This window comes from Scomber scombrus, chromosome 22 (genome assembly GCF_963691925.1).
Source record: "Scomber scombrus chromosome 22, fScoSco1.1, whole genome shotgun sequence".
Taxonomy (NCBI): domain Eukaryota; kingdom Metazoa; phylum Chordata; class Actinopteri; order Scombriformes; family Scombridae; genus Scomber; species Scomber scombrus.
In genome coordinates, this window is record NC_084991.1 from 13,185,686 (window position 1) to 13,329,864 (window position 144,179).

Sequence of the window (144,179 nt, forward strand, 5' to 3'; positions counted from 1 at the left end):
TTGAAACCTTAGAGTTGAAAAATATTATTCTTAAATGACCAAAAGAATAGTATTAGTCCTACAAAAGCCTGCTGGGAAAACAAACACTGTTGAAAGAATGAAGAAAGAAGAGAAGAAGGAAATGAATTAATAAATACACCAACAAAGGTGAGTGAAAGTCATCTATGTAGTGGAAAAACATCAGTTATATTATACAGAATGAAAAACATCTGGGTGTTGAATCAAGAGCTGATTATGAACTGCAGGTTGAGGAGGGAAAAAAAATGTTTGTGAACTGCCAAGTGGGAACAAAAAGTAAAATGTGTCATGTTTCTTGACATGTTGGTATTCAAAAAATGGGAAATGTGTGTGAATGCAAGTGATGAACATGCAGGATAATAAAGTATACATTATAATAGATTGTTCATCGATCCTACACTGTATGTTAAACCTCAAATCATCATCTTGCTTCAAGTCATATCTACTTTTCTTCTTGATGCTTTGAACTGTTTTAGACCCACTTTTTGGGGGGATTTACTCATAACTTGAAAAATTCCTACGCGCTGTGAAGGCAACAACAGCATTGGTCCAAATTACCACCAACTCATCCTGAAGTGGGACTGACAACACTTCATCCCTCTTTCTCCAGTGGGTGGGTTTATTTTTCTTCTCTACTACACTGTGGATGACTCGGAGAAGCTGGAAATAATGTCCCACTTATCTTTTTGAGCTTTAAAGTGGAGGAAAAAAAGATTATCAAGATGCTGCTGCTGTTAACTCTGCTGATGATGTGCTTCAGCCCGAGCATACTGGGGCAACTGGAGGAATCCAAGCTTGGAAATGTTGGAGATATTGATTACGACTTGGCAGACTTTGAATTAGATATTGTAAGACATTTAAAAGATGGAGTTGCTGCACATTCTGGTGTTTGGATTCCCCCCCCCCCCCCCCCACCTGACTCTCTTATTGTGTCCACAGGCGCCGCGCAGGGTTCCTCGGCAGGTGAAAACTTTACTAACCAAGGTAATGTCAACTTTTCTGCAGGTTATGAAGCTATTTGAGCCTTGAGAGTGTTTGATATCAGGTCGATAACGTGTTGTAGCTTCTGGACAAACACTGAGGCCGCATTTTTTTTCTTAATTTAAGAGATTTTAAAGGGGATACATTGAAATTCAAGGTGAAAAAGCAATGCTTTTTACCTTGGTTTCTTAGATCTGATAAATATTGATATCTTATAATCAGTCAAAGCTCAGGGAGTTAATGAGTTAATGCTCTGAGCTGTCTAAGGTTAACGAAATGAAACGTCCCTTGCCAAAGCATTTGATTAGTGAACTGGAATGCATGACCCAGTTTAAGTTGTTTAGCACAGCGTATTTTGTCATTTTTAAACTTGTGCGCTTTGGGTGTGACGCACAGGAGGTCCGCCAAGCGCGCAGATGTGCCAGAGGAGCTGTAGTGCACTGGATCATGGTTCATGGGGGGAAACAAATTCCTCTGTCTCTGTTTTGGTTAATGTAACTATGGGGAAGCCCAGTTTTCTGGAGATGGATTGTCTAGAGTAATAGAAATTGCAATTTGAATTAATTTGGAGAAGTGTCAATATGTGCAAAAGAAATGCGTAAAATCATCAAACCAATTATTGATTTTCAGTGGAGGAAATAAAAACCTCATGCGTAAATGTTTCCTCTGAGCAGCAGACCAAACCTCACATCCAGGAACTCTCAATCAAGACCACCATCATCTCCCGCTACGCCTTCACCGCTGTGTACTGCGCCATGCTCAACCGGCACACCAACGCTGCTGAGGGCGTCTTCCACTTTCAGATCCCCGCTGGCGCTTACGTCTCCAACTTCACCATGTAAGAGCCGTGCAGGTCACTCCATAAGCAATAATAACTCACAGACAGTGGATCTAAAATTGAAATAGGTCAAATCAAAGCCGAATTAAGATACAATTTATGATTTTATTAACACTTTTATCACCTGGGAACCTTGTACTATAAGAAGACTATTGGTTTCAGAAAATATTCTGAAAGATATAATAATCTTCAACAGTGGATTGTGCAATAAAGCGTCTACTTGACCTTCCATCACACATTTTGTCCAAAGTGTAACCAGAGTTGAGAGCAAATAAACCCAAAGAGTGATTTTACTCTCTTGGATTGTTTCATTCTAAGTATTTTAAGAAGCCTGAAGATGTGAAAGCAACAAGTATTTCATAAAAAAAATGGGCAAGAATTACAGAAAAGTCCCAAAAATGAATGTTAAATGAAAGGAAATATTTCCATCTTGTGGCCAATCATATTTATCTTGAGTCCTGATTCACAGGTTGGAATATCATTAAAATGGAGAGCAGATATTGAGCCATAAACACTATAAATCTTTTTAGAAGGCTCAAACAAACAAAAGAAATGTCGTTGGGAGAGAGGAGTTCCCTCTAAAGAAGGACAAATCATCAAATAACTATCTCATTATGTCAGTCTTTGCTCTAATTTGTCCCCAGGAAGTCATTAAATTTTGCAGATTAGAAAGTTTTGGAAGATATTTTATGGAGGAAATTTAAAAGGGGATTTAATGAAATGACAGATGTTGTAAAAGCTGTAAAAGCTACAGGGATTTTAGCTCCAAAGTGTGTGTCATGTATCAGTATTACATTTCAGTCCCAGTGTAATCACAGTCTGTCCAATTTTTCAAAAGAGAAATACTCTGCATTATTTTAAAAACTCAGAAGTTGTTTCGCAACCTAACTGCTGTTATGAAGATATTTCCAGAGAACACTCTTCTAAACATCTGTTTGAAATAACGTTTGCTCAATTTGTCCCACATAAACCAAAAAAAATGTCTTTCCAATACTTTATGTTTTAATACAAATAAATAATTTAATATGGTGTGTGTCTTTCACAAAAACAGTAAGAATATATACCATTTCACTAGCTAGATAAAGAAATAAAGTCACAACATTGAAAACATGGGTTAAATTTACTTTTTATGGTGCAACAGATGCAATATTTTTTGAGTTTTTGAGGATTCTGGTAGCAAAATGTTAAAAGACCTCCAGAACATATAAAAGGGGCACAAACTGGAGCTGGAGGGATTTATGATGTCTCAGTTGCCATGGAGATGTGAGCAAAGTGCCTTCAAATAATAGACAACTTTTTTTTTTTTTTTTTACTGCTTAACACCAAGGTTCATTCATGTGCAGGACTGTTAGCTGTAAATAGGGAGCAATTGGATTTTGTCCACAAATTCACTCTTTTGTCCAAGAAGCCCCCATTTAAACTGTGACAATAGGTGGGCCTGAATATGAGGAACAGCTCTAATCCTCTGACCTTTGAACCCGTGCACCAGGATCATCGGAGGGCGTGTATACCAGAGTGAGGTCATGCCGAAGCAAAAGAGGGTCAAGCAGGAGAACGGCAAACCCAAGAACAAAGAGTCAGGTGACGCAAGGTAGGACAAACCTGACTGTGTGTGTGTGTGTGTGTGTGTTTGTGCACGTTTTAAGTATGTGTGTGGCCACTCCTGCCATCTGATCCCCCTCGGGCGTCTCCTCATAATTACACAGCAGACCTTGCTCCCTCTAATGTTCCTATTTTGCGAACAGAGATTAATAATATCCCGACTAAAACCTCTTCTACAGCAGCTAGGCAATCACAGAGAGCAAGTGAGTGTTTTACGTGCGCGTGTGTGTGTGTGTGTGTGTGTGTGTGTGTGTGTGTGTGTGTGTGTGTGTGTGTGTGTGTGTGTGTGTGTGTGTGTGTGTGTGTGCGTGTGTGTGTGAGCAGACAGAGGCAAGTCTGGAGTTACAGCGTTGCTCCAGAGTCAGGACTTGTCATATAAATCTGCGTGTGACCCTGCAGAGGCAAAGGGGTGACATATGGAAGAAGTGACCTCACGTTTCCAGCTGTTAAGGGCAAAAAGCGACATTTCATAAAATGAGATTTTGTGATTCACTGACTCCACTGTAAATGAGGAGCAGGAGGAGGAGGAAGGGGGAAGGAGGGGTTGACGTGTGGAAGATGTGAGATTAGACAGAAGCAGCAATGCCATATTCATAACATCACCACTTGGACTGTTAAGGTTGCCGCTCCCCCCTCATCTGTACTCCTCCCTTTCCTAATTGCTCCAATGTTTCTCTTTTGCTGTCATCTTTATTTAATGGTCTGTTTACAGCTTATGCTCTTTAAATTTCATATTTCACCCAATCTGTTAACACTGAAATGTGAAGAGGGCTTGGGTCATAAAAACAGCATAATGACACACGTTAAACTGGCTTAGTTTTTAACATATAATGTATATAAAGCCCAAACACAAAACATAGCAAATATAAATGCCCCAAAATACACTATGAAACCAGTAGTTTCAAAACAATTCAGTTTAAATCTATAATGTTAATAATAAGCTATTATGTGTAGAATTTGGAGGTTTCAAACTTTTGCACCCCCTAGTGGCAGTATCAGGTAATACACTGACAATGTACTGCAATCCAATCTATGGACTGACACTGAAGGGTCAAAAGCAGCATATAGAGGACACAGATTTTAATTGGGATTGTCTAATTTTTCTGCAAACAAAACTCATAAATAATCCTCCACTTATGAGCTTTTGACTAAACCAGAGGTTGCAACATTTCTTCAAATAATTTTCTATCTAGTGACGTGTTAATGAAGGAGTACACAAATCAATTTTTACTGACACCATAAACATTGCACTTATCTGCAAAAATAAATGCAGCAGATAATAACAGTAACAACAAGAAGAAACTATTATTTATTTTGTGTGGAATCTAATCAAAATTATTATGCATAAAACCTTTCTTTGAATTTATAGTATCGTTGCATTTCCATTACTACCATTATTTCCCGTAAAGCTTACTAGCAGTTTTTTAATATACATTTTGAATGCACTTTTTACTGTAATTAAAAATGTCAAAGTTTCACATTTGAATCATGATATTCTTTCACTACCACACTGAGATGAATGGCTACATAGAAGTTAGGAAATAGGCATTTAAAAGTGTACAGTTTGAAAAATACCATGCAATAACTTAAAGTCACTATTTATATATTTCAGCATTTGGAGGCATCCATTGATTGTATCCAAAAAGACACATAAAGTATGAAAATGCGATTTGTAGCAGACTGGATAACATGCAACACAGCAGCATAGTTGTTTAAAGGACCAGTGTGAAGAATGTAGTGGCATCTAGTGGTGAGGTCGCAGATTGCAGACAACGTACAGTAGCTTCAAAACTCACAAAAACTGAAAAAAGGATTACACACTAATAAAAACATATTTATGAATATTATATTTCTGCCAAGTCTGTTCCACTAGACGCCACTAAATTCTACACACAGCCCCTTTAAATATTTATGATGTCAATATTTTTAACAGAAATATATTTTATCTGTATAATCCTCCAGTGAAGTATTGCTGACATTAAAGTGATCAGATTCTCCCGCTGTTTCATCCCCCACCAGTTCCGAGCCGGAGGTGGAGGTTTTCAGGATGGCGGCCAGCATCCCGGGTAGAAACAGGGCCATCTTCCTGCTTTCCTATGAGGAGCTCCTGCAGCGCCGTCTGGGACGCTACGAACATGTGACCAGCCTACGGCCCTTGCAGTTGGTCAGCCGCCTCAGCCTAGAGGTCACCATCGTCGACCACTCGTTAATCACAGACTTGCAGGTGCTGCCGCTTCGCAGTGGCCGGACCAACAGTGGTTCTAGCACCTCATCTGGGTCTAACGCACCTAAGACACCAGGTTTACGAAAGTCTTACATTTTATATCTGTATCACCAATTTTTTATTTTTTTATTTCATGCTATATGTGCATGTAGGGTGAAATGTAGCAAACGCAGAAACACATTTCCTTTCTTTGTGCTCCAGCCAAGCTTGAGCCTCCCGTTACCACTGTGGTCAGAAACGAGAACAACGTCTGCAGGATCACCTTCAGTCCTACCATCATCCAGCAGGCCAAGATCACCACCAATGGCAACCTGGGAGACTATGTGATCCGCTACGATGTCCAGAGAGACATGGGGATCGGAGACATTCAGGTGAAAGCATGTGATGACATATAAAACAGAAACCAGACAGCGAAAATGCTTTTAAAAAATAGAATAGTTTACATATTTTGGATGCATGCACACACATTTCCCTTCCAACTACACACAGACACACACACACATTCATCCACCTGTTAGTCATTAATTTCTCTGGCTTCCTGCCACCGGTCGTACTCCACTGCCAAACTCTTCTGTCTGTCTTCAGAACAATCTTAAGTTTTGCCAATCATACATAACTACTGCACCTGGTCCCACTGCCACTCACTCCTGTATATCTGTCTCTCTTTCCCAGGTTTTAAATGGCCATTTTGTCCACTACTTTGCTCCCAAAGACCTCCCTGTTGTACCCAAGAACGTGGTGTTTGTGATCGACACCAGCGCCTCCATGGTGGGGACCAAGATCAGACAGGTAAAGCAGGGCGCTCAATAAAAAAAACAGAATAGAGGAAGACATTTACTGTGTGCTAAATTAAAGTAAAACATCATTAGGAAGTTGTACTATCATTGGAGAAGGAGAATGTTTTGAATTTTACTCTTAAAGTACCAGTGGTAATGGAAAATTAGGTCACCAAAATAGGTTTTCCTATAAAAAGGTTGGGAGCTATTGTTAACATAAATAGTAGTGAATGGGATAAACATGCCAAAACACCAGCATGGTCCTTTAAATTTTGATTTGTCACTCCCAGTTAATCTGTGAGCAGTTCTGCAAATGCCTGAATCTGATGGGCCTTAATTAGAGTAGATATATGTGCTGTAGCCCATCTTACCTAATGCAGCTATAGCTTCTACATTGGAGCAGGATACCAGATATGAAATCACTCTTACTTTCCCCGAGTGCGTCAGGGAAAATCTGATGATTTTTCAGACAGGCTTGCTCTCAAGCAAAGCAATTTACAATTCTTTCAAGCAGAAATTCAAATGGTTGTATTGCATCAGAAATCTGACACCCCACCACCTCCTCACGCCCACACTGGAATATCAATATCAGACCTTTTCCTCCATCTGCAATAGCACGATAATCCCCCCTTCCCGCCCCCCTGCTACCACCACCCCCATTCAGACTCAGAGCTGATCTCTGCAGCTGCCAAGAGCGAAGAGTGCAGAACCAGAGAAGAGAGCAGGGAAACTGAAAAACAGATTATCAGCGAGAGAGAAAAGTGGAAATATACTGTACAAGGCTGTGCTGCGAGGGAGGAAGGTCAGGGTCTATGGGGTAATGGAACTTTCTAGACAATAGCCCGCTCGACCCCTTGATCCATCCCCCCACCCATTGCCAGCCCCCAGTGGGTCGCAGGAACAGAACAAGTGCGTATTATTGTGTTGATATGGCGCCACAATAGAGGGTTTCAGTGTGGGTCAGGCTGTGGTTCTGACCCCTGCTGTATACAGCCCATATTGATGTCCTTAAATCCCCCCCCCCCCGGCACCAAATTACTGTATATGTAACACCCACTGTAAGGGCTGTAGATCTGGATATGCTGAGACTGTGAAGCTGCAGGATTTAAAAAGCAGGAAGAAGTTTTTAAGTTTATGTTTTTGTTGGTCTATGTACTTAAATGTGGACATGCAAGACAAGCCCATTCTAAGCTAAGAGAGGGACAGTCTAATGTAGACAAAAACATCATTCTTCTGCAGGAGTTGAATTAATGTTTCAGCTGAAACTGAAGGAATACACAATCTGTGCATTCTGAGAAAACTATACAACATCTGCATTTGGAGCTCATTCAAAAGTCATTGAATATATACTCAGTAGCACATCAAACTCAAAAACGGACATCTTTTAAAGTTCCCATAAAGCAAAGACTTGGGTATACATGCTTTTAACATGGCAGTGTAGTGTAACTATAAGTCAAAAACCTAACAAACTCTCTCTCTTTTTTTAAGATTTAAGTACTTAAAAGCTCAGATTAACTAGCTTTCTGTTATTTTACAAACATACTTGATGCTAATTTTCACCATTATTAACCCCACCCTTGAGTGCTTTATTCATGGGAGTAGTGTTTAGGGATTATTCCTAGGAAGTGAGGACATTTTGGCCGGTCCTCACTTTCTGACACACCTTCAAAGGGCTGTTTGAGGTTTCGGAGTTGGTTTCAGGGTGTGTTTGGGTTCAGTTTAGGCCTTTAGTTTTGATGGTTAGGGTTAGGGGCTAGGGAATGCATTATGTCAATGAATGTCCTCACTAAGATAGCTATACAAGCGCATGTGTGTGTATGTGTGTGTGCGTGTGTGTGTGTGTGTGTGTGTGTGTGTGTGTGTGTGTGTGTGTGTGTGTGTGTGTGTGTGTGTGTGTGTGTGTGTGTGGGGAGGGGTGTGTGTGTGTGTGTGTGAGTGTGAGTGTGAGTGTGAGTGAGATCAAAGCTGAGGAGCACCACAGGTGGTCAGAGGGCTGGGTGTTTAATTGATGGTATGTTTTGTTTTGTTTTTACCACTGTAATGCCTATAGCATTACAATATAATAAGCATGAGATCATAACCAGGTTGCGTATCCAGAGTAAATTCAATATATGTAGAATACAAGTAAAGTAAATATTGGCACAAGATGTGAAATAGATGTCCTGCCAGCGGCATAATTATCACAAACCCATATCAAGACCTATTTCAATTCCATTTTTAGCTCACATCATATTATAGATGAGGAAACATTGATGAATGATGCAGAAAACAGAAAAGACATTGTCACATTTTGTGTAAAAAAAAGAAGCTAATTATGGAGAATTTCGAGGGAAACAATTCTTAAAGATGGGGAGATATGAACTGTGTTTTTCAGACTTGATAATGATAATTTTTAAGGATTTATACATTAATGCACTTTTCAAAAGGAACATATACATATTTAACTTCTATTAAACAAACCCTGCTGTTTGTTGTCCTTAATTTACAAAATGAAGACAACAACATAACAAAACATGCTGCCCCTATGCTTTCAGTATGTTAACTGTCCAATGCTTTTAAAATGTATTTTCTTAGGAAGAACATTGAAGGGTTTTATTCAGCAATCTTAAACAGAAGAATGTGTTAATTGAATCTCAAACCGACTCATTTTCACATTTGGATGCACATCCACTGTGTATAATGTTTTTTGGCATTAATTATTTCTCTTTCTCTATGACTCTCTTTCTCAGACTAAAGATGCCTTGTTCACCATCCTGAAGGATCTGCGCCCTGGTGATAACTTTAACTTCATCAGCTTCTCCAATAAGATCAAAGTTTGGCAGCCGAATGGTCTCGTACCAGTCACACCCCTTAACATCAGAGATGCCAAGAAGTTCATTTACATGCTGGTGCCCAATGGAGGTGAGATGTTATTTCAGCGCCAATGGAAAAACTGATGCCCTACAGAGTTATACCATATTCCAGTAGTTCTCATAGTTTTTCTTCTTTACACGATTCCTATAATTTCAGTCAATGCTGTCTGCACATCTGATAGTTGTGTTAGTGTTTTTTTAATGGTTTGCTGAAGACTTTTCCTGGTGTAAAAATGGTTATAGTCAAAGATTTGGACTAGAAATGGTGTCCCCACTGAAAAACCCATAACTACTGGTAGTAGGCTGAAAGTGGAAAAACATCTTTTTTATGAGCGTTCATTTTCATTTTGCCAATAAAATGTATACAGTTTGACTTTCTAACTGTTTTTCCATTTCTTTGACATTTTCATGAGCAACAATCTCTGATGATATCCCTCCACTGTAGGCACAAACATCGATGGTGCCATTAATACTGGCTCCACTCTGCTTCGTGAGTACCTCTTGGGCCCTGACGTCAACCCGAATAGTGTCTCTCTTATTATTTTCCTGACTGATGGACGGCCCACAGTTGGTGAGATCCAGTCCACGACGATCCTGGGGAATACCCGCTCAGCTGTGCAGGAGAAGTTCTGCATTTTTAGCATTGGGATTGGAAATGATGTTGATTACCGGCTGCTGGAGCGCATGTCTCTGGAAAACTGTGGGATGATGAGACGTATCAATGAGGATGCTGACGCCAGTGCTATGCTCAAAGGGTGAGAATGTGTTTTCTGCTCTGTGTCTCCATGAAGCCAGTAGATATTATAAAGCATTTATAATCTTTACCCTCAATGCCAATCTTATTCTCCTCACTAACTGTTGGTTGATTTTCCATTATGTCTATATGGTGGCCATCTTAAATTTGTAAAAAATTTTACTCCTAGAAGAATAGGGATAAGAAATCCAATGGTGTTAATTATGACAAAACAATTGAGAAAACATCTTTTATATCTGAATTAAAAAGTATCTGAAATTGCACTTGAACCTGCTTTTGAAACTGTTCTAAGACCATGCTGACAACATGGTCTCAAAGTGGTCTAAAACTTGTATGAAACTGATCAAAGACTGGCTTGACAATAGTTGGTGCTAGATTGGATCAGCTGGAGGGACAATTTACAAAACTCTGGTAAGACATAAACTTAATCTTGATCTAACCCCGAGCGTACTTGCTAGTTTGTCTCTTTATCTGATCCAACAATGTGGTTTGGAAGTGGTCTAATACCGGCCTGCAACTGGTTTAAAAGTGGTTTGATGTAGTTTAAAACATATCTTAATCTGGGCCTGACACTGGAGAGACAATGCACTAAAATCTGTGTGAAACTAGTCTAAAACAGCCTGAAACTGATCTAACACTGTTCTACCCATGTGGTCTACAAGTGGTGTAATATTGGTATGAACCTGTCCTAAAATTGGTCTAAAACTAATCTGAATATGGCCTCATGCTGGACTGAAAGTGCTCAAAATCACCTGTTAAACATGCATTAAAATGGCACGACACTGGTCTGAAGACACAAGTCTCTTCTCAATGTTACACCTGCTGTCTGACAACATAAACAAAGACAAATACATTTTTTTCTTATTATTTCTTCTTAATTTCATATATTTGGATCTGTATATAAACTAAGTGTTTCCAAAAATCCATGATATGGTCACCATATTGTCATCTGTTAGATACATACATCTGTTTCTTGTTCCAACTTCACTGTGGTGTTTTTTGCAACGCACTTTCCAAAATCACTAATTAATCTAAATGGATTTTCCATTTGTTTCCACTAAACACACACTTGACATTGAGCATTTAGATCATGAAGCAAAACTAATTTGTATGAGGACATCATTGATTATTAAATAAGGGTATAATCCACCTCTTATTAAACAATTAGCTATCCTTAATCCCTCGCTTCTCCCCTCTCACACATCCCGCCATCTTTCATCGTGCTATGAGGGAACGAAGACCGCAAATGTGACGGTGCTGACAACAGACCTCTTTAATCAACTTCAACATGTGACAGCCACAGACTACAACAGCCACCCTCTTTCTCTCTCTTTTTTTCCTTATCCTTTACACACAACCCTCCTCTCTCTCTCTTTCTTCCGCACTCGGACACACAAGGTGTTTGTTCAGTTGAGCAGGAATGTGTGTGTGTTGTGAAACCTGCGTCTGAGTATGTACGTGAGGTTAACAGATAGACTCCACAGATAATAGCCTCGGTACTGCTTGAACAAACACGCTGGTTAAGAGGTGAGGAGGTTTACTGCGGTGTGACAACAAGGACAGGACAGAGGACTTATGCACACACACACACACACACACACACACACACACACACACACACACACACACACACACACACACACACAGTCTTAACTTTATACACACTCTTTTATGAATGTGTGCATAGACTCTGAAGAGGGGTTGCAGTAGCTTAGAGGGGTTTGGACAAGCAGATTTATGGGCGGAAGGTGACTAGTTTGAATCAACAAAACATTTGACGAAATCTTTTGCTCCTTTAAAAACTAATGCAGCCTTGAGCAAAGGCACTGAACCCAAAAACTGCTCTGCTTGAACAGTAGAAGAATAGGGTAACAATTGGCTACTGTTTGTGTAAAAATAAGCAATAAGAAATAAAGCCAGGAACATGTGATACTCTAGGGCTTCGTGACAAGCATCTAAGATATTGGTAAGCAGACAAAGAAAGATCCAGCAAGTCCATTAACTTGCTCCGACATCTTGCTTTGAACTTGATCTTGATCAATGTTGCAAGTGGAAACTATCCCCAGCAGAAAAAAAACAGTACTTTTCTAAGTGTTTGAACAATGATCCAAAGCACTGACACTTAAATTACTCATGTTTCCTAACAAATGATGTTCATGAAAAGAATAACTAGTCTTTCTTTCAGGAGCGAAAGCAGAAGTAGCATGAAGTGTTCATATCACTGCAAAACCTTTAAAGTGAGGGATTTATTTCGTAGGGTGTGTGTCACAATCTGTCTCCTACCTAAAGCAGAAGCTATTCTCAGAACGTAACTTAAATCAATTAGTTTTAGTTGCACAAACATAACCCAAACCTTAGTCATAGAGGTGGTAGACCATAAAACAGTCTTAGGTATCTTTTTTAATGCACATATGGGTATTATTGGGAGATACTCACCAATGGGGACTAAAGATCAGATAATGCTCATATAAGTTGTTTAGATATATGGTAGTCTATATTTTGCTGTTTAGATATAACATTGTGTTCAAGTGACATGCTACGACCATAATATTTGCACTTGTACATATCTGACTGGCAAAAGTTGATCGGACATCAAAGTTCTGGTCCAGTGACCCTTGGTTTATTCACCAATGAATAGTTGTCAATGAAATGAGGAAGCCAACATTGTGTCAACATGCTTTGAGAATAAATACCTTGATTTTTGATTTGCAGGGGTCATTTTACTGTCTGTGCATTAATCTACAATCCCAGGTGTCTTCTTGTCCCACTTTAGGTTCTACGATGAGATAGGAACTCCTCTGCTGTCTGACATAAGGATCAACTACACTGAGGACTCGGTCCAGTACGTTACTCAGCATCTCTTCACCAACTACTTCAATGGTTCGGAGATGGTCATTGCCGGCAAACTGACCAACCAAAGCATAGAATCACTTCACGTTCAGGTAACCGCTAGCAACAATGACAAGAGCATCATCCTGGAGACTGACGTGCCACTGAAGCAACGAGAGATAGAGACTGAGAAGCATGTGAAGGCTGCTACCGCAGCAATGGCAGCTGGATCTAAGGCTTTGGGTTCGATTGCGGAGGACTTTGTAGAACGTGTCTGGGGTTTCCTGAGCGTCAAGGAGGGACTTCGGTCACGGTTTCGCAGTCAAACCAGCAAGGACAGGGAATACCATATTCAACAGGCCACCAATTTGTCTATGACCTACCACTTCCTCACTCCTCTCACCAACCTGGTGGTGGAGAAACCTGAGGTCTTGGCTGATGGCACCATGGCCCCGGCGCCCACCATCACCCCAGCTGCTGATGAGGATAAGCCTTCCTCATCTCTCTCACCTGCCAATGAGCTGCCAGGTGACACAGAGGATGGAAAGCCACAGAAACCTGATGGGAAGAAGCCAGGACGCCCAAGCTCAGCTCTAAGCAACAAACCGGGTAAGGTTTTGTCTCCTAAATGTGGTTATTGTACAGAATGTGTGTAAAGTCTGCTGCCAGAGAGACCAATGAGTAGACAATTATAACAATAATAAATAGCTAAATATACAGCTGACATTTGTCATTGTGAGGGACAGCTGTTTATATTTGTGTATTTAGTCATATTTTGGCAAATTGTTGCAAAAATATTAGCAATAGAAAGTCCCTTAGTGTATAAATTGATGGCAGGGAAGTTGATTGTGCTGATCAAACTGACTACATCTAATGGCTAAAGAGGTTGATACTTAAACAATAGATTTTCGGTTGAATATTTACAAGCAAACATCAAGAAATCAATAAAAGTAACAGTATATATCACGTTTCTTTCCCTTTAGACACTGTTTTACACCAATACCTGTCCCACAAACAGTTAACATCACGCAAATGGAAGCTTTTAAGAGGAAGCATTAAACAATGGCAGCCCTTTGACTCATCACCGATGATAAACATTATTTTCCTTGTAGGTAAAGTTGAGAGGAGACCAGCCAAGAAATCTGTCACCATCTCCAAAACATCAGGTAACTTCATAACCTTCCCCTCATGTAAACAGTTGTACATTTTCCCCTGCTTGTTTCATCTGATGGCCTCTGAACCCTATATACTGTATACAAGTATGCAGTGGTTATGAGGATCTATAGGAAGGCCTGAAAGACAGGAGAGGGGGAATGTACAGTAAACTCTCTCTGTGTGGGGGGCGGCCTGTAATTTGGATGTTCGTCAGACAGTCGGCAATGATCATACGGCAAGGCGTTCAGGGATACCTCTGAACATGACCTGAAAAGAGGAAAGAACACACAAGGTCTAATTGAAATACCAACACAGGGTCTACGTGGCACTTTAAACATGCAAGTGCGTGTTTGTGAGCACACATGCACATACACTGCAGCTGAATGGGAAAGCATTCAGAGTTGGGAAGTGGATGTTTGTGTTACACTAAATAGAGGGACCCCATCAGAGGTGGTTAGTGAGGGTTAATGACCCTGTCATTACTGTTGCTCTATCATCTCATCTCTTCTCTATTCATCTTAGCTGGTTCTCACAAGTCAGAGGAGACTTCAGCTAAAGATGTAAACGATGTGACAGAACAGAAACTAAGCTTTACCTTTAAAAATCAGAAAATAACCCCTCACTACAGATCTGCCATTGCCTGTATTTTTTGTCATTTTATACTAGGCTTTCTCATATGTAGAGATATGTCCAACTTTGTAGTGTATTTTGTGACTTTATTTGATGGCCAACAATAGGCAGGACATGACTGGAAATGACAGGAAATGGAGACCTTCGTAACAAAAGGTCCCCGGCCAGATGCAAACCTGGATGTTTTGGTTCATGGTTGGCGCATTAACACCATGGTCACCAGGGTGCCCAAATTAGGGGGGGAAAAGTGTTTTTATTTTATTTAGTTATTTTTACTATTTCTATATTAGAACAAGGATGATTTGGTCATTTTGTAACTACCAGCCCAGTTCCTCTTCTTTCTCTGGCACTAGTGCTCTCTTATTTTTTTAATTAAACTGTTCCTCTCCTTTACTCATACCAACATGCAGGTCAAGTCTCTCAAAGGGTGACCAGATAATATGATGAATGAAAAAACAAAGATTTTTCTCAAATCTTTTTTTTTTCTTGTAAAATGTTGTTTGCCTCTCTTATTCTCTAAATGTGTTTCAAATTAAACAATCTGGGAAGTTTAGAGGTGAAAATCTCTCTTTGGTTTAACTGTCACTGACACCTGCAACCCGTTACAATGGGTCACAAGACTTTGTTTTAAGGGGTCACAAGCCAAATAGTTTGAGAACCATTGGTCTAATGAATCTATTGTTACTGTTGACACACAGTTTTTAATCAGACATACATTAAATGCATTCAGAATTGATCTACTTACAGGCTCACTTTTTATATTCCTGATGTTTTTTAATCTTCTGTTTGTGTCCCTGCCTTTGACTTTGACTACCTCAGCGGACGGTGACCCTCACTTTGTAGTTGAGTTCCCCCTCAGTAAACTGACAGTGTGCTTCAATATCAACGGCGAGCCTGGGCACGTCCTTCGCCTGGTCTCTGACCACAAGTACTCTGGTAAGACTTGTGACGCATCAATAAATAAAAATCTTATTTCACATCATGATTACATAATTTATTCCTTCTGTGGGTCATTTATGTCTTCAGGTGTGACCGTGAATGGTAAACTAATCGGGGCCCCAGCTCCACCAGGTAGCCACAAGACACAGCGTACCTACTTCAGCACCATCACCATCGTGGTGGATCATCCCAAACGCGCCTACATCGAGGTGACCCCTAAGAAAGTCATCCTGGACGGGCGGGACCGCATGGTCCTGCCCTGCCACTCCACAATTTCTGTGGACAGCGGCGTGCTGTCAGTGGCCATCGTGGGGAAGTCCAACGTGACTGTGACAGTCGGAGGAAACATCAGCTTTGTGATCCTGCTGCACCAGTACAAGAACCCAGCTCCCTACCAGAGAGACCATCTGGGGTTCTACATCGGTAACAGCAAGGGGCTGTCCAACAACTGCCATGGCCTGTTAGGTAAGTCTAGACAAGAGTTTGATCTTTTCACTTGTAATGAGTGATGACTGAGTAGATGGATACATTTAATCATTATTGGTCATTTAACATGACTAAAAGCCTGATATCAACCACTAAAAACTGCAATATTCATTAAATTCCACTGTATCAAAAAGTTGTGCAGTACTTTGATGAAAAGTGTCTTGAGGGAAAAAGGCCACAGCGTCATTACTACCTAAGTTTAATGAAATCTGCTTCAGTATTTCTTTGGTGGAAATTTCGGCCTGAAGGGGTCACTAAAAACATTACTGGCCATTAAAAACGTATTACCGGTCATGGGGAGGACTGCTCAGCCCATAAAAACACTTGTATAACGTGCTGCATGCCTCCGGAGTGACCTTTAGTCCAGCTCTTTTTTAATCCGTCTCTTGTGAGTCCCTCAACTTTATGCAAGGGCAACGCAGTATCCCTCAATATACCTCGTCATGGATGAAAGTGACAAGGGGAAATTTTAACGCTACATATATCAGATACCTTCCAGCGGAGCTATAGCACAGCATGATTGTTCTCTGAGTCCTGATCACAGATACTGAATTACTTTTATTAAATGTAGGTGTGTAAAAACAAAAACACGTTGCTGTGTCTCTCTTGTGCCACTCTGTTCTGAACCTGCAGTGAAACCTGTCTGACTCTGCATGAGTTTCAGTGTTAAATACTGTTTGAGAGTCTTTCTTTAGTTGTCATTGGAGAAAGGAAGGCTCTGCACACTTAGGTTCAATGTGTATTTATTGATAAAGCAACGGTTTTGGACACTAGACCTAAAATGGATAAAGATTTAGTCACCAAAAGTTTCAATTTGAAATCCTCAATACTGTATATTTCTGACACTGGCCTTCAAAGACTTTAAATTAATTTAAACCTCTGATTCGATGTACTTTTAGGTCAGTTCCTGTCTGAAGAAGTGGGACTGTCCAAGCTTCCAGCAGAAGGAGACGTGAAACCCTCGCAGGTCCTGAAGGTGAAAAACCGTTCAGTGCCGGTTGTTCAGAAGAGCAGACGGATCTACAGCGGGACACAGAGCGTGAACTGCTGGTTCGCCAAGAACAACGCGGCAAAGCTGATAGACGGACAATATGAGGACTATTTGATGTCACACATGTTCGACACAGGGGACTGGCCACACGGGACTAACAGAGTGTGAGACGACGACTACCACGAACTGTAGCTGTGGCATTTAATTATTTCATTTAAATCTTAACTCATTTTACCCAGTATCCATAAATATCATGAGCCAATAGACAAGGACAAAACTCCAAAAATCTTCACATTTCAGTGTCCTTTCTACAGTTTTCTCCCTTTTAATATATTTTTTTACTATTTCTAATAGAATTTTAATGTTGTTTGTTATATGATGTGTATTATTTTTTACAGTCATTTTGTAATTGTAAATAAAACATTTAAATCTACATTTTAAGGTTGCTTTTTGAGACAAACAAAGCAGCTCTACTTTTGTACCATTTTGGAGTGTTTTTCTCACACGCCTAATATTTGTACGTCAACATGCCTCGAACGTGTCAACTTCAAGCTCAAGATCACACCTGGTTACCGCGGAGACGAACCCAGTAACTAACTCCTTGTCTCATCGCCAATGACTAGATACACACCTAACATACATCACACACAAATACACACACACGCACACACACAGCTCTATAGTCCTCCCTGTCATCAGCTGGAGGTCACAGGGCTGCTCGCCCCGCCCACACAGGTGTGCTCCGGCCAGGTACTGCTCAGGTTTGTCTGTCATCGTGCTGCCTTGCCCCGGTCGCCGCAGGAATTCACCACCACACAACAGTTCATGTGTCAATCATCTTTATTCATAGTACAGATTAAAGAGATACATTCGGTAAGAAGCACCGTGGCAAATTACAGCCAGTTATTGACACTCGCGTTGTGTCTTTTGATCCACATGTTCATAATTTGGTTTATAAAAAAAACAAAAACACACAAGATACACTTTAATATAAAATAAAACATTATGGACATGTCAACCTGTATTGTTTGACATATGTAAACAGGTGAACAGAAGTGGCTTTTTATGATAAATTGCAGATACAAAAGAAATGATAATAAGAAACGTACATAAATCACCTACTTCACTTCATACTAACTCAAAGCTTATTTACCACCTGTAGTTTGGCAGCGATTGTCTGATTCCAATGTTCTTACCACAGATTTGACCACAATATATAAAGTCAAAATACATATAAAATATTTACAGAATAAATACAAGAAATGTGCCGTAACTTGAAAAAGTTGAATACTCAGCTATCATCCCATTGAGAGCAATACTACCACAGAGAACTGAGGTCACTCTTAGAGAAAAAAAATTAGGGTAAAGTTGGAATATTTTGAGAAAATGTTGGAATATTTTAAGAGAAAAAATTGTAATTAAGTTTAAAATACTTTTTTAAAGACATAAAAAAATGTTCAATCGAAACAGCATTTTGAGAAAAAAAATTGTAAGCAAAATGTGAGTTCTTATTCCAAAAAGTCGATTTAACTATTTATATTTACTATTTTGAGAAATATGCTTATTTGCTTTCTCGCTGATAGTTAGATGGAAAGATTGATACCTTTCTCACACAGGAGAGCAGGATCGAGCTTCTCTTAACGACAATGCAAATCAGTATTTCTCAAAACATCAAAATTATTTCTGAAGCAACACAGGACACCAACACTAGACTATTGTGTTATTTCAGAAAAATTTTGCCTTATTTTGGAGTAAAACATCATGAAATTTGTGTCGTAAAATTATGAGTTTATTTTTCAAAATCTTGTGCTTGAAATATTGTGACTTTTCTCATGATTTCATGGCTTTTTTCCTATAAAATTTGTTTTTAACCTGTAATACAACTTTTCACAAATTTAGGAGTTTTTAGTTTTTATTCTAACAATATATTATTTTCCTCTCCAACAGTGGACTCATTGACTGTATATAAATATGGAAGACACGTCTCCACTTCCTGAACTTCATGTTAAAGTGAAGTCAAAATATCTCCTTTCCGGGAGCTGCCATCTTGCTTGTGTGACGTCATTTGGAGCCAGAGTCTGTTAGGCGTTAGGCGGCAGTATGATGGCCCACAGAGGTTTGAATCATGACGTCACATCCACCTTTTATATTGCTAAATAACTAACTAAAAACAAACTTATCCAATAAAATTAACACTTGGACGAACATCAACGTGATAAGAACCTAAAACGACAGAAACCATGTTTGGGAAAAATGTTATTATAAGACTTATTACCTATACTGCAGCCAGCCACCAGGGGGCGATTGAAACGTTCTGGCTTCACTTTTGGAGTGGTGTCATGACGTTCCTCTTTATATACAGTCGATTAGTGTCACTTGATAGTCCATCATATACAACTAAAACTCAAAATCATTGCAGAAACATAGTGTAACCTGGTCCTTTCCAACCATGACATGAACCATGAAACAACAGACATATCATCTCGTTAAAAGCAGCCTGAAACTTTTCCATATAACCAATGACATTATCAACATTTTTGGTCCATTGTGACTGCTGGCCTTACAACATGCAGCAGCAGCCAAAAAAAACAACAACAAAAAACATACATGTGAATGTTTTTTTTTTTTTAAATCATAAGACCATTAACCATCCTGCAAACTTAAAAGCAAGCAGCCAGAGGGAGAGCGTGCAGGAATGACTGTAATTACACCTTAATTAAAAAGGTGGATTTCAAGTGATTATATTTGAGCAATTATATATATACTTTTACTCCTCTTTGGAATACGATACACCATAAATGACTCCGTTTATAGATGAAATCATCCCCAAAAATCCCCTAGTATGAAGGAGAGACAGATTTATTCCAGTATTTTGTCAGCACCACCTTTACACTTTGAAGTGCAAAAGCTGCGCTCCCTAATAATCTCTTTTCACACATGTTCAGTCTGGGCTGCCGTGATGTTACCTTGCAGCAAACAGAGGCAGCAAGGTGAGAGGATATAGAGCTTGAAGATGATTATGATTTACATGCATACGCTGTTGTCCTATCAAAAGATTAAAGCTCAGGTTGTAACTATTCACACCTTCAGTGCAGAGGAAGGCAGCTGCGGTTGTAGTGTGTTCACATTCACAGGTTGTATATTTATACCTTCACTTTGCAAGAGAGCTGATATTTAGACCTTTAAATCTGAGGAGATAAGGACGCAAGGTGTTTGTTGTGTGTTTGCTCATAGTGTATTTAGGCTCTTAAAGAGTGTTTTGAGTGTGTATGTGTTTGTGTATGTGTGTGTGTGATGGTAGTGGATGGACAAGTAGGAGGTCACATCACCTGGGTTTACACCACCACCCAGCTAGGTCTCACTGGTCCCCCTGAATACTGCACATAAGGGACTGGTCCAGCATCACCAGGCTCCTCTTCCCCTTCTGAAGCCTCCTCGGTGTCCGTCTCGACAGTCAGCAAGACCTGAGAGAAGATAGAAGATGACTTGGATGAATACATGACACAATGCACACACAACACGTAAGTTGTTGCATGTTTGAATGCTGCATCTATGATGTAAAGCTGGAAAACGTCCCAGTTCCCACATTTAATCACTGCTTTGAAGAGATTCTCCAGCAACAGCAGGAATTCAAATCCCAAAGGAGCAGAATTCCTCAAGTAAATTTACAACATTACAAACTTCCATATGCTGCTCGCTGTTAAGAGTAAAGCTGGGGAAGCTGATATAAAGACCAACACTGATCCACATGGTGACAGGAGTGGAAGATGTATGAATCAGATACTTGATAAAAACATGAACATTTGTTATAAATATCAGGGCCGATTTCAAAATTCTTCCCTGTATATGAAATATATTCAACATAAAACTCTGAGGTGACATCCAACTTTTAGTGCATTTCTAAAAACATCTGTGATGATGAAGCAATCTGGTTTTCCTATTTTGATATTGACATTAACATATTCTAAAAATCTAGCTATGATTTAAATCTGTCAATATTTAACCAATGAGTGAGCACACAAGACTAAGGATCTGAGCCACAATTCAATGCAAACTTTCAGGTTTTTACATTTAATGCTGCAGAATGGACACAGTTTGTTCTTCATGTGTACTGACAGTAAATGATCAGCTCCGGATATAAACCACATTATCTGGACTGGAGAGATTTCTTTTACATTTTCAGCCCTGTAGATATCGGATGATAGTCATGTCATACAAGAATCGGATCATTTCCACCACAACCTGCATGTCAGAGCCATCAGCACCAAACACAACAACATCATTGTGACTATCTTTTGACCACCGCCCCCACTGCGACCTCATCCAAGTCAATGCCCCTCTATCTGTTGCCCTCCTCCACTCCACTTTGCTTTGCTTTCCATAGCATCAGCTCGTGGAAATAACTCCTAAATGTCACTTTTATTCCCGGGAAGAAGGGTTGATTTATGACTGCCTGGCAGATGATCAGGGGAAAGAAAAGAGGAGGCGGGGGAGAGAGGAGGAGGGATAAACACTCTTATCCAACTGCACACGAGCGTCACGCACCCAAATAGTCACTCATTCTGAAGTCTGTGAGTTCAATCTTTCCTGAGAGGAGAAATGAAAAGAAACGACATGGGCTGCTGTGTTGTGTGGAGGAGGACGAGGCGGGTGTTGAAGTGATTCCCTCAACACAACAACGGTCCCCTTACAGTTTGATTTGTCGAGATAAACCAGCACTCAAACCAAAACCACACAGTAGCCGATTCATCCTATTGGTTGATTTCTCTATGAGACTCAAAACCTCATCAAAGGATAATAATAATAATAATAATAATAATAATAATAATAACTTCAATTTATATAGCGCCTTTCACGATACCCAAGGTCGCTTACCCAAGGATGCAACTAATGACTATTTTCATCATCAATCAGTCTTCAAATCTTTCCTTGATTGATCATTTAGTTCACAAAATAACAAAAAACATGCAAACAATTTGACGTCTAACTTTACAAATGAAGTGTTTAGAGCAGGTTGAAGCTCCAGTTTTTGTCTTTCAGGCAGCGTTTTCACACACGTTCACTTCAAATTTTGTAACTTTGACCATCTTTAACGTAGATATCCAACATTATAGGATAGAAAATCAAAAAATGCATGACTTTAAGTGGTGCTCATGAGCTCATTAATGACCCAATTCTTACTGCGTGACGACTTTTGACATGACACAGAAAGCAAATCATGCAAAATTGGCGGAGAAATAGAAAAGTTTGTCAATTCTTTAAAAGTGTTGACATTGTGATGTAATGCCCATTCAAACTTTATTAAAGATCCCCTTCAGACATGTATAAAGACATATAAATACTGTGCTTGGAATAATAATGTGTGTCTAATAGAGGTGATTTGCCGGTACTGACGATAACTGTGATACTTAAAAGATGAAAGATTGATATCATGTACATGTGGTTTATGTTATTGCGTAAATAATCCGACACCTTAAAATCATTTCTGTGTCTTTCCGTTCTCACTTAGTGTCTTAGTCACACACACCTTGTGGATCTTTTGTTTAAGAGGTCATCTGGTTGACTTTTCATTATCCATTAAGTGTAATTGTCCTTTTTGTACTCTTCTGTACAGTCATGGTTAAAGAGTGTGTTTTGAGCATAATTCACTTGCCAAAAAAAGAGACATAACACACAATAAAGAAAGTTAAAGATGATTTGACTGATAGCATTTTGGTTTTCAAATTTTCTAAACATATTGCGATGATATCGTTATCGTGAGTTTGTTTGGCTGTGATAATTATGTAGTGAAAATCAGCCCTTATGTCTAAAATGTCCTCGTTAAAATCCTGAAAATGGCACATCCATATTCAAAATTCAAAATCTGAGGTTATTATTGTTTTGGTTATTATTATTATTTATGGTTAAGGTTAGTATGCAATACATGCACTAAAAAGCAAGCATTTTGTAAACTGTATTTTTGCATTTGGATGTCAATTTTTTTTTTAAATTAATATATAAATTACAGGCAAAACCTCCAAGGAGAGTGTGTATTTTGAGAGCAGCGGGCCCTCGGAGGTGGGCTTTTGTTTTCGGGATAACAGGACATCGGACTAATGGGATTTCGGTCCAATGGGAAGTTTTTCAAACTATTGGGGTTTTGGAATAATGGGACGTTGAACCAATGGCATGGCACCATTTCACCAAGGGTCTGTTCTTGGTCTTTAATAACCTCTTGTGGTTTTGATTTTAATTGCTGAGCTTTTGGTATATACTTTAACTGTATAGAAATAAAACCAAAACTCTGTACATGAATATGTATTTAATCTTTTTTGTTTTGCTTGAACTAACCCTCGTTTGATAACATGAACTAACTTTTTCTGCAACGCCTAACATGTGTTAAAACAAGCAACTGAGCAAAGCTGATGTCCAAATAAAGGAGGAGGACAGTCTGACTCAGTGTTTCTTGGAGTGAACTCATCTGGGTTTGTTCCCCATTAGATGGAATGCAGACGGAGGAGATCTGCATGGTATGTTGGTGGTGTCTGTGTTCTCATCCCCCAAAACAACAGGTGCAGTTGACACACAGCGTGACGGCGTAGATACCATCAACCATCAGCCCCCAGTTTCACACACATTAAAGCAACAACATTAAACTGTCACATTCTTGTTTATATCAGTTTGGGTAACACTGCATGGATGTGTCATGGGAACTAGCCTTTTATTTTTTCCTTCTTTTTTAAAATAAAAATAGCAAAGTCTTTCATAATATCAAAAATAATCCTTTTACAGGCCGATGAATCACGTACAAAGCAGACGGGTCAATCTGAAGCGGTCTGACAAGTGAGGATTTGACTTGTTTTTTACAGTTTTGAGCATACAAATCATTCAATAATTATCTAAGCTGTTCTTTTAATGTCCTTTATATGTTCTTATATGACTGCCATAAGGCTCTGTTTATATAATACACAGCAGCTCAGGTTGTAACAGATGCTAAGAGACTTTATAAAGTTTAGAATTGAATTGAAGTGACATTTGTGAACATGTAAACACCTAATCTACATTTATTTATTCTAAAACTAAAGTTAATTGAAGGAAAACCTGTAAAATAGAACAGAAATGCTTCCTTTATTACTGTAGTTGATACATTTGAATCTTAAAAATCTTAAATTTAGTAATTTATTTGAAGTTTACTAGAGCTTGAAGTTCTTCTGTCAGTCTTTCACTGCATGTGTTGTTTTGGCCCAGAGTTATAACATGATGCTCTTTTTGTATCGTTTTATCCCAATTACAGATTTAATAAATTTAAACGGATATTATTTCCAGATTGAAGCAGCTGCTGATTTGATGGAACCAGTCAGTATAAACAATAACCAGCTGTTGTTAACCAGAGCTCAATTTTTGTCCGTTTTGTTGCTGAACTCATCTAGTATTAACGCCACTTATATTCTCACCCGTGACTCTTCATCGGTGGCCCAGGGCGGTGAGTCGGCCTTCTTCACAGAGCTGTCACAAGAATCATCCAGGCTCTTCATCGTCTTGTACTTCCTCATCATCAAGCTGTCGATCACCCAGAACATGATGGACTACAGGAGGCGCCAGAGAGAAAGACAGGGGTTACTTCTGCTGCTTTTACTACTTTTTTTTTTTTTTTTTTTAAATTAAGATTTAACAACTTCATTATAAAAGTGACACTTACGTTGACTATGAATGGGACAATGAGCATGACTATCACCAGCTCCAGCTGAGGGTTAGCGATGTAGCTCAGCAACACTTCCTGCAACTGGAGCAGAAGAGAGAAGTTTAACATGCTGACATCAGGCCCAAATATTAACTATACAAGCATGCATGGTACTGTTATCACAACTGCTTTTATTCTGCACTTTAAGCATGAGATTCTGAGTGTATGAGCATTGATAAAAATCCTGGGAAAGCAACGAATTTGTGGACTTTAGGGGAGAAAAATATAGTGAATATAAGTATATCAACAAGAGAATAGTTGTATTAAGGCTTTTAAACATTCAGGACATGACAAATAAACATGAAAATGCAAAATACTCGTCTGCATCTATTTCGTATCAAAACTATTCACACCAGCAGTGATGCAAACTTGCAACAGCTCATTTTGCTGTCAGTCAGTCTGGTGAAGATGAAGTTCGTCCTCTCAGCTCTGCAGCAGCTGAAGATGACAGACAGCTGCTCCTGTGGACGGACATGCTCAACATGGGGCGGCATGGATTGAATAAAAAACATAATGCTCTGCTCTTCTTTTGTTGAAGAGGAGGAGAAGGAGGACAAGATGATGATGATGATGATGAGCTCTGACCTGCGTTAAGCTGAGGGGAAGAGCGGCCGGATAAACTTCAACTTCACCAGCTTGACTGACAGCAGCAATTTACTGAACCAAAATAGTTCTTATGTCAGCTCCATGGGAAGAAAATGACAGTGGTTGTATTTATAAGTACATGATAATGATGCATATGGTGATCCATGAAAGCAAGAAGAAAGTCAGCACACTGCAGCTCCCAATGCAGATACATTTAATAGGACGTTTCAACCTTACTGCTCTTCTTCAGACTCAAGTACTGTCTGATATCATATTCATTTTGCAGTGTGCAGACTTTATTCTTGCGTTCACAAATGTTGTTATTTGGTCCAGCACCTGCTTTCCAACTCCAGATGTCTAGCACACAATTTTTTCATATGGTGATACATGACACATGAATCGATATATTGTAGATACTTTTAATAAGTTCAAAACACATGCAGGCTATTTGAGTCTCATCTCAACACCCAACATGGGTCTTTGAAATGAACAGCTGTCTGTGCAGATGAGGCTTTGTGATTGGTTGATGCTTTTATTCACAGCGCAAAACCTCAGAAAAATCAACCTCAGTCTGAAAAAAATTTAAATTTTTTGGTATCAGCTTCTCAAATGTCAGAATTTGAGGCTTTTCTTTGTCATAGATGACAGCAAACTGATTATCTTTGAGTTTTAGACATTTCTTTTTATAATTTACTGGCAATTAATGATTCAATAATGAAAATAATTATAAGATTGATGTCTTAAAAAAAAAATTAAATTTCAAATATTGAGCATCAAATAGTCGCTTTTTTTTTTTTACACATCTCTTAAATAATAGCATGACACCAACACCCTGAGTGTAATAGTATTAAATCCTTACAGAATGGGACGTGACTGAACAAAAATATGAATGAAAAAGTAAGCAGAGAGAAACAAACACAGGTGCTTATGTTTACTGAGCCTTTTCTTTTGTTATAGAGCACATAAATAAAGGAAGCAGAGTCTCTAAACAGCACAGAGAGCTTCACAAAAAAACAAACATAAAGCTCTAATGTATCCAGACATCAACAAATAAACCGCCTTTTTATTTCTTAGAGGGTCATTTGTCACTATGAGAAGGGCTAATTGATGAATGAATGAATGTCATGGAAACAAACTGGCCCTCAAATACATAAACATTGCCTCTATGTTTTCATTAGAGAACACAAAGATAGTCATTTTTCTTCTAATGCTTGTTGTCCAGTTGTTTATTCTCTCTCAGGACTCTTGATGTTGTCTGGGAAATTGAGTTGAAATCTGCTGTTATTTTCATATATTCTGGTTGACCTCGCCAAGATCACTTTTGGATTAAAAAAAATGTTGTTTTAAGAATAAAATGACTGAAAACTTTAAATTTAGATATGGTTACTTGCACAATATTGACAAACATTATTATAGTAAGTCAAGTCAAATGTACATTTTGTATTTCTGTTGGTTTTATCTCATTTGAAATGAGATTTGCATAATTTTTTAACCAAAAGTAAGACTGAATGCTCCTGAAAATATCAAATGGTGTAACCACAAAAAAATGATAAATATTAAATATTTTATCCACCTACAGTGTATTTAAGTGGACTTATACTAATAATTACTGTAAATGTTTCCTGATTGACATGATTCTCCAGATTAAATGTAATATTTAGAACAATTGTATTCCATTACCTTTATTTAATATAAAAAGTTATAATGTAAGATCATGCCAAACTAGTTGATATGGTGTTTAATTGAGAATTTAGTGTTTTTAAGCAAGTTGAATTATTAGGTACAAAGTTTTTATGGTTACACCACTTAGACATTTTTACCATAATCCTCTAATATATTCTCTCAAAATGGATTAAAAGCAGAAATTTGATGCCGAGTCCACCAAAAAAAAATGTGTGCAGGTTATTCATATGTTTACTTTCACTTTTTAACCCCTTTAATTTGACTAAACCACATGGACACAAAAAAACACCATTGAACCATTAACTATTTCCTCCAAAATGTTTGCCTCATCAAACTATGACAAATCTACAAGGAAGAACATGAATGCGCTACAATTTTGTGACTATTTTCTTACTTTGGACCATCCGGGGACGAGCAGCACCAGGCTGATCACACCTTTCTCCAGCACCATGATGAGCAGGTAAATGCCACACTGACCCAGCCACGCTGCCGCCTGAGGAGGGTCACCTGGAGGGGACGAGAAGAGGCCGAAAACATCAATGAAATGGTCATGTCATACAAATAGATGATGATAACAAATATTTAGAGCTTGGACATACTCTGTATTTAAGTGTTCGTTAAATATTAGATTCATTTTTTTTTTACTATTTTTAAACGTTTAATCTATTTATCTTTATATATGTACAACGCAGTGTTTCCATTTTTTGGTCATTGAGCAAAAAAGAAACCATAATTTCAGATTTTTAAGACTTTTCTTATATTATATACCTTCTATATGTAAAAAAAATAATAATAATAATAATTCAAATGTTGCATGAAACGATGATATAATTTGATTTTAACTCTGCAGGTTTTACCATTATTTTGAAATTAGCTCCTTTTTTACAGCAACTTTTGCAAAATGTCAGACACTGTTCCTCTGCTTGTGTCGGACACTCTGTATTTATAGTCTTTCCTCTGCTGGTCTGAGGCTTTCCAGAAGGTTTGTTGCAGGTGTCTGATCACAGCAGACACAAAGGAGGACAAGTCTGTCATTAGGACAGGAAGAGGAAGGAGATCGTCAACCAAACAGACAAACTATTAATACAATAAGTGTTTAGTATTTCTGTTACACTCTCCGCCGGCTTTATTTGTTTGTAGGCAAACAAACAAAGCCGGCAAATCAAATTATAAACCTGACGCTGACCCTCAGAGAGAAGTCATCTACAGCTCAGCCTTGTAATGTCGCTTCAGTGAAAATTTCCATTACAGACGAAGAACGCGAAAGGAGAGAAAAGAAAAAAAAAAGAAGTGCAGAGTGAGTTAGTGAGTGTAATAATTGGCGAGGAGTTAATCCCTCTGTAAAGCCACTGGGAAATGTTTTCCAGATTCAGCTGCAGCTGGAGATGCTGGCGCACCTCCCTGTCTGCCTCCAGCGAGCCTACAGCGCCCTCTTCTGGATGAAGCTGTAACTGCATCTTACAGTGATTTCAAAAAGGGAAAAGAGCTTTTTTTTCCTCCCCTTTTTTAACTCACCATATTCTCCAAATGTGAGCAGCGTCCATTCTTTGTACTCCACCAGCTTGGACACCAACTTGACAGCAAGCCAGATGACCAGCATCCCCAACATGGCGTCCAGCAGGAAGTTCATCAGATATCTTTTGGGCAAAACAGAAAAATTTTGTTATGAGTGACAGATCCTTGAATCTTGTTTTATTATAACTTAAATAACCTAAACACTGTAACTCACAGGGAGCATGGATCCTCTTCGGTGAGAGTGGACAGGAAGACATTGGCAAAGTGGATGAAAAGAGCACCGATGGCCTGTTTGGACGTGTCGAAAAACCTGGAAAAAAGAAACACACTTGACTTCTTTATTCTATTCTGCTGCATTATTTTGTCTGTATCAAGTAGAGACCAATATTTGAAACTAATTTGATAAATAATTATGCTTCTTTATGGAAATATGAAGACTTTGTAGATTTGATGAATATATTATCCATTAATTGTCTGATTATTCATTAAACGATAGGCCGTCTTCGTCTATAAAATATCAGAAAATGGCGAAAAATGTCAAAGATTGTTTCTATGAATCTTATCAAGTGGGTTTTGTTTTCCATATTATATTTTCATTTTATGACTATAAATGTTTGTATCTGTATCAAGAGAAGAGCTAAAAACTTGACAACAGACCAATAATTGAAACTAATTTACTAATTAATTATGTTTATGTATGGACATCTGAAGCTTTTTGTACATTTGATGAATAGATTGTGTTTTATTTTCCATCTTATATTAGATAGTCTTTTTCTTACATGTTTTTATGTTCTTTTTATGTCTTTATATCACTTGGTGCATATAATTCCTTTTGTTGTAAAGCACTTTGAGCTGCATTGCTTGTATGAAAGCTGCTTTACAAATACAGTTATTATTATTAACCAGTGGCTCCAAAAGCCTACTAATAATATACAATCTAAAATGTCTTGTTTTGTCCTCAAACAACAGTCCACAACCTAAAGATATTCACATTACTGTCACAGAACACTAAAGACACAAGAAAATATTCATATTTGAGAAGCTTGAACCAGACATTTTCATTTTTAATTAACTAATCAAAATAGTTGCCACTTAATTCGTCTAATTCTTGCAGCTGTAATATCATTTTTCTTTTCATGGACTTTATTCATCTGTGAAAGTGTGTAAAGTGTAGAAAGAGACAACAAGAAGAGAAGTAAAGTAGAAAACTTTCTGACCAGATCCTCCACGGTCGTCTGACCCCTACAGGCTCTCGAAACCTCTTCACTGCAAATAAATAAACAAAACAAAAAATCCACCAATTAATCAATAAGTAGACTTTTGTGTTTATCCTGCAAAATACCAAAACACGTAAACACAGTTTCTTTGCAGTTCGCATGACCTCCGCCGTGAGCCTTGTCTCTCCTCGCCTCTCCTCTCCTTGTCTCTCCTCTCCTCGTCTCTCCTCTCCTCGTCTCATCTCTCCTCGTCTCATCTCTCCTCTTCCTCACCTCTCCTCACCTCTCTTTCCTCTCTTCTCCCCTCCCTTCCTTCTCTCTCCTCTCACCTCTCCCCTCTTCTCCTCTCCTCTCCTCTCCTCTCCTCTCCTCTCCTCTCCTCTCCTCTCTGCAGGCCCTGCAGCTCAGATGGGCAGCGAGGAGAGATGAAACGCAGACGTGTCGTTCTTGTTTTTGCGCCGCCACAACACTTCATTCCTCCTCGCCGGGCTGCTCGGGGTGAAACAGACGCCCACTGTTCCTCTATCTCACCATCTCACAAGGTCAGGGAATGTGACTCTGCATGTAAAAACAGGATCGAGGCTTCCTGGCAGACATCAGTAAACTCTTTTCATTCTTTTTTTCCCCCCCACGAACTTCATTTATAAATACATTGAGTGTTGAAAATAAAGTTTTAATTAAAGCTGAGATACTTGAAATGATGCAATAGGTCAACAACTACATGAGGAGGCTTTTATCCTTCTTTTTTTTTAGTATTCATACATTCATTTTTTTCCCCTGCAAAACTTTTCAAGCTACTGGAAGTATCAGATTGCTTACATATGTAGATTTTACAAAACTTAACACATTGTGAGGGCTAATTATTATATCTGAAGCATGTTAAAATTCCCTGGAGGTAATCTGGAAAAACAAGTATTGCACAAATCGGACGTCAGAGATAGTTTCTCAACATTTGCTCTCAAAGTTCGTTCAGCCTTTTTCTGTTAAAAAAATACTCAAGTTGGACTGTTTTTAAATGTAAATCTTTGCATTTTCGATTTTTCCAGCCTCTATCTGGCTTACATGAGTGCAGACATGATGACGAGTCAATGGAGGAAACTCCCAAAAATAGCTTTGAGGAAGAGAAGTCTAAACACAGATCAGGCAGAAGGGGATGCATGGCGCAGGCTCGGATGTGACCTGGCAAACTGCCACTGTGATCGTAGCTGCTGGGCTCTAATGCAGTGTAAATATTAACAGACACATATGCTTTTTGACCAGGAATGACACTTGCAAGCACACTGAGAACAAGGATGGGGGGGGGGGGTAGAGGAGGACGGGTATTGATTTCTCTACTACTAAATAACAGAGTGGAGGTTACAGCTCATTGATCTCACTCACCCTGAAGGGCTGGCCTAATTCTGCAACGCTTCCCTGCTCTGAGGCTTCAGATGCACTGAACCCGGCGGCTTGATTAGCAGATGAAATCATTTTGACTGCAGTGACCTTTTAAAATTATTCACTGATTATTATATCATATGCCAACACACTCATGGATACAATGAAGTATGTACATGCATTTGTATTTATGTAATTTCCTCCCGAATTTACCTCGCATTAAAAAGGTAAATTGACAAAATAAGCACTTTTACAGGCTCTGAATCAGAGAAAAGGGCAGATGTAAGCTTCCACTTTGCATATATTTGCAGTAATAAGCATAATATTTAATCTACTGAGAGCCAAGACACCTGGCTTTTAGGTAAAGTCAATGTTAACATGGAATATTAAATTAGATTGAGTGGAAAATAACTATAACTATAGCTTCAATTTACTCCAGAAGTCATAAAGGAATTATTGGACATATGAGGTTGAATTTGTGTTGCTCAAGCTTTTAAAAAACAAACCATACAAAGTTTCTAAATGGCTTAAAGTTTCTAGGTTTAAAGTTTTCAGTGTTCCTGCTTGACCCACCTTTCAGCTGCAAGCACTGCAGAAAGTATTAAACTTTGCCTGCAGGGCCAAATCTGGTGAGATGCCCGACATTCTCCAAGTCAGCTGCCAGAATCACAAGTTATTTAGCAATCAATAGGCATTGTTCCAGTTATGAAAATCCTCACTGTGACTGCCAGGGAGCATCTTTTTTGCTGTCTTAAAAAACACTGGAAGTACATGAAGTCCTGAAATTATATTACAATTACAACTGTCTTGCTTTGAGAAATACTGGTTATAATTTAAATAAATCAGACAGGCAATCTGAGAAGTTCAAGTTTCTTTAAATAAAGTACGAGTTGTTATGTTTTGTGTTTTCTGCATTATAAGTTATCAAATTCACAGAGGATGTCACATGTTCAACATATATTTCATAAAATATTTGAACATTACCATAATAATAAAGTATTATATATTATACAGATTATATACTGTTGTAAATATACTGTTAGTAGGTTTTCTGGTTGTTATTGACAACAACAATGAAACCCTGAACTCAAAGCCCCAAATTACACTATATGGACATACTGTGGTGAAACTCTAACAATGTATGATGTTGATGTGCTCTCGGGCTCACATACTGGTGTGGTATCATATGTCCTGATTATTTATGGAGAAATTGGATGTTAATGGGAAATTTGGTGTATTAATATGCCACCAACAGCATTCATTCAAATCTGTGCTTAAAATTGGTTCATATTGATTGCAATTGCTTAAAGCAGTCTAGTCTAGTTTTGTGTATGTCTTGGGATCACAATCAAAGAAAAGGCTAATGTTTAGTTAAAATAAGTGATTTTTACTGCATTTAATATGCACTGAAGTTACTGAAGAGTCTTCAATGCTTGTTTAATGTTTTAAGTTGTGTTCTATTATGTATTTTCCCAACAAACAAGAATATATTAAACAATATTTTTGACCTGTTGGGTTGACTAATGATTCTTTCACAAAACATTTGCACAGCCAGATTTTTTTTAATACTCATCAGTAATGTGGATATAATGACTAAGTGGGTAAATATAAATAATAGAACAGATATCAGTCTGGGAAGATCAGGAAATTACGTCACTTTAATGTAATGCAGCCTTTAAAACCCTGAAAAAACAACACTTATGCCATATCATGATCTTGCTGTCAAAATAAGTGATTTTTATAGAACATAGTGTAATATGCACCCAAGTTAATGGAGAGTCCTACATACTCATGTAATGTTTAAATTGTGTTCAATATGTATTTTTTTCTGACAAGCAGGAATATAGGTAGGAAACTATGGCTGGGTAATATGGACAAAATCAAATATCACAACATTTTTGACTAAATACCTCAATATCAATATTGTAGGGATGACTAACGATGCTTTCACAAAATATTTACACACCCAGTAATGTGGATATAAAGACTAAGTGGATGAATGTAAATAATAGAACAGCACTTATGCAACATCCATAATCTATGACAATATTTAGTCTCATGTCACGATATCAATATAATATCGACATATCGCCCAGCCCTGTATGTATGGGGATCATAATCAAAGAAAAGGCTAAAATTGACCAAAATTAGGCTTTTTTATAGCACATAATATGCGCCGAAGTTTATGGAGAGTCCCAAATAGTCATTTAATGCTTTAAAAAGGGTTATAATCAGTATGCATTTTCTCCTACAAGCAATAATACATTCAATTAGCAGATATTTCAATGCACTTTGGTGTAAAACCAATGAGACACAAACATCAACAAAACGCCACGTGGACAAACCAAGCCCTTTAAAGCGGTTTCCTCCATTTAAGATCCCAGTTTCCTTTACCACATTAAACCCAATAAGGTGATTATATTAAAGATGGATGGATTTAGAGACGTGATGGATTCAGATACTCACACATGAGCGTGCTGAAGGCGATGATGGCCAGCAGACCTTGGATCAAGACGCCAAACCTGTCAGTCAAAGCTCCGTTATCACAGCCGTGAGGATTGGCTTTGTTAATGTCTGACATGTTGGTCACTTCAAAAACACCATTATCCAAAAACCTTTTCACCAAGATAACCCCGCTGTATCCGTACATGTCCATTTTGATAAGGCTTAAAAAAGACAAAAGGTTGCACTTTCTTCCACGTTGGGCGTTTTTTAAAGACCCCAAACAGCTGATTTTACTTTCCTAAAGTTTTTTTTCAGTGTTTAAAAAGCCTGGTATTACACCTCATGATGCAAAACCAAAACAAGGCGATCGAGTATCTGACTCACATCCATGTTTATCTCAAGAAAAACACTATTTTTTTTTATTTTCCTAGGATGGCAAAGTCACTACCCGCCTAACTCTGCCTCTGATTGGCTTATTGTCGCAGCCTGACCAATCCGATCCAAGAAGGCAACGAGTGTAACCAATCAGAGGCAGAGGAGGGCGAGTTATGACTTCGCCATCCTAGGAAAACAAATTTGTCAAGGAGAACAGTGCTGTCAAGTATCATTAACAGTTAGTCTAACTTCCGGGGGAAATATTTAGAAATAAAAAAGGAATAAATCGTTTTTTGGGGAAATTGTATTTGGTTTTTTTAAAGGTTTGATACAAAAGATGGCTCAATTGCATATCATATTATGGACTTCAGTACATATCAATACACCAAATTTGCCATTAAAATACAAAACATAGCCTAAATCCAGTAAAAATAAATTAAATAAAAAATTAATAAAAAAACTTCTGCATATGTCATACATATATTATCTTGAGTCACACTACAAGATCACATAGTGCCAGAGGAGACTGATATCTTTTTAGACATATCTTCCCTTTTTAGGGTCTTCACCAGGGAGACATCCTTTCCTCCTGATCGCCTCTTTTTCTACAAAGTATACATTTCCACTAGTACACTAACTCATCCTTTCAGTTCTGGAGCCTTTGTTTTCCTCTGGTGCCTTAAAATAACTTGACAGACTGTTATTATACTCACTATATTAACAGAAAATGCACACTTGGATATGTTTGGTATATGTAACTGGTCCCCCAGTCAAGTCGGTAAAGGCCAACTACTAATTATCTAATACTTGAATCCATAAAAGAGTAAATTGTTAATTTCGTGAAGAAAATACAGATCTAGACTTATCTCTTGTGTATATTTTATTTGTTTTTCACCACAGCAGGGAGGCAAATACCTTTTTATGTGCAAACCTACAAAAAAGAAAAAAGAAAAAGAAATACATAAACTCAAGATCAAACAGCCACTGAGGCACCTCAGGAATGAATCTTATGCGGGGGGGGGGGGGGGGGGTATTTTACCATTTTGCAAGCAAACAAAGAACAATGGCATCCTTCTTGCCCTGGTAAAAAAACTACAACATATGGTGCTGTACCTGTCTACCTATAGAAATATATTCACCTCTGTGCCCTCAAAACAAAAGCATTAACGAGTACTCAAATTAACTAAAATTATACTAATATTATAATCAAACTAATTAAGCGTTATTCTTCAAAACAAACAGAAACAAAAATTTAACTTTAATTCTTAAATCTAACAAGAATAACAAATAGCTCCAACATACGTGGCCTGATTCTGATGCTTTTAATTTGGAGTGTAATTCTTCTCACTTCCTATCACGGGTTGCTGCTGACTTCACGCAAACTCCCGCAGCTCAATTCCTTGAATGTGCGCGAGGCCGCTTATTGGAGCCTTTTGTTTGTGCCAATGGGGACTTTGGGTGCGCGCACATGCAGTCGCACGCACGAGCAGTCCACGAGACGAATCACTGCCTCACGTGAAGGTGTAATAAAGGAGATATTTGTGTTAAAAGTCTCTCAGGTATCCCTCATTCTGCTCAAGGCTCAGGCTGTATTTAAAGTGTTTCTAATCACTAATTGATCTAATGATGATCAGTTTAGAGACTTAATTGGTTTATGTTTACCTGGAAGTCTCAGGTAGCTACTACTAATACATGTTGGCTTACAGTAGGCTACCAAAGTCAGAGAGGATGTCTGGCTTTGTTCAGAGCACATACAGAAGCATATATGCCACTCAAAACCTTGTGTGGGTCACAATAAAATAAAATAGGCTAAGCTGTTTCTTTGGGGGAGGGGGGTGGGGAGGGGAGGGGAGAGGGGGGGGGGTTCAATGTAAGTGGTGGAGGACAAAATCCACAGTCCTCATTTTGAGCTGAAATGTATTTAAAAGTTTATTTGAAGCTAATATGAAGCTTCAGTTCTCCTAATGAAGTCCATATCTTTCAACATGACTGTATTTTTGGTGCCAAATTCCCTCCTTTTTTATTATTACTATCTTTCCACTGCAGCTGAACAGGAAAACACTGTCATCAAGACACAAAGAGGGGATATTTTTTAAATAACTACTCAGACTGTAAATGTGGATGATATCCACTTTATTTGACTTAGTCAAACAGCTAAAGCGTCATTTTATCTTCACATAAAACTTTTAAGTACATTTTTCAGTGGATTTTGTTCCCTGTCACTTAACTTCATTATAAGCACATTTAAATGAGATCCTCTAATGTCCAGTATGAACAGGAGGAATGATTACAGCAAGAAAAAACCTGTTTCAGTGTCCATTTGTGCAAAATTGTGAAAATTGTGAACCTATCCTTTAATTAAGGCCATTCCACACATTATAATGGGATCCACAGGCTATAAGATGAAACGTTTGCACAACACAGCTGTGACAACCTAAGAAGAGTAAATTAGGGAGGAAATTAATTAGATGCAAATGCAGTAAGTTAATGTAAATTGCTCTAAATAGTCATTCAAAATGCCTGTAGCCTAAAAATATTATTCTCAGCTTTTTGCTTTTGGCATATTACTGATAGACCTGCATCCCATTGATTGTAAGGAATAGAGCTGTCAAAGCATCTACATTCACAAGAGTTCATGTAACAAGTTTATATTCATTCAATCATTAAAGTGACAACGTTAAACTCAGCCTTCTCTCCTCCACCCACATATAGAAAATATTAAGTTTTGTATTAAATGTATTGATCTTTTTGCAGTACGACTACGTTTACATTACTGAAGGCACCTTTTTCCCCTCATTCTCTTGCCTTAGAGACTTTTAATTGTATTTCGGTTGCAGATATTTAATTGCCAATTAGTGTCCGTCCATGATTCCGCCAGACATAGTTGGTTGATATTGGATTCATGCATAGATAAACAGCTTAAATGCATAAATTACTTTCTTTATTTTAATACAAACGCCACATAAATGAATCTAGACGAGTTATAATGGGATTATTTTAACAATAAGAGACTATAATGATTTAGTCTGAAGTCGCTATAGGTGTTTTAAATACTCTATTTCAGATACCAGAATTGTTTATTAGTGTAGCCCCCAAAAAGGCCGCGGGCCCATGCTGCACAAGTTGCACGTGTCCTTGTGCGTGTGTGTGTGTGTGTGTGTGTGTGTGTGTGTGTGTGTGTGTGTGTGTAAAAGGGAGTCATAATCCTTTCTCCCGCGCGCTTGGAAAAGCCTCTTCTCTGGCAGATTAATAGGGCACCACGCGCGCTCCAACCATCTGTTCCACCAGCGGCATCACACCGGCACGAGTGCCTCTTCCTATGCTCTTTATGAGTCCCTTTGTGTGTTTTTTTGGATCAGACCCCCCCTCCACACCATGAACGTAACATTGAACTTCCCGTTACACGTTTCAAAATAAAACCCCTTATCGCTGTTAATCGTTCCATTATTTGTTATAACGCACTTTGCGGTTTCTGGCCGTTTTCAGGCGTTTTCAGGCTTAAACCAGCTTCTTTTTTTTTTTTTTTACCCTTTTTGGGACTTATGGTCACTTAAGATGGTTTGAAGATCTGAAGAGGTGACTATTGTACAACAAAAAGAGAAAAAGTAACAAAATACGACAAAAAATGACCAACAAATGTACTTTTTTCCCATATCTCTTTACTCGCCCCCAAAATCTGAAGGGTTTTGGGGGCGAGTAAAGAGGAACCACAGCTTTAACCCTAATCCTACCAACTGGGGTACCCACAGACCCCAGAGGTATATTTTTTGGTCATATCACACAGGTCCTTTATTCTATCATTGGAGTTTTTCATGACTTTGTTCCTATTAAGTTCATATTTCTGTTTCTGACCCCAATCAAAAGCTTCAATTCTGCCTGTATACTGAGATCATGTTTGTCATGGATCATAATTTAAAGTATCACACACTGTAACTTCTATTAAAAGAAAGTAGGCCTATATATTTTCGTTTTACTCAATGTGCAAAGTAACTGTAACTTGCCTAAAAATCATAATAATGTTGTCTTTTTTTCCAGATGATATTACTTAGCTATACACAACTAATAATGTTTTGAGAAAGAAAAAATATATTTTTTACTATGATGGTTGTTTCTCACAATAGTTTATTCTTGGGGGTCCACCGGGACTCCAGTTGGTATAGTCTTTGAATGTTAGATATGCTGATGAGGGTTAAACCACATAATGAGAAAATATGTTATAATAAATCTCGCAGCTGTACAGTTTCAGACTATTTAGTTGCTTTTACCATATTTCACGCACTTCTAAAGATGCACTTCAGGTTTTGAGTGTCTTTACTGACCCTTGTAGTCGTGATTTATACACTAAACAAGAGCTTTGATAAACTTTTATATCCATGTATTCTTTTTTTTCAAGGAGCGTTTCATCCCTATTGAAAGTTACTGTAGCCACAATATCAGCTCAAACGACGCTTAACAGACAAAAAAACGGCATAAACAATATTAATGCATTACTTTCTATTTGTTTTCTCAGAATGTGCATTAAAGATATAATATGTTCAAATAAAGTCCAATAAGTGCTTAACTTAACGTAGTTATAGCTTTTACAAACTTAACTGGGCAGTGGGTGAAAAGTCAGGTGTTCTCGGTGGGTGTTTCAGGGGATTTCCAGGCATAATGAGGAAAATGCTGTGTCACAAAATAATCTAGGATCCACTTACAATACCTATTTCAGCTTTTTAAACATACAGTACTCAAAGGTCAACTTCCACACTCAAAGAGGAACATGCAACTTTAATTTTCACTGCAGCCTCGGTTGTTTTTTTTGTGTGCCTCCAACTAACCTCATGTTATCGGCTATCAGCGGTAATAATAGAGACCTGCAGGTTTCACTTTCTGTAGGCAAAAAGACTTTAAAGTTCAGTTTCGTTCAGTGCCATAAAACTTTCGCCATGCTGCATCTCCCTGGCACCAACTCATGGAAATGTAAGAACCTTTGAACTGTGCAATGTGTGTGTATGTGCGTGTGTGTGTGTGTGTGTGTGTGTGTGTGTGTGTGTGTGTGTGTGTGTGTGTGTGTGTGTGTGTGTGTGTGTGTGTGATGCAATGCGCTCCTAACCACTAGAGGATACTGTTGACTTTGATAAGAGATGGCCCCGGATTATTAAAAAAAAGACAAAAAAATAACGCTATTTCTCAAGAACTGTTTTGGAGGAAAGTGATTAGCAGAACTAAAAAAAAAAAAGATAAGTAAAAATCCCCCAATGAACCAAAAGGAAGTGGACTAAAAGAGCGAACACTGAGGAGATAAGAGATCACAGCCTATATGCGCAATTAAATTAAGAGTTTTCAGACTTAATCGCGGCACTTGTTTACTCCTATGTTCATTTATAGCTCTGTATACTTCATTAAAAGCATTACCACTTTTATTATAATGAGCACAGAACTGTGTGTGTCTGTTAATACGACAACTCTATAGATAAAGACATGCGTCGTGGATATTGGATCAAATTATGGCTGTAAATTAGACAATAAAAGATGCAAACGATGGAGAGTTGATATATATCTAATGAATATACACTCAATGACTTCTTTATTAAGTACACCTGTACAATGTAACGCAATCCATACAACAGCTCTGCTTTAAATTGAAGCTTATACATTCTCAGTTTTTGTCAACATTGGGGGGGGGGGGGGGGGGGGGGGGGGGGGGGGAGGTGATACTTCTTCTTTATGTTCATTATTGAAGTGATAGTGGGTGATGGTGATGTATTATGAAGCCTTTTAGCCTTTTGAATGGTGTCCTTAATAGGTTGTCCCCCCCATTAACATACATGAATATTAGGAACACCAGTCAATATAATGTACCTCTTTACGCTACCACCACTTAGTACGACCTCAATAATAAACATAAAGCAGAATTATCACCTTTTTTTTGGACAGTGTTAACAAAAACTGAAAATGTAGCCTATAAACTTAATAAAGGTAGAATTTAAAGCAGAGTTGTCGTATTGGATTGAATTAGATTAGACAGGTGTACTTAATGAAGTGGTCGGTGACTGTATATATATATATATATATATATATATATATATATATATATATATATATATATATATATATATATATATATATATATATATATATATATATATATATATATATATGTGTGTGTAGGTTAATACTATTAGGCTACATCAGAATAAGCTTTCATTCGCATAAAATATTCATTGTGTAACTCGCTGTTTCTCGCTGTACAGTGTGTTGTTTTTTTGTAGTTCAGTTCCCTATTTATAAAACAGGCAGAAGAAATGTTTTCTCTCTCTCGCTCTCTTTTTTTGGGTTGCTATTGCACTAAAAGGTCAATGAAGGAGTTGGCTTGGAAATATCTGTAGATGTTTTTTGGACATGCGCAGATGGGAGATGCCATATTGGACTGGGGGCAGCAGCAGCAGCAGCAGCTGAAAGACGTCGCTCGCGCTGCTTTGCTCGGGCTCACGCGAACGAGGAGAGGAGAGGAAGAAAAAAAACAGAGGGGGTCTCGTGGAAGGAGAGGCTACCAAAAAAAAAAAAAAACTTGGACAGGTAAGACAGGTGACGGCACCAGCTGTGTTTGGACGGCTTATTTTTCTTATGTGGCTGCAGCGTTTTGTTATTTTCGTTATGTCGACGAAATAAAAAAACCCACCGGGAGTTATTTTTTCTTCCTCCTCCGCTTTAAAAACCCCATGAAGTGCTCCTGTATAGAAACGAGAAAAAATAGTCGCGAGCGTCCGTTCACGAGCCCAAGTTGCTCTCCCCACCAAAAAAAAGTGTCTCTCACGCGCTGTAATTAACAGCTTTCACAGGCGGAGAGGACGCTGTCTCGTGGCACTCTCGCTAATACCGTTTATTGCGTTGTTTCTCTCTGTCTGTCTCTCTCTGTTCACACGTCTCGTGAAGACTAATTAACAGTTTTGGAAATGACGTGAATTTTCTTTAATAATCTGCACCGCGTCACGTTATTTTAAAGCTGTTTTTTAAAATGCTGGCTTTTAAAGAGCACCACGCATTTTTTTTGTTTTGGTTTAATGTTAACACGAAGTTGTTGTTTTTTATAGAAATGAGTTATTGCCGTCATACGCATACAGATGAGTCATTTGGGATTTTTTTCGTCACCCTGAGGTGCGTAAAAGCCATCGGAAAATACCGGACACTGCCAAAATGTCAAACCACTTTCAACATGGCGGGTTATGGTGTTCAGGGGGGAAAACTGCGCCTTAAAATCTTTGAACGAGGAAAAAATAAAGTGATGGCAGATAACGTGCCCGGTTCTGTTTCTTTTGATGGACATGGACGAGATTTAATCAATTAAATTTAAAGTGTGCATTTGGCAACTCCGTGGGAGTTTTTTTCCGCTGCAGTTTTGAGTGTGCAAAGTACATGACCGGAGTGCCAAGCCAGCCTGCTGGTCGGCTACACCCCTCACACACTGCCTCATCTTCCTCATGTGCACTTAACGTTTCCTCTTTCACTTTTATCTAAAAAATGCTCCAGCAGCTCATGCGACAGCTCTGTTTCTAGATCGCATTATGTTAAATTAATACTGCAAATGAAATCGACATCGGGAGGATTTCATTTATTCCACCTTCTCTCTCTCTCCCTCCTCCTCCTCCTTCTCCTCCTCTTGGCACCTTATAGATTAATATGTTGATGATTGTACAGTCGGACGAGATGTTTCTCCTAGTGTATTGTTTCACTTGTATGGGTAAATGTGCAACGATTAAGCAGATAATTGGGTTAAACCGCGCGTATCTGTTTAATTATTTCTCTTTTAAGGGGCGATCTGTAAATCCGGTTTTTTTTTACAGTTTTGCATTATTCCCGAGGATTCCTCCTTCCAGATTAAATCCGTCACCGGAATGAACAGAAACAATAAAAAAAAGAAAAAAAAGACTGCACGTTAGAAGCCGGCGCTAGACGTTCATGTGCAATGAATAAATCATGCTATTAGACTTCTTGTTGCTCCAAAGACATTTTTTCTCTCTCATGGAGCTGCCAGTGGGGATGGGTGAGCTGTAGATAAAGGAAAGAAAGAGCACTTTTAAAGGGAAAATGAAAGCAATAGACGTTAAATATATATATGATCCCTTTTTTTGTCCACAGGGAGAAATCAATATGTCCTCCTGCGTGTTATTGATGGTTTTAGACCCAACAGCCTTTTTCTTTTTTTCTTTTTTAATCATTTAGCTGTTTTAGATAAGCCATTGTATGTTAATGTTCCTGTGAATATTTCCTCAGAAAGACAGTCACACAATCTGTGCTTGAGATAAACAGAAAGAGGTGGTCACTTACCAGGAAACGATGAGGATCTGTTTCTTTTTCTGTCTTTCCTTCTACTGACCGACTAACTCTTGGCTTGTATTTGATTAAGTAGAGGAATTAGGCAAATACCATTTTTGACCTCTTTTGTTTTCAGAAAAAGTCTTAAAGCTGCAGTTTGTTTAGGGCATTTGATGCACATGTCTGTGTTGTAGGAAGTTGTTTCCAGTCATTGATGTTGAAATAAGAAAGCCCTGGGCTGAGGGAGTTTCCCTCCCCCCCCACCCTCCCCTCAACCCCCCTCCTCTCTTTTTTTGGCTGCTGCACTGTTTTCCTCTGTCTCTTCTGTCTTCTGTTTTTTTTATTTTGGTACATCAGGAGCAGTTGTTTGCACTTTTATCATTTATTAGTTTGCCAGTGAGCACCAAAGGTTTGTCATAGTTTGTGTATGAGACACAGACTGCTTTGCATTGTGTACACACCCATGTTAAAAAAGCTGTAGAGGAAATTAGAGGACAATTTGTTATCAAGGCCTCCTGCTGCCAAGAGGAAACAACTCTTGGATGGGTCTAAAAGAGGAGAACCTAATAGGGAGTAATGCAATAAAACCCCAAGCCCATGCAGTGGTAGTTAATCTCCTAAATCCCCCATTAAATCTTTGGCATGGATGGGTTTAGGGAAAGGCAGGAGGACAACACGTGGATGCCCAGTGCCCCATCAGGGGCTAATCAATAATTAAAAAAAACCCTCCTCAGACCACGGGGGCACAAATGTCTTGCGTCTGAGATTAACTCTCCCAGACCAGTTTAATCCCCTGATGCCCAATCTGGGCTGTTTCCTCTGGGACACTATAGGCCAGTAAGCTTCATCAAGTAGAAATGCTGAACTCCAATAAACTCAAAATTAAATAAATAAATAAATAAATAAAGTCGGCTCGTTTAGGGGATAAAGACCGAGTCGAATAGTTGACACTGACGCCCAACAATCTGAACAAAAGCGTGTGGATGCTTTCCGCTCCCTGAGGGTTTGAAACTTGTTGAACCAGTGAGGGACCAAAACAAGTGGAGAAAAGAAAACACGCTCTCAGTGAGCTGACTGTAGAATAAATGAATGAAGTTGACCTTTTTCATGTGTTTTTTTCTAGCTGTGATTAACGTAATATGTCACTTTTAGTTTTCAGAGAGCCTTGACCTCGTATGAACCTTCAAATTACTCACAGCAACAGGAAAATTATTTTAAAGACCTCATATTGTGGAAAAACTTTAGTCTTTACACATAAATGTGGGTTGTTTTTGTTTCTTTCACACCTCAGGGAATTTATTAACTTAGATTTTTTTTTTTAAAGAGTCAAATATGTGATGTTTTAAATTCCAGAGGACATCCAAAGTTCGCAGAAAAAAATATGTCAGGGTGAATTTTGGGGAAATGAGCAACACAGTCCATAAGTATTTGGACAGTGACACATTTCCTGTTGTTTTGGCTCTGATCTCCAGCCAGCACCTTGGATTTAAAACCAAACAACTTCCAGCTGTAAAGGTTTGAGGTTATTCGTAGTGAATGATCTTTTTAGTTTTTTTAATACAAATCGGCTCCAATTTTTAGGTAGTGCAGTAGCGTAAGTTAAAGGGTTACCATTTCCACACTTTTCATCTGGATATGGATGTTAAAAGCCTCAAATTAAAGCTGAAAGTGGGTACTTTGCTCTCATAGTCTTGGCTTCATTTCAAATTCAGTGTGTCGTAGAGCAGAGCGAAAACATTAAAAATGTGTTGTTTTTAAGTTTGTAAGCGCTCGCTAATAAAAAACTCCATTAGGTCTTTAAGTGACAAATGTTGTTTTTGGAAAATCAGGTAAAAATAGTGGAAAAAATGTTGCCAAAGCTCAAGGTGATGTCTTCAGAAACACTCCAAAACTCAAAGATGTTAAATCCACAGTGACATTAAATAGAGAAAAGAAGCAAATCCTCACATGTTCAGTGTTGGAACAAGATAATATAAACATATATATAACATTTTTGCTTGATAAATGATTAATAGATGACCAAATGTATTCAACATATGTGGTCGATTACCAAAACTCCTATTAATATCTTCTTCAGATCTGATGATGAACATCTTTAATTTCAATATGACAGTCAAGTCTTTAAATAGTTTGTTTTTGAAGAAGCAGATGCAAAATATCTGCGTAACATTGTCATTCTGTGTCAAAGGGGGGGGGGGAAGTCCTGGATGAGTAGAAGGGGCAGCGGAGGGGGACTTTAAGGGGAAAAACCAGGATCTGTGAACTTCTGGGTACTATTTGATAGCAGGCGTTTTGAGTGCACTTTGAGTTTTAATGAGCGCTGTGCCGCCGCTGCATGCTGACGACAGCGATGTGTCAATGCTGCAGAAGATTGTAGGGCACTTAGGCAAGAAACACTGATAGGCTGTGAGGAGGGTGGGGGGGTGGGGGTGGGGTTTGGGGTGGGGTGGGGGGGAGAAGGGCAGCAAACGGCGTCATGTGAGCCAAATTAGCTCAGCTTGTTGTTTACGCAATGGATGTATGCTGGAGCCACTGTGGGGCGTCGGGGGTGTGTGTGTGTGTGTGTGTGTGTGTGTGTGTGTGTGTGTGTGTGTGTGTGTGTGTGTGTGTGTGTGTGTGTGGTGAGGGGGGTGGCACACACACAGACACACAGACACACACACACACACACTCGGGTAGTTGTGGAGACTGTCACAGCCTTTGTAGCCTCACATTTCTGTAAATACTCGTAGCACAAACAGCAGCTGTGTGCTTTCATTTTCTCTGGATTTTTGTTTTTTTCCCCTTCTTCTTTTTTGGATGCACAACTTTCTTTCATCAGAGGATTGTTGGACTATTTTTTTAATATCATATTTAACTTTTCCTGCCTGCATACATGTGAGGATGACTCTCTCTCCTAATAACACAATAAGGATACTTTTTGCTCTTTTTGGATATTAATTTGAATGTTTGGAGCTTTTTTTTGTGTTTTTTTGGCTTGATTGAGGATCGCATGTGTGCCTGGGTGTTAATTGCCAGGTTTGATGAAAGTGGGTGGAAGTCGGTGTGTGTGAGTCACTGATGGTGCATGACTGCATGATCAAGGACAACCGCAAGGCAAGTGACAAACACTGTCTGTTGTTTTGAGGATAATGACTTTCAAATTTTGTTTCATTAGTGAGAAATAAGCAAGTGTTTGATAATTGTCAGCGTTTCATCCTGTTTGCCTTTTTTGTCTTCAAGACTTGAAATCTGCTGTTTTTCTCCCCATTTAAATAGTTTTTTTTCTTTTCTTTAATACTTCTACAAACGTTTTGACATCACAACACAAGTACAAGACAAATACTTTCCATGTGTCGCTCAGATTTTGTTACGCTTATTTCTAAAACTTTAATGATGACCAGGAGTGCATTCGGTATACATGGATATACTGGAAAGAGGGGAGCGTTGGGGCGTCTGGTGGTTAAAGAACCCATAAAATGACAGCAAAGTCCCCAAACTTCAGCCTTTTGTTGATTTCTCTTGATTAATTTCCTGTCAAATAAAGACAAAAATGCTCCAAACATTTAAAAAAAAAAAAGAGATATTCACTCCAAATTTTGCTTTGTTCTTGTAAAAAATACCACATAGCCAGTAATCACTGCTTAAATGAAACAATCTGAGAAGTAGAAAGTCACTTTTTGGTGGGACTGCTCACTTGTTAGGCTTATTAAGCTTAAGGAGAAACTAGCAGAGGCTCAAACAAAGCCACAGATTTGATGAGTAAGGCGATTGTTTAAAGAGTCATCCAGTAACATTGATAAGGAGATGAGAGGCATCTGGATGTGTTTGATTCATCTCAGCGGGTGATTGATTGTCTGACTGATCAAATCGTTCACAGTAATGAATCAAGGCGGCCTGTTGCAATTTCGTTAAAAAAAACTAGTTTTTACAAGTTTTGGAAAAAAGAAGAGAAAAACAAACCCAATCAGTCACAATCAGATGCTGATGTGTGATGGGAACTGCATCTCAGACACACATCAGGCTGAAGTTAGTTTGATAATCACCAGTTGGAGACATTTTACTGGCAAAGTTAGTTAAACAATTTAATTTCATAATGTTATTTTAATGTGTGCTCTAGTTGCATCTACTGTTCGGGGAGTAATTTCATTGCAGTGGAAGTGTGCAGTGGCAGTAAAGGCATTTTTTCTACTCTTTTCTAACTGTAGACCATAAAGAATTATGGACATAGACACTTTAACATCACTCATTGGTTTGTGGACTCCTGTTTTAAAGCTTCAAGTTTGCATTTTGACTGTTGCCATCTAGGATTTAGGGAGCCAGAAGTGATCAGATTATGCTGCTGGCTCGGTTAGTGCGGTGCATTTATAGTCTGTGGTTAACTGTGATAATGTTAATACTAATTTTCACTTGTGAAAAACAGGTTTAAAACTAAATGTACTTAACCCTCCTATTGTCTTCCTGTTGATCGTGCAACTTTTGTCCTCCCGGGTTTGACTTTTTATAAAGCATAAGTTATAAATTATGGCAATAATTTTATGGCAAAAAAAAGAGAAAATGAGAGTTGAGTGTTCATATTAATGCACTACTCTGCTGATGTGTCATTTCAAGATGTGGCTTGATAAAGAAACATTTGCTAATTGGCACATTAAATATCTAATTGCCTCTTTAGTCAAACTGATTGTGTTTCATATATCATGGTTCAAGTCACAAATACATATTTATTCTACATTCAGTGATATTATTCTGCAGGCTTGTATCATTCTCTCGGCACAGATGCCTGAATGAATATTTCTCTAGTCTGACTAATTTGTTGGGCTGTTGTCTCGCTCGTGTCATTCCGGTTTTTCTACTTTCTTTGACTCTGATTGGTTATCTGATGATGTTTTTGCTTTGGTATGCAAATCCATGCTGACCAGACAATATGCATAACCAGATATTATACTGGGAGAACACACGCTGAACCGGCAGCGGCTGCTCTGCAATTAGTCAAAAATAGCAGGCTTTTCACTTGAGTTTAACAACGCTTTAAAAATGTATCTTTTCTTAAACTTTGTGTCTCTCCTTTTGTTGCCGAGTGCTTATTGCAGCCTAGTTTTTGTTCTGCGCTTCCCCTGGAGATGAGCTGATAGTCAGTGCAGGCTTTTTGTTTATTAAGTTAAGGTTTCTGGAGGTGGAGGCTGTTTCCTATTTAGTCCATTCAGTCCCGGTGACGATTGCTGTTCGTAATAATCGCCCACTTCTTCTTTTTTTTTTTTAGTTTTTAGTTTGTTTATTCTTAAGAAACTGGAAATGCGTTCTGCACCATTTCCTGTTTTCTAGATGATTTCCAAGGAAATACTCAAATAGTCAGTGTTTGTCTGAGTACACCTCAAAGCTTTCACCATTTCCAGTTTAAGTCTCTGTTGTGGTATTGAAAGTTAAGATTGGACGGCAGCAAAGTTCTGAGAATTTTATGGCTTGTTTCTAGAAAGCAATTTGGGCCATTATTATTAAATCTGTTTCTTTTCTCTGAAACAGGGATTTCGAGGAAAGCAAAAGATGCAGTGAAAGAAACTGAATGCTGCCACAGGTCTAAAAGTTTAAACTCTCACCAGGAAGTGGAAGAGCAGGATGCAGTCTCGTACCCGGGATCAGCTATTGGCTCCCACTGCTGTGAAGTCACTTTATTCGACCAATGGGAAAGAAGAAGAGGTGAACACAGGTGAGGCCCACAAGCTTTATCTTTTACCTTCAAAAAGTGGCCAGATTGGTTCAAAGTTATCATCTGTAGTAGATCAACAGACTGGAATCAATTTTGTAGCTCATTTTATGATTTTAAATGAAATTTTATCTTATTGTTTGTGTATTTTTTTAACCTACAAATGGAAGTAAACCCTGATTTGGTTTCTTCTTGGCTCTTTTAGATTTATTTCTTGTTTGCAGGAGAATGTTTATTAGACTGTTTTTGCTTGGATTAAATTCCCCTTTATTTACAAGTTTACACATCTAGGATAGTTATGCCACATATTCTTATCTTTAGGATATATTATACAACTCAGAAATATATAAAAAGCTAGAAAGTCCGCACACTGCAGCTAATAGGTTACTGCATGTGACTTTTTCAAGCTCAATGCTCTTCTTCACACTCTTCTTCTTGCTTTTTTTCTTGCTTTTTATATATATTATTATTTGGTCCAGCACCTGCTTTCCTACTCTGGATGAACCTTTTTTTGACAGCTCAGAAATGCCATCATTTAAAATTTAAGTGCTACTACGCATGTTCTGTGTTGAGTCTTTCGCTGTACATTCAAATCTATTTGAACACATAAGCAAATATCTGTATATGAATGGATAAAAGAGAGCATCGGCTGTAACTGGTGGCTTATGAAACACCTCAAAACACAAAGCACAAACACATAGTTTTCTTCTTTGTAAGCCCACACACCTGCGCTGTCTTGATGCATGTGATTGTATGTCAGTGCCACGCTCCTATTTCCCACCGCAGCGTGAACGCGTCACTCTCCGCAAAGTTATTAAATTCGCTTCTGGGTCGACACATCTCAGCTATTGTACCTGGACTATTTCTTCTGTCCCTTTTTTTATGCATTGATTTTGTGCTTCGGGCATCACTTGATTGCCTCAGATGACACAATGGGACACATGTGCTTTTAGATGCATTGATGGTGGAAAATGAAAAGAGATTTCTATTTAGTGTTATACGTTTTGTATTTGTGGCACAACAGCTTTTTCTTTACATTTAGGCAAATCTGGACCTTGAAAGTAACAATTCATGTTTACACTGTTTAAAACTGGAGGTACAGACAACTGAGCTACATTTGATATTGAGGAAAAAGTCTGAATTTGGTGATTATAAGGCAAGATTATAGCAAAGGAGCATTTTGTAATATCATTTCTCAACTGATTTATGGATGTTTACTTATAACAGACTGAGAGACTGTAAATTGTCGTGATTCAAGCACACGCTAAATCATCTGGGTGCTAAGGGTTAATCTCTGTTTATTAAAAAGTGTGCGTGTGTGTGTGTGTGTGTGTGCATGTAAGCATTAATGAGAAGGAGCAAGAGGGCCTATGATCTATTTGAATCAAACCTCCATCAAAACATCGGCCTCTTATCGGCCCCTCTCACTAGACCGAGTAGGTTCAGTCCCGCACTGCTCACACAGAGGAGAGGAGTCTCTAGAGGCACACACACACACACACACACACACACACACACGCACACACACATCCATCCATCCATCCATAGAAACAGGCAAAGTGAACAATTCTCACCTTCAGGAGAAACATTAGTGGCATGACATAAGATAACCTACCTACTTTTTATGTTTTGGCAAGATCAATTACACTTACAAGTTAAGACTGAGTAACAAATTGCTATCTTATTGTCAATGAAATTCACTTTTGGCCTCCAGCAAAGGCGTTTTATTGTCAATGACTGACAGAAAGATTTTGTTTATTCAGATGCAGATTCAATGGGGGAAGAGGCGGAGTTCAACTGGGAGGAGTACATGGAGGAGACGGGGGCTAACGCTGCCCCGCACACCACCTTCAGACATGTAAGTGACTGCATATGATCTTCACCTCACACTTTAATCCCCGTCCCTCGTTGATCCCTTAAATACAGCCTCGCGGATAAGTACCATTATGCAGAAATCCTTTAACGACATATTGGAGAGAGCCGGGCCTTGGCAGCGCCGCGTTAATGCAGTTCAATAGAGCGATCTCACTGGCTTTGTTCCCTCATGACGCACAAGTTGTCAGACGACCTTTTCGCCGTTTTTTGAAAATACAATTGAAGGTAATTACTCAAGCATTAATAATAAAAAAACAAACAAACAATGCAATGGGTACAAGTGAGCTCTAAACTGCAGGGCTTTCCTTATGGATGTGAAGTAGCCAGCTGCTATTCCATCACATGCACAGATATTAATTATTGCATATTTAAATGAGTTTGCCTTCAGGATTATAAACATGTAGAGACTTACTGGAGAATTAAGCTTCTTGTGAGTTTTAACCCACACAGTCTGTAAATAGCTATAAATATTTACAATCACGCCTATCTCATACTTATCTTTACTTTTGTATTTTTATTTTTTTATTGGCACTGTCACTGTAAGGTTTATCAATACATGCCACAATGATGGTTAATGTATAATTTTACTAGAAACATAAATGCTTATTCAATAACAATAAACAAGGTTATTTTAAGGCGGAACATGTTTTTCAGCTTATGTATTGGTTTTATATTGAATTTGGTGTAAAATAAACCTATGCTGACAATAACCCTAAAATAACAAAACAAACTCAAATTATGTGAATCTTCTGAATCAACTCAACCTCTAGTCATCTTCATCATCATCATCATCATCATCATCATCATCATCATCATCATGATGAGTGTGAGGGCTGAGGCGTAGCCCACATTTTCCTCATATGACACAGGCCTGTTACTTTGACAACATCGCCTATTTTAGTGAGTGTTTCATGCGTCTTAGAGATGGCTCTGCTGTAGAAAAAAAGCACAGTGTAATTGAAGATAATTCATTAAATCATGCATTCATTAAGCCTATAAATGTGTGTGTGGGGTATGTGGAAAATGCAGCGTTCAGTGAAGGTTTTAATACTTAAACTTGGAGTAGCGTCTAATGAGGATGTCCCTTCATTAGAAGTCATCAATTATTTTGCAGATATTTGTCAAACACTGAAGACAACTCACACATTCATATAGAGCATGAGGACTGATACAGACAGCTAGCATTGTTTTTAAGCAGCGGCTAGAAGTCGTAAATGTACAACTTGTTAATTTAAAACTATTTTATTAGACTCAAAAATGAATATAATTAAGTAGCCGGTTGGACTTGTATGAGTATTCGGCTGTTTGGCCGGCAGCCAGCGCTCATTGAAAGCTCTGCAGACTCTCTCATTTCATGTTTATTTAACCGTAACTACCTGAGGCACATATTTTAATTACAGCATCCTTCTTCCTTAAGGTTGAAATCATAATCACATTTATACGGATGTTTTCCTACATTAATAGATATTCGTATATATCACACAATGTGGCCGTTGTTAGGAATCACACTTTGCTTTTTTCTTATTTCTCATTTAATAACCGCTCATAAATGCATAGTTTCATTATTTTAAAAAAGGCTCCATGATTTCCTAAAACAGCTGGGCACCGCAGGTTTTTAGGAAATGCAACTGAAACCGGAGTAAAAGCTGCATTTGTTGGAGGACTATTTACAGCAGCGGATTATTACAGCACATTTGGTGCTCTAGTGAGTACAGTGTATGTGGAATTGACTTAAAATAAACTAGTGTGTGTGTGTGTGTGTGTGTGTGTGTGTGTGTGTGTGTGTGTGTGTGTGTGTGTGTGTGTGTGTGTGTGTGTGTGTATGTGTGTATGTGTGTATGTATGTGTGTGTGTGTGTGTGTGTGTGTGTGTGTGTGTGTGTACATGGTAATGAAGGAACATGTCACCCAGAGCAACGGCGTGGCTCACTGACATGTTTTTAATAGTTTGTGGGCAATAATGGAGCTCTGTGGCACAGGGGAACGAGATAAAGGGTTTTTTCATGCTGGTTTTCAGTAGTCGAATGTTTTTACAACACACAGCATGACGAAGTAGAAGAAGTTGTTTACCTGGATGACGTGTTGGAGGTTTGCTGGTTGGCAGAAAATCCAGTAAGAGGCTCTTCACACCTCACTGTGGCTGTTTCTGCTTGTACCTGCAGTATTTGAAACCGATCCGCTGTCCAAAATAGTGACGAATATCTTCATATCTCTTGTTGTTATTGAAGAGCAGCACCAGTAACTTTGAGATGAACACATTTAAGCCTTAATATGACGCAGCAGCAGCGGGAAATGTGAGTCAGGAAACACTTTAGAGCTTAAATTCTGTGGAAAAACTGAATCATGGGGGTTTGAAAGAAATGGGGCACAAATTAAAACTTGTCTTGAAATGTATTAAAGATAAACGGTATCGACAAGATCAGGAAATACAGGCTGTTAATCACTCAGCCCAAAGCAGAGATTCATTACAGAGAGAGAAAGGAGGTGGCAGGAAAGGGGAAGGTACTTTTTCTTCTTCTTTCTTTTTTTGGCAGTGACTGCAGGCCAGCTGTGATCCGCTCTGATTTGCTGGAATGAAACTCATATCTGATACCGAAGTGAAGTGAAGCGCAGCCTGCTGAGTTAGATCAGACAGACTGACGTAGTCCAGGTCAGCTGAGGGGTCAGCTGAGCCGCGTGTCGCCGTTACCAACTGGGCTCTGCCTGTTTAACATGTCAAACTCACCTGCTTATTCTCTGCTGCTGCTGCTGCCTTGTAGGGATCTCGCCTCCACGGGAGCACAAATCAAATTTACATTTGTTTTTTAAGTTAAAATGCTCCTCGTCAGCGTCTGATTCGATTGAACTGATCGCTGCTGTAAGTTAACAAGACATGAGGGTTACAGAGTAACTGAATAAAGGGTTTTTTTCCCAGCAAAACATAACATACTGAATCAGCTAATTAGCTTTCCGCTGTATGTGGTTGTTTTTCATGCTAAATGCCAAGTTCAGGAAAACTGCTCTGGTGCCAAAATGATGAATTTACTTTCCAAAAGCAAAGCACAGATTAAAATAAATTGGATTAAAATGTAAAAAAAAAAAATGTATTAAACATCATTTTTCATATTGAAAATAAAATAAAAATACAGATTTGTTATCGTTTTTAAGTCTCGACCAAACCACAACGAACCAAAAGTTGGTGTTGAATGTTTGTTTGCTGATTAATTAGATATTTTCCTATTTAAGTTATTTTATTAATATTTTATTGGGGTAAAGTTGGTGTACTATTGCTTGAAACATTAAACAGAGATGCATTTGAAGTTTCTGGGTTTTTTTTATGGAATGAAATCCGTTGTTTTTTATTCAGAAATTGTGGTAATAATCAGCAAATTTACACCAAGTCGAGCCTTGTATGAAACTGTTACATATATGTATGTATCTTCAGTATTTGAGGCATGTTTCATACACTATGGTAACAAGTCTCTTCATGTGGGCAGTAAATCAATCTATCTCTGCTGCTTTTGCTAAAACAGCTGGTATAGACATGCTGTAATATATCAAATCATTATTTCGGTGCCTAAACGCAGATTTGGTGCAGTATCTTGCAGCCGTATCAGCTGGAGGATTTTGTTCTTGTTGTTGTTGTCAGCGCCTGACAAACTGATACACATGACCATTACAAAAACAATTCATGTGACTGTTTTTCTGATCTGCCACAGCTGTGGTTAAGGTTTAATTAAGTTTAGGCAACTAAAACTGCTACAAATCAATGAGTTACTCACAGCTTGAGTGTCTTGAAGAGTTGTTTGGAGTTGTTGGAGTGGACTGTGGCTTCTTTATGTAAAGCTTAAAGGAAAGGTTCACAGTTTTTGAAGTGTGTCTTAAAATAACAGTCAGGCGTCCATATGAACAGTGAAAGAGTTTTTCCTCTTTGTAATCATTCCTCCTGTTTATATCGACTGTTAAAAAATCTCCTTCAAATGTGCTTTCAATGTAAAGTGATGCAGGACAAAATCCACATAATTTAAAAGTTGATGTGAAGCTTATATTCAGCTTCAGCAGTCTGAGTTAGTCATATGAAGTGGATATCTGCCACATTTACAGTCTTTTTAGCTTCAAATTCCCTCTTTGTGTTTCCCTGTTGAGCAAAAAGAGGGACTTTGGCTCTAAAAAGACTTTAACATAGAAAAATATCAACTTAATTTGACTCATTTGGACGGCTGAACCTTCATATTAGCTTCAGATAAAACTTTTAAATACATTTTTGCACAGAAGGAGAACTGTGGATTTTGTCCCTCCATCACTTACATTGTAAGTGCATTATTAAGGGATCTTAACTTAAGACAGATTTGGGAAATTGTGAACCCGCCCTTTAATCCTTTTCCTAGAATTATTTCTCAGAAACGGAGTTAAATTGCTGCAGATAGCTGCGTTTATTCATGCCAGCTGTCGGGATTTCAGTATGTTTAATACAACTCAACCAAATATAGTTTATATCATATTGTTGGAGGGATCTTGCCGTTTTGTGTGGCATGTTTCATCCCAATCTAAATTTCTCAGCATAATTTTGCTCAACTCTTTGGCGTCCCAAATAAACTGTTACCAAACAGTTGCGAGGCTTTGTCGCCATCAGCATGTTACATCACAGGAGACGGCCAGATGGACGAGAGCGGTTGATCCTGGATGCGAGGTCTTTATCCACCTCAGCTGACTGCGTCCGACCGACGGAGCAGCTGTCTGCCCCGATGAGGCTCACCGCTCTCTCCGTTTCTAGGCAGGGCGCGCCGTGGAAAAAAGGTGGAGACGTTTCTGCTGGTAATTTAAGATTTAAAGAAGTGTGTCAGTGTTTCAGTTTCTTACATCACTCAGAGCGATGAATGTAATAAGGGCAAGAATAGAATATATATATATATATGTGGGTTTTATGAGTGCGCCACGATGTCGGACAAATTGTCTGTGTGGTGATTTGAACAGCTGAGGTCTCTGGGGAAGCTAAATTGCCTTGTTGGTAAGTGGATTGAGTCACTGGGAAACAGACCATGAATTCCCCAGAAAAATGTGATTCAGTAAAGTGCAGCCCTCATCTCTCTCTCTCTCCCCCTCTCTCTCTATCTCTCTCTCTCTGCCTGGACAAATTGAAACAGTGATTTCTCTTGGGCCTGTACACACACACACACACACACACACACACACACACACACACACACACACACACAAACACACACACACACACACCCATGCAGTGTTTTCTGCCGAGGCTGCCCGTAGCTCTCTTACATAAGCCAACCAGAGTGATACAGCACGTTTGCATTGTTGTAGCAGGAAGTCACGGGGCCGTTAGTATTGTGTTTATTTCTAAGATGTTGGCTTTTTCCATTCACTTGTGAGTGTGCGTTTGTGTGCGAGTGTTGAATGTGAACATCCTGTTGGGCTTGTAGTGTTCTCAAGAATTGTATGGCAGCCTGTGGGCTATGATGGAAACTCATTATACTGTGCTGCATTCACTGTCTCGCAGACTTTATCCTTATTTTTTTTTCTTGCACAGGGACGAACTGGAAAGCTTATGTTTATACTGCAGAGCTTTGTGGGTTGTTGTTTTTTTTCTTTAATAGTCACCAGCTTTATTAGTTCTGCTTGGTGATTATCTAAACCTCACCTGTGGTGTGTAACAGTGTGAAGCATTTCCCGGTTGCTGTCAAACACTTGTTGTAAATTGAAGGGGGGAAAAAATCCTTGCTTGTAAAATTTAATCACCTGGCAGCAGATTCAGTTGTCAATATTGGCATAAGATACCAGATATCGTGTGACATTTTGGTTGGTGCTGCAACTAACAATGACTTAAATTATTTACTTAAGTCTGGATTATTTTTTGGCACAGAATAAAAAATAGAGATAAATGTCCATCATATTTTTCCAAAACTGACGGTAAAATTTCTGAATTTCTTATTTTGTCCAACTAGCATTGCAAAACCAAAAGATATTAAGCTTACAAATAAATGAATTAATAAAAACAAGCTCAGGTATTTCAACTGAAGCCTCCATAGGTTTGTGCTTTTCTAAATGATGAGTACTTTTATTATTAATGTTATAGTAATTCTTATCATCATCAATCTGATTTCTCTTTATTGTGTTTGTTTTTCCAACTGTGCTTTATAAATAAAAGTCGCAGTAATGTTAAAACAGAGAAAATCAGCAAACATTCAAACCAAAATTGATAGTGCAATTTAACTTAACTCACAGTTATAGAGGTGTCTCCCACTCACCGATACATTCCAGAGGCGCTCGCCAGAATAAAAGCCCGACAGCGACTTGTTATCACGATGTCTGTGGAGAGAATCCCATCAAATCAAACGCGCTTGATATTTGCGATCGTGCCACTGTGGACATGACGCTCCGTTTCAGCCATTCAAGCAGTGCACCAAATGTACAGTGTGTGGCCACTATATGAATGTTGCTGAGAGTAACCACAATAAGCTACGTATGACTTCAAGTTATTTCAGTTTCTGTTCCGCCTCTTTTTGTCTGTCCTCCCTTTTCTCTCGCTTTTATCTGACAAGGTTTTTATTTGGGTTGTGGAAGGATAACAGAGAGGAGAGAGTTTGCATATGAACCAAAGCATGCCTGATTTGTGAACAGGAAATGGAGACTCTGCATCTTGTCTTGCCTGCTTTTTACAGAGCGCATACTGATGAGGTGTGAACAGAGCAATTTTATTCACCAAAGGTTTCATCAGATTGTTGTGTAATGTGATTAATAAAAAAATAAAAGATTATTTGACTATTTTAGTTCAGTTAAAGTTAAACCTTACATGTGTTTTCTGGTGTATAAATGCATTTTGAAAGCACACCATCCTCAAATCAAATTATATCAGGGTATTTGGGCCAAAAAACATTGTGACATTCTTATAGGTAAGGGCTCTTTTGGGGTCAAATTTTAAAAGTTTTGGTTATGATCACATTTTACTTGCAACCTGGGAGATAAAGGATTCCTGCACAGCAAGAAAACACGAGGCTGTAAAGTAATGCCAAAGTGTTATCAACCTGTTAGACAAGTCAAACATTAAACTTGTCATCCAAAACTGTCTGTAAACATCAGCGTCTGAATTTGCAATCTCACTTCCTAGTTCGCCTCTGACCTCCTCTATTTACAGTTTTTCTATGCGGCGAGAGATTGAAACTGAATCTTTTGCTGCATAGAAAAGTGGTTTAGATAATAAACTGGTTTAAACAATACCTAGTTAAATAAAATGTTATCATCATAACTGATAAGAAGGTGCTGTAACTATGAAAATAAGGATGTGAAAAAAACAGAATATTCCTTTAATGTATTGTTATGTCCTTCGCAGGTGGAGATCAGCCTGCAGAGCAGCTTCCAGCCCGGTATGAAGCTGGAAGTGGCCAATAAGAACAGCCCGGACACGTTTTGGGTGGCCACCATCATCACCACATGTGGCCAGCTGCTACTGCTGCGCTTCAGCGGCTACGGCGAAGACCGCAAGGCCGACTTCTGGTGTGATGTCATGACAGCCGAGCTGCACCCGGTGGGCTGGTGCGCCCAGAACAACAAGACCCTGATGCCCCCCGAAGGTAGGAAGAAACACTTTGACACACACACATGCACCTGAACATGGCCTCTTCTACACACACACACACACACACACACACACACATACACACACACACACACACACACACACACACACACACACACACACATACAGACGAGTCAAAGTTAGATAAGTATAAGCAAAATCAGATATCAGACAGTCATGATAAGAATGAAACCAGCATAAGAAAAGCAGCTATTGTTGTTCTTAAATCTAATCCAATTTAAAACTAATCTTTTACTGTTACTGTCCTATCATCAAGTTCCTTTTTCAGGATCATGCCGAGCTATAAATCTACATTATTTTTATAATACAGTCATGGGACAGTAACTAAATAATGTTGTTTAATGATCAAAGGACCTAATTTAATACAGAACAAATACATTTTGTTCTGTAATTTGAAGGTACAGAGCTTTGTTATAGCTGCTGGATCATGTTTTGAGTTTTGAGTCCGACCCGAATACTGGAGATGTAGAGAGGTTTCTTAAATCCTGTCCAAACATATCCAATATAAAAGATCCACATGGAAAAAAATACTTTGGGACACTATCAAAAATATTATCAGAAAGACACCAGAAGAGGTGTAGAGGGCATTTAAGTGGTAATTTGGGTAAAAATCGGCGTAAAATACAAAGTGACGAGTTCTCGTTTTATGTGATGTTGTGATTCAATGCAGTGACTAATTATTATGTATAATTTCCTGTGATTGTGCATACAGCGTTAGCACACTTTGTCAATGTCACGCAGCCGTTTTGTGTCAAAGCGTTCCATCCAGAATATATAGAAAAGCGATCAAAAAGACTGAAGACACTTTCCATCAGCACAAAAGGTCAGCCACTTCATTCATTTAGCAGCGTCACACACACACACACACACACACACACACACACACACACACACACACACACACACACACACACACACACACACACATAACCCTCCCATCTTTACCTTCTCAAAGAATGCTTTAAATAAACGGAGTGGAAAGACAGGTTTTCCCCAAAGGGCTTTCATTGTCAAGGCGGCTCAACTGTCATTTATCTCACTGACACATCAGACCCTTGCCATTGCGCTCAAGAGTCACACAGCCTCGGCTTTGCAAGACAGCGGGGGGGTTGGGGGGGTTGTCACCTTTAAAAAAACAAAAAAAAAAAACAACCATCTCTTACTCTCTTTTTAAGAGCGTCTTTTTTTTTACACCTGATCTCAACCTTTCCCAAACAGAGCGTCATCCTTTTAACTTCTCCGGCAGCCATTCTTTCTTTTTTTTCTTTCTTTTGCTGGCACTATCAAATCATCACAACTTTTTTTTGTCAAAGCTTTTTAAGAGCAAAGAACTCTTCAACCTGCAGCAGATAGATGACTCACCCTCCCCAAACCTTGCTCAGACCATTTATTTTTCTCCCCTCCCCAACCCCCCCGCTGATGGATAGTGTGCACCTCCGTTGTTGTGGAGACGACCTGGATACGTTTCCACCTGACTCGGGTGTCCTCGTCCTCACACTAACTCCACTTGTCCTTTTCACTCAGCGACAGTCTTTTCAACGACTTCCTCTTTTTTGCCTTTTTGTAGCAGCGCTCGGTTAATAATGGTGTGTGTATTCACAAGTTGTTCATATCTCAGTGGATTATCTATCAAGCTGGGGAAACAATAAATTAATTTTCAAACCTTTTTTATTTAATCTTGAAGAACCATTGAGGCTGCCTTCATTTACAATTATCTCCTGTTACAGGCAAGTTAAAAATAAATAGAGATGAGAGTAAAGAAAAATCAGTTAAACCAGTTACACATTGAAGATTTGTGATCATGGTTTTTTAAATTATCCATAGATCATTCCAAGAATTTGGAGCTTTTAAATAAAAAAGGCTGACTTTCCATATCCAGACTGCGCTCGGAGGAGCTTTATAGATAAACAAATGTCTCATGTTTATTACGCCTCTCCGCTAGAGAAAACCCACCTACCTTATCATACAGGATACAATGGTGAATACTGTAGCTATCACCAGTAATAAATCTGAGCGCAGTCTATTTCTAGAAGTTTAAGACGGGAAGGAAAAAAACATCACATCCTCATAATCTAAACTGATTGGAAAACCGCTTCAGCAATCCTCTTTCTACCAATCCCAGAGAAGCCGGTTCTGTTTCTGCAAAAGAAGCTAATTTTTTTGACGCATTTTGCTGTATAGTGATTAAATGTACATTTCATATTAAGCCCAGATGCCAAGATAATTATGTTCAGTAACTCTCTCAATGGTTGATCGGTTCCCAATGGATATATGCATTCTATTATAATCTATATAATCCATCTATAATCTCTGGCTCTTGTACACAACACAGATTTAGCTTTATGTGCATTAAAGAGCATTAAAGGAAAGTTGCAGATTCTCAAAGGCTATACAATACACAGTGGTGTCATCAGCATAAAGATGCACTTTACAACCACTCAAAGGGAAGACTGTATCATTAATATAAAAGTAAAGAGGACAAGACCCAGATTTAAACCTTGAGGAAGACCTTTTGTTGCTGGCAAAGACTCAGATTAGACAATCCCCGACTTCACACACTCAAATCTCTGAAACATATCCCAACATTTCCATCCATCTATCCATTAATACTGAACCTTTGTAAGAGCAGAGGGCTGATAAACTGTATCAAATGTTTTTAACAGATGTTGAAAAAGGGTAGCACAGTGTTCCTTATTGTCTAAAGCCGATACTAAATTATTTGTAACTAATGTGATAGCTGTGATAGTGCCGTGAAATTATGGTGAAATTTGCTTTTAGTACTTCAGTGGAGGGACTTTTTCTTTGGCTCTTTTTGTTATAGGACAAGCCTTCAGAAAGGATTTGGTCAGAAATATTAAAATTGTCCAGATGTGAGAGTCAGCTGAGATGAGCTGTGGCGTTACTTAGTGTGTCTTTGTTTATTTATTATTCTAAATCTGGTTTGAACTCTCCAAACTGTAACTCTCTGCCCTGCAAATGATCATAATGTCTCTGTTACATCTACTGTCAGAAAAGCTATATGGAGTAATAATTTGTCAATGTTGCCAAACTGCAAAGGTCACTGTCAACACATTTTTAAAGGGGACATAACATGATTTTTTATGAATAATACTACAATGTTGGATGTTTATGTTAAATATAGTCAAAACTCTAAAACTTGAGGTGAACATAGTTAAAACCCAGGGCTCCAGTCTGCTCTCAACACTCTTTAATTTTTAAAGTTATCTCTACCTCCTCTTCGTAATGACATCAGATTGGTCGCACATGTCCAAAAAACGGTCATTCATTCAGTAGTATGTGTTGCTAAGGTTGCTCCATGTGTTGTTCGTGTTGTCCAGTCCCATACTTCAGATTTAATACAGGCTCAAACATGTACAGATGTATTTGAGAAGTGAGAAAGAAGTGAAATCCTACTACTACTGTTTGATTACGTAGCCTCTGGGAGCTGACCAATCAGAACAGAGTACGCACATCAGAAAGGGTTGATTTTTCCACTGCTTTAACACTAAAGTTAGCTCCTGTTAACCATCTCCCCTAAAGCTCATTTTTCTCTCCTCTCTTTAACTATGATGGACAGCTGACATGGCTGCAAGTTTAATGATGCAAACCAGAGTGTAGTGTAACTGAAGGCAGCTTTATATTGCCTATAGGCTTCTGCAAGACACTGTCAATGTGTTGGGAAAATTAGTACTTTGTTGCTTCATTTCAAGGCTTTGCATCATGTTATGCACATCGTTTTGGTGTGAGTGTGTTGCTTAGTCATCTCTAATATGAGAGCAGAGAGTAGAGAGAGAGAGAGAGAGAGAGAGAGAGAGAGAGAGTGTGTATTGTTGAGTGCTTACACCTGTGTCACGGTTACCTGTTTTATTTGTTCTCTTTTTGTTTGTTTTTTGTTTCTCAGATAACGTTTACCTAAGAAAAGGTAAGCAGCTGAACAGTGCTTCTGACTAACTGCCCTTTCTCACTTAGTTGCTAACATAAAATCAACACTGTGCCAACGTTAGCCCTCAGAGCTGCATGTACAGTGTGCTTCCTCCTCCTCCTCCTCCTCCTGCTGCTCTTCACCTCTTTTACAGGAAGTGACCTCTCAGCTCAGTTTGCCATTGCCTTGCTTCTTCTTGCATGTGACTCCTTTTTTCTAGCTGAGTGCAGAGTGAGTGTGTCTCTTAGCAGTTTGATAACACACACACACACACACACACACACACACACACACACACACACACACACACACACACACACACACACGCTGCTGTTTGTGCCTGCTCCACTATAAGAACAAGCTGTGTTTGTATGATAACTCGCAGCGACTCAGTGAGAAATGTGATGCTTTGATAAACAACAAGCCTCCTCCTCTCATGTGCAGCAAACAAACTTTATCCTGCATCAGAAAGACCAAAAAAAACAACATGCACAAGTTGAGCAAAGACGGGTCAGAAATAACATTTTTATAAAACTGCTGAGTGTAAAAATTGTCTTCAGCAGATAAAATCAACATGTGTCACCAGACTGGCCAGGAACTTTTTTTTAGGCATTTTCATACAACAACTAATGTTATATCCAGTCTGAAATGACTTTAACAACAATTAACACTATTTTTTTATTACTAATTAATACATCAATTGATAGTTTCTTCTATAAAATGTTACGTAAGGTAATTTGTAAAGAAGTTACACAGATAAAAAAGCATATTTTGGTAAATGAAATGGAAAAAAATAGGTGTGTAGGATAACATGATGACTTGTTATTTAGGACTGCTTCCTCTCCTGCTTTCCTTGAATGATTTTTCCGATTGTGTATCATGTATACAGTATTAGTTTTCTACTATGAATGTTAGTTTGGTGGGTGTGGGTAAGAATGTAGGGTGTTGTCCTGTTTTCGATTACAGCCTATAAATCATATATTAAAATGAATATTAAAGGTCATAAATATCGATAAATGTATTTAATGTAGAAGCAGCCAAAGCATTTTAACATTTTGGATGCCTAAAGTTAAAGACATTTGAATAAGATTATGCATTGAAGCTCTGAATTGAAAGCTGAGTCTCAAAGTGCAGCGTCATTGCTGTTTTTTTAAAGGGTTCTTTCACCCAAATTTAACAGATAGTCCCTTTGTAAAGCGTTCACACTGAGCTCTAACAGAGACACTGCTTCTGCAAAGAGATGTTAGTGTTGAATTTTTTTGTCTATTCACTTTCATTTTGTCGAGCTGGAGGCAGAAAACCTCCAACTGTGAGTGTGAATAAAACACAAATCATCTGTGTGCCTTGATACCACTAGTGAGAAAAATGAGGTTTGGCTCATTTCATTAATTTACACTTGCAAAAATATTAGCATCATTATTTTTTAAATATGACTTAAATGAACAATCAAATATCAGAAATGATGATAATAGCATATTAACTTTTATTTGGCACATTTTCTTATTAAAAACATTAAATAAAATACCAGAAATGTTAACGCAGAGCTCAAATTAGAAACAGTCAGCAGCCACATGTTGTGTACTTCACACACAAGCCAAAAAAAACAATGTTAGTCTGTTGACTCGCTGGTAAAAATTGAAAATAATTGAGCATTCACTAGCAAAAAGTTAATTTTGAATAATAATAAAACATTTCAGATCATTATAATTAAGATAAGGTCTTCACTTGAAACTTCAGCTCGAGTTTCAATGAGATTTAAAAAGGAGACTGTGATTTTTTTTTCTTTTCTTTTTTTCTTTTCACCTTGACATCTTCATGCAGAGGACTTTCATTATGAGTCAGCCACAGCAGGCAGCCGATCACTGTTGACTGATTGTTAACGCTGCTCTACACAAAGCAGAAGCAAATGTCTCGCCTCCAAAAGTTTTCTGACAACTTTGCAGTCGTCCCTTCCTTTTTCAGTTACAGTCATCTTGCCTTTTTTTCTCTCCTTTTCCTTTTCAACCCAGTTTTGGAGATGGGCGAAACCTGAATACATTCTGAATTGAAAAGGTCTTACTTAATTCGGCAAGTCACACAACAAACACACCTAAATCCCTCGTCAAACTCGCTCACTCGCAGTTGCCTCACTCATGAAACACACACACACACACACAGTCTCCCTCTCAGCTCCTCCACTTCGAATGCTCCTCAGCTAACTCATGCGTTCAGCGGAGCCTTTGTGCTCATCGAATCAGCGCTCTCGTTAATCAGCGACCCCGCTTGTAAGAAGAGCGCTGCGACTTGCTCTGTTGCGTAATTTGTTAATTTTTTACAAATGGAAAAAGTCACATTTAAAAGACAGTTTAAAGACAGGACAAACTTTGTTGATCTTTCCATCTCACTCGTAATTACTTCATGCTTCTTCTGCAGCTAATTGACAGTTACATTTTATTCATGTGTGGATGCTAAATTATTAAAGGACAAGTTCACAATTTTTCCGGTGTGCCTTAAAACAAAAGTGAAAGAGGTTTTTCCTCGCTGTAATCATTCCTCCTGTTCATACTGACTATTTAAAGATCTTTAAATGTGCTTTCAATGTAAATGATGGAGGACACAAGTTTCCCTGTTGAGCTGTGGTAGAAGTATAGTAACAAAAAGAGGGACTTTGCCACTAAAAACACTGTAACGTTGAAACATAGAAGACTTGATTTGACTCATTTGGACGACTGAAGCTTCATATTAGCTTCAGATTAAACTTTTAAATAATTTTCTTTTGCACAGAAGGAGGACTGTGGATTATGTTCTCCATCACTTCCATTGTAAAAACATTATGAAGGGATCTTCTAATGGTCAGTATGAACAGGAGGAATGATTACAGCAAGAAAAACATGTTTCAATGATCGTTTGGGCTCCTGACTATGATTGTTAACCCTTCCTTTAACGTGCAGGTTGTAGATCAAATTAGGTTCGTGATAGATGCTTGACAACTTTAAAGAGACTGTTTTGGTGATTAAAGGCAGACTTTGGCAGGTAAATCTTTTTCTCCATAAGCCTCTGACAGATGAGCAAAAAAATGTAAGTCACCGAGTGAAAATATAATCCAACCTACTTTACATATTTATGGTATTTTGACTGTATATGAAACCTCGAGGTCAGACGTGAGGAGGGAGAAATCTGGTTCATACAGAGCGGAGTTTCTGCTCTTCTTGTGCATGTGCATGTAAAAGTGTGCCTGCATGTATGTTGGATACATCCATCCATTCATCTAAAGAGCTTTTTTGCATTTTTTTTAAAGGCTACATCACAAGTTTGGTCATGTGGTGAGGTAGCTGCTCGCTGTACAGATCCCGACAACAGATCATTTGCATAATGAATTCACCACACTGCTTCCTGCCAGAGCCTGCTGGAGATGACGCTCAGAGATAGACCTGTCTTCTGCTCTGTGTGTGTGTGGTGTTTTAAGAATGAGGTGTAACTAAGGTTTACAATAGCATGGTGTTGAGAAAAATACAAGGGGGCTGCGTTGCTTTGGGTGTGACGCTTTTGATCCCTGGAGTCGGCAGCAGCAGCAGCAGCAGCAGCAGCAGCAGCGGCAGTTCAGAAGTTCAAACTGAGACGATGTCCACACTCAAAGGGCTAAATTAATAAATGAACTTGTAAATCTGAGAAAAAAGGCAGGCTTGTTGTTGTAGTGTGTGCGTGGGAAAAACAGACCTTTTTGTAGAAACGCTGTCATATCAGAGACAAAACAGATGGTTGTGGTAGCGTGGCATTTCATTGGAAGAGGAAAAAAAGAAGAAACACAGCCACAAAAATGAAAACGGCAGACGGCTTCATTTAAATGTCTACTTTGATAACTTCTTTAGAGTTAAAGACAGATATCTACCACCTTTCCCTTCCTGAAGCTCGCAAATAGGATAGTTTCTTCTTCACTGTGGGTGAATAAATGGCAAATTATTGTTGATTAGCTTAGCATAATCGTCAATTTTCTTATTCCTACTTCAAAAACACATCTTTTTTCTGGTGTGTAGATAGAAATTAAACAGTCAGACCTTCTTTCTTGATCGACGTTTCACAAGACACTTCAGGTTAAACTGAGCTGATGAAACACTTTTACGTCTAATTGATGCTATAACACTCACTAAAAATGGGACTTTACTATGCAACATTAACGCTAAAAACAACCCATAATGAGCGGTACTCTCCATGATTTCAAAAAATATAGAAATGATCTAGTCCTTGGATGTGGGAGGAACAAAATATTGTCATATATTTGGATGAATATGGTAATTACTGTGCCATAAACCTGCAAACAGCTTTGAGTTCAAATGGTTAAAATCACACCTGAGAGCTGATCGCTTCACACAAAGATGTGTTCATTCTGCCCGCTGTGGACGCTCCCTAAGTCGTCTCATTAAATGAAGGAAAAGGCACAAACCTTTCTATGGTCACACAAGTTTTAAGCAAAGCTGTAGTTTCTATATTTGCATAGCGCCACAATGCAAATGTGTTTGTATACACTATAAAACAGTGTATATATATATATGTATGTATGTGTGTGTGTGTGTGTTTGTACCCTTTTGTGTGATTGGGCTTCATTTTAATACACATTATCTTACTGGAGTAGGTGTTTCATCAATGGAAGGACAGAATCATATTAACAATGCTCACAGTAGCACACTCATCTTTTACTGCTCCGTTCCCATGAGGCTCATTCATTCAATTCAAATTCAATTCAAATTAATTTGTGTAGCACCATCTCACACAAGAAGCAGTTCAGAGTGCTTCACGTAAAAAAAAAAAAAAAAAAAGGCAAAATTACAAATGCAAATAAAAACACTGTTAATTTAAGTAAAAGTCTTTGGTTTGTTTTTTTGGAAGAACAGTGTTGGAGCAAGTCTGACTTCAGCAGGTAAACTATTTCATTCTTTACACACAACAAGCGAGCGTCTGACTATCATGTTGTGTGACGTAACATCAAACGCTGTCTGTCCACACTGAATCTGTTAAATACACACCTCCGTTACGTCATGTAAACAAACCACGCACCTATATCAGCTGTGCACTCGAGTCGAGATCAGACTGTTTATGAGACAAATAAGGGTTGACAAGATGAGCAATTCAAAAATATCTTTAAAAAATAGTTTTAGAAGCAGCATCAGGTTTGTTAAAATGGACATTTTAACATCTTACAAAAGTAAGACTGAATGCTCCTGAAAATGTCAAATGGTGTAACCACAAAAGAATGATATTAAATATTTTATCCACCTACAGTGTATTTAAGTGAACTTGTACAAACCTGATTTACACAATTCCCCATATTAAATGTAATATTTAGAACAATTGTATTCCATTACCTTTATTTAATATAAAAAGTTATGATGTAAGATCATGCCAAAGTAGTTGATATGGTGTTTTATTGAGAATTTAGTGTTTTTAAAGCAAGTTGAATTATTTGGTACAAAGTGTTTATGGTTACACCACTTAGACATTTTTGCCATAATCCTCTAATATATTCTCCCAAAATGGATTATAAACAGAAATTTGATGCTGGGTCCACAAAAAAAAAGAATGTGTGCAAGTTATTCATACCTTTATTTTCACATTTTAACCCCTTTAAATTTAAACTAAACCACATGGACACAAAAAAACATTATTGACCCATGCAGGTAACCACTCAAGTAAAAGATGGGAGAGGACTTGCTGCTCTATGTTTGTACTTTTTAAACAGAAAACTCAATTTATATTATGAAATGACAAAATATCCCACAGCAACTTGCCCAGAAACTTCCATCTCCCTGGTGATCTTCCTCCAGCCAGCTGCTTCCTTTATTGTGGTATATGTAGTAAAATGAGGAAGTTATAGAGAGATAACTCCTCATTGCAACTAATGCATCAGCTGTTTCTGTCTGAGACGAACTGTGTAAAAAGAGCAGCGAGTGCTCTGTATACCAAAAGGAGGATTTTGAATTTTACTCTGAAAACTGAAGTATAAGTTGAGGAGGACTGGATTTATAGTATTATCTGATGTTTTCGTCCTGTTGTGGATGAGTCATAAACAGATCATTACTGCTAACACATCACTAAGTTAATTCATATTTACACTAATTGCTCTAATAGAGGGTTCCTGCCTATTGTTAAAACGTCTTAAGTGGGATTTACAGAATTTAAGGTGATAAAATGTCTTGAAAAGTCTTGTTTTTCATTACATGTAGGGTTTTAAATTGTGAGGTGATGCCCTTGTTGTGTGAGAAATGTGTTCCCACAGGATTTCACTAATTTATGGTTTGGTGTTCGGTCACTCCAGTTCAGCTCGCTCTTGTCTTTTTCTGGTAATTCTTCGATTTTGGTTCTCCACAAGCCGCCACCTGCTCTGGCTGAGGTAAACAGGATTAAATTAGTACACAAAACAGTACAGATGATGCTCAGCTAAGGACATTTGGCCTCAGGGTAATGGGGTAGGAGGGGCGGGGGGGGCTGTGGTTTAAAGGAGACTCTTCTGTTATTTCTGACAGTTGTTGGAATCTGAATAATAATATTTGTAGTGCGGAGCAGCAACATGTGACACGAAGAAGAGGAGTGATGGCTTAGCTGAAGTTTACATATTTAATGGACTGTTTAAGTGGATGAAAAGTAAACATACTGTAACGTGTATGTGTCTTAATGGGGAGAATTAACCACAGCCCGAGACTGTGTTTGCAAGAATTAGCAGAACAACCTCATCGTTTTATAGAGGTGTTGTCAAAATTAACAATTTAAAGCAAATTATAGTTCAAATTAAAAATCCAAGACACATTTTAATGTATTTTAAAGCATAACAGTTGGACACAGTTCATTGCATTTGCTATTAATTTGATTATTTTGTGATTTTTACATATGATTGTTAAACATAAATCCCTACTAATATCATCAAATTGATTTCAAACATGAACCTCAGCCTTAATGCGAAAAGATTATTACATTTTCTCTGCCGAGGTCTTAAAAAGTATTAAAATTGATTTTTTTTAAAGTGTGCAGCACCTCCTGTAATATCCTCCAGCCCCCGTCATGAACAGGACTATTAAACTGTTAAACTGTTAAACAGTACGGCATCTGAAAACTGTCCGGGAATAATTCAGCCAAACACAACAGCCAAACGTCTCTCAGTAAACACACTAATTGCACCGCGTGGCATTTTACATGCAGCCGCGTGCTGCAGTCATTATGCTCATGGCCTATTTGGAAAAGCCTGTCAGTTAAGATGGAAGTAGGTAATTGTTTGAATTGACTTGGGTTTTTAAAAAAATGTTTTATATTATTTTTACCCTTGCGCGTTCAGTGCTGCTCATCTCCATGCCAGCGCATAATGACTGGATAAGACAGAGGGGGAATCAGGCGTAATTTGCTCCTATTAACTCTGATTAGAATCTGTTGCACCGCTGCGATCGCGGCTAAAAACACAGCGCTGATTTTTCTTCTTTAATTATAACATTGATTACCCAAGGTAAAGCTTTTAAACCAGCCTTGAGCACAGAGCTAGGCTTTTATTTGAGTTTATTTTGTATTTTTTGACAAAGAGGAGCTGGCAAAATATGCAGAATATCAAGATTCATACATATATATATATACATATATATATAGAGAGAGATATATTCATATTCGCTTTCTTTCATTCTGGATATTTGCTTGCCAGTGAGCTCTGGTGCAGCCTGGGCCTCTGGTGGGGGGTAGGGAGGAAAGGGGGGGAGGCTGGCTGTAGGATAGTAGTATGAGGAAGGAGGAGGAGGAGGGAGAAGGGGGGATGTTTTGAAGATCTCCTCCCTCAAGGTTAATTATGCACTTATTGTTATGTGAAAGTCAGGCTTTCACCTCTATGTGTCTGCTGGCTTCAGGATGGAAATAAAGAAAAATAGATAATTATTTATATACAAAGTGCTACAGTATAATAAAACTGTGAGGTGGGAGGGAAGAGGTGGGGGAGAGAGGGGGGGGGAAGAGGGTGAGGAGGTTGAATTTTTGCATGTTTTAGCTTCTGCTGCTACTGTTCGGCTCTAAATGTTTTCATGACTAATCTAAGCAGGATCTGTAAAAATAGTTTATCTATTTCTGCACACTTGAGGTGTGTGTGTGTGTGTGTGTGTGCTCATGTGTGCACTTGCAAAGGTCCAGCAGCAGCAGTAAGGAAATAAAATAGTCTCACAGGAAAATACTCTATTATTAAACAGTCATACAGAGAGCGTTAGTGCCACAGAGACGTTTCGCTGTTCATGGTAGCATCACACAAAGAAAAAAAAAACTGCCTCTCCCATGTTGACAGTCCATAGTTGTTTATTTGATTGGGGCTGGACTTCTGGAGTCCGAAGCCATTAGAGGATTTTTTTGATTTGGTCTCGTAAGTCAATTATGTATTTAAAAATCCTGAGCAGCCTCTGTGGCGCTAACTGTCTTCCATATATATTCAAAGCTATGATGCGGAAAAGGGATTTTATAACAACTATAATAAAGAGGTTGAAAGCGCTTTTCTAAATAACTCAAGAGGAAGTGTGTTTCCAAGGCGAACTAGAAAAGAAAAACGTTGTAAAGAAATGTATAAAGCTATAAAAAAAAAAAAGAGAAAGTGAAGAAAAATACAGGTTCTGTGACAGCGTATGAGTTTGAAAGTGCTTAAAAACTGCAACTTTTGTCATAGATTTTCCAAATTTGAGAGATTTTGCTGCATAATGTGTGTCAGAACAGTTATATTAACTGTGTCTTGGCTTAAAACCCACAACGTAACACTTGTTACATGTGTTAACAGCGTCACCCACTTGAGCCTTCCAGTAAACTACAGTGGACTTAAAAATAGAAGCACATGTACTCTTAAGAGGCTTCACATTTTGTTATATTAGGTGCTAAAGAAGTATGTCCAGAAGAACAGAGAGAACCAGAAAAGGCTCAAATGTTCTGAGTGTGCTAAGTGAAAATGACTCTAAATAGGTTGAAATGTGTTAAAAATGTATATTAAAGTTAAAGTTGAAGCATTGAAAGGGTTTAAAGTGTCAGATTAAATGGTTAGTTAAAGTTTTGAGTTCAGGATACGATGAAAATGATAATTGTGATGAGTCATGTCGTATTCATTCTTTCAATGCCTAATGGTTATTAATCAGAGCAGCTCATCATCACAAAGCGTTAGAGGGGAAAAACCCTAAAACTTTCATGTTTGTACAAGAAGGGAAAAGTAGAATCAGATCAAAGCTGATTGTTGTAAATATAGAACGATTATTTTCACTATCGATTAATCTGGCAGTGAAATGTCAAAAAAGTGGAAAAACAACCTTTAAATGTCGACTAAAAGTCTGAAACTCAAAGAGATTCAGTTTATTATCTTACATGACAAAGAGAAGGAGCAAATCTTGTCATTTGAGAAGCTCTTAACAGAGAATTTTTGCTTTTTTTCACTATTTTTTCTGGAAATGACACGAAATGTTTGTCGATACCATTTCTTTTGATTGATTAATCATCAGCTCTAATTAAATGACTCATCAGTAATCAGGTGGAAAAGAGCCTCAGCAGTCAAACCCCAGGCTAAAATCAGTTTGATCGTCATCAGCTGGACGAGCTTTACTCAATACGGTTTACATCAAATTACAAAGTTGATCAGAAAGCTGTTTTTATGTCATTATAATCATCATAAACATCTGACGGTGCTACAAAAAAACCCAAAAACTGAACTCTCTCTTTCATATCACTATTCAGACTCAGCACTTTGTAGAAGCTTTAATAGCAAGTACAGCTTCTTAAACAGGAAACATGGACCAAGATACAGACTCTTTAACACTCTGTTAGGAGCATTAATTGTATTGTGCTTTGAATTGGTTGGACTAGATTGGTAGAACTGAAGCTTGTGGTAGGTTCATACTTTAATAGAATGATTAAAAACTTAGTTTAGAAACTAGTATAGTAGTAACAGAGAAAGCAAGAATGCATCATTTCTCTTTATTAACAAACAACATTCAGTAGTTTTTACCAGTGTGACCATTTTTATATCTTTTAATAGGGACTACACAAGCATTTTAGCACCGTTTATAGGAGACAACTCATAAAAATCCAAAATATTAAAAACTTTTTTTTTTTTTATGGAAATGTGCACGTGAGTAGGATTTTATTTTTCATATTTCATTTTCCACTCCTGCCTGTTTAAGGGTTAAAATGGTGTTATAAAACAAAAACAATCTGCATTAGTCTACACAAGCATTTTAGCATCGTTTTGAGTAATAATCTCCATCCATAGTATCCATAGTAACGCACCTGAAAACATACATATTACATGACCGCTCGTGTACACTGCATGCGCATGCTGGTGTGTAAATAGGAAGCAGATCATTTATTCGTTTGGATGCTTAGTTGCAGAAAATACAGCAGAAGAAGATCAGCGATGGCGAAAAGTAAGACTAGACATTTCTTTCCTTGGAGCAACGACGAGGTGGACCTCTTAACTGAAAGTATGACACGAGAATAAGTCGTGATGAGATAAGATCGGATCAGGAAGTGAACGTGGGTGTCTATATCATCGTTTTTCAAAAGTCTCCATTTCCACCGATCCATCCAGAGTAAAGAGCGATCATGTTGTTGTGAAACTAAAAAACGGGGTCAGCAGCATCAGTTTCGAGTTTGTAAACACAGCAAAAGTTCTGTGTTTTAAAACAAAAACATGCTAGAGTCGATGTAGCATTAGTCCTCACGTTGTCTTCCCGTCGACCTGTGAAACGTTTGTCCTGTCGGGTTAAAATTGACCTGGTTTAGTTTGACTAGGTATAAATTACCACCCAAATCTGTGTAAGAGCTTTTTAACCTTTTTCCAACAGGTTTAACACACATTTTTAGGAAATTATGGTAATTTAAATGAAACTATACCTCATTTTTGAGTTAACACCTGTTGTCCTCGGGTCAATTTTAAACCAAGAACACAACAGCAGGGTTAATTAATTAAGTCACAACAGGCTTCGCACATCTGGATTTGGGCAGTTTATGACACTGTTTGTAGCAGATATGTTAATCACTTGGGCAAAAAAATAGACAATTTTATCCATTTAAAAGAAAATCTATAAACAACGGAGGTGTGTATTAAAGGAGTCTAGATCAACTTAATGTACATTTTTATTACACATCGATTAAACTTTGGTGTTGATATGTTTCATCTCAACTGTTAGCAAAGACTTAAAGAAACTATTTGACAAACCTGATGAACAGAGTTGAAACCTTTATCAAACTGACAATCAAACATGTCACTTCCTTAAAATGTTTACGAAGGGCAATATTAGACGCTTTGCATTAGAAGTACACACCCAGTAATTACAAGAAAAACCAGATGTAGGAAGAAGTAAACTATTAAAATGTATATTCTGAGAAAAAGAAAGCATGCTTGAGTGTATGTGTATTTCACTTTCACTTCAGTTTTGATGCTAATCCACGCTGCAGGGAAAGTCGGCCCTCGCTGCATGTTGTTGCAGTCATTCTGTAACTGTGACTCATTTGGCAACATTTCACCGACTCCAACAAGTGCCTGTGTTTGTGGAGGGTTTGTGTGTGTGTGTGTGTGTGTGTGTGTGTGTGTGTGTGTGTGTGTGTGTGTGTGTGTGTGTGTGTGTGTGTGTGTGTGTGTGTGTGTGTGTGTGTGTGTGTGTGTGTGTGTGTGTGTGTGTGTGTGTGTGTGTGTGTGTGTGTGTGTGTGTGTGTGTGTGTGTTCCTGCAAGTCGCTGACTAACAGGAAAAACATGCAGGACACCGAAGGCCACTCAGCATCTTCTTCTTCCTTGGAATGGCAGCAGTTTGAAGGAGGAGGAGAAAGAAAAGAGAAAGAGGAGGAAGAGGAAGAGGAGGAGGAGGAGGGGAAAGGGATAAACAGGAGGCTGATATCAGGCATCAAGGGCAAATGAAAAGCTAAGGAAGCACACAGATGCAGGAATTATATAACACTGTTGCACTGTGGGAAACAGGAAGCAGACAGAAACCGCCCCCCCCTCATGCAAATTTGCTGGATCTTGGCTTTTTTAGCGTGGATGTGTGTGTGTGTGTGTGCTTGTGTGTTATGTGTTGCTGTTGTTGTAGTGGACATGCTTTTTTATTTCTTTACACAGATGAGGGAATGATCTCTTCATTAAAGTACAAATGTTTTTTTTTTTAATTTATTATTGTGGCTTTATGATTAAAAACCAATGCAATGCAGCCCTGTCCTCCTCAGTATCCCCCTTTACTTTAGTGTCAAAGACTATATAAATTACAGCTGAGTGGTTACAACGCATGTCACGTAATTGCATCGTCCCTGGTTCGATTCTGGCAAGGTACCTTTGCTGCAGGTCATCTCTCTCTCTCTCTCTCTCTCTCTCTCGCTCTCTCTCTCTCTCTCTCTCTCTCTCTCTCTCTCTCTCCCCCCCAAGTATTTTTCAAATAAAGGCAAAAAATACCCCTATATATATATATATATATATATATATATATATATATATATATATATACATATATACATAGATATATGAAATGTACCAATTTTTTTTGATTGAAAATGTCTTTTTTCCCCAATTTGATTAATCAAACATTTATTATTAATGACTAATGGGGGAATTTATAAATGTGAATTGGTGTAGAGACTAATTATGAGTCAGAATAAGAACAGTATGTAAAGGTTAAGTTGTTTGGGTGAAGTCTATTCAAAGAAAGTTTGGAGTTGTTGAGGACAGAAAGTGAATTGGCAAATGTTCGTCATTTCTCAACAAAATATGCCAAATATTTCCTGGATCCAGCTTCTCCAAATGTGACAGTGTGCTGTTTATTTTGTCTTATGTGACATTGAATCTGATATCTGAAGGTTTTAGACTCTCAGTCAGACAAAACAAGCAGACTGAAGACATTACAGCCACTTCTGAGAAACTGTGAATGCAATTGTTTTTTTGGACTGAACAATGAATTGAGAAAATAATCAGCAAATTAATGAGATTTTTTTTCTTTCAAAGTTTGTTTTTTTAATGCCAGAAGTCCTTTCAGTGCACAGGCCTGATAATCATTCAAGGAGAATCTACACAAGTCCTGCCTCTCACTGTCTGTCTTATTTTTTCATTATTTTAAACCTGAATGTTTTGGCGTCCAAATAAGTTAAAGTTTTCATTTTTTTGGGACTCAAGTCTGACTCAAAGACTATTTTCATTATAGGTTAACCTGTCAATCATCTTCTCATTTAACCAGTTGATTGTTTGATATGTAAAATGTTTCCCAAAGCCCAAAGGTGACGTCATCTTTTGTCCTGAAAACAAACTTTCCAACCCAAAGAAATTCAGTTTACTGTCATACAAGAATAGATAAACCAAAAATATTCATATTAGAGAAGCTGGAATCAGATAATTTGAACATTTCTGTGTTTAAAAAATGACTCAAGACAAGAAATCAATTAATAAAATAGTTGGCTATTCATTTCCTTTCAGCCAGCTAAGCGTTGTAGTTCATGATTAAAGTTAGGAAACGCCTCTAAATCAATATAATGTCCTCACAAATGACAAAAAGTGTGCAGGTGAGAAAGATGATTGTTTTTAGGTGAGGCTGATGTATGAGTCGACCTACATAAACATGTTTGGTTTCTTTTTTATTGGGTAAAAAAAAACACTCACTTGTTTTACCTTGAATTTTCTGCTGCTTACAAAAGAAACTATTCACTGTAGTTTGCAGTAAACAAGCTTCTCTGCAATAACGAGTCAGAAAGTCTAAAGAAAAAACAGGAAGGAAATGTTAATGACCTGTCTGTTAACCACTGAAGCAACTGTTCTGGTTAAGCTGAAAATAATGTTTTTTATTAGATTTTTTTATAACCTTGTTAAACCAATGTTTTACTCATACTGTGCTCAATTAGACCATATAGAGCGAGGCTTGATTGACATTTAGGCGGGAAAACTCACACTTCTATCATTCTTATTGGTTCTCTGACTCAAGTGACTTTAAATAATCTCCAGTGTAGCTCAAATTAGCTAATCAATCTCTGTAGCATGTGTATTTTTTTCATCATATTCCTCTATTTGTCCATCTTTTAGACTCATTTTTCTCAGTATTTTCATTAATATCAGTGTTCAGACTGCTGGGAAAGCTTTCTTTCTTTTCTTTGCCTCATTTTGTGCCTCAGATCAGTTTCATACTGTCACGCCGAATCTGACGTTTTCAATTGTGATTTGCTCCACTTTCATATGTGGTCTTAAAAGCTGATATGAACCTTTATTTGTGGCAGTCTGACCTCAGCCTCAACCGTCATTTTGAATTTGTGAATCTGTTTACCCCTCGGCAGAGGAAGCTACAAGTAAACCCAATGAAACGTTTGATATACTTAACCTCTGGATAAAACCTGCTTCTGTTCATCTCAGCCACTACTGCTCCACAAAAAGCTGTGATTAAAAGTTTTTGTTTTCTTTAGGCTCAAAATGTGCAGCTACTGTGATGCATATTAATACAGAAATGGCACCATTTAAGGCTGTATTTATATTTGTGGTTGTTTTTCACTTTGATGTGTTTACTCCTGCATAAACCTGCCAGATGTGCTGTCTTCCTCACTCTTCTTTTGCATATGAAAGCCTAAAAATAAAGTGAGATCTCCACTATAATCAGATTTGAGCGTTAACGTTTGCAGTGTGAATGAAGCCATTGAGACTCAGCCTGAAAGGAGTAATTTTACCTCAAGAAATCACTGAATTTTGGAATTTTTCTTCCTTCTTTTTCATAAAAATGATTAAATTCAGAGTGATTTCTTGTTAAAATATTTAACATTTGCAGTAGAAAAGCTGAATGTTTTGTTTTTGCAAGTAAATGCATGCAGTCACTTCTGCATGCTGTTCTCTGGTGACTCACTTTACCACAAAAACAACAGTTTGGCTACTTTCTACACTTTGACTGTTTTTTTTGCATGTTTTTCAGTCTCTGCATTGTGTGTGTTTTTTTGGTTTTTTGTCTCTTTGTAGCCATCAAGGAGAAATACAACGACTGGACTGAGTTCCTCGTTCAGGATCTGACCGGCTCCAGGACGGCACCGGCTAACCTGCTGGAGGGGGTGAGTGTGTGTTTTCACTTATCTTCTGCAACTCTAAATCAATTCCTACCTTTTTAAGATCGATTATTCTGATAGTCTATAGTTATGGTTTCTTTTTGCTTAATATGAAGAGACAGAAGAGACAGAACTTTTCACCCTGAGCTAAATATGATGCTATGAAGGAAGGAAGAATGAAGCCAACCAGCCTAATTTACAATAAGGGCAAATTATGGCTGCAAATATTGGTTATTTTCATCATCGAGTCATCTGTTGATTATTTTCTTGATTAACTAATTAGTTAGTTGGTCTTAAAAATGTCAGAAAATGGTGAAAAATGTTAGTCTACAACCCAAAAATATTCAATTTACTATCAGAAACACAAAGTCTTCATATTTGAGAAGCTGGAATAAGATTTTTCTTTCATGTTTTTTGGAGAAAAAAAAGTCTAAATGATTAATCAGTAATCAAAATACTTGGTGATTGATTGACTAATAGATTAATATTTGCAGCTGTATAACAAAATGCAACTTGTAGCGACTGCTTTCAGGCTCTTATTGTACTTCCCTGTTAGATATTAGAGGAAGAAGTCATGCAAATATGTTTAGTTTTTAGTTCACTGCAAAGACAAATGTGAGAATATGCAGGTTTTATTTCCAAAAAGAAAAAGCAGTAGCAGTTATTTAATACATGTAGACATTTTAGTAGTTGTTATGTAATAATAACGATGCAGAGTTGAGAGAAAGGAGGACAGTTTATCATAGAAAAACACCTCAGGATAAAACTGTTAGCAGCTTTATTGATTGAAGGATTGAATTGTAGTTTTAAAAATAAAAACATGAATCGTAAAATTAAACATTTGCATCCCTACAATGTTTACAACGGCTTTGTTTGACATTTTATTAAAGTATTCATGAGCCGTTCCTTTTCCGGTTCACATCGCCTGCTCCTGTTTCCATCCAGGCGGAAACACTCAAGCTGTATTTTTATCCTTAACGCCTGAAATCATCGGTTCAGTTCATTCAGTTTTTTTGGCAAAAGAAGAGAGTTTTTAAGAAAACATATCAGTGCTTATACTTGTGTTAAAAAAAATAAAAAAGGGAAAATGTAAGTTATGCATAATTATAAGGAAGCCAGCGAAGCCGTATCAGATATCAGAGACACGACTTTGTGTCTTCTCACTGAAATGTAATAGCTTTTTGCCGGAAGCTTTATGGAGAAGTTAACTCTGGTGTGTGTGTGTGTGTGTGTGTGTGTGTGTGTGTGTGTGTGTGTGTGTGTGTGTGTGTGTGTGTGTGTGTGTGTGTGTGTGTGTGTGTGTGTGTGTGTGTGTGTGTGTGTGTGTGTGTGTGTGTGTGTGTTTATGTGTCTCATATACAAGTATTTATTCTTTAAAATAGCTGAAAAGTAAAGGAAGAAGTTAGTTTTCCAAGTCTTTATACAGTATTGGTGTCAGTTAATTAAACTTTCTGGCACATCTCTATCTGGAGTTTCTGAAAGTTAATATCTGTCTCATCTTAAACTCTCACACTATCACATATTCGGTTATTTAGACCTCAAATTTTTCCCGTATTTCATGACTCGTCTCCCAGCAGCTCCCTCCTGTTTTGTTGTGTTGTGTTGTTTTTCCTGGAAACTCCCATAATCTGCATGACCTTTAAGCTTTATTATGATTAATCGTCATACTTGGTTCTGTGGAAGTTTTTGTATGTTTGTTCGAAGTCACCCAACTTTCCAGATGGTCTATAAGCAACAATCAACACACTACATACAATTTGAACCTATTTGTCACTGCAACCTTTAACCCTTAACGTGAGAGTTTGACTCATTTATATCCTCCAGTCACCAGGATAGTGACTTTGTGCCTTTTGCAAATCCTGCAGGGTCGATTTTAATAAAAGACACAGCAGGAAAAATGACTAAATTAATTATTTCCTGTACTATACATACAACTTACTATTCACACTCCTTTCAACCGCCCCCACAGTGGCAGGTATGCTATGACCTTTATTACAGTTCCTCTTTTTTTAAACATCACTTCCTAATAAACATCACTGAGTGTGCACTTTACTTTACTGCTTCATGTTTCCGACAGTTGTTTAGGGAAAAATTGTAATTTAATTTGGATGAATGTGTGTGTGTGTGAACGCATACAGTCATCACCTGGAGACTTTTAGATAATTTATAGATATTTAACTTTTTCACAAGTTAATGAAGTATTTTCTGTATGAGCGTCTTCTGAGATCGCTCTACCCAACTATTACTAAATAACAATAATTGTCCATTTTTGGGCTCATGAGGTTCCAGTGAGGAAGCTAATTAACCATCCTGCCTTGATATCTGTGTGGTCAGATAGTAAGTCCAGGTTGAAATAGGAAAAAAAAAAAAAGCGAATTCCTTTTTTTAATTCAAATTATAACATGAATACTGTCTGTTATTTCTCATCTTTTTTCACTGCCTCAAGTCTCACATCACTGTAGGTTGCAGGCAATTCTTCATGTATGTATTAAAACAACAGTCAGGTGTCCAAATGAATATTGAAACAGGTTTTTTCTTGCTGTGATCATTCCTCCTGTTTTTACTGATCAATAAAAAGATCCCTTCATAATGCAAATGTATTTAAAAAGTAGATGTGAAACTTATATTCAGCTTCAGCAGTCTGAGTTAGTCATATTAAGTGGATATCTGACACATTTACAGTCTTCCCTGTTGAGCTGTGGTGGAAGTATAGTAACAAAAAGAGGGACTTTGGCACTAAAAAGACTCATTTGGACGGCTGAAGCTTCAAATTAGCTTCAGATTAAACTTTTAAATACATTTGCATTATGAAGGGATCTTCTAATGGTCAGTTTGATCAGGAGGAATGATTACAGCAAGAAAAAACATGCTTTAATGTTCTTTTGAGCTCTTGACTGTTGTTTTTGGACAAACTTGAGAAATTAAACCACTAATCTTAACACTATCTTTGCCTTTAGAGCTGCTGGATGTTTAAGAGATTCTTGAATAAAATAAACTCTCTTTCTCTCTCCTTCTTTCAGCCTCTGCGAGGTAAGAACACGGTGGATCTGATCATCGAGGGCTCCGTCTTGGAGCTTGAGGACGTCTCGGATCCTTTCCTTTACTGGCCCGTCCGAGTCATCCAGAACGTCGGAGGGCGGCTCCGTCTACGCTACGCCGGCCTCTCCGACCAGGCTCAGGACACCTGGCTGTTCTATCTGGACGTTAGGCTCCGCCCCCTCGGCTGGGCTCTGGAGAACAACTTCACCTTAGAGCCGCCAACAGGTGATCATCTAATGTGCCCCACCTTCTGATTTACAATCCGCCTGAAACTAATGTGGTGACAAGACGCAACTTTAATGTTCCCGCAAATGTAATTACTTGACACTTAACGATACCTAATGAGTCATGTCTTTTGTGTGTGTGTGTGTGTGTGTGTGTGTGTGTATACCTTGTGTGTTCTTGTTTGAAGTTAACAGTCGGCTGCAGGTTTTAGAAATCCCATGCCAATATATAAATGCTGAAGATGCAGAAAGTTAATTATATGAGACAGAGTGTGAATCTGCTTTATGAGGGACGACTGCACAACATTTCTTAATTAGTGCAAACAAGTGAGGCTGAATTTTGGAGAAATATGTACAAGATTTTGCCCAAAAACATGATGCACACTACATGATTTAATGGGACAGACATATAAATAAACAGTGCATGTTGGATTTGGATGTTTAATTCAGTATTAGTGTGCACACTGTAGCTGAATAGCAAAAAATAGGTTTGAGCTGCAACTACACAGGTTTTCAGTGACAATGCAACAGGAGTTTATTATCTCCACTGTTAATCAATGAGCTTGCATGCTGATGAATATATGAAACATAAATGGCAGGTAAATTAAATTGTCCACAGCCAAAAGTTAACTGCAGTAATTAATCAATAAGTTATGTGATCTTACAGTGTTCTCCCTCGGGGGGGTTTAGGTGGAGTGCTTTGTTGTTATCAACGTTATATCTGCAGCATTGTCCAACGTGCTGAACAGCTGCAGGGTGGTTGAGGTGATATTTGAGGTGTTATTTTCTTCACCTTCGAGTTGGTTTAAGTTGTTTAATGCTGCAGCATGTGTGGGTCTAGTGATGATATAGAAAGTTCACAACATAATTTTTGATCGCCTCACAAAGATAATTATTTAGTCGTTAAATCAAATCATGCTTGCAACCGCTGTAGTTTTTTGAATCAATCAATCAATCTTTATTAGTATAGTGCCAAATCACAACAAAGTCATCTCAAGGCACTTTACACATAGAGCAGGTTCTAAACCGTACTCTTCAGGTTTTAATTTTAGAAATACAAGATAACAAGAAATGCTTGATATCTTATGAAAGTACTCGCAGCAGCAGCAAAGAAAGCAATTACACGTTAATGGTTACAGACAGATCTTCATACTGTAGATAACTGGTTAGATATTGTTGAGGAGATCCATGAGATGGAAAGACTAATCTTTCTTTTACGACTGAGAAAAGAGCTGTACATTGGAAGATGGGACTAAATGGATTGTGTATGTGTTTAATTAGGGATGTGATTGATGGTCAACATAAATATCAGTTACCTCTCTACTGCTGTATAATGTATAATGTCATTGCTATGATCCCAATCATATTCACAGTATGGTCGAAATAGACAATGTGGTGCCGACAACTGAGTTTTATTTGAATCATTATTTCAGTGCTGTTGTTTTTGATAAAACGACTTAATAAACTTTAACCCTTAAACAGGCAACGTGCACCAGGAGATACAGACTCTTTAACACTCTGTTAGGAGATGATTGGTTAATATCGGTAGAATTAAAGCTTTTTGTAGGCCTTTACTTTGATAGAAATGATTAAAAAATCAGTTTAGAAACTAGTATGTGTGATATTAATGACAAGGGAAAGCAAGAATGCATCACTTCTCTTTATTAAATAAAACATTCAGTTTGTTTTAACCATTAAGAATATTTTTATACCTTAATAGGGGCAACATATCCTGGTGGAGATACAACTCATAAAATCTAAAATATATTAAAGATATTTGTAGAAATGTTTTACTTTAGGTGCAAATGAGAAAACTAGTAACATCAAATTATGTTTTTTTTACATCTCATTATGGAACCAGTTCTTTATTCCCATCCCTAGCTGCTTTAAGCCTCTCACATGTGATGATGTTTGAAGATCTTTGAGTTTTGGACTGTTTATCAGACAAACGTCACCTTTAACACGTCAGTTTTCACAGTTATCTGATATTTTATAGAAGTGAATGAAAGGTTGTGTTCTGCAAAAAGGAGGAAAAAAATGATTTGGAAATAAAAAGCCCTTCTCCTGCAGCTCCCTCCCCCTCTCCTCCCCCCTCTCCTCCCTCCTCTGCTCTCTGTCCTAAGCACCTCCCAACAGATGAGCATACGCTTCATACACACACACACACACACATGCAACACCAGTGTTTACTACTGCGCTCACTTCCTCTCAATGCAAAACAAGCTTTAGTCAACTCTAAACAGGACAAGCTTCTCTGTTTGAAGTCCGCCACAAAAGTAATGAGTGTCCCATCTCTCTCCCGCTGCTTGAGTTCCAGTGATATCGCGTTTCGACAGTCTCTCACTCCTCCGCTGTTGTTAAGATTATCTGCTGTTCGGTTTTTCTCAGCGCTACATGCAACAGTGCGATGATCTCATGTTGCTTTTTCATTCTGCTTTCTGTTGATATTCTCTCGCATTTTTCTTTCTCTTCTTCTGCAATTCTCACTTCCTATCCGTCAGAAGGAAGTGTTATTAATAAGTACGTGCAGGCCACAGCCACAGATACTAGATTTTTTTTTTCTCTTTATTGTCAAAGCTTTTCGTTTATTGATTGCTGCTGGGATGCTTGGATAATTTAAAAAATATATATAACAAAAAAAGGTGCTAAAACACATTTATCTCTTCTAGCTTTCATGGAGAAAATAAAGGGCAATTAGAGAGAGATTTTTTTGTACATTTGAAGAGATTTTTAAGTAGAAATTTAAAGGCAAAATAAGGAGTTGAAAGCTTTGTTCGTCACTTGTAACAGCTGAGGAAGTGTTTGAGTATTAAAAGTAGATTTACCATCATATTGATAGAGTTAATGAGTCAATAAAATGAAGCCAGTTTATTCGTCTTCAGGTGTTACACACACACTTTGGGCTAATGAAAATCTAACTCTTCATATCATCTCTTTACTCCTCAGAGCTCCGGTCTCTGAAGAGCGCCTCTGACTGGCAGCAGGCTCTGGAGGAAGCTCGGCTCGACGGACAGACGAGTCCGCTGCCGCTCGAGGTGTTCAAGGTGAGACTCACATACACACATCTCCGCTCTTCACATAGTGTGTGTGCATAATGTCAGCACTACCTAAGGCGAGATGATAAATTCCCTCTTTGTGTTTAACTGTTGAGCTGTGGTGGAAGTATAGTAACAAAAAGAGAGACTTTGGCTCTAAAAACACTGTAACGTTGAAAGATATCTACTTGATTTGGCTCATTTGGAAGACTGAGGCTTCAAATTAGCTTCAGATCAACTTTTAAATACATTATTTGCATAGAAGGTGGACTGTGGATTTAGTCCTCCATCATTTTTTCATTCCCAAACGTACAGCCCTAATAGTAACACTGTGTGTCTGGTGATGTCAAACTTTCCTAACAGGAAATAAAACTCTTTAATTTCCAGTTAGCGTAGCATGAATAGAGAAAGAAACCGGTTGTTGGCACGAGGAGCGTTTACATGGCTGAAAAAACAAATGAAAGAAACTTTGCCAACATGTAAATCATGCAAATTCATCAGTTTAAAAAAAAAAGAGGCAAAAATGAATGTGTGTCTTCCTCATGATGAGCACAAGTCTGATTTAATATGTAATCCACCTTTTTTTATTAATTACTAAACTGGGAATAACACTTGGCCTTACTGAGGTGCTTCATACATTACACACGGCCCACCCAGCAGGGTTTGCATGACCTACATTGTCATCTTGCATGTGTGCGCATTAACACAAAAAAAAGGAGCACATTTGTCTAAAAGTGTTGACTTTACTGTGTCAGGACCACGTAGACCTGCCCAAGCACTCCTTCAAGACGGGGATGAAGCTGGAGATGGTTTCTCCGCGGGAGCTGCTTCAGATCTGCCCCGTTTCTGTCACCAAGGTGAGTCAGACTGAATTCTTATCTTAAAAAAGCTATCAAGCAGACTCCTCCCCTCGGGCACTCTTCAGCTGCCTTTTATTATTGTGGTGGTAGGTTGTTTGTCGAGGAGGCAACCTCATTCCTCAAGTTTGTAGATTCTGCTGAAATACTGCCTTAAATACCCCTCAGGGAGTTCTTGGGTATTTTATTGCATTGGTATCCTAATAATACTCCAGCTTCTTCTTTTCTTTTTTTGTTTTCCCCCTCGACTGTCATCAAAAAATCTGAATAGTCTTCTTGACAGGTGGAGTAATAGAGAACAGGCGGAGTTCAGTCCGAGCCAAAAAAAGTGCAGCCTGTTGCAACTAATGAAATGTTTGGGTAATTAGTCTCTGGGAAACCCGCCTCTTGTATTTAAGATGTATATATTTCATTTGTGAGCGTTTACCTTTAGAGGATCAGTGATGGAAACGCTGTATTTATTATAAATGATCTTTTATTGAGCAAGTGAAGCAAGTGTGTCGGTGTTCTTTTTCCTTTTTTTTTCAGATTGATGAAAACTACATCTAGCTTGAAGTTTTATGTGCTGAAGGAAATATTATTGAGTTATTTGTGTTCTGTAATGAGTAAAAATGCTCAATTTGACTGCTAAAGCTGCCAGTTGTAGATATTTATATTAGTATTTATTAGTTTAAAGAAAAAGATGTAGGTATTTTTCAACCTGGATGCTGTTTTACCATCATGTTGAGTCTATGCAAACTCTAATTTAAAGAGTACGGTCTTAAATTAAAGTGTGAAAAGTGGCGTTATATAACTTTTGTTGTGATTTGGCACTATATGAATAAAGATTGATTGATCAATTGATTGATGTGACTAATGATGACAACAGTTGTTTAAAGTGGGCCAGTATTGAGTGAGAGGGCTGCAATGCAATCTGATGGGACAACTGTGTCACTTAGACACAACAAGATGGAAAAATAAGGTCCAGATTGGAAAAACACTGAAATTTCCCTTTAAGGATACAATAGCAACAATAAATCTGCTTTTTTTTGCAGCTAATTATTAATGTTTCATAGATTGTGATTCTCTAAACAGAAATAGGAAATGTCAGGATTTTTAGGTGCAATATCGCATGCTTTACCAAAAGAAGTGAGTGATGTGATGTGTGTATGTGATGATTTAGACAGAAAATACTACCAAAAATGTATTTGACATATCTGGAGGCAAGTTTGAATATTTAGATGCTTTAATTCATTATTAAATATTTTCTGCATGCCTTTTTTGCTTCCATACAAGACCTTATCCTAAAAAGAAGCTGAAGAAGAAGAAGAAAAAGGATCAGATTCATGGTGCACTCCTGTAATTTAAATGTATTATAATGAGTTTAAAGACTAATTTTCTCTGCTCACTCGTTTCTCTTCAGGTCTACAATGAGATCTACTTCCAGGTCACACTGGACGACCTCTCTCTTGACGTCAAGCCGAAGTTTTTGGTGTGCCACGCCAACTCTCCAGGCATCCTGCCCGTCCAGTGGTGCCTGAAAAACGGCGTGGGCCTGGAGCGACCGCGGGGCTACGAGGGCCAGGACTTCGACTGGGCCGACTACTTGAAGCACAGCGGGACTGAGGCGGCTCCTGACGCCTGTTTCCCCGATGTAAGAATGAGATGACTTAACATCACTTTTTAAAGCAGGGAAGGTTTAAAAGCATTTTCCCCCTCCGGCACGCTCAAAATACAGCGAAGTATAGTAGAGATACCTGTTTGATGTTATCAGAGTGAGCCTGATCATTTCTGGAAGGAGCTCGGCTGCTAAAAATCTATTTCGGAAACCACATATTTTGTTCAGAACATCAATACGACTTCATGAACCGAATGATTTTTAACATCCCCTACACACTGTGCTATTTTAGGCTGTTGCAAAGAAAAGTTGACATTTGTAAGAGAAATATTACCAACATTATGATACATATCGATTTACAGCATTTGGCAACCGAATACAGATTTTGACATATTAACTAATCAAAATATATCATGAAAAGTGGGAGGAAGCTTCAGAGGAGGCTCAGTGAATGATGTGAAAAAATATTTTATTAGTTATTACATTAATATCAAAAGGAGATCACATAGAAAAGCCTAAATGGTTGTGATTTGGTTAAAGAGATACAGTACTTTTGGGGAGTTTTACTGTTTCTCTCACTTTCATAGAGTCAGAAACTAAAAAAAAACCTTCAGACAGACTTTTTTGGGCATTGGGTGTATTCAGAAGTATGTCAAAAGACAATATTACACTAACTTGGCTCAACTGTTGAGTGTCTATGGGATAAAATGACATAATCATGATCCAATAGTCATCCAGAAATTCAGCGAAACAAAGCAAGTGAACTGAATCCGGGTTGAAGGGGGCTTTACCTAAGGGGAAATCCACAGTTTTAAACTTTAAAAATCCCTGCTGTAGAATATGTTGGCCAACGCATTACTGTAACAGAGCCTTTGCACCAAAAGCGCCAAGTTCAGTTTCGTCCAGATGATAACTATTACTTCCAATGGAGAAAGTCTCTGCACGCTCCTGTGCAGCTGCAGAAACCATCACGCTGATGAATACTATGCTGGTTTTCCACCAGGTTTTCTGGCAGCCAAAGTTCACATAAACAGACAAATCCTTAATGGGATTTTAGCCTTGATGTGATGAAGAGGATGTTACAGCGGTGATCATTTTACTGTAGAAGGAAAATTAACGTGCATCTGTGAATTCATGAAGTTATATAACTCTCTGATCCTGCTGGGATTTAAGGGAAACATCTCTAATATTGTCCTTTTGTAAAGTTATGTGCTGCTCTACAGTCCTTCACTGCCTCATGCAAACTATTCACATTTAGGTGTTAATTCTGTCAATTCTGTTAAGTGTCATCTTTAAATACTGTATGGTTTAAAAAAACAAGCAACATCAGCAAAAACAGTGTGGCCAAAATGTTTGTTTTGCCGCAGTTTGAAAACACGAGAGTGAATCAGATGGATTACGCAAGCCGATGATGTGTCTCTGCTTGCATTTACATCGCGTACTATCTCACATCACATGCCTCAAAATGGTCTTGTACAATCTGGCAGTTAATTTAATTTATTATTACAGCAATCACACACAGTTTATCATGCAGTGAACCTGCTGCAAGATCGCTGTTATCCCCCCCCACACACACACACACACACGCACACACACACGGGGGAAAATCAGGGTCAAATCAGTTTGAATGTCTTGTTATCGGAGCTTGCTTTAGGTTATCTCAGGTTAGATCGCTGTACTAAATGTAAAATAAACTCCTTCTCCTCCTCCTCTATCCGTGTTTGTGCGTGTGTGTGTGTGCGTGCGTGTGTGTGTTCAGACATGGCAGAACAGAGGCTTTGCCAAGGACATGTGGCTGGAAGCAGTGAACCCTCACCAGCCAGCAGAGGTGTGTGTGGCCCAGATCACACAGGTCAGAGGACGCCTGCTGTGGCTACGACTGGAAGGTAAGACGTGTGTGTGTGTGTGTGTGTGTGTGTGTGTGTGTGTGTGTGTGTGTGTGTGTGTGTGTGTGTGTGTGTGTGTGTGTGTGTGTGTGTGTGTGTGTGTGTGTGTGTGTGTGTGTGTGTGTGTGTGTGTGTGTGTGTGTGTGTGTGTGTGTGTGTGTGTGTGTTTGTAAGAAGGATAATGTGTCATAGGACTCCTACTGTGGCTCTGAGTGAGTGTAATAACTGTTGTGTGTGTTCTCTCTCTCTCTCTCTCTCACTCTCTCTCTCTCTGCTGTCCATCTGTCTCCAGGTGTGGCTAAACCCCTGTCAGAGTGTATCGTGGACGTCGAGTCCATGGACATCTTCCCTGTCGGCTGGTGCGAGGCAAACGCTTACCCTCTGACCCCTCCACTCAAACCTGTCTGTACGTACACACACACACACACACACACACACACACACACACACACACACACACACACACACACACACACACACACACACACACACACACATACACATAAACTTATATTTCCCTGTGTGTGACAACGCGATGCAAACTTCTTCCCACAGGCCAGAAGCAGAAGAAGATAGCAGTGGTCCAACCAGAGAAACAGTAAGAAAGACAAATATTTATCTATTAAGACTATTAAGTTATTTTTTTTAGGTATTAAATGCAGATATAAAAAAAATATATTAGCAGTCGCTGTCATCAGGAGAGATTAAAGAAAAAGTCTGAATAAATGAGAGAAGAAATATAATGAATGCAGATGTTTCCCGAATTATGTGAAACATGTGTTGTTGCTTTCACGGTCGCAAGTTTAAGGCTGGAACTAATAATTATATTGATTATTATTTAATCTGGGATTTATTTTCTAGATTAATCGATTAGTTGATGTTGCAAAAAATGTCAGAAAGAGGTCAAGTGTCAAATATCTTGTATTGTTTTATGTGAACTAATAGCTCATACGCAGGCTTAAAGCACACAGCGACTTGTCTCTTTCTCTTCTGCTCTTCTTTAACCACCAATAAACTCCCTAGAAACTAGAAAATGTGGATTTAACTAACAAAACACTAACAAACCAAGGATGGTATGTGCTCGAATCACTACAGATAAAGATGTTGCACAGGCTTAACACACAAATGATAAGAATACATGAAGTTACATTCAGTATCCATGTTTGCTTGTTAATACACTTCCTATAAAACTTCTTCTCTAAAAGCCATTAAGTTCAAAGTGAGTGTAACGTTTGGGATTTACCAGTCAATAAATGCCAATAATGTCTCCAAATTGTATGAATTTTTTTATTAACTTGCCCCAAAAACTCCCCATTTTATCCCCAGAATGGGAGAAATTAATGATTTACATGTTGCACCAAAGATTCAGTTTAAAGATAAATGTAATATTGTAAATTGATCATCATCCAGTGAGGATCTAGCACTAAAACCAAATTATACCTGATGATCTTTACTGTTTTTTGGAATAAAGTAGAGTATATATAGACATCATTTAGAGCTCTAATTAATCTCTGGTGCATTTTTTGGATGCTAATAAGTATTGTCTGTGCTCTTCTCTTCTTTTATGCACTCAGATAAACTATCTTAAAAAAAGAGACTGTCAAGTGTGTTAAATGGAAAATGAAACTGGCCACATGTCTGTAAACAGATATATCTGTGTAACCTAACCACACCCGTCATCTATTTCACTTCAGCACAGTCACAAAAACAGTCTCATTTAACCACTCTTTATTCTTTTTTTTTGTATCTTTCTACCTGTGAGCCCCCCAAAAACAAAAACAAAAAATGTTTCTTCAGAAAACCCCTCGAGGCTTTTTCTCCCTCTCCGCCATTAATTGAAACAGTGGCTTTTTTTAGGAGCAGAAATTGCTTTCCCGGAGCGCTGATTGATTTTGTTGACAAATGACATGTTACACTGTCGTCGGCTGGCAAACGCAGCCCCGGGAGTATGAGGTGGGGGTGGGGGGGTGGGTAGTTGGTCGGAGAGCAGGAGAAATATGAGGTCTTCAGCAGCACTTTGTCAGCTCTCTCATCTAACCACTAATTCCATTTCTCACCTTCGGGGGAATACTTTCATCAATACCCCCCCCCGGTTCCTCTACCACCATCACCATCACTTTACCCCCCCCCTGCGTCACCTGCTTTCCAAACCGGAAACTGTAGTAGCCGTTTTGTTGATTGATCAGTCCAGTGAGGGATCATTTAGTTGCTCTGTTGTTTCCTGTCTGATTAGATCAAGCCGGATAATTTTTATTGATTAGTTTGACCGGATTGATTGCCTTTCTCCTCCTCCCTCCGCCCCCCTTCCCCCCCTCCCCTGCAGGTTGGCTCCCGCCCAGCCGCTCGAGACGACTCCCGTCAACCACTGCCAGCCCGTTGCCATGGATCCAGGTAATCAAAAGCCATGTTACACATGATTTATCTCCAGTAATTAATGCTAATGAGGAGGTATGATGGGAGTACACAGTGGGGGGGGCTCTTCAGATTCTCCGGCACTCGTACAGTACAGTTTATGATTTCTAAGTGTCTCATCATCTTCATAAGCTGCTTTCAGACATTTAACAGGCTCCATTTATCTGTTTTTTTGTTGGGTGTCACTTAGGTAAATGTTTGTTACGGCTTTATTCAGACATTTACAGAAAGATACATAATACTTCTGTGATATTTGGCATCTGGTGTGAACAAGTGAAAGCAGCCACTGATGTTAAGGTGGATGTTAAGTGTTTCTGTTGCGTAACTGATGATGGATTTTTTTTAAACTTTCAAGAGGGACACTCGCCCCCCTCTTCTCACGGCTAATCCTCCACAAATTCTCATCAGTTTCATCATTTATTAGAGTGTGTGAGTGTATTTTAATGCCTGTTATATAAAGTCAGTAGATGTTAAGGTAGGACTCTGTATGTAAAACATTTTCTAGTTGAATGAAAGTAGAAAAAGTAGAAAAAAGAGTTTTATTGTAATTTAAAAGGGGTTTTGAATGCTTTTGGACTATTTTACCCCATGCTGATAAGGGAAAAACATGAATAATCACCTCAAACATGTAAAATTGTCTCATTTCACAGTGTTTACTGGTTCACTAAAGTGTTTGTGTGTGTGTGTGTGTGTGTGTGTGTGCATAAGAGTTGCAAAATGATCTTAAAATGTGTCTTTATCTCTTGTTTGTGGGTATTAAACCCGATGATGCTGTTAATCTTGACATTTAATCCAAACTTGTGCCGCGTTCGTTGTGTTGAGTTAGTTGCTCGATACGATAAAGATTACCGTTGCAACTTTTTGCATAAAAGTAAACCAGGAGTTTATTCAGGCATGAGGGTGACATATAAAATTGGCAGCATGTTCATGTAATGAGGTGCATGTCTCAAAGCCATTTTTTCCGGAGCCCAACCCAAAGAAGAAAAAAAAAACACACAGTTGTTTACACATTTATCTCCCTCGAGGAGGAGAAGCCAGACTGAAGCCAGAGGATTGTTGTGAATGTCTGGTTTGATAAAAAAGATTATTGAAGAATACAAAGAGCAGCTGAAACAAGATGCAACTTGTGGCCAACGTTTGCACTATGGCCCATTGAGTCTCATTTCCTCCTCAGTGAGGGTTTGGTATTGCAGGAGTAATTTATTTATTGTATATGTGTGCGTGTTGTGTATCGCTTAAAAAGAAGAGCTCATTTATCATGAATGCATTAGAAAGATGAGAGGTTTTGTAGCTGCAGTGGAGTCGAGTTTTGGTCTGTGTTTTGGTTTTCATCTTTTTAGGCAAGAAAAATACGCCCAGAGACATCAACACGGAGCACGAAAGACGACATCCTGCTTTTTAAATTCATGTTGAAGGATTTTAATATCAATCTCTCAGTAAAGGAAACTTTCATTGTTCTACAACCCAGCTCTTATTTTTGTATTTTTATCATAACAAGTTAACTGTTTTTCCCAAAAACACAGCTCTACAACCTTTTACATATGAAGGATCTAAACTGTTCATTTGGAGTGATTATATTTATCTTATTTACAGCTGAAAATGAATATGAACACTTGACATTTACACCTGTGGGAAATATTTCTCTGCAGTTTTATAAATATTGCAGAGATTTCAAAGGTTGTTATTTGTTTTCATCTCCTCAAATGTGTCTGAAATAACTACGTATACCTGGGCTTTTGTCTGAATCCATATGGTCTGTCTTCCCAGTACAGTGAGATGTGAAGCTGTGGCAGCCAGTGGTGCCGCATACTGGGAATTTAATAAGTGTGAAATATTATAACAGATGGGATTAAAGCCAAAAATGTAGAGGACAAGGCCCAAATGAATACTTAAGGTTTTATTTGAAGCATAATTAGAAGGATGGCGGATGCTTTTTGGCAGCCAAATTAACACTGGGAGAAAAATCAATAACTGATCAGTGACCTCAGAACTCAGGATATGGTTACACATTTTTACCAAACAACCACATCCTCCCCGAATTGCCACTAAGATGTTTTGTTAGGGGTGAATCTGCATGTAAACAACATGCAAAAGAGAGCGGGGGGGGGGGGGGGGGGGGGGGGGTGTTGGAGGGGGGACGGCTAAGCGTAGTTTCCATGAAACCCTTGCCCTCTTTCCCAAGTTCCCCGTTTTAAAAAACCACCCACTCGCTCATGCATATTCATCACCTCACCTAATTACCATTCACCCCTGCCGGTGTGGTTCCAGGTGCTGGTGGTAGTCAGGGGCTGCAGGAAGGGTGGAGTGCAGCATGCTGCATCGCTCTGTAGACCCCTAATTCATGTTAGAGAGGTGGGAGGGGGAACAGGACGTAGTCGTAGCCCAGTCTGACTCTGCATTCACCTTCAGGGTAAAATGTTTAAAGTTACAGATTTATAATATTATTAACAATGGAAATAAGTATATGTACATAAGACATACAAATGATAATACTAGAAAAACCAAACTATGAAACATACAGCTTTTTTAGGCTGTAAAATTCGGAAAGGTTAGGCATTAAAATACAGTTTTATGTAAAATCAAGTCGAGTTAAAACAGAATATCATACAATAAATATGCTGTTTGATAAAAGAAACAAATTCTAACCTAAGTTTTCATGAGTTTTCACCCACATGTCATGGCCTTCTTTTAAGCATGACTGAAAATACAAATGGAAAAAATTTCAATGGAAACATCTCCATCAAAAGTGAAGTCAAACACCATTCACTGATGAAGGCCACGAGATGTTGTGTAATCAAAAGGCTAATTTTTCAGAAAACTACAATTTCAAAGGTCAATAACAAACCTTCAATAAACTAATCAAACTGCATCATAGCAGCATATTGATAGACGACAACACTGTATTATATTATATCTGCAGAAAGTTGCATCGAGGCTCCAACTGAACACACCTGCTCACATTTACATCTGCTCCCAAATCAAATGCTTTACGAATAAACTGCATGAAAATCAGAAAAATTAGGATACTGATGAAATCACTGCATCAGAAGTATTTACATGAACACATATTTGAAAGCAGTTATCTCAGTAAAAAGTGTCACACCACAAAAAAGGAACAAATGATGGTAGTTTGAATATGAGTTCTCAGCTGCTCCGTTGATGTTTTTGGGTATATTTTAACCCGTGTCCATTGTTTTTCTGTGTTTTGTTGTGGACGACATCCTGCACCGATCACTGATATCTGGAGACCAGAAGGTGTTTTTTTTTTAACTTTTCTAAATAATCTGTTGTTTCTGGTATTTATTTATCCAATCATGTTACACCATTTTTTATTATTGCAAGCAGATGTGATGCTTGTGTTGTGGGATCGCCTGCAGCAGCTCAGAACTTACACATTCAAGCAGAGACGCACATAAGAGCTGAGACTAAATAAATAAATCTTCAATAACAAGTAAAAAATTGAAGTTTTGTTAGTTTTATTTTTCAGATCATTGACCCTGAAGCTCTCAGTCCACGTTTATGTGTGCTTTAGTCGAGATGACTCAGTGCAGTGATGATTAATTCTCCGGCAGGCGTTCAAGATATATTTGTTTTTGTTGGTAACGCCAAAGGCAAAAAAAAAAAGCCCCCAAAAAAACTCCCTTACAAGATATTTCCATCTGATTTTATTGGTTCAACCTTTAATTTCATCATCATACATATTTCTGTGTTGGTTAACATTAACTGCATTTGACCTCTCCTCCATCAGGCACAGCTAATGGAAGATACTGCTGCTCCAAGATTTACGTCAACCATCGCTGTTTCTCAGGACCCTACCTCAACAAGGGGCGCATCGCGGAGCTGCCGCAGGCCGTCGGACCTGGAAAATGCACGCTGGTCCTCAAAGAGGTGGGCTGATGTCAAAGGCAGTGGTGGTGGTGGTGGGGGGTGAGGGTGGGGGGGTAGAGACGGAGAGTAGCGCGGGGTTTAATCAAAGAGTTACACACTTTCAAAGGGAGAGGAGGGTCGACAGAGATTGAAAGAGGGGAGGAAGTGAAAGACGGAGGGCGAGACAGCGATGTCTTGTTAACCACCTGCAGTTTCCCAGCAGTGCCTTCATTTCAATGTGAGGACCTGTCAGTCAAGTGTGTTTACACATACACACCGTCGCTGCCGCTCAGAAAAACAGCCTCTTAATTTCTCCAGAGACCGTGTTTGTGTGTGTTTGTGTGTGTTCGTACATGCGATGTGTGTTTTTGCAGGAGATGAGTGTGATCTGCGTTTGTCCTTTTCACTCTAATTCAAATCTTTTCTTTAGTTTTTATGCAGTTACTGTGTTTGCTGTGGTGAATTTTTAGGTGTATTTTTTTTTTTTGTAATCTCGAACGTTGCTTTCGCCTCCAGCTCCTGAGCATGCTGATAAACGCCGCCTACAAGCCTGGACGAGTCCTGAAGGAGCTGCAGGAGCTGGAGGATCAGAGCTGGGACTGCCAAGAGGAGACCCTCAAAGCCAAGTGAGGAGAGCAAAAATACCAAAAAACGTGCAGCAAAACAGATTCTTCCCCCATTTTCTGGTTTCTGAGGCACATTTCTATAATTATTAAAGCCGTAAATCTAATCCTCTAGTGGCATTCATGCTGCGTTATATTCTAAATCTTAATAAATCATCACATCTGTCCCACAGTTATAAATCAGTATCAGGCCTGCTGTTTTTTTCCCCTCCTCCCTCTGTCCCCTATGAGTCCATCTTGCTCTCTTCCATGTTATTTTTTTGGGTTGCTGCAGTGGTTTATGTGAGGTCTGCATTTTCTCCGGCTGCTGGCTGCACAGAGCCAAATTATTCCACAGCTTCAGGCTGCACACTCAGTGTTTTCTAATCAAAAACTGCCCCATTTTTTCTGGCTGAAACGAGAAAGAATCGTCCACTCGTATCGTCACCCTGCGAGTTACCTGCAGCGGCCGACGGAGCACAGCGATCACATTCACGCAGAGATGTTTGGACAATTTGAAAAAAATGGGGTTACTTTTAATGTTCTAGGGGTGATTATTGCCCCCAAAGAGCCTCTAGTGTTGTACAATGTGGAAAGTAAAAAAATTTCCGTCATTATCACCGTGATGTGATCCAGGTCGAATACAGGAGATGAATCACCGTCTAGTATATTTATGGTGGAAATGTGACTAGATTTAACCATTTTAATCAGTATTTGTAGGTTTTGTCATGATGAGGAATTTAACATTGTAGCCCTGCATATCTCTGTGATGTAATAACTATGGTAAAGCGGTCTATTATCATATAAATTTATATTTTTTCTATAATTAATAATTCCTTCAATGTTTCCTGGAAAGAAACTTTGTAATTTCGTACTCATTACAAGGACTGTTTGTTTTTCTGCACGTTTTGAAGAGTTTATAAGCTGTTGTTGGTGTTGATTTAAACCCAATTAAATATTTATTCATCACTCATTTATTATTAAAAACTTCATATATGTTGAATTTCATGCTGCTTAATGACTGAAAAGACTATTAAATAAGTCTTTATTTTACACATAAATAGCATCAAGATAAACAGTTCTTCTAGGAGAATTTATTAGGAATGTACGGACCCTTAAAAAACTAAATGTAATGCCTTTTATTAAACAGCATCAGCATTTTATTAGATTTTTGGTTTTGCTGCTTTGTCATTAAACAGATCTATCTGAGGAATTACTATACTGTGTCTGTAAAACACACATTTTTCCCTTTGAGCCTCAGAAGGTTCTGCTTCACCTTTCCTAACCTTCGCTATTAGAGAGTCAAATGTGCAGATTTGACTCCTGCGTCACACTCGAGTCGCCATCATGAACCACACGACCTCACTAACCAGCCCTCTGTCACATCATTACCGCGCAGGCAATCATCGTTCATAGTCCAGTGCTCTGATGGATTACAGATCCATTGTTCTCATAAATACAAGTATAATCACTGTGTGACAATGTCACGCTATCCCCTCCCTGCTCCCTCTCTCTTCTTCCCCTCCTTTTTAGATATAAAGGGAAAACCTATCGCTCCACCATCCGGATCGTCCGCCTCGCAGACCAGATCCCTGACTTCTGCCGTAAGGTGTGCGTAAAGCTGCAGTGCTGCCCGAACCTCTTTAGCCCCGTCCTCGTTACCGACAAGTGCCCGGAGAACTGCTCCGTACAGACCAAAACCAAATACAGTGAGTCCTGTAATTACACGCATCACTTCCTCTGGCCGCAGTTATGAAGAAGAGCTACAAATCAAAGCATGTGACGCGGCAGAGTGTATAATTGCCTCTGATGAGTGGCCAAGTTTTGTTTTGGGTGCATTGTTTTCAACATCTGCTGTGCGTCTGCAGCCTATTACTATGGGAAGAAGAGGAAGCTGTCCAAGCCAATGGGAGGAGAGGAGGCTGCGGAGGGAGAGCTGGCCAAGCCGACGCGCCGCAGGAAGAAGAGGAAAGCTATCTTTGTGCAGAAGAAAAGGCGCTCGTCAGCTGTGGACTACACTCCTGCTGGCTCACCGCAGGTTAGATAACGCTTCGGCTCTTCACTTCCCTTCTTTTTTTTTTTTTTGTGTCCCTTATACGGTGACAGTGGGAGTCCCAGCGCCGCCGCTGATCACGCAACAGGCGGATAATGAGCGTACGGTCATAATCAAGTGCATAAATAACAACAAATTTGACCCTTAATATGACAAAGACAGGAAGAAAAAGGAGCTTCAAAGGCAGGAAATGTAGCTCAGCGTTGCTTTTATGTTTATTCACTCATAATCTACATACTGATCAGACCAGTTGAAGGCTCTCAACTCTGAATATCTGAGTAGGTTCTATGTGTTATTGAGTGAAAAAAGAGAAAAGAGAAAGAATTAGAGCTTAATAAATGATGAATAAATGTTTTGGGCTTTTAAAAAAATTAGCTGGCGGAGGTGAACAAAACAGACGATAGCTGACAGATCAGAGAAAGTGGACAAGATGCGAGTTTTAAAGCATTAAATCGAGTATCACATCAGTTTATTGAAAGCAAATCCTTATGAAAATCAAAGTTGAATCTGTTTTCGTAAATAAAAGATTAAAAATAAAGTAGTGTTTAAGAACTAAAATGAGGTCTGCTGGATAAATGACATATTTGCTATTATCCAGATGTTTAAAGTTTTTATAATTATAATAATATTTATATTTTTCAGATTATTTTTTATGTATGTGGATGAATTGTCTCTCCAGGGACAAATAAAATATAGTTTCTCTTTACTAGAAGAGATAGAGCAGAGATAAAAGAGCTTAGCGCATCTGGATATGAACCAACTTGGAACCAGAGCCAAATGTAACCGGCTAGTGAAACCCAATCTAATCTAAAATCTGACCACTAACAGATCTTTGCTCTCTCTGGAAACTGGAAACTAACGTCACTTTCTAGCAACCTCTTCCTCCTCTACATTGGCTCAGCTCACATGTCTCCTCCTGTGAGACATTTGGGGACAGTTACAGGAGAGGGGGAAAAAAGAGCTGTAATGTGGTTTAACCATCATTTAAGTTATTTATGTGATTCAAACTGTTCATTAACTTTTCACTTAATCTGGCTTTTAGTTTAACTTCATTTATTTACTCATCTGTGTTTTATTTTATGTTTTAGCCTGTTTTACTTCACATTACATCTCCTCTTATCTTTGTTTTCCTTTTAATACCCCACCTCACATTTCTGGTTTTATCCACTTTATTTCATTAAAGTCTGATTGATTGATTGATTGATTGATTGATTGATTGATTGATTGATTGATTGATTAAAGAAACACTTGATTAAACATTTTTATGGCCCATTTGAGCTAAATTAATCTATATTTATCTTGTTTGCATGATATTTTGCGGCTCTGAATCTTGCCAGAGTGAAGAAATGATTACTTTAAACACCAGGAAGAGTTTTAATAATAATAAATCCATCTATGGTGAGATTAAAAGCGATTGCGGGAATAACAAACAAGTGAGGTGAGCCACCAACAGATTGACTCTCAGCTTCTCTTCTTCCCTCAGGACAGCGACGAGGGAGAGGAGGATGAAGAGATGGCGCTGCAGTCGGGCAGTGAAGGCACCAGCTCAGAGCCGCGTGAGGATCACACCGACGCCTCCTCGGTGGAGGTGACCAGCAGCCGTCCTCGCCGAGCCGCGACGCTCCGCAGAGCCGCCAGCGCAGGCAACGCCACGGGCAGCCAGGAGGCTCCCGAGGGCCGCAGGAGGTCGACTCGCTCGCTGTCCACTTACAACCAGAACAACAACAAGTACCAGCCGCCCAAAGGACAAGACATGCAGGTGAGACTTCTTAACGAGAATGAGTATATTATAGCTAACGTACAGTCTGACTGTTTTCTCTGATGTATTTAAAGATGTTGTTCCCTGAAAAACTGTATTTGGACCATAATGGGACATATTTAAGTGTTTTAGTGTCTCTTTATGACAGAGTGAAGTAGGTTTCATAGACGCTCACATGTGGATAAGACTGTCTGAGTCTGGTAACGTACGACTGAACTGTAAATCAGTTCCTACACCAGAATAACTTAACGAGAATGAGTATATTATAGCTACCGTACAGTCTGAATCAGCTAAGTGATGTATGCAGAAGCTGGCTCTAATTATCAACATGTGTACTGAGTTATTATTTGATAACTTAGTGGGTGTTTTGTGTGGTTGTTAGATGGAGGAAGAGGAGGGTCAGCTGGTTCTGGACAGAAACCCTCTGGAGTGGAGCGTCGATGAAGTCGTCCAGTTTATCAACTCTACTGACTGTGCGTCTCTGGCCAACATCTTCCAGGAGCAGGTAAACTAACACTAACCTCAGTGCTTTACTGTCTTTTTTTTTCCCAAAAGGAGCAAGTTGTGTCCATATTTATATTTTTAACTACGTCATCTTTACTCTGCACCTTGTTGTTTTTAATACTCTTCAGCCATTTCATTCTTTCCAACCTTGAGCTAATATTTGTCTTGTAGTACAGCTCAGATATAATGCAGCTGTTTGATCAGATATTTATTCAGTGTGTGTTGCAACAGTTTGATTAAACATTTTACTCGCCCTGAGAGATTAGAGATTATTATTTTTCAAAATGATAAAATAGGCCAACTTTGATTATTAAACATCTGGTTAAAAGTTTAATTTAAAAAAATACCTTTTCAGCAAGACACATTTCCAATCTTTTATTTGATTATTTCTTTTAATTTTCTTTATATGACCAGGAGTTTTTCTAAACTGTTGGATGACATAATATTTGTCTAAAAATGTGTTTAAACCAAACTGAGTCTTTCAAAGTGGTCAAAATGATAAATAATGAAAGTAAACAAGCCCTCAGTGTGCAAATGAATATGAGTTGTTGGCCAGTTTCAGAGATTAGAGATTATTATCGTCAGTATTTATTGTTCAAAACGATAAAAAATTGTCCTCTTTGATTATTAAACATCTTAAAAATGTAATTTAAAAAATACCTTTGCAGCAAGACATGTTTCCAGTCATTTATTTGTTAATTTCTATGATTAAAAAAAAGAATATATGGCTCATTTTTGGTTCTCTCTCTCCTTGCTTTATATGACCAGGAGCATTTCTAAAATTGTCTTTGCAACAATAGCAACTGGTTGGATGACGTAAAATGTGTCTAAAAATCCTTTAAAACCAAATTGAGTCTTTCAGTAGTCAAAATGATGAATAATGAAAGTAACAAGCGATCAGTGTGTGAATAAATATGAGTTGTTGGCCCAGTTTCATCCATAATATATTAATAAAAAAGCTTTGATGTGTTTTTTTTCTCTCTTCCTGTGCAGGACATTGACGGTCAGGCGCTGCTGCTGCTCACTCTGCCCACAGTGCAGGAGTGTATGGACCTGAAGCTCGGCCCTGCCATCAAACTGTGCCACCAGATAGAGCGAGTCAAGGTTGCCTTTTACAGACAGTACGCTAACTGACGGAGGAGCAGCGACGGGAAGTCACCCACTGAACGCCCAGTCAGTCGAAAGAAATGTTGTGGTCATGAACGACTGGGAAATGTTGGATTAACGGCCTCCTGATGGAAACTTTTGGACTACTTTCGTGGAATTTTGGGGATTTCCAAATCCAAGGAAGAAGGAATATTTCCTTGGAGCGGTTTCATTTGAGAAGCACAAACTAAGTGACACAGGATTGAATAATGGAGAATGTTTCCCCCGTGAGGATTTGAAGGATTCATATCTTGGATATATATATATAAAAATTAAAAAAAACACCCCGCTGTCGGCTCCGGCAGAACAAAAACACATCGGAGTCGATCCATGTGGCTTTACTGATCTGTGAAGATGTTATTTTTGAGAAGCTGAGGATTCGTTTCTGAAGACAATTTTTGTTTTGTTCTTACTTTTCAATTTCATTTTGTTTGCGATAGAGGAGCACTATAGCGTTTAATTTAAAGATTATTATTGACTAGAAATGCTTTAAAGGGGACCTATTATGCTTTTCCTTATTTTCAGTCATAAATAGAAAATGTTACAATGTTGGATCCATGTTAAATGGGGCCAAAGGGTCAAATAATGAGGTAGACTTATGTAGAAGTAAAAACTGCTCCGCTCGGTTTCCAATGTTTTTTTTTCTACTTTTAAGCCCGAGCTGATGTCATCTGGTGACAGATTTCTTCACATGCTCATCCGCTCCTCTCTGCTGACATTATGACATTTTCCCTTTGTTTTCGGGAGTAGTCACATTAAGCCATGACACAGCACAGCAAAGAAAAATAAGTTTACTTGCTAGAAGTGTGCTGGTTGTCTGCAGCTCTTCATCAAACATCATCATCACTGTGTCTGCTTGCACTATTCCTCTCTACATTATTTCTAACTGATTCGCTCAACAAATAGCTACAATTTTCTCCTTATGTTGTTGTTTATACCTGTTTTTACCGCTGCTAACGAAGCTCAGCTAATTTAGGGAGGAACACATTTCACTTTCTATAAAAACAACAATAATATCCTTCTGTTATTTAGTAGTTTAATATGAAGCAGTAAAGCAGGAAATGTTGAGTTTGCATCAGTGGTAACTTAATACGACTCTGATATGGCAAGCTTCCTGAAACAGAACAGAGGAGCTGAAACTGCCTGTTAAGAAGCTTAATTGAGGGGCTGCATAAAGGGCCAGTATAAGATAAATAAGGAGTTTTTATTAAACTGTGAATCTTGCAAAGCTACTCTAGTGGAGTCCCAGAATAAAAATATAAAGCTGGAAATGAGCATAATAGGTCCCCTTTGAGAATTTTCCCCTTTTTGTGTAACATAATTGGTTTAAAAAAAAAATCTAATGGAGAAAAAACCTATTTAATAAGCCAAGAAATAATATATTTGGAATATTTATTGTTATCCTTATTTATGAGGAGTTATTATTATCTATTTGGATGTAGAGAAAAGAATCAAACAAATCTATCTTAATATAATACATGAACTCCTTTTCCACTGAAACAAACCTTAAAAGTTATTTCACAACCAGAAACAAACCAGGATCTGCATTAGTTTAGATTTTATACTTTAGTTTATGTTTGTAGGGGATAAAAATAACACCTTTATAAAATAATCCAAACCCAGTTTTTATCTCTTCTCATTGTTACAATCACATGAAAACAATCATGTAAGCTATTCTGTGTCCATCTATGCAAATGTGTTGCAGATATTTTTGATAAGTAAGAAAATAAATTTCTATTGATTTTTATCTTCTTGTTTTTACATTTTTCTTCCACAGGTTTTCTTCTTACTGCTACCACGACTTCCGGCGTGATGTATTTTACTTGCAAATCTGTACTTCAGTCAGCTTAATATCGTGGGAAAGATTATTTATACGAGTATGGAGAATATGTACAGCATTGATGTTTGGAGTCTAGGCTCAGAAACGCAAAGCTCAGCACAGCAGGGAGGGATGATAATAGCTTCCCTCTGCGGGAGCTTAGACTCAGAGGCTACAGGTGGAAGCTCGGGTGGAGGAGGAGCTTTTGTAATAATATGTGAATGAACAGCAGGAGTAAGAGGTGACGGCCTGGTTTTTAGTTGGTACGATACAGGTACAGTAAAAAGAGTATGTAACTGCCTGAACTACCTCACAGGCTTTCTTTGTCTTCAACAACAGATACAAAAAGATACTCTCACTGAAGCAGAAGTCCCTCAGACAATCTCCCATTTTATATGTTTATATGTAATTTCAATGAGCAACCAACACCAACAATGATTTATGATGAATTTGAATGAGTGTGTATGGAGCGCCTTGTTATTAGCAGTGATAGTTAAGTTATAGTTTATAACATGACAAAATCAAACGTTGGCTCAAAACATCTCAAGGCTACAAAAAAATCCTTGAGTTCAGAGAGACTTACGAGCTTTATTAGAACCGCATTTCAGTCTTCACTAGTTTGAATTTGAAGTGCATCTATGTAACTTTAAAAATATTTAAAAAAACTAAAGTTAGATTTCACAGTAATGAAAATAGAGTAACCAAAAAACCCACCTATACTTTACCTACATACTGTTTTGGCAGCACTGAGTCACCATAAAACACCAAGTAGAAGAAGTAGGAAAGCACCGACCGCAACGAGTCGAGTGAAATAAAACACACCAATTAAAAAGTGGATCTTATATTAATAACTTACTAATCAAACTCCTTTTTCCAAGGTTGAGATTTACCCTTAAGGCTCAATTTAGGAATAGATTTGCTTGCGTATAATCTGTAAAAACACATCCTGCTGTAGTAGTTTGTTTATTGCTGGATTGATAAATTAGATTATCCTGGTAAAAAGAAATCACTCAGTTTAAGTCCCATGAAGGGAAGAGCAAACATTACATGGTCACTTCATCGTATGGCCAGAAAACCAACCACTACTGCTATGTTAGAATACTACCTGGCGCTGCAGTGTGTCTATTAGTCTATAGGTATTTAATTAAACACAACTTTAATTGGGAAAATGCATCATGTGAGCTTGTTATAAGTCTATTTGACACAGGGCTGCAAAATGTGCTAATAATACAGAGCCTGCAATAGCTGATTTTGTATTTCATTGGTGCAGATTCCTTCATAAACTAATCGAACCATCACAAACTTATTGACACACCATTGAATTCAGGGTTTTGAGGGGTAGATGACAGGTTTGCAAAGCTGGTGATACAGTCTTCTTTATTATACATTTCAAATAACTCTTGCAAATTAACAGTTACAAAGACCTAACTCAGTTATTAGTCATTATTTCTTCATTAATTGTTATTTTTAACTGTTTTGCTTCCACTAAAGTTGCCAAAAAATAATGTTTATTGATTGTTTACTAATTTTTTTGCTTATTTTTTTGTTCACATAGCCACTAAATTATGCTTATTTATGGTTATAATGCAAATTTTGGTGTTTTTTTAATGCATTTAAGCATGAACTCATTTGCAATATTTTCAGTATTACTTCAGCTTCTTCATTCAAACAACCCTGCTAATAAAAGAGTCTCTTGGGTGGAGCTCTTCACATGCGAGGCCACTGCTGTTTTAGGCAGTATGAAGGGTTAACAGATGCTCCCCTCATGCATGGTGAGATATAGGAAGTCAAACTTGACTGTGGTTAACAGAACAAACACACAGTGATACAGAAAGTCACACTTAAAGAGGAACCACACTCCTTTCTGCTGCTGTGTTGAAACAACTTCACACAATTCACTTTACCTCCATTACTTAGAAGAGACATCAGAGTTATACGATCACCTTTTAAAAGTAAAATGCATCTAATTCAAATTTACTTTGAATTACGTAAGAAAAAACATATACTGTAGAGAGCACCAATATTTATGTGGTAATAAGTAATCATTATGAGGTGAAAAGTGGTATAGTATATGTAGGTCTGACTAGTGTAGAAAGTCTTCAACTGAAGTTTCTGAGCTCTAAAAAGTCCCAATAACATAATTTAACTTCAAAATAAGAACAACACAGTAATTACAGGGTGTCAAATGTTGTAAATCATGATGGTTTATAAAACAACTTTTTTTCCACGGTGATAAACAGCCTTGACGGACACAGATGTATTCCACAAGAAACACCAAACACTGCAATTACACATGAAAATAAGACGGGCTGTCTCAAAACAAAGAAAGAGCAAAATACCGTAAAGTGTGTAAACAAGAACTGTAATTTATCTTTCAGCCATGAATTAAAATATCATTTTTTTTCAGCCAGAGGGTGTCAATGTAAAATGCTCTGAAAGCTTTCTCTTATGGATGAGGAATAAAACTACTATATTTCAGTCAAAAGTTGGTCACACGTCAAGTTTATTTAACCTTTATTTGTACAGGGTTAGTTGGCTGAGCAGACGTAATCTAATTTAACAGCAACACCCTGTTAAATAAACAGCATAATGTAGGTGGCATTATACCATTATTACATTTAAACATTGGACCAATGACTCACGTGCTAGTTATTTTGGGTGTCTACTGTAATTCATTGTCAGCATCAGCAAAAGTTTCTATAGTGGCGTGTGGATTGAAAGCTCTGGAGGGAAAAAACTACTACTGAAATTGGACATTGAGGCATAATTTCCTAAATCAGTTTATGGCTTTGGATTCGCAGAGCATCAGTAGGTCTTGGTATTATTTGAAAGTTTTTGATATTAGTGTCGATTGGATATCTGAGTTTTTGGTGTTAATATAAAAACTGGAAGTAAAATTTAGAATAAAATTTTTCTCAAAAATCAAAAGAAGCCAAACGTTTCATCTGTTAAATATTGTGTTATCATAAGGAGCCATACAAGCTCTTGGTTCATATTATATACTTTCCTCTATAAATAAACATCAAATAGTCTAAAATGGGCAAAATTCTGACTAATTAATGTGATTACGACTCTTTAATGGCAGTTTTTAGTGAAGAAACCAAAGAATTACATGTCCTCAGTGTATTAACATTTCAATTGGCAGACTTTCATCAGGTCAAATCTACACAGTCAAACTGCACTGGGACCAAAATAACAAGTGTAGTAACAGTAACAGGTCCTTCAGTTTTTTTTGTCTGATTTCAAGGTAAGTTTCTCAATAATTCCCCTTAAAGTAACGGCTATGTGATTCATTCTCAGGACGTTTCTTTAGAAAGGTTATGTAACTCAGTGGTATTCACCCTGTAAGAACGCACTCAATAAATGAATTTCAGTCCTTTGTGTTTGAGTTACACATAAATAAAAAGCAAGAATATTTAAGTCACTCCTTATTTTGTATGAAGAAAAAAAAAATCCACTGAAATTTGCAATAAATTGATTGAATAAAACTCAGTAAAAAGGGTTTATGTAAAAGTCAAACAAAGGTCTCAGTTGGCCAATTATTCAGCTATGAGGGATAATACTAATACCAAGACATGAGTATTCATTCGCATAATTTACAGTTTGATTTTACCTACATGAGCCTGATTGTACTGCACATCTAATACAAAGCATCGCCTCATTTCCTCTATTAGCTTTACACCCTTGTTTCAAATTTAATTGGGTGCCAAAAAGGCCTTAGCAACTCAAACAAGTTATTTTAATCCAAATGCAGGTTCTTTGTTTGTGGCCTGATTATATGCAACTGATAGCCTCACTTTGTCTTGCTGGCCTAGTCACATTACTAAAAACCTATGGTGTTGGTTTGCATATACAATATTTTGGGAGGACAACATTGTCCATATTTTAGTGAAAAATCATCTCTTTTACTTTGTTTCATTTGAAATGGCTAAAATGCACCCCTTTTATTTACTTATTGTGATGGATTCATGCATATTCTGTTAAGACGTGGTGGACAGCTGGTCTCAGGTCTGCTGGCTTTGCGTAATTCTTCCACAAAGCAGCATCGGTGCTGCAGCAGGAGATCACACAGCTAACATTTACAGCAGAATTACAGCATCCAGTGCAGCGTCTCCGGTTATGAACGCTGGTGTGAAGTCGGTACATGACAGAACCGGACTGACACTGAGCTAAAAGCAGTAAGTGTGTCAGTTGTGTTAATGGTGATGGTACAAACTACATCAATTTCATGTACAGATGGTCTTCTTCAGATCAAAGTGAAGAATATACTTTGAATACAGGGGCAGCAGATCTCCTGCCAGAGGGAAGGATCTGGAAGCAGGTGCTGAGATTATGAGTTGAGTCTCTCTCAATGTTGCTTTCTTCACTTTCCTCTGGTCATAAAGCTGCTGGAGGGTTTAACACTCCTCCCTGCAGAGTTTGGACCCTAAGGTGATCACCCTTCACAGTTTGGCTTTATTGGTCTCTGAGAGCCTCCAGTACCAGGCCAGAAAAGTAAAGAGGAGGTTTTCTAAAAGGCAGATGTAGAAGTTGTGGATGATAAGAAAAGCCACACTGGAGCGTCATCCTCTCTAGAAGAAAACTCTGCTGCTGACACTTTCTGAAGATGTTTTGTGTGTTGTCATTAAAGATCAGCCCAGCTATCGATAGTCCTGAGATACATGCAGCTGCTAGCCTTTTACACAATCTCTCCGCTGAGAGTTATCTGTTGGACAAGGTCAGCTTTCCCCCGGAAGTCTACAAGGAGCTCCTTTGTCTTCCTCACATTTATCTGGAGGAAGTGTTCCTCGTGTCGGTGGTTTAACCTCTTGGTTCCCGTCTTTGCTGCATGTATGTAAACTGAAGTCAGAAGTTCTTTGCTAAATTTTGTAAGTTGAGGTCAGATGTTTTGGTATGTAAATTGTTTTAATATTCACGTTTAAGATTAGATACACCAAAACATCCTAAACTATGAAGGTGTTCTAAGCACCATTTTATAAGTTAAGGTGAGAAGTTCTGGAGTTAAATAATTGTTTTAATCCTAAAACATTAAAAGAATTCAATCAATAATGAAAACAGATAAAATATTCAACTATTTTTTAACCCATCGCCACTAACGGCGATGGGTGGCAGCATTTATTTGCCTTGTTTAATAAATGTTGGAAACAAAAGCCTCTATTTCCTTTATCTATCAAATTCGTGGCAATGCTAATTATCATAACTAATTATTGGAACTGATCAATTGTCTACTTGCTATAGTTTTTCTCTTGAGCTGTCATTCATTGTCTACATCAGCAAAAGAAGTACATGTATTGGCCTGTAGATTGAAAGCTTTAGGAAAAAAGATAAGCAATAGACACTGAGTCAATGTGTCTGTAGTATTATTCCATTCATAAACGGCCTGATTTTAAATATTTTAAAAGGTCTGCAGAAATGCACGTTATTAGATCTTGTTCTAGACCACTAGGCCTAATAAATGAACACAAATTCACCATTATATATACATGTACATTTATATAGGAGTGACTGCAAGTGGGAAAGTGTTAAGAAAAGATAATTAGGGTGTTGAATCTGACTTTAGTTCATCAAAAGGAAACTGAGATAGTTAACATTATCAGCAGCAACATTAAGACTCTGCACAGTACGTGAGATGACAAGAGCCATTAGAAAGGTGTTTTATTGGCAGATCATTTCCTGGTGGCAAAATAAAAGCAATTACCCCCTTATGTGGTGATGATGGCTGTTTCATGTAGCAACATAATTGGAGGTAATGCCGTCATGCGTGCAGCACACAGGACCCGATGTGCTGATTCATTTGTGCCCTTCCCCTGCGTACGCCCAGAATTCAGCAGAAATTCATAAAGGCGGTGATTCACATTCAGAGTGTATTCAGAAGAGAGATGTGTCGTGCCTCGCCAGCTCTCTGTATGGGTGCAGCTGAATTAATTTAATAGCTTTCTCTCTCTTGCACACACACACACACACACACACACACACAGAGGCGCTTCCCCAACTCTGACACTTTGTATTGAGTCACTCTGAAAAGCTGCTACCTTATACTGTTGCCTGGCAACCTCATATCAAACGTCCGCTTTGCATGATTCCCCCCCCCCCCCCCCCCCCCCCCCCCCCCCCCCCCCCCCCCGTTGTATGTGAATACAAACTAAGTCATGACAGCAGAGGTGTAAACAGACGTTTTATTCAGAGGGAAGCCCTGAATGAGCGCAGACAGGGAGTTCATGTTTCATATTCAGCTGCTGTGGTTTCAATAGTTTCAGTTAAAGGTGGCGACAGATGTAATGGTTCACCAATATTGACAGAAGATCAGATATCTTTGTCAGCCGTGTTGTCTGACTCCGGCTGATCAAAGCTCGTCTTAGTCTTTGTTGAAGGAGCGATCCATCACTGAAACACACTCGAGCAGATACTGAGGATCCATCTTTGATTCTGAACTATTTTTCTTATTCCTGTGGGAGCCATCAGCCAATCAGACAGCTTGACAGCATCTCCAAATATTTGTAATATTCAAGTTTTAGAGTGGCTCTACAAAAAAAGGCACCATTTATTGCTAAAATTAACATTTTTCAATACAGTATAATAGATAATAGAGTGCCCTATTTGAAGTCAAGTCAAGTCCAATTAATTTTATTTGTATAGTCACAAAGTCGCCTCAGGGAGCTTCACAATCAAAATACAACATCTTCTATCCTTAGATTATCCTCGATTCAAATGGGGAAAAACTTCCCTAATAATCTCCTTTAATTGGGTAAAAAACATGGAGGAAACCTCAAGAAGAGCAACAGAGAAAGGATCACTCTTCCAGGATGGACAGACGTGCAATAAATGTGTGAATAGAAAGATTAAGTTCCAGTTTGGAAAAAGAGAATAACTAAATTATAGATTATAATTGTGACCATTGACGCCAAAGAGCACCTTTATCCACTGACTCTTTTACTTTTTGTGTACTAACCAAAGACGGACTGCAAATCTTTCCTTCTTACAAGGTTATATCGCTTTGGCTAAAACTTTCTTTAAATATGATGAATTTACGCCTTTAAACTACACTTTGCACTTAAGATATCTTTCTTTTTGAACCATTAATAAATAATTATTTATTAATAGAATAAATTCATATATAGCCAATCAGACAACTTAAGCATTTAATTACTGTGGAGTAATTATATAAAAGATTGTTGATGTTAGATGAGGATGTTAGATGATAGTTATACTGTGTGATGCTTGAAGAAAAACATGCATCACTTCCTTTTGCTGCACTAAGAATTCAGGCCAGTGTACTAACGAGGCTCGCCGCAGACCAGAGTAGGTCATTCACATCCACACATACACTGGTAAAAAAAAAAACATACACACATATAAATATTATTCAGGTTTAAAATGTCAACCAGTTTCACCCCCTCAGGGCTTGCATCATGGGGGCGGAAATGACAAAAACATGCCGATAACACCTGGTGCAATATGTAGATTATACACCAGAAATAAACATTATTCCATCGCACAATGAAAGGACCAACAAATACAAAGAAAACAACACAATCACAATCATAACTACATGTAAATATAATGAAAAATAAAGCAATAAAATCATTTCACAAGTATCTCAAGTCTCGATCTTGCCAACATTAGTGTGAACAATAATAAAACACCTTCCAAGCTTTTTCTCCAGAGCTTCCAAAGATGATGTTAATCTGTTCATTTATTTATTTATTTAGTGTTTATTTGTATAGAGGGAGAGGTATTTACAGTAGCACGGACTAATGCATTATTAACCTTTAGTTTTTGCAGAGAGGAGCCGTTGAGAGCACGCTCCGAATACAGAACATATAAAAAAATAAAAACTATATTTACAGTATGTACGTAGTGTATTTACAACATGATTCACAGCTGACGTACAAACAGAAATGACATTCAACATCATTCACTGTACCAAATCTATATATATATACACACACACACACACACACACACACACACACACACACACAGAGAGAGAGAGAGCATGTTGAATCTAAGTTAGTTTGAAATGTTTATCCTTAGCTGGGCCTTAAAATAGATAAAACACAACAAACATGAAAGGAGATCATAAAAAATAAAGTATCATAAAATGACAAGCTTCAGTTTGAGTTTAAAATGTTTGAGTTCTGGTGGTTGATGCTTTCCAAATATTGATCACCTGAACAGAAAAAGGATGTAATCCATTTGAATGAGGATTTACAAAAAAGGAGCAGCTAAAGATTCCCAGTAGATGCAACTCATGTTTACTGAGCCTCAGGTCGCCTTCAAAAAGCTGAGATTTATCTGTTTTTGCCATTACTGCTATTTTATTTAATGTGTATATACAATTCCTGCTACAAGCGCCTGATTCAAATCTGATCTAAAGTTTAAAAAAAAAAACTCAAATCAAATCACCAACTACTAAATCATTAAGCCATATGTTAGTTTAGATTGTGAAACACAGAAACACCCATCATATATTGACTTTTATTTATTTAATTATTTATTTTGAAAGTGTGTGGTATGACAATGTTTTGTTTTTTTCTTGTTTTTTTGTGTGTTTTCCATCGCTCCCTCCTTCTACATACCGAAGCTGCAGCTGAGTGGAACAAGCGTGTGCCGCCTCTCTGTGGGCAGTCAGAGTCATTCTGGGTAATGTAGGAAATCACGCACCGTATCTTGAGCACTGCGGAGTGGTTGCACACACACACACACACACACACACACACACACACACACACACACACACACACACACACACACACACACACACACACAAAAAGTACCACTGATTCCACTAGTAAAATTAATGTTTGCTTATGATTTTGAGCTTAAATCTGCTATTTTCACCATAAACTGATGTTTTTTCACAGTTTCCAAGAATACAAGAGTGGATTCTTGCTTTGAAAATCACACAAAAACACTCTATACTACATTTAAATTGACATTTTATTTAGCAGAGCTCCCATCGGGTCATTAACCCGGCAGCTTCAAGGACTCCGCTGTGGGTGAGTCTGAGAGGAAAAAAGTGGGAGGCAGAGGCTGAAGGAGGAGAGGAGGGAGTGCACCGGAGGACGAATGAGGGGGAGGGAAACCAAGCAACTTGAGGTCTGGTGGTTGGAAAGGAGAGCGATACAGAAAATGTGTTTAGACGGATGCTTCGGGGTTTCGTAGATGCTTGAACGTGGAGTTGAGGTCGTTCCTTTTTATTCAAAATCTGATCTGGCCACGGAAAGAACTTCTTCCATTAGGCTGCATTTCAAGAGCTGTGATGTTATAAATAAAACATGGGGACATTTTTAGACACGTGTGGGTGTAAAAAATATCTGATATTCTAACCAAAGAATTTGTAAGAGGTGATAAAACTCACTCATGTGTCCTTAAAAAAAACTGAACAATACAATTTTCTATGCAAAGCTGAGTAGTGTTAAGTTTTGTTGCTGTTTTTAATACTAATAAATTATTAAATCTGACTGAAATTATGCTAATATAAGACTTTTGGGGTTTGCAACTGTGCTCTGTCTGCCCACTACTTTGTTCTAAACAACTACTTAAATGTATTGTGGAGGCAAAAACATACAGAGGCCTAAAATCAGAGTCAAACCGGATGACAAACTATTATAATATTTAATGTAATGTGCCAGCAGAGAAAGAATAAGAAAGCTTTGCCATCAGAAACCTAGCAGCAGATTTGAATTTAGCTCATTTGTTAATGCACATTAATCAATATCAGAACGTAAATGTGAACTCTTGCCAGCTTCAAGATTTAAAATTCACATTATAATCACCACTTATCTACATTAACTCACCATTAAAATCTACTGACATGTTAGAAATTGCTCCACACCCCCCCCCCCCCCCATCACTCAAACGCTCCACACTTTTAACCCCTCCGCTCTAAATCAGATCGGATGGTATATTCAACTGTGGGTAGCCATGGCAACAGCGCTGCTATGCTTCACACTGCATCACCACATAACTAACCAAAGGATGTGCTAAATTGACAAAGAATTTCTTTTAAAAGAAAGAAGAAGAAAAAAACCAGAGTGAGATTTTAAACATGGTGTAAGTGTAGAGGATTTTTTACAGATCAGAAGCCCTTTGAGGCAGATTTGTATTTTCTGATTTTGGTATATATATATATATATATATATATATATATATATATATATATGTAAGTGTAGAGGATTTTTTACAGATCAGAAGCCCTTTGAGGCAGATTTGTATTTTCTGATTTTGGTATATATATATATATATATATATTTTTTTTTTTTTTTTTTTTTTTTTCACTCCCCATATTTGATTAATGGTTTAAGCTATTATATTATATCTCAAACATCAGAAGTTGCTGTTTTTCTCTGCGTTTTTTTGTACATTACTGTAAACTGAATGTTGGGTTATTTATTGCTGGTCAGATATATAAAAAAAAACAATGTGAAGATGATGCTATTTTTTTGTACAATTTAAAGACTATTTTTGTAGCATTTTTTGCTTTTATTTGACCATTGGAAGCACAAAGAGACAGGAAATACATCTTAACCATTGGGCTACAATAAATAATGAAAATAATTGTCAGTTGCAGCCCCAACCTTTATACAATATAATTAATTGGGACAGTAAACTGAATATCTTTGGGTTGTGGACTGTTGGTCTGACATTTGAAGACATCGTTTTGAGCTCTTGAAAACAGATTTTATTCATGTTATAGACCAAATGACTTCTTGAGATAATAATCAAAAGATTAGTCTGTAATGACAATAATTATCCTTTATCCTAACCTTTATATAATATAATAGATAACTCCACAATCCCATTATTCTAGAGGAGGGATTTCTGGTGCAGCTTCACCAGAGAAAAAACCTCTGATGCGCTGATCAAGTTTTGACCTCTCCTTCCTGTTAAAACCTGCCGGAGCCCTTTAAAACCTGTTTAACCAGCTTAAACCTGTTATAACTTATTACAATATAAACAACCATGAGTGTCAAAACACTGGCAACTGAAAGTAATACATTCACTCACACACTGTTGGCACTTTATACCAGAGCCACACTCTGCAACTGCCAATTAATTAAGTCAAATCACAACAACTTGTGACAATCACACCATCAAAATCTGATAAAAAACATCCTTAAAAGTGAGACAAGCAATCATTCTTTACATCAAATCATTAATTCTATCAGGGAAATTCAAATTGAGGTCACAACACATTCACAAAAAAAGGTTTAGAGATGTTTAAAAAGAGGATGCGACCAAGCGGCAACTATCACAGCTTGAGGCTGAAGACAATGCAGTAGTGCTTTAACATGCGATGCCACCCACAGCCAATAGATGCTCCAGTTAACTCCCATTTAACATGCATTTACTTCTCTCCAGAAACACCAAGTCAACCAATTTTTTCAACAAGTCATTATAGTCTCAATCGCTAAATTCAGGCCCCTCTAATAAGTGTGCTGGTGGTTCTTTTGGAAATTCTTGCTCCATTAATAAGATTTGGAGCCTTTTAGTAGATTGAAGTCTGCCATGTTGGGTTTGATTGACAGCTGTGATTTGAAGCTCAGAGTTGCAGCTTATAGTCGTCGCCATCTTTTACCGTTTGGAGCCAGGACTTTTCACATAATTGCTGCAGACTTTCATTCTCTGGAAACGCACCCTGCCACCTCAGACCGAAGCTAATTGAGCAGTCGAGACCACGATGACTTGTTGAAATAAATTATTGACTCAGTATTTCTGAAGAGAAGTTGACGCCGGAACTTTGAGATACTTTCTCACAGTCGCTCCTTACTTCAAAACCCCTCTAATGCAAACCAAAGGGTGACATCACACTTTCCCCAATGTCCATATATTGATATACAATCTAAGGTTAAATTCGTATATATCAATCTTTTATTGAAAACAAAACTATTCAGAACTAAACCAGACAAAAACACAATTTGCACTCAGAACACGAGTACGTGACAGGACACAGCTGGTGGAAGGTAATTTCAATGTGAGTGTAGGTATGTGTGGATGTGGGGGAAGGCGAGGTGTATGGTTAACCATAGACTGAGCTCGCTGTCTTTTTCACACACTCATACACACAAACCATCTCTTGCATTGCACTGCAGACTTGAAATCTAGGTCACGACAGCGCACACTCTCACACACACATCGTGTTTAAAGGCTCAACACTGAGAGAGAGAGTGAGTGAGAAAGAGGGAGAGAGAGAGAACAATCAGATGTGATGAAGATAAGGCTCGATCTGTCAGTTCACCACCGAACTACTTCACTAAACCCTTAAAGGAGAAATCCTCTAAAAACACTGTGAGATTACATCAGTGTTTCAGCGATCATAGATGCTCATGAGTTTTTTGTTTTTAAAAAAAAAATGTTATTAGTGTGTTGCAATTTTCTCTCTAGTTGTGCACAGTTTCTTTCAACCTGCCGTGTTACTGACTTCTTGCCTTTCAGCACAAGGCAGAAAATGTGTGAATTCATTTTAGTCATCTTCGAGTTAGAGGTGTGAGCAAGACAGAGAGATACAGCAACAGCAGAGTTTCTTACTGAGAAAAAGTCAGTCATGTATCACTGTTGAGCATGAACAAAACTTTTATTATGCTAATGCAAAACTTTTGTATGTATGACCTGAGCTGGACTGATTCTACGGTGGGTGCAAAGTAATAAAATCTGTAAAATCAGCTCCAGCTCAAGAAGAAGTTTCCTTTTTTCTTCCTTTTAAGATTGTTTGAAGCACTCAGAAATCAGAGACAAAATGAGACAAATGTGCACTGCAGAATTAATATAATCCATTATAAGAAAATGCAATGTGTGTCCTCCTGTGAGTCTGTCGTTTCATTTTTTACATATTGAAAACCTGAGTGGAAATTTTTGCACGTCTTAAAAATTGGTATATCAGAAGAAGAAAAGAGAGAAAGAGAGAGAGAGAGAGAAGTTGTGAAAAAAGTTTATGCTGCAGCAGCTGCTTTTGCCTACTGCAGAAACAGCATTCCTGTCATACTGCTGCTCACTGTTACAGACATCAGAAAATAGTCAAAAAAAGGAGTTACAAGTTCTCAACGTAATATGTTATATTGTCACATCCTCTAACTTTGCATATAGGTCGCTGATAGAAACATCAAAAATCAGACTCAAACTTCACAACATTTAGTTCATGCATGTATTACAGATTTGACAGCAGAGAGAACAACATGCAACAACAACAAAGGTCTCTGATCAGACTCGAAACATGGTTACAGTTGTGATTCACACCTACCCAAGACGGGACAAGAAGGGACACAATTTCCTCTCAATTTAATTGCATTAAAAAACATATTTGAACTTTGTTTATTGTCATTTTTTTGTCATTAAGGAACACGTGTAAAATTTTTATCATGCTGTTTCTTCAGTTCTCCAGTTTCTTCGTGACTTTTTGTGCATTTACTGGGTGTGGTGTCTTGTTTCTTTCTTTGTACTGAGAATCATCAGTGACTCTGCAGCTCCTCTCGGTTTTACGGAGAACTAAAATGAGTTTCAGTTCATTGTTTAACTGTCCTGCTGCAACTCTCCTGTTTTGGTTCACTCTCACAATCTCATAACGATATTTTGGAGCCACTGTAAAATCCACTGTACGCTACTTGCTAAGCACCAGACAGTTAGCTTTGGCCGATATGTTAGTTGGCCAGTAGGGGGCATTGTTCTCGCTGGTGCAGTGACGGGGGACACTGTGCTGTAGGAGAAGCCGTCCTTTGGATGGGACATTAAACCAAGGTCCTGGCTCGATGTGGTCATTAAAGATCTCATGGCACTTATCGCAAAGAGTAGGAGGGTTCCCGGGTGTCCTGGCAAAAATCCCAAGATGGGTTTCTCCATCTGGCCTCCTAATCATGCCTCGGTGTTATTGGCTCAATTATTCCCTCTTTCACCACCTCAAGCTGATGTGTGGTGCAAAATGGCTGCTGTGCATCACTCAGGTGGGTGCTACACATTGGTGGTTGGGGTGAGTTCCTTCCCTTCACTGTGAAGCACTTTAGGTATCAAGATAAAGAACTATATAAATGTCATGATGGTGAACATCGTGGAGCATTCAGCAGCTAAAGAGAGTGAATATTGGCCTTTTATTCACCGGGTGGACAGAAATATGACTCCAAATGAATGATAATGTTGATGAGTAACTGTTGGATGTGAAAATAAGCAACTGTTTGCTAACAAGTGGCTAAAAAGATGAGTTAATGCAGGTTTAACTATCTGTAGGAGACACAACATGAGGTTCAACTTCAAACTGGTATCTTTCGCTTCTGCTATGGATTTTATCAAATTTGTAGGAGTTTAAAAATCACAGTTCAAAATGGCGGCTCAAGAAAGACTCCCTCATTGTTTTCTACTGAGAGACAATGAAACCTCACTTTTAGCACTGATGTGTAAGATTGTGAGCAGCGGCAAAACAAATCCCTCCTTGTCATCTGCCAACATTTGGCAGACTATCCAATGGATTAAGATTTTTTTTTTTTTTTTTTTATGATCCCAGAAATGCAAAGTGCATCACAATCAGTCTTCACGGCTAGTTTTCACTCCTGCACACACAATGCAAACTTCTCCGCATTCCTGCCTTCGGGAATAATCTGTCTTTATTTCTAACGAGTATAGCACCGAGAGATTCGTGTATCTCCTGCATCAACAGATCGCAATGTTGAATCCTGCAAAGCATGTCTTATAAATGATGCGCTCCCCAAGCTTTTGATAAGCTAATAGACGTCTGAGTGGAGGCAAATTGATGCTGTGCTCATGTGATTCAGACAGTCAGACACGATTCACTATTGATTAATGTTTAGCGGGGGCTGAACGGTGGCCTATCTTGAACATCACACTCCTGTTTATACGACAGAGCAGTTTCCTCTCTATTGTTCATTATTCATTAGTCATCTGGACTGCCTGTGGGACTCCCTCCCATCTGCTATGGCTCTATTTCCATATGCCTGGCTCGACCAAGCGAGGTATACATTTGATATGTAGAGAGAGAGAGAGACAGAGAGACAGAGAGACAGAGAGAGAGAGAGAGAGAGATGGAGAGAGATTGAGAGAGATGGAGAAAGGGAGAGAGTGAGAGAGTGAGAGAAGGGTATAAACTCATCTCTTTTTTGCTCCCTTCATCTCTCTTTCAAAAGGTAATGCATTCATTGATGTTATCATTGGGGGAATGGATGAAATGATAAAAAATGGTAATAAATTGCCTCTTTGAAAAGAGACAGCACAGTACTGGGACACAACAGGACTGGTGTGGGAAGAAAGAAGTGTGTTTGAGTGCTGCGGGTGGGCGGCAGGGGAGGGAGTTTTTTTTTTCTTTTTAAGAGAAGAAAAAGAAAACGCATAATTAAGAGTTGGCTGAGCCGTCTGCCTACATGGAAAATTCACATTGAATAATTTGACACATGAAAATCTAAAAAAAGATTCAGAAGTTTTCTAATTTCTAATAGCTTGTCTTCTTATCTCACCATTAAGTTGGATTTGATCATTTATTAACAACTTTATCTCTACTCAGGTAGCAACAACATGTACGGGGGGGGGGGAGAAAAAACTTAATTAAGATATAAAAAGAAACCATTTTGTTCTTATTTTCAGGAATCTCTTGATTTGATGTATTCATGCAAAAATAGAAATCCAGTAATTGAGTTTCCGTGTTCCCGCAGGGTTTTTATTACTTCTGCTAAATTAACAAAATTTGCAGCAGAGGTTCTCAGTGTGAAGCTGCTTGATATGTAGATAGAGCTGCAACATGTTTGTTTGATAGAGGAAATAGACTGAGTAAGTTTGAAATACTAGTAGTACTTTATCTCTTCGAAAGAGGTCTCACCACACTCTGTAAATAGAAGGTACAAGAAACACCCTACTTCACATTTGCAATTTGAAAGTTTACTGCAGTTTGATTTTGAGACTTGAAAAAAAAAAAAAAAGGAAGAAAAATGCAATAAATGTGACTTAAAACGTGGGATACTGAACTCGACACGAACCCCTGGATGTCGATACATTAACCACTGTGAACTTTGTCAGAACAGCTCTTAACTGAAATAGATGCATTAATGCAATGTGGTTCTGAAACCACAACTGAGTGAACTTGAGTTTTTTTTGGGTGATGCATTCATGCGTTTGTCGCCTCTCTGCGGAGACGTGTCAAAACAATAAAACAACAAAATTTCAGCAAGAGAGACAGCAGTTGAGAGGGGGAGGAGGCTGACACAACTGACAGGAAATCTGTTTTATTTATGTATTTATGGGACATATTACAGGACGCTGCACATAAATCAATAATATCAATTTTTTAAAAACACTATTGTAAATGTGCTCGAGTTAGCTCAATATCTAATTTACCACTGAGAAGCCAACGTATTTGTTTTCTGACGACCAATAGAAAAGCAGCATTGTCTATATTTGTAGTTGTATTATTGGAGAAATGATCAGATCGTTTAGGGTGTAGAGGGCGGGCTGCAATGCAAAGTCTCACCTAGGACCCCAAAACGCACACTTGGGTTGAACTGCATCAACATTTCTAACAGGAATTGACTCACATCAAAGGTTTTCCGTCTGTCTTCCTGTGTAATATTGATCTACATGATACATACAGTATGTAATCAATCATACAGCCTCATATCCATCATATCAGAGGTGGCTGACATTGACTGACTGATGTTAGATGTTTAATCAAAGACCAAATTGATCGCCAGCTCTGAATTCATGTTATCAGTCAGTGTGGTGTATCATTCATTCATCTGTGGTGGAAGAAAACATTAAAATTAATATTAAAAAGTAAAAGTGGCAAAGGAAAAATATCCTGTTACAAGTTTCCTTCACCAGTATTTTCACTTTAAACAGGTTGTGTTGATGAGTAAAGCTTCGGCCTCTCTGCTGGTGCAAATGGAGCCTCTGAAGTCTTTAAAAAAGACTGTTGTGTGTGTACATACCAAGATAGTGACTTTATTTCCACAAGATAGGGATCATGGGCACAAGTTATGACTGAGTTCACACAATAATATATCCTGTGGAGAAAAGATTGTATCTTTAACACCAACACATAACCATGTAGGTGCAAGATATTAACTTCTTAAACTTACTGAAGTAGTATTTAAATGTACTGAATAATGTTGAAATGGCATCAATCATCAAAAACTGAGATAATAACATAATTAAATCATCAAGTATCTAAAAATTGCAGATTTAAAATGAGATCCAAATGAAAGATTTAGTGTTTTGACTTAAAAAACTTGTTCTTTCACATCAGTTTTTGGGGATTTTCCTGATTTCACATTTGAAGCTCATCTGCAGGTTGAGAAAATCCCTCTACAAATGTGAAAAAGCGCATTGTGTCAATGAGCCGAAACCATTCAGATATCCAAGATTTGAATTTATGAGCTTGTAAAATCCTTGAAAGCAAAGTAAGCTGAAACTACAGATGCCATACAAATGTTCTCTCTGAAAAACACTGAAATATAAAGTCATGAGTACCTCAAAACACCTAGATGTACATGATTGCGTCTCATTCATACCTTAACAAGCACTAAACCAGTACAAAGTCTCAGTTTGACCTCACTTCATTCATTAAGACACCTGAAGTGGACATCTGGGGATCAGACAACTCGTCTGGCTTGTAAAGAACATGAGTGGATTATCAGGAACGGTAATCTCATGTCGTCCTGCCATAGAAAACAGCACTGGACTAGGGTTAACTGAATGTGTCTATATGTGTGCGTGTGTGTGTGTTGGGCCCTGAGGGGCTTGTCAGTAATGTGAGACCGGGCCTGTGTTGATGGTCAGGAGGTCCATCTCTAGAAGGTCAATGAGAACACTAAACACGCCTCTCCTCTTCCTCACTGTGTCAGGGAAATTCAAAACCTTGCTAGAGTCGCAGAGGACACATTAGCACAAGCAACAAACTGAAGCCGGACTGATAAATGTGGCTGATCCTGTACTTTTATTAACTATCAGATACTGTATCAGTCTGTCAGTGTCGGCAGAAAAAGACATTAAAAGACATTCTTTGTGCTTTGCATTTTTTTTTGATTAGTTCTTCTTTGTGAGATGATGTTAAAATCTCTCACAGACTTTCCCTGACTTAAATTGAAATTATAATTATATTCAATTTACATGTGTGGATTGAATAAAGTTAAATGTCACAGCAGCAAGAACTAAAAACAAATGCACAGTAAAGATAAATATAATATGAGCATGAAGTGATGATATTTTTCTGCCTCTTTATGTTGTTCTCAGTCTACACTTGCTCTGTCTTATTATCAACTTGTCAATCAACTGTGAACTACATTAACCTATATATAATATGCTATATAAGTAAAGTTTGATTGACTGATAAAAAGAATACATTTGACCTTTCTTATGACACAATTATCTTCTCAGCGTCTATAAGAGATATTTATTTGATTACTGGTGACAAGTGAGTCGTTAATGACTTGGTTATGTGTTTAAATCACATTTAAAAACCAAATGAGATTCAGAAAACAAGTAGGAATGATTGTTGCCCAGCTATACAATATCATACAGACTGTAAAGTATATTTAGTCTGTGTTTAATTAAATTTACTGTACTTTTTAGGCCTCTTTATACTTCTATGACAGTAAAGTGAATATCTTTGGGTTGTGGACTGTTGGTCAGGACAAATCAAGACATTTGAGGATGTCATCCTGGGCTCTGGGAAACACTGATTTTTCACAGATTTTTGGACATTTTATGAACAAAACGATGAATCAAATAAGCAAGAAAAATAATCTACATATTAGTCATATTAGTTGCTGTCTTACATTTTATTCCAGTGCATTTCTTTGACAGCTGTAGTTACTTACCGATTTGCAACCGTTTATAGTAATTAGAGGCTCTACATCAACCATTTACAACTAATCAATGTGATCAATGTGACGCTATGTACAGGTTTTTAAATGCAAGACATTTACTTGCAATGGAGTATTTTTTAGTATTTAGTCTTTTTTCCTACTTATACTGAAGTAAAGGATCTGAACACATCTTTAAATATTCCTCATCTTTCTTGCAGTGTCTGTATCTCTCTTTTGTTCTTTCTCTATGTTGCACCAACATTATAATATATCTAATTGTTCTGTTATATTTCACGTTATCATGCTATTGTATTCTGCAGAGTGTGGAATCTGCCCAGATGTTCAACGCAAGGCATTGCGATTATCACGCTCTATTTGTGTGCACATCTGTACGCATACAGTATCAGTACTCGGTATGTATCTTTGTCAAAAAAAGTGTCTGATTCTCCACCTGATAAAATTAAAATGAAAAGTACTTTTGTATTAAATTAAAATTAGATTTTACACTTTGGGCTTTACAATGCTGTGGTTACTTTGTTCTCGAATAGCTGACTCATTTCCTGTTAAGTCTCATTTCTGTAACATCAATTGCTGCACAACCATGTCTGAGCAACTGTATGCAAAAGGTGTGTGTGTGTGTGTGTGCTGTAGTCAGGTAGAAGGTGTGCATGTGTGTGTGTGTGTGTGTGTGTGTGTGTGTGTGTGTGTGTGTGTGTGTGTGTGTGTGTGTGTGTGTGTGTGTGTGTGTGTGTGTGTGCATTTCCTTTTAAGTTTTTTATTTGAAGGTTTCTTCCTTTTTACTGTGAAGAAACACTCAGTGGTCCACTTATAATAATCCATGTGCTGGTATGCAATATGAATGTGCAAAGGAGAAGGGTGTGTGTGTGTGTGTGTGTGTGTGTGTGTGTGTGTGTGTGTGTGTGTGTGTTTGTGTGTTTGTGTGTGTGTGTGTGTGTGTGTGTGTGTTAAGGATGGCTAGGAGGAGGGGGAGGGAAGAGAGGGAATGGAAAGGGGGGGTTTCTCTGGGTTCTTGCAGCAGCTGGTTGGCTGCTGGGCTGGTTTCCATGGTAACGTGTGTAAAAAGAGTAGAGTCTCCGTCCCTCAGTCCCGTATCGATGCTCTGTACAAAAGAATAACGTTTTACAATTACATGCCTGTCTCTCTCTCTCTCTCTTTCTGTATCTTTAATCCTTTTCTTAACTCAAAATGAGTCAGTTTTTTTATGAGCATGTTGCCTTTAAAAATATGTCTAATTGAAAATGGGATATTTGAATGCAAGTTTTATTAATAGACAATACACAGATTCTTGTCACAAATCTTAATCAGAGTGCCAGACTGATCTCCTCATCCAAATGCATATTCTGCACAGAAAGGATGACTGATTAAAGAGAGACATTTTCAAAAAAAAAGCTTTTGCTGGATTTGCTGCTGCTCATATTCAGCTCATGCAGGAGGATTAATTCAGTACCGACGGACAGACTCAGGGAACTTGTGATTCTCTTTCAAACGTACAGTTCAGCGTACGTTTGAAAAATCGACCCCTGAGGACACAACATCAAGTCACCGTCGGACCTGCAGCCAGAGTAATATTTGCTCTGCTGACAAAGCCGAGAGTTTGATTGTGACACACACAGAGAGAGAGAGAGAGAAAGCACAGTGTGTCGAAATCACTGATTTCATTATCCAAGACTGACCGTTTGACAGATGGACCTTTATGAACTTGTGTTGTTCAAACAAGCTTTAAATCTAGCAAACATCCCAACTCTTACAGAAATACTACATACTGTACAGTATAGAAGAAGACAATATAGTAGCACACACTAAAGTACAGTACAGCAGAAGAGAGTAAAGGACAGTAGAAAACATTCAAGGACACTATAGCAGAATAGTAAAGGGTAGTAAAAAAGTAGACACTAAAGTACAGAGCAATAGAAGACAGTAAAAGACGGTAAAGTAGAAGACAGTAAAGGACGGTACAATAAAAGAGAGTGCAGGACAAAATACTGAAAGACAGTAAAGGACAGCACAGTAGAAAGACAGTAAAGGACAGTACAGTAGAATACTGTAAAGGAAAGTACAGTAAAAGACAGTAAAGGACAGTACAGTAGAAAGACAGTGAAGGACAGTACAGTAGAATACCGTAAAGGAAAGTACAGTAGATAGACAGTAAAGGACAGTACAGTAGACGACAGTAAAGGACAGTACAGTAGAAAGACAGTAAAGGACAGTACAGTAGAGGACAGTAAAGGACAGTACAGTAGAAAGACAGTAAAGGACAGTACAGTAGAGGACAGTAAAGGACAGTACAGTAGAAGACAGTAAAGGACAGTACAGTAGAAGACAGTAAAATACAGTTCAGTAGAAAGACATTAAAGAACAGTACAATAGAAGACAGTAAAGGACAGCAAAGTAGGGGACAGAAAAGGGCAGTACAGCAGAAGACAGTAAGGTACAGTACAATAAAAGACAGTCCAGGACAGTACAGTAGAAGACAGTAAAGAACTGTGCAGTATAAGATAGTACAGTACTGTATATATAGTACCGTATAGTACTGTACAGTAGAAGATAATACAGCACAGTTCTTTAAAAGACAGAAAAGGACTTTATGAGAAGCCATGTTAACCTAAAGTTAATACTACAAAGTCTTTAGTTTGATTCAAGCCGGGGACGTTTCATGCGTGTCGTTCTCCCCCCACCGCCTCTTTCCCAACACTTCCTGTCTATGTCTACAATGTCATTTACCAAGTTAAGGCACACATGAGAAAAAAAGAAGGAAAATGACTTACACTTACAACAGTACATGACAGTAAAGACAAGTTGGGCACAATAATAGTAGGCCTATATCATAAATCTCCTCAGTGGAAACTTTTAATTAGTACTTATGATTGTTTCTTCTGTGTGTGAAGTCTAAAAAGCTAAAAACTCAAAACATATGGGAAAGAATTAGAATTAACATACACACTCTTGTCCTGCTTTGAATTTCAAGTAAATATTCAAAGTCAAGCTCAGAAACTTTGGCATCTGCTGTGTTATCTAATCCCCTGATTTGTGATTGGCTGTGGAGGCGGACTGCTCCATCCGCTTCGAAACACAGATGTAGGCTTGAATAAATGGATAGATGGAGGGATATATGAGGAAAAACTAGTTTCAGGCCTTTACTAGGTAGATAGATGATATGTGATATTATAAACATGAATGAATGACACACATTTTAAACTCTATTTAATCTTAATCAGATCTAAGTCTTACTTTTTCCAGGATGTACTACTCATTGCTTTATCCAACATCATCCACCTAGAAGTATTTGCCTGCATGATCTAAAACTCAAAAGGTCATTACATGAACACTGGCACCTCCTGGTGGACAAAAAAGGAACTGTGTTGTGTCTATTATGTCCTCAACTCTCAGGTCATCTTTCTTAGAGCTGCTGAAAATATCTGTGTCATAGTTTCATGACAAAACAGAGGGGAATTTCTGTCCCTTTTCAACTAGTTTCAAGCATTTTCTGTAATAAAGTGACATTTTGTCTGATATTTGTGCAGCAGTTTTGCCTAACTACAGGACATTTTGTGTTTAAAATATTGACACAGAAAGCCAGAAGCCTCAATGGAAACATGTAAAACCACAGAATTTTTGTTTGGATTGCATGAAACTGCAGGATGTTAATGAAACCCACTCACTGTGTTTAATGAGTCAGTATCTGCACACACTCTTTCTGATGAATAAATGTCAGATTTCCCCATAAAACCTCATTTTAGACGCAAGACAATATGTAATATATGACTCAATTGTGTTTTTCATATTTTTTGAACATGCAAACTGCTCCCAGTGAGCACCAGACAAGTAAATGTCATGAATACCAAAACTGTCACATGACCAAGCATCCGAAAAGCAGAGCGGATCAATTTGTATGGCTTCTACATAACGTTGTTACTGTAGATGTTTAGTCAGCGGTGGATGACGTACTCAGATCCTTTACTTAAGTAAAAGCAGAAGTATTATTGTCTAAAAATACAAGCAAAGGTCCTCAATTGAAAATGTTACTTAAGTAAAATGACAAAAGTATTATCAGCAAAATGTGCTTAAAGTATCAAAAGTAGTCGTGCAGACTGTGTTATATTATTATAGTATATTGTATTGTACATATGAGAGCATAATAATGTAGTATTTTATCAACATGAAACCAATTGTGGATACTTAGGGGTAGAATAATAGTAATAGTACTGCATCATATTATATTATATCATATATAAGTGTACACATTATACAGCACCCTTCACACACTTGACAATTTAAACAGCTGGAATATTCAAATATATTATTTTATGTAACATTTCAACTTAAGATTGACTAAATCTGTCAAATTAATGCAGTGGAGTAGAAAGTATGATGTTTCTCTTGGTAATGTAGTGGAGTGGAAGTACAAAGTAGGATTAAATGATGCATCAATACGAAAGTAAAGTACCTCAGCGGTGTACTTAAGTAAATGCACTTAGTTACTTTCCACCACTGGTTACAGTATAGATGTTTTGTTCTTAATTGGAAAGTTTACCACTTTGCGAGGTAATCAAACGTCACCTTTTTTGAGGGTAGTAGCCTAATAATAATATCAATTCATAATGATATCATTAGAATAAGCTAATAATAGTGACATTATTATTATTCAGAGCGTTACAGAATAGTATTTTGGTAGTTAAATTGTTTCTCGCTTATCAATAATGCCTCAGTGTTTAAGACAATTATTTTTTTATTTACACCTTATTAAAACAAAACCAAAGAAATAAGGTGAAATAAAACAACCTATGAAACAATATAGTGTATATGCATGTTTTTAAGAAACTAAGTACAAGTCATTTTACTGTATTGCTTTGTTGGCTTTCCATTTAATCTGATATGAAAGGTCAAACAATGCCCAGAGATTAAGAGAACAAGTTTGAATTGTTCTTTTTTTTCATTTAAGGTGACAGTAGCATGGCATGCATGTGTAATATGGTTACTATCTAAATAATTAAGTTTCATAGTAAATTTGGCATATATAGATCAACACATAGCCTACATATCACACATACGTACACATAAGTCCACAGAGTTGTCTCACAGCTCTCACAATCAACCTCAATTTACTGGAAAAATAAGAGCAACTTTACTGTTAGTTTGACGTGTGCTAGCTAAAAACAGGTACAACTTCCCATAAGCTTCACAGTCTACGTCTTTTCATTTCTTCTTTGTCTGCTCGTTTCATGAAAGACGTTTCAACTCATATGTGGGTGGATGGCTCTGCGCTGCGTTCAAAGGTCGTCGGAAGTTGCAACACCCGGTTTAAAAATAAATAAATAAATAAAGTTGTAAATATGTTGTTAACAAAACACGTTTTATTAATTGGCAGGGGGGGATTATCTTCTTAATTAAGGAAGCATGGGAGCGAAATAAGCTTTTAAAAATGCAACTCACAATGTTAATGCTCAACACCTCCTTTCAATATCACATGTAGCTTGAGTGCCATGTGGAGGAGAAAAAAAAAGAAATATAGAATTTTTTTAATTCAGTGCACAACTTGAGTAGTTCATGTTGGGCTCTGCTTGCAAAATATAATATTCCGATATTCCGACATTCATGAACGCCTCATAGTTTCACGGTTAAATGCACTGACTCCGCTCCCTGCGGTCTGTCACACAAATGTTCAGATGGAGACAAGCTTCAGTCCTCGGGCGATGAACTGCAGTTTCCTTCACCAGGTTTGTACACTTGTTTTTTCTTTTCTTTTCTAGGTGGGGGGGGCTATCAAATGAGAACTCTTAACTTTTATCTCTTATGTTCACACTTTCTGTAACTAAACTTAACACCTTTCACATGTGATCAAAGTGATGCTGACATAAAAGTGTGACACATGTGTGCGTGTCTTTGACGTGTGCAAGTAGCCTTTTATGTATTTTAAGTTGTTTATGTTTGGGTTTGTAAGGCTACTGTTTTATAGCTTTATAGTCATGATGACTGGTTTTTAATGAGTTGATCCAGTTAAAGCATTAATAATAATTAAAAACACACAGTAAGTGCTAAGTGATCATAGTGTGTAGTAGTGCAAGGACACAGCTTACACATTCAAATCCCACATTTAAGTGAAAGCAGCAACACAACAATGCACAATTCTGCATTTGTAATCAAAATCATGCTTAAAATATTAATAGCAAAATGCACTTAAAGTATGAGAAGTAGGGGTGCTCACTATGCAGCAGAATGGGCTGTCTCTGTGTGTGAGTGTGTGTGTGTATGTGTTATTTTATAAGAGTACATTAATGGATTATCATCACTGATGCATTAACACTTTAATGTAGTAGCTAGTTCAAGGAAAGGATTTGTGTATGTGGTAAGTACAATAAATTTCACAATAATCTTATGAAATGTATTTACGTAACAAGGCCAGCAACTTAATCTACGGATCATTTTCATATCAATGGTAAAAAAATGCATGTTGTAATTTCTTTAAAGAGCATGTCGACGTCTTCAGATGTCTCGTTTTGTCTGATCGACTTTCCAAAATCCAAAGAAATTCAGTTTATTATCATTTAAGAAACAGAAAACTTCAAACGCTAACATTAGAGAAGCTGCAACCAACAAATATTTGGCTTTTCTGCTTAAAAAATGACATTTAAATAACTTTAAAGTATAGCTGTCCAAGAAATATTGTGGATTTAAACATATAATATGTCCATCTAAGTTATAGTAGAGTATAAGTATAAAGTAGCATAAATGGAAATACTAGTACTTCTCAATGCAGTAGTTGATTACATGCACCGCCGCCCACAAATAAACACAACCTGTTGTTATAGAAACAATCACATCTAATCACATATGTACCAAATTTGAGGTGAATTACCCTTTTTCACTGCCTTACACTTGTTCCTCTTTTCATTCTTTTTTTTTTGGGGGGGGTCACATCTTTGTTTACTACGATCTGTCTTTGAATGAGTGACCACTTCAGGTTCACTTTGAGTGCTTTGGCTTTTGTCAAAGCCACAGCTGTAGTCAAAGGCTTCTGTCACACACATGGACCTCCTGTCAATAACAACAAAGATACCCCCTTCATCTTTTGGCTACTTCAAAAAGCTCACACACACACACACACACACATACACACACACACACACACACACTGGGCTTTGATGGTGCTTGGGTGCAGAGAGTCAGGTGGGAGGCTCGTTTGACTTTACCCTTCCTCATGAAAGGTTTGTCAAAGGTCTCAGGCGTTGGCACACTGGTATGTGACCTTCCTGTATCTCCACATGTGTGTGTGGGTGTGTGTGTATATTTGTGGTGGGGTTGGGGTGGCATTTGAGTGCCCAAGGGTGGTTGCAGTACAGTGAATCCACCGCCTCAGATGGCACCCTGATGCCTGCACACATAAAAACATAAAGTCTATTTATTCCTTCTGTCGGCTGCAGTTGGAAAAAAGATAGACGCCTACCACAGGAGCCAAAAACAGAGATTGGAGAGACTGAAGAATGAAAAAATGATTACGAAAGCTTGTGTTTACCACCTTACGTGTGGTAAAGAGCTTAGGACTTCATCAGCGGCTTTAATTACAGTTTTACAGAGTTTGAGCTGCTGTTTATTACAACAGCAATATAAAGATTAGCAGCTCGTTTTAACAATGAGCCCCGTGTGTTAGTCGTGTCTAAATCCACTTACACCTAGTGTATGCTTACAGTATGAGGAAGAAAGAGGGCATAGACTGTGTAATCCCATTAGGACGTCACCGTGGGCCAGATACTTATCATTACATCAGTTCAAAAGTTGTACAACATTTGTTTGTTTTTTTCCCCTTTCAGTATTTTTTCAAGTATTTTGCAACCTGTAAAACTTCATATGACCTTTTCTGTTGTAATGTTAATTTAATGTTACCTGCCAGCTAGTAAATTTATTAAAGAATAGTTAAATTATTGGATTGTACTTAATAGGTTAATTGCTGAGGTCTGGGGAGCAACATTGGCATGGCTCGACAATTAGTTGATTAGGTGATTGACAGAAACATACTATTTTGATAATCAGTCCATTGTTTGAATCATTTTTTATGACAAAAAGTCACAATTCTGTAATTTCAGTTCCTCAAATGTGAATATTTAAACTGAATATTTTTGGTTGTGGACTGTTGGTCAGGGAAGAAAACATTTGAGGATGTTTTTGGACATTTTATAGACTAAACGACACATTGGTGTATGACCGATAATGAAAATAATCATTAGTCACAGCCTTAAACATTACTACAATAAAGTCAGACAGGGTACGAAACATGAGAGGCTGAAAACAAACAGAACAGTAAAATCTTTACCCACACTGTCTTTTGGAAACATTACTCACAATATGATATAACTTTGACCTGCCGTGGTTACAGTAGCTGCTTTATTTAGGTTTTTACCTCCAAATAAAAGTGGTTTATAACATCTTACTAAACTGTTGGTTTGTTTACTAAGCTGTATGATATAAGGAGGACAGCTTCTGGGTTTTTTTACCTGTGTGACTTTTGAGCAACATAACAGTTTCTACATTAGTCAGCCGCGACAGCATATGAAATTATCCATAAGAAGATTAGGTTTAGGGTTAGGGTTTAGTGTATCCAATCATTTCTAAACCTCAGTTTCTATCTTTTATATTTAAGTTAAGGCTTAAGTAACGTGTCAGACTGTGTGCTCCCACCTTTGCAAAACATATGATCGAGCAAAAAGTCAGAATGGGAAGTGTTTTCTTTAAGGTACAATCTGTGAGTTACAGGTCATTTAATGCAGAAACTAGACAACAACTAAGTTATAAAGTTATTAAAGCCACTGGAAACCCAAAATCAACAATAACTTTCTAACTTTGTAATTTAGTGTCTTAACTATATAATAGTAAGCATCTTAAAAGTTTCTTCGTTTCAATCCAAATTTGAAATATTGTACGTTTTTGTAAACTTTCCCGATACTGGGTTTGAACTGGGCGTGATTATGTTCGGACATTTATTATAAAAAATTACATCATAAATTCCACAAACCAATCATAAATGATGTGACGTGCAGCGGTAAGCGTGCTGTCTCACTTCTTGGTTGTGTCATTGGTAGCGTTTCTGCATTTAGTCAATTTTACTATATTCTTAATTACTGCGGCTAATTACCCACTGTACATTTAAATTACTACTCTAAGACTTTCACGCTATAATCACACACTTGCTCACACACTTTTCAAACCTGCTGGTTACTTATGTTTAGCAGTTACCGATGGCTTCCCTCTCACTCCCCTGCTCGAGTGCATATTTAGCTATAAATAAATGCAGTATAGTTAGCATGTTGGAAGTGAGACTCAGTGAGATTGAGGCGCAACTCCTCAGCTACAGTATTCAGCCAACACCCAGTATCCGGTGATGATTATCAATTAAAACGTGATCAGCCACACCTACACAGTCTTGAAATATGGTCTAAACAGCCAAAATGAGCCTTTTTTTTAAGCTAGTTATGAATATTTATTTTCACTCTGGAGTTTTGTGAATGCTTAATTAGACATTCAACTTTGATATAACATGCAGTTTTACTACTTCAAGCCAAATTTCAAGAGGTTTAATGTTTTTGATGATTTTAATGGTATGTGTGTGTGAATGTGTGTCTATTTAGCGCTGAGTATGTATATATTAGATGCTTTTTACCATTACATAGTCAATTTCAGTAGCACTGTATCTGAAATCTCTTCCTCATCACAGCGACTAACCTGAATACTGTCAGGCTTTGGCACTCTTTTTGCATCTCTCTGCCCACCTTTTCAAAGAGCAGCCTTGTTATGTGTTTGGTAGTGTGTTTTTCAATCTCTTGTGAGAAACAGTCCCACCTGTGAAGCTTCAAAATGAAAAAAAAAAGAAAGAAAAAAAAACACCCAGAGAGAGAGAGAGAGAGAGAGAGAGAGAGAGAGAGAGAGAGAGAGAGAGAGAGAGAGAGAGAGAGAGGAAGTGTGGTTTCATCGTCGTGACTGAGGCACAGGAAGTTTTACTCCTGCATCGACCCAGCAATTGTATACCAGGTTCAAACTGCAGAAGAGGCTGCAGATCTGCACATTTGAGACGTATGAATATGTGTTGGTAGGAGGAGTGTGTGTGTGATGTGATGTGATGTGTGTGTTGGTTTAAGATTGTGCACAATTATATTCTGAAGATGAGATTGATGATATTTAAATTGAATATATGAACAGACATTTATATGTAGACAAAAAAGTGGTAACTACATATCACAATATGAATATTAAGTTTAGTATTCAATTTAAAGAAACTATGAATCCCATGATATTTGTTTATTTAAATGGGACATTATTTAGTTGGTAATGGAAAAATCTACAAAGCAAAACAGCAAACAGCAAAAATAACAACAAAAACCAGATTATAGCAGTGTCCCACTTGTAAACCACGTGCAACATGTTTATGATGTTGTGGCTATTGGTATGTACAACATTACCAAATGATACTACTAACATGCTAACAGACAGACACACAAAAAAAGCTTGATTTTTAAAAAAAATGTGATGCATCACACATCAAAAATAGAGGAGCTACTCACAGCTGGAAAAAGCTAATAAGCTGTGAGAGGTTACGCAGCAGCTCTGGCAACAGCTCATAAAACAAAACAAAAGAGGAACCCAGAAGTTGGAAGTAACTACGTCAGTTTATTCCAGTACTATGCTGGGCAGCATTACTTTGGTACTCAACCTAATTTATGCTTAAACTCCACACTTCAGACAGAAATAAGGTATTTTTTTACATTAATCTAGTAAAAGTATGTATGATTTCATTTGTAGATTACACCTGCAAAAATAATAAGCACATAAAATATTGTTGAAGTTTAAACTACCTAACAGCATAATAACAAACAGTAATCAGACCTGAATACAAGTCTCCATACATCACATATCATATATACATTTATGCTCCTTCATTCAGGCCCATTTATGTCCCCACATACAGTATATATACACACATACCTATCCATGGTGTAGCACCTACAGCATTAAAATACTTACAAGTTAACACATTTTAACTTAATATTACTATACTTTTTATTTTAATAGACTTTCCTTATGAATCTACATTAACACACTCAATCTAGGGGTAACGTCAAGTTAAATCACTTATTTGCAACATGGTCCCCAATATATTAAAGGGGACATAACACGCTTTGTGTGATTTTCTCTTATTTTTATACTGTTATGATGTATGTTAAAAAAAAAAGCTCCAAAACTTCTCCTCCCTCCCTAAAAGTGCTTCAGCCTGCTCTTCTACCTCTTCTTTCTCCTCATGATGATGTCAGATTATTCACACATGTCTTTGTTGCTAAATAAGGTTGTAAAAAGGTTGTTCCTTGAGTTGAGTATCGCCTGGAACATGTAAAAAAAAAGAAGAGAGAAATCCAACAACTGGTGTTTATTTATTAAGCCTCCAGGGCTGTTGGAAGTCTGTTAAGGGGCGGAATTCAGAAGCTGACCAATCAAAACAGAGTGGGCTCATCAGGAGGGGGGCCTTAAAGTGACAGGAGCTTAAAACGGCCTGTTAAAAGACTGAGGCTGAACTGAGGGACTGCTTAAGGAGCCAGTATAAGATAAAGGAGTTTTTAAACCTAAAACATGCAATCAATAAATTGTTTAAGACAAAATTACAGACCAACACAGAAAGAAATATCAGTGTTGAAACATCTAAATACATCAACACCACACATCTAATGAAGTCTTTACTATAATTTCATAAATAACCTTTCACTGTGTAATCTATATAAGCACTGACTGACCTCTGAAAGTAGGTCAGGATAAGAAAAGACACTTCTGGCTGCATGAAAGGGAGACATTTTCATCATATGTACTTTCACTTCTCATACTTTAAGGGCTGTAAAATACCTCAAGTTCACGTTTACTGTCATCTGTATAGGGACCACTAGAATTCGTATACCTCATGACTCTCAATCAAAGAACAAGTATCTGACAAGAAGCATCTCTGGGGCAAGAAATGTTGTCTGAAATATCTCCTACTGTCTGTGTTTTCTATGTCTGTCTCTCCACATGACACCACTGACTCAGGGTCAGTAAGGTTTACAGTAAAGAAGGTGACTCGTGCCAGTTTCTGACAACGACAATGACCATGATGAGTTGTGCGGACTCGGGCACATGCGGTCGCATATTCCTGATCTGCGTTTAGTATTTCAGCTCTATTAATAGTCAACCCTCGAGCCACTGGGACTCTCTCTCTTTCACATACACACACACATACACACACACACACATGCACAAACGCACGCACAGCTCTCCAGCAGGCCTCAAATATCACATTGACTGTCACTAAGTTGAAGACTCTGCAATCAGAAATGCAGCAGTAGAAGCAGCAGTTTCTTTTTGTGGTTGATCACATAAAGCGAGTTGAAGAGATTTTTTTAGATTGTTTTGTTTTTACAAGGTGCTCAAAGCTGACAGCTGGTGTTTACAAGTCCTTAAAAGGTATGGATGGTTTTATTTTAGTTGTGCTGAGGTTCAGAGTATCCTTCTGTCCCCACAAAATAGATACTTTGATCCAATTTTTCTTTGTCCAAGGACTCCATACGGGGAGATGTTCTGTTGTTTGATTTAGTTTTAAACCCTGCTTTGACAGCCAGCTGGAACACAAAGAGTTTTGAGCTTGCAGGGAAACTCGCTTCTCAGCCCGCTCTTGTGGTTATGGTGTCACGGGCGATGAAATACATCTCTCTCTCCCTTCTTCGTCTCTGTCTCTGTCTCTTCCTCTCACAGGTTGTTTAAAGCGTCAAGGGTGGAAAACTGCAAGCCTCCAGGTTGCCAGCCCATCTTTCCTCTGGAGGAAAAAGGGCAGTCGGCGTGTACTGCGGTGGAGGAAAGAACGTGCTGGTAGTGGTGGTGGTGACAGTGACAGTGACAGCAGCGCTATCTCAAGAATCTGAGAAATCTCATCTTGTGGATCTACGTCACAAAGAGGCATCATCAAGAGTCTTTCTGGATTTTGTTTGGATATCTGCGCCGGGGCTCGGAGAGTTGAAAGCCTGCAGCCATGTCGCCTTTCCTGAGGATCGGTTTCTCCCAATTTGAGATTGATCCCGGTTTGGCCTACCATGAAGAGGTGCTGAACCCGTACTGTGCCGTCCACATGAAGGAGGCCATCGACACAGGTTAGTGAAGGCTTGGGTTGGTTAGATTAGTGTTTTACTGATTAGGGTTGCAACTAATGCTCATCAGTCTATTGATAATTCTTCCTAGAAAATATCAGAAAATAGTTAAAATGCCCATCAGGGTTTCCTACAGCCCAAGGTGTCGTCTGTGAATGTCGATAAAGAACAACAGATCCTCAAATTTAAGAAGATGGAACCACTGAACATCTGGTGTTTTCTCTTTCCAACTGACCTTAACGATTAATCAATCAGAATTGTTGGCGATTAACTTTCTGTTGGTCGACTCATCCTTTAATTGATCAATTGTTTCCCCACAACCAATGATACCACTAGAGTTAAACCAGCCTTTGTTGGCCTCTCACAATCACATGTGGTTAGGGTGTTGTTGATTACTTGTTTCCAAAACATCTTTAATGCTGAAATGATCAAGACAGTGCTCTGTCCTAAAATGAATGATATACAACATAGTGTACTTCAGCTACTTTACATCAACCCATATGTTGATGAAGATGTTTTTTGTGAATATTTGTGGTATGTCCTGGTTTGAACTATTCAACAATGAATGAATGAAAACAAATCAGCAACTATTTTGATAATCAGTCATTTGAGTCACCTTTCAAGCAAGAATGCCAAACATTCATTGGTCTTGGTTTCTTTGTTTTATATGATAGTAAACCTAATTTTTGGGGTTTTTTTTAGACTATTGGTAAGACAAAAAAGCTATTTGAATATGACACTTTGGGCTCTGGGAATTCTGATAGTCTCATTTTTATAATCAGTTGTTGGAGAAAATAATCAATAGCTGCGTTCTGAATAATGAATAATGTTTCATGTGGCAATACGGTCAACTTCTAACACCTTAGAGTCTTTGGGAATCAAAATATACAAATGTTAAAACAAGTAATCCTACTACTTTTTAATACCTTTGACATACTGGTAACTCAACTGCAATTCAGTCTAAAATCCAGTTCATGGAAACTTTTATATCTGTTCTTGTGAGAAACTCATGATCACTGGGTCTTTCCTACAATCAAGAAATTCTTCAGTCATCCAGGAAATGATGCATTGTGCGTTCAGGAAAGCAACCAGGAATAAATATAGAAATGTAGAAGTAGTATCTTTATTTTTGGAGTGTGTTTGACAGTAGGTTAGAGGGACAAATGCATGTACAACAGAGGTTTCATTGTATGTGCTACACTTCTCTGCTTTAAATGCTTTGTTACAGAATCAGCTATTTTCACTTTCGTTTTTAAGACAACCTCAATGCTGGCAGTTGTATTGTTGTAGTAAGTAACTGTTCAAATTGATTGACTGGCTCTATTTAATGTATCTAATGACCATTTGATAATCTGAAGTGTAGCCTTCACACAGCTGGACTAGTAGGCGTTGATGAACTCATTATAGCATTTGTGAGTGTTTCCATTATATGCAGGTTTTTTTTAATAAGCCTCAAAATAGTTCTGTTTTTAAGTTCATGCATTGCGGTTGTTGATTCACGTCCAACGTCACTATTTTGGGCAACTTCCCAGAGCGATAAAGGACTCACACCAGATATCTATGCTCTGCATCTGGCTATGTTTAACCACTGGGTGAATATGAGGGCAGGATAGAGCTAAAAACAGTGCTACTGCGGGGGAAAGAGGAGGGTTCAGATGTTTCTTTTCCTCTTCTGTAAACCACCAGACCAGTGCTATGAGGGGGCTGAATGTGTTTCTATGTCACTTAGTTTCATTGCACTTTACCTTTGTTAAAAATCTTTTTCAAGCATTTCTCAAGACCTATATTGTACAATTCATCAGTTCTGGAAGTTGATATGTCCACATTGAAACTGTTTTGATACATAAATGCCTTAAACATCTCCAAAAATGTAGCATTTTTAAGTTAAAAATTACTTATTTTTCATCTATTTCTCCATAATAGTACACAATTCTTCATCACATAAGATAAGCTTTGGTGGTTCCAGCGTTTATGATGGATACGATTCTCAGTGGCATCGCGCTGAGCTTGTGAAATTAAGATCTGATGAAGAGGAACTCTCAAGCTAGTTAAAACAATTTTAATATATATATTAAAAAAAGGAAAAGATAGCTCCCACTAGGCACTTTGGCGCAGAGGGGCTGATTTCGTCTTCAAAGGAAAAGCTGTTTAACAAGGCTTCCATTACTCCATTACATTTATTTGAAGTAGTCTACAAAGTTGAGCGTTCCGGCTCTTTTAGGGTTGGATTTTTTTTCTTACTCTGCCAAGCTCAAGTCATATACAGAACTGCAGCATTAAAGGGCCAGTGTCATTTCAGCTTCATGGTTTTGTTTTTAAACAGTGTGGGCATAAAGGCATCAAACTTGAAGGAAGGCCAAGTAAACTTACTTCCAGTGCAAATCATATTTATTTTCTCTATTTCTCTAAATCAATAAAATAATATATAAAATATAGAGCATTTCACTGTGGGAATGTGAGTATAAAGTAGTGTACAAGCCATGAACTTGTAGCCATTTGAGCAATTATTCATTCCAATATGAAATTTATGAGGGCATTATATAATGTAAATATTTACACACTCAACATTTGGGCACTGAAATGAAACTGTAGAGGGTAAATATAATGCTTTACATAGTAAATATAAAAGGCCCTTTTTTTGTAAAATTTTGTTATGTAGCTACATTTAGAGCATTTAGGTCTAGAGCTACACTTATGAATTGGCTCGGGCAATATTTCAGATGATATTTGCTAAGTGCAGAAACCTGTGTTTATGTTGGACAATAAGAAACAAGAAATCTCAGTTCAGAAATATCAAAGATTGTAAACAGATTTTTATAAACACTGGGTAAAATGTAACACTTAGTACATCCTTTGTTGCTATATCATATCATTATAGATAATTTTTCAAACTCATAAATATTGTTATCGACTGCAAAAATGTCAAAAACATCGACTGATATGTGCTAATTGACAACTGTTAGCTGGTTGGAAAATAACTATAGTCATTAAACGTAGTGATGGATGGATGTGGATGTAAATTGTTAATTGTACAGATTGTACCTGATTGTTCTAAGTAGACGTATAGTAATAATGTAGATTGATATATATCCGAGATTGTGATGAAAGACATTATGAAAATGAACTTCGACTAGAAACAGCTACAGGAGCTTCAGTACTGACCTAAAATGACATCTGAGAGACAAATACTTAGCTTGCTACAGATGAGTTAGGTCGAGCCAAACCAAACAAAAATCAGCTTACATGCTACATACAGAATATCAGACTGAATTGAAACAAAATGACATTTCAATCGGATTATCAGACCACTGTAACACAAACCTGTACATGAGCCTGTGAGCTAAAAGTTACTACTGATTTGTTTATGACTGCTTGTTTCCTTTTTTTTGGTTTTGTTCTGGTAATATGGAGATATGTCCTCTTATATATCCTCCAGTTTTGCAGTCAAACAGTGAGCCGCTCTTGGTTAACTTCCACTTTTATAATTGTATTCAAATGAGACAAAAAGTATGCTGAGTAAAGGTTTTTCAACTCAGATGCTCGTGACAGGCTAGCTATCTGTTCAGTGACCGCAGACCATGATTATATGTCTGTGCTTTCATCTAAACTGGTGTAAAACTGCAATAACTAACTAAAATATATTCACTGAACATTTATAACACCTTTAGTATACAAAAAAGGAAATGTAAGCTCCCTCAAAAAGCAATGACGACTCACAGCATTGAGGTCTAAATGCCACGTTGGTACTTTTTCACAGAATAACACAGGAACTCAGAGAGCTCACCAAAAACCAAAAAACATAGCACCTCTAGCTCTGCACAACGCAGCTTGGAAATGGCTTAACAAACTGCACAGTCTGATGCAGCCTGTGCATTCTGGGGAGAAAGACATATTTTTCTCTCTGTGTGCTTTAATCGGCACATACAGCAGCTGGCAGGGTCGATGGACAGGCAGGCGATGAGCCCATGATGGAGAAGATCACTCTGGGAGTAAAAAGCTTAGTGGGCTTTATTGTTGAAGCAGCAGGATGGCATGTGGCTGTTATGTAAGTGGATATATGGGATGTTATTGCAGAGAAAAATAAGCAGATGTCAATTATGAAAGCCAGGGAAGGGTTGTTGTTCTTTTTCTGAGAATGTGATGCGATCGAAAAATCGGTCAACACTGTAAGATGATAATCATAAAGATCTGCTAGCCAGGTTGTCAATATTGAGTCTGTATAGTCAACATCCTGCAGTGAACACTGAATGTATTAATAACAACAGAGGAGAAAAATATCTAACACTTGACCATGAACGTGGTGTAAGATTAACATACTTTCACCGAGAGGGGTCAAGTCATATCAGCTTCAAATGACAGCTCAAGGCTGTTAAAAAGCATCTAATCCCCTGCGAGTGATATACTATACATTCATCCTATTTGACCAGATTAATACCCAGTGTCGGTTTTCATCACAGGCAGGAAATCTTCCCCATTATCCGATTGTTATTAATCAGGATAAGGTGGATATCCACTCTATATTTGTGTTGGTGTCATACAATCTCATGAAAACAGCAAAACAAACAATATGATAGTCCTACTCTTAATACAATCATCCTAGCCAGGATTAAGCATATTTCTCTTGTATAGATGAACAGATCATGAACATATGGTTTCATTATTTTTTACAATAACCTACCATAAGTGTCTTCTATAAGTAAAAAAATGATCCAGGTAAAAATGCAAACAGTGGTTTTGATTTGCATCTTATCACTATTTATACCCCAACAGACACAATAACGATATCTAATTTGCTGACGCACAGGATTTCTAGGTATTGAAGTGAAAGTCAAAGTGAAAATTGCCCACTGATGGTTTAGTTTCATCTCTGTCTGTAAACAGCCTGCCAGTACACAAGTATATTTTCTCATTGTTTCCTCTGGGTGTTTTTTTTAATCTCTCTCCAGAGAAAGGCCAAGTCTACAAGCAGAAGAAGCCCACCATGTACCCGCCGTGGAGCACCACGTTCGACGCCCATGTCCACCGTGGTCGTATCATGCACGTGATGGTGAAGGACCGGACGGCAGAGCTGAAGTCTGAAGCCACGGTGGCTCTGGACACGCTAGCAACGCGCTGCAAGAAGGAGAACGGCAAGCTGGAGATCTGGGTAAGTGCAGTGCAGACAGGCTGTTTGAATACTCTGGTGATATCCAGATGGTCTGACTCACTTTTAGGTTAAAATGTTTGAAGTAGTAATCCTCCTCAAATCAAAAAAGCAGCACTTTCCCTATTTTTGATGCTGAGAATCATCACCTGCAGCCAGAAAATTCACTCTAATGTAGACCAGATACGAGTCTTTATCAGTGTAGACCAGTGAATTTGTATCCAATTATCACAACAGTATTAGTCATATAATGCAACTGTGAAATAATTACTACATAATCATGAAAAACAAAGTTTGTTATGATGAGATTACCAAATAATTATTTGTGATTGAAGTATAATTTTGTGGGATTACAAGAAATTTACATTGGCTACGTAAAGATCAGTAACAACACAAGTCATAAAAGACCTTCATACTCATGGTCTTTGGGATCAAATTGGATGTTTTAAATGAAAAATATGGCACTCTTGTTAGTTTACAAGATACAGACATCATTAAAAAAAAAAAAAAACCTTCTGTTTTCATCTTGAAGTGCACAAAAATGCCTCATTTGCATATTAAAATTAAGAATTAGGGCGTCCTGGTAACCCACGTAGGAGTTTAAAGGACCAGACCATGCACGGAAACTTTATTGCAAGTAATTCTCTCTATATATATACCCTCTAATTTCCTGTTTTCTCTTTTTTGTATGCCATTTGATAGAGGCAACAATGCCCTAAAAAGCAACTAACCTGATCTAAAAACCACAAATGTGTAAATATATTCTAATGGCAGGATGCCCACAGTCCCTCCTACAGAACTTTCAGATCTCTACGCCTTTTTTCTTTCCACCTGAATTATATCTACATTATAAACAGGTCATCGCTGCTCATGCTGTTTAAGCTGTTCTTCTTTCATATATTTCAGTTTGTTTTTTTTCTCTCTAGAAAGTTTTGGATCTGTTTCATGCAGATTTTCTCTCCTACCAAACTACCAAACAAATGAAGGGGATGTTTCAACCAAATCAAACACATTCTGGGACTGAATATCCTCCCTAGTCTGGTCTGGTTATGAGCCAGACAGTCTGCCGCTCTCAGTGCAGCCAAACAATATGATGTGCATCACCTCTCCGTTTTACACTTCATGCATCATCACCATTTGGAATCCACATCCTTCTCTTTTCTGTCTTACTGTTTTTGTTTGGTTTTTAAATGAGGTTCCCATTAATTTATGTCCTAATATATTGCTTTTGTTCCTGTTTTCTTTCGTCCATCTGCTTAAATTTGACTCAGCTGGACCTGAAGCCACAGGGACGCCTGCTGATGGAGGCCAGATATTATCTGGAGAAAAGTGGTGAGTGGTTTAAACCTTCGTAACCCAACCTGCTGCCAGTTTTAGTTTCAGAAATTCACAACATGCTATACTGTTACACAGCGGGCTTCACAGTTATCAAGCACATCAAGTTCTTTGTGAAAATCTCTCCCAAAGTACATAAATTGCACTGACAAAAATTGTAAAAATGAAAATCAGAGATAACAATTTGTTATGTTTTTAAGACTATTCACAAATGTATTCATCTTATCATTTACATTTCTGTATCTCCAGAAGATTATTTATCTAACAAATCCTGTTTTATTTATTCTAAACTAAAATATGTTGCTGCCAAAATGAGAAATTGCATCACTTAATATGCACCATAGCGTATTCTATGACGAAAGTTGTCTAAAACGGCCAGTTTAAAAAGGTTTTTTGCAATATACTTTATGAACATTAAATCACTATTATGTTAGGGAAAGTCATGACAAAGTACTATAAGTATAGCCACTTTTAGTCATGTCTTCTTCAATTGAACTGCTTTTAAATGCTCTTCTGGCTTGTAATGTGGGATTTTTTTTTTTTTTAATCTCTGGGGTAGAAAAGGTCAAATATTGCATAAAGACGCTGAGTACAATTATAAAATACTTGCCATAATTAGTTTCCATCCCAGACTGTTGGCTCAGTCTTTCAAAATCCTGTTTTGCTGCCACCTTTGTTTGCTTTAATGAGTTTTAATCTTCCTGACCTAATTATGTTTTCTTCAACTAAAAATAGGAGATTTGACCCTCTGCCCCCCTGCTGATGCTTAAGTGCTGCAAGTGGATATTTGTGGGTATTGTGTTAGATCCCTTTCACTGGTGCTTTCCTGGCATTAACACCGTGCCAAAGGCCTGAGATGTCACAGAGAACTAATATCTAGAAGCCTTCTCATGTTTCTATAAATACACCTGGCAAATAGGAAATCACTGCTCAGAACAACAGGTGGCACAGCGGCTGGTGCAACTTCCTCCATGACACACTTACAAACACATATACATACATTATATACTGTACATGAAAAGCTTTCCAATACACAATTCATTTCTCATTTTAAGTGAGCAGGCAAATACTCAGCACTACACACACACACCTTTAAAGGAATGGCTTAACATTTTGGGAAATGTACTTGTTTGCCTTCTTTTCAATTGTTAAATGAGAGGACTTGTATCTGTTTTATGTCTGTGCGTGTGAATGTGCAGCTGAATTCAAATTTGTGGTGTTAGGTTCCGTTATTTGTGTGTTTGTGCTCTGCAGCGATCCAAACCAAAAAGAGTGCTCAGTGACTGTGCAGTATCTGGCAAATCTAGAAGTGTTAACATGTGGATCAACTTCTGTATCTCAATAAACAACTTTAACATATAACAATCTATAAAAACCACAAACTGTAATTTGCATTTCCTGTACGGGTTAAACAAATGAGTTACAACGTATTAATTAGTGAGCTCTAGAGGTAGTGGTTGGCCTGTTTTTTAAGCCGTTTGCACCTGTCGCCAGTCTTAATGCTGAATCAGGCTAAACTTGTCCTGACTCCTGCTCTGTATTTAAAGCACTAACATAAGATTGATATTGATCTTCTCATCTCACTAGCCAGAAAAAAGCAAATGTGTATTCCTCAAAATGTTCCTGTTAGTATAATTTAATGCAGATGTTACCAATTGGTCAATCAACAAAAAGGAACTTATTTTTGGGCTTTTATTAGACAGTAGCTGACAAAGAGGCCGACAGGAAACAGGGAGAGAGAGAGTGAGAGAAGGGAATGACCTGCAGCAAAGCTCCATTGCTGGAGTTGAACTGGGGACGCTGTGATTATGTGGCATGCACTGTAACCACTCGGCTACCAGTACTCCAACAAAAAGAACCTTACCATTAAAAAAAAAAAAAAAATTAAAGTTAGAGTTGCATTTTCTCACAGTTGAAGTATTTCCACAGTACGCTGGAGCCAGTGATTTACTGGTAACGCATGGATTTACTCATCATTTCATGATTAATTACGTTTGTTTTTAAAACAAAATGCAAAATGCAAAGCTTGTAAACCTAAGTGCATCTTTAAAAGAAACAAGTGTTCAATTCCTGCTAGCTGAGATGTATCACTTTCATCAAAATGAAACTACTAGACATACAAAGGGTGAGAAATCGAAACTGAGTGAAATTCAATCGATCTGCACAGTAATGAGTGATCAACTCTGTCCAAAAAAGCATCTTTTGCGTCGATTCTCCTTTTGGTTTAAAAGTTTAATATATTTCAGACGCCACCGGACAGACTGAGGGAGACCAAGAACCTGAACAGGAGAGGGAGGGTCTGTTCGCTCTCCATCAGCGACGCGGTGCCATCAAACAGGCCAAAGTTCATGTTGTCAAGTGTCATGAGTTCAGCGCCACATTCTTCCCTCAACCGACCTTCTGCTCCGTCTGCAAAGAGTTTGTCTGGTACGCAACCGACTGACATATTTTAAAAACCAAATTAGTCATTTGTTTCCAATTAGTCACCTGTTTTTTTCTCCTCTACAGGGGTCTTAACAAGCAGGGTTACCAGTGCAGACGTGAGTGTCAGACTATTTTCCATTGATAATGTGAACGGCCAAGTCTGAAACCATCATCCCCACCATTTTCCCGTCATTTGTCTCACACTGTCCTCTTTGTGTCTTTTCAGAGTGCAACGCTGCTATCCACAAAAAATGCATAGACAAAGTTATTGCCAAATGCACTGGTTCAGCCATCAATAGCAAAGAAACAATGGTAAGTTCTCATTGACTCACTGATTCACATAAACCTCTCTATGACAGGGCATAATTCTTTCACAGCAGAGTCAAATTCAGACGTTGCTGAAACAGTAAAGTATGTGTAACTTATGGTCATAATGCTTACTAATCAACTAGTCACCTCACACAAAAGTATCATTACTCCAAAATGTTCTTGTCTCATTTATTGCTTTTATCTTCTTGTTCTTGTTTCACTTCCTCCTCAGCCAGATCATGTGCTTGAAACCAATGCAGAATGTAAAACCTCATGTTGAAATAGTATAAAGTGCACACCTGACACCCACTGTTTGGATCCAGGAAGTGCTTTTACTACAGTTTTACTACAGAAGGGTTTCCTTGATAAGCTGTGTGATGTGTCCTGTGTGTGTGTGTGTGTGTGTGTGTGTGTGTGTGTGTGTGTGTGTGTGTGTGTGTGTGTGTGTGTGTGTGTGTGTGTGTGTGTGTGTGTGTGTGTGTGTGTGTGTGTGTGTTTCAGATCCACAAGGAACGTTTCAAGATCGACATGCCTCACAGGTTCAAAGTCTACAACTACAAAAGCCCCACCTTCTGTGAACACTGTGGGACTTTGCTATGGGGGTTAGCCAAGCAGGGGCTCAAATGTGAGGGTGAGAAGGGAAAGTTTTACAATTTCTGTGGTTTGAAGCGTCTTGTGGTTGGAAGAAATTCGCCTTGTGTTATGCAGTTTTACGCTTACACCTCGTAAAGACTAATTTTGTGTTAATGCAGCTGACGTAAGACATTTAAAGGGGATATACTGTAGCATGCTTTTTGAGATTTTCAGTTATTTTAATGTTGTTATGATATTTATATTACTATATTAAACATAGTCAAAATTCAACCTCCAAGTCAAAAGCCAGGGTTTCGGCCTGCTTTGGACACCACGTTTGCAAAGTTACCTCTAATTCCTCCACAAATAGCTGTTCCTGGTGTAGCCTTTGTTGCTTAGGTTGCTGATTTTGTCCAGTCACATATTTTGGATCAGATACAGGCTCGAACACATATGGATGTATTTGAGAAGTTTATATTTAAAGTAGAGAACAGGAAAAAGAGGTGAAATGCTACAAATACTGTTTATTTATGCAAGCCTCCCAAGCCACCAGAAGTCTATCGAGGGGCAGCTTCCCGGGGGAGCTAACCAATCAAGGGCTGCATAAAGGGCCAGTGCAAGATAAACAAGGAGGTTTTTTTTAACTGTAAATCATGCAAAGATATTCCAGTAGAGATACAGAACATGAATATAGACCTGGAAATGTGAATGTTATGTCCCCTGCGACTAGAATAAGCAACGTAGTCTAAAAGAAACTGTTGCCATGAGGGACAAGCTGTCTAAATGCTAGTATGGCTGAGCTTATGTGCAAAATAAAAATGAATACAGCAGATGGTTGCAGCCATGTAAAATCACTGGCTAAGAACTGCTACACATAACAAGTATAGTATCAGATATTTTAAATAGTAGTTAATCTACAACATGACATGATATACTACACCATGAAACAGCTGACACAGCTGCAGATATTGAGACATTTCCTGTTAGTGATCATATTTATTGCATGTGTTAGACCCTCTACCCAAAACAAACTGCAGCTGCCACAGCTGGAGGCAAATGCAGCATTCCACATCGAATGGATGAAATTTCCGATGCAAGCCCACACACTGACGCAGTCTATGGGTCTCATATAAAGTGTTTAGGTGTATGTTTCATTGCTGTTATGCACTCTATGTGATGATTACATGCAACAACACAAGGGAAAAATCTCTAAAAAACAATTAGTAACAGAAAGTAGTAAACAAGTAAGGCGTTGCAACAGC

At 38.0% G+C, this 144,179-nt stretch overlaps 4 protein-coding genes across 6 annotated transcripts in view; 3 read left to right on the forward strand and 1 right to left on the reverse strand.

The window, feature by feature from the left end:
• The first annotated feature begins 584 nt into the window (after positions 1-584).
• Positions 585-17,508, forward strand: itih5 (inter-alpha-trypsin inhibitor heavy chain 5). The gene is made up of 14 exons (XM_062443304.1): positions 585-866; positions 958-1,002; positions 1,674-1,837; positions 3,327-3,428; positions 5,459-5,739; positions 5,865-6,034; positions 6,336-6,452; positions 9,169-9,340; positions 9,737-10,046; positions 12,819-13,483; positions 13,987-14,040; positions 15,479-15,595; positions 15,686-16,063; positions 16,984-17,508. Exons 1-14 carry the CDS (start codon positions 741-743, stop codon positions 17,241-17,243), a joined length of 2,961 nt encoding a protein of 986 aa, XP_062299288.1. The 5' UTR covers positions 585-740; the 3' UTR covers positions 17,244-17,508.
• Positions 17,509-17,897: 389 nt separating this feature from the next.
• Positions 17,898-34,002, reverse strand: tmem110l (transmembrane protein 110, like). 2 transcript variants are annotated; one of them, XM_062443313.1, is made up of 8 exons: positions 33,639-34,002; positions 29,796-29,844; positions 28,793-28,888; positions 28,579-28,700; positions 27,458-27,570; positions 24,754-24,837; positions 24,509-24,640; positions 17,898-20,539 (listed from the first exon to the last, which is right to left on the reverse strand). In XM_062443313.1, the coding sequence occupies exons 1-8, from the start codon at positions 33,826-33,828 to the stop codon at positions 20,411-20,413; spliced, it is 915 nt and encodes a 304-aa protein (XP_062299297.1). In that variant the 5' UTR covers positions 33,829-34,002; the 3' UTR covers positions 17,898-20,410. The 2 variants fall into 2 exon arrangements, with proteins under 2 accessions (XP_062299297.1, XP_062299296.1); XM_062443312.1 differs by lacking the exon at positions 33,639-34,002 and having other exon boundaries at positions 29,796-31,383.
• Positions 34,003-40,384: 6,382 nt separating this feature from the next.
• Positions 40,385-101,098, forward strand: sfmbt2 (Scm like with four mbt domains 2). Of its 2 annotated transcripts, XM_062443306.1 has the most exons (21): positions 40,385-40,553; positions 47,790-47,973; positions 49,734-49,828; positions 57,169-57,409; positions 61,337-61,357; positions 76,288-76,376; positions 79,391-79,634; positions 82,580-82,677; positions 83,424-83,525; positions 84,928-85,158; positions 86,882-87,008; positions 87,301-87,414; positions 87,564-87,606; positions 89,332-89,399; positions 93,169-93,308; positions 93,804-93,913; positions 95,423-95,598; positions 95,758-95,927; positions 97,426-97,701; positions 98,084-98,206; positions 99,199-101,098. In XM_062443306.1, the coding sequence occupies exons 2-21, from the start codon at positions 47,883-47,885 to the stop codon at positions 99,337-99,339; spliced, it is 2,700 nt and encodes an 899-aa protein (XP_062299290.1). In that variant the 5' UTR covers positions 40,385-40,553; positions 47,790-47,882; the 3' UTR covers positions 99,340-101,098. The 2 variants fall into 2 exon arrangements, with proteins under 2 accessions (XP_062299290.1, XP_062299292.1); XM_062443308.1 differs by lacking the exon at positions 61,337-61,357.
• Positions 101,099-125,640: 24,542 nt separating this feature from the next.
• Positions 125,641-144,179, forward strand: part of prkcq (protein kinase C, theta) — a 26,991-nt gene continuing 8,452 nt past the window's right edge. Inside the window, exons 1-8 of the mRNA XM_062443309.1 lie at positions 125,641-125,702; positions 132,745-133,136; positions 138,080-138,279; positions 139,548-139,608; positions 141,858-142,038; positions 142,120-142,151; positions 142,262-142,347; positions 142,846-142,975. Of these exons, the coding sequence (XP_062299293.1) occupies positions 133,019-133,136; positions 138,080-138,279; positions 139,548-139,608; positions 141,858-142,038; positions 142,120-142,151; positions 142,262-142,347; positions 142,846-142,975 (808 nt within the window). The 5' untranslated portion in view covers positions 125,641-125,702; positions 132,745-133,018. The remainder of the gene's footprint in view (positions 125,703-132,744; positions 133,137-138,079; positions 138,280-139,547; positions 139,609-141,857; positions 142,039-142,119; positions 142,152-142,261; positions 142,348-142,845; positions 142,976-144,179) is intronic.

Coding starts and splice junctions, on each gene's coding strand:
- itih5 (XM_062443304.1), top strand. CDS start 741: ATGCTGCTGCTGTTAACTCTGCTGATGATGTGCTTCAGCCCGAGCATA. Junction 9,341..9,736: donor CATGCTGGTGCCCAATGGAG/GTGAGATGTTAT, acceptor CCTCCACTGTAG/GCACAAACATCGATGGTGCC. Junction 16,064..16,983: donor CAACTGCCATGGCCTGTTAG/GTAAGTCTAGAC, acceptor ATGTACTTTTAG/GTCAGTTCCTGTCTGAAGAA.
- tmem110l (XM_062443312.1), bottom strand. CDS start 30,052: ATGAGACGAGGAGAGATGAGACGAGGAGAGGAGAGACGAGGAGAGGAG. Junction 28,889..29,795: donor AGACGACCGTGGAGGATCTG/GTCAGAAAGTTT, acceptor TCTTTTTTCCAG/GTTTTTCGACACGTCCAAAC. Junction 24,641..24,753: donor TTGTCCCATTCATAGTCAAC/GTAAGTGTCACT, acceptor CGCCTCCTGTAG/TCCATCATGTTCTGGGTGAT.
- sfmbt2 (XM_062443306.1), top strand. CDS start 47,883: ATGCAGTCTCGTACCCGGGATCAGCTATTGGCTCCCACTGCTGTGAAG. Junction 76,377..79,390: donor CGGCTAACCTGCTGGAGGGG/GTGAGTGTGTGT, acceptor TCCTTCTTTCAG/CCTCTGCGAGGTAAGAACAC. Junction 95,599..95,757: donor ACAGACCAAAACCAAATACA/GTGAGTCCTGTA, acceptor GTGCGTCTGCAG/CCTATTACTATGGGAAGAAG.